Source organism: Medicago sativa, chromosome 1 (genome assembly GCF_051527215.1).
Source record: "Medicago sativa cultivar Bolivia chromosome 1, Bolivia_mono, whole genome shotgun sequence".
NCBI classification, from domain to species: domain Eukaryota; kingdom Viridiplantae; phylum Streptophyta; class Magnoliopsida; order Fabales; family Fabaceae; genus Medicago; species Medicago sativa.
The window spans coordinates 66,386,253-66,530,431 of NC_140749.1; the positions used below are offsets into that span (position 1 = coordinate 66,386,253).

At 33.5% G+C, this 144,179-nt stretch overlaps 9 protein-coding genes and 4 pseudogenes across 15 annotated transcripts in view; 4 read left to right on the plus strand and 9 right to left on the minus strand.

Moving 5' to 3' along the window:
* Positions 1-14,268: 14,268 nt before the first annotated feature.
* Positions 14,269-15,700, minus strand: LOC146956540 (uncharacterized; annotated as a pseudogene).
* A 13,057-nt stretch (positions 15,701-28,757) lies between these two features.
* Positions 28,758-34,528, plus strand: FZL (FZO-like protein). Its single transcript, XM_085729367.1, has 10 exons — positions 28,758-29,915; positions 30,037-30,105; positions 30,680-30,874; positions 30,984-31,115; positions 31,221-31,307; positions 31,540-31,980; positions 32,076-32,240; positions 32,481-32,711; positions 33,632-33,747; positions 33,938-34,528. The coding sequence occupies exons 1-10, from the start codon at positions 28,857-28,859 to the stop codon at positions 34,218-34,220; spliced, it is 2,778 nt and encodes a 925-aa protein (XP_085585493.1). The 5' UTR covers positions 28,758-28,856; the 3' UTR covers positions 34,221-34,528.
* Positions 34,529-35,696: 1,168 nt separating this feature from the next.
* Positions 35,697-43,169, minus strand: LOC146956542 (mitochondrial Rho GTPase 2-like; annotated as a pseudogene). Its single transcript, XR_015020236.1, has 14 exons — positions 42,801-43,169; positions 42,424-42,556; positions 41,992-42,141; positions 41,321-41,497; positions 40,958-41,209; positions 40,149-40,217; positions 39,961-40,016; positions 38,713-38,794; positions 37,732-37,943; positions 37,515-37,584; positions 37,231-37,343; positions 36,612-36,762; positions 36,302-36,484; positions 35,697-35,920 (listed from the first exon to the last, which is right to left on the minus strand). The product of XR_015020236.1 is annotated as a mitochondrial Rho GTPase 2-like (transcript).
* A 4,204-nt stretch (positions 43,170-47,373) lies between these two features.
* LOC146956543 (Pentatricopeptide repeat (PPR) superfamily protein) lies at positions 47,374-52,843 on the plus strand. Of its 3 annotated transcripts, none has more exons than XR_015020240.1 (3): positions 47,374-47,690; positions 49,106-51,561; positions 52,602-52,843. XR_015020240.1 is itself a non-coding variant. In XM_085729376.1 (2 exons), exons 1-2 carry the CDS (start codon positions 47,421-47,423, stop codon positions 50,375-50,377), a joined length of 1,542 nt encoding a protein of 513 aa, XP_085585502.1. In that variant the 5' UTR covers positions 47,374-47,420; the 3' UTR covers positions 50,378-51,762. The 3 variants fall into 3 exon arrangements, 1 of the variants encoding a protein (XP_085585502.1); XR_015020241.1 differs by having other exon boundaries at positions 52,650-52,843; XM_085729376.1 differs by lacking the exon at positions 52,602-52,843 and having other exon boundaries at positions 49,106-51,762.
* Positions 52,844-53,444: 601 nt separating this feature from the next.
* LOC146956544 (uncharacterized) lies at positions 53,445-56,052 on the plus strand. Its single transcript, XM_085729380.1, has 5 exons — positions 53,445-54,419; positions 54,490-54,585; positions 54,688-54,856; positions 55,361-55,450; positions 55,615-56,052. The coding sequence occupies exons 1-5, from the start codon at positions 54,336-54,338 to the stop codon at positions 55,764-55,766; spliced, it is 591 nt and encodes a 196-aa protein (XP_085585506.1). The 5' UTR covers positions 53,445-54,335; the 3' UTR covers positions 55,767-56,052.
* Positions 56,053-56,188: 136 nt separating this feature from the next.
* Positions 56,189-65,465, minus strand: TT8 (basic helix-loop-helix (bHLH) DNA-binding superfamily protein). Its single transcript, XM_085729371.1, has 7 exons — positions 64,847-65,465; positions 63,696-63,950; positions 60,213-60,309; positions 60,024-60,038; positions 59,832-59,888; positions 58,941-59,460; positions 56,189-57,652 (listed from the first exon to the last, which is right to left on the minus strand). The coding sequence occupies exons 1-7, from the start codon at positions 64,960-64,962 to the stop codon at positions 56,727-56,729; spliced, it is 1,986 nt and encodes a 661-aa protein (XP_085585497.1). The 5' UTR covers positions 64,963-65,465; the 3' UTR covers positions 56,189-56,726.
* Positions 65,466-84,438: 18,973 nt separating this feature from the next.
* Positions 84,439-88,098, minus strand: LOC146956546 (F-box protein At2g27310-like). 3 transcript variants are annotated; one of them, XM_085729389.1, is made up of 3 exons: positions 87,986-88,098; positions 87,761-87,806; positions 84,439-85,646 (listed from the first exon to the last, which is right to left on the minus strand). In XM_085729389.1, the coding sequence occupies exon 3, from the start codon at positions 85,630-85,632 to the stop codon at positions 84,511-84,513; it is 1,122 nt and encodes a 373-aa protein (XP_085585515.1). In that variant the 5' UTR covers positions 85,633-85,646; positions 87,761-87,806; positions 87,986-88,098; the 3' UTR covers positions 84,439-84,510. The 3 variants fall into 3 exon arrangements, with proteins under 3 accessions (XP_085585515.1, XP_085585519.1, XP_085585512.1); XM_085729393.1 differs by having other exon boundaries at positions 84,439-85,642; positions 87,986-88,087; XM_085729386.1 differs by lacking the exon at positions 87,986-88,098 and having other exon boundaries at positions 87,761-87,926.
* A 2,463-nt stretch (positions 88,099-90,561) lies between these two features.
* LOC146956547 (uncharacterized) lies at positions 90,562-93,342 on the minus strand. Its single transcript, XM_085749458.1, has 2 exons — positions 93,022-93,342; positions 90,562-90,690 (listed from the first exon to the last, which is right to left on the minus strand). Exons 1-2 carry the CDS (start codon positions 93,340-93,342, stop codon positions 90,562-90,564), a joined length of 450 nt encoding a protein of 149 aa, XP_085605584.1.
* A 7,116-nt stretch (positions 93,343-100,458) lies between these two features.
* Positions 100,459-104,372, minus strand: LOC146956548 (small nuclear ribonucleoprotein SmD1b-like). The gene is made up of 4 exons (XM_085729399.1): positions 104,236-104,372; positions 104,060-104,136; positions 100,829-101,020; positions 100,459-100,739 (listed from the first exon to the last, which is right to left on the minus strand). Exons 1-4 carry the CDS (start codon positions 104,247-104,249, stop codon positions 100,678-100,680), a joined length of 345 nt encoding a protein of 114 aa, XP_085585525.1. The 5' UTR covers positions 104,250-104,372; the 3' UTR covers positions 100,459-100,677.
* A 2,261-nt stretch (positions 104,373-106,633) lies between these two features.
* On the minus strand, positions 106,634-111,475 carry LOC146956549 (putative aspartic proteinase GIP2; annotated as a pseudogene).
* A 4,935-nt stretch (positions 111,476-116,410) lies between these two features.
* Positions 116,411-118,146, minus strand: LOC146956550 (putative aspartic proteinase GIP2). The gene has a single exon (XM_085729409.1). The coding sequence runs from the start codon at positions 117,934-117,936 to the stop codon at positions 116,632-116,634; it is 1,305 nt and encodes a 434-aa protein (XP_085585535.1). The 5' UTR covers positions 117,937-118,146; the 3' UTR covers positions 116,411-116,631.
* Positions 118,147-134,760: 16,614 nt separating this feature from the next.
* LOC146956551 (putative aspartic proteinase GIP2 pseudogene) lies at positions 134,761-136,354 on the minus strand (annotated as a pseudogene). Its single transcript, XR_015020247.1, has one exon. The product of XR_015020247.1 is annotated as a putative aspartic proteinase GIP2 pseudogene (transcript).
* A 4,665-nt stretch (positions 136,355-141,019) lies between these two features.
* The window catches only part of LOC146956552 (uncharacterized), a 3,297-nt gene continuing 137 nt past the window's right edge, over positions 141,020-144,179 (plus strand). Inside the window, exons 1-3 of the mRNA XM_085749460.1 lie at positions 141,020-141,142; positions 142,952-143,746; positions 143,876-144,179. The exon at positions 143,876-144,179 is cut by the window's right edge and continues 137 nt beyond it. Coding sequence (XP_085605586.1) covers positions 141,020-141,142; positions 142,952-143,746; positions 143,876-144,179 — 1,222 coding nt within the window. The remainder of the gene's footprint in view (positions 141,143-142,951; positions 143,747-143,875) is intronic.

Consider the following 144,179-nt stretch of genomic DNA (forward strand, 5'->3'; position numbering starts at 1 on the left):
AAAGCTTGTAGAATGGATGCAGAAGGAAGATTTCAAGAAATAGTTAAAAAGGATGATGTCCTGCTGCAAAACTACTACAACACTCTTCTGGGTGGTAACAAAGATGCTAAGCCTTCTGAAATGGAGATTCACAACAGAATGTTGGTGAAATTCAGTAACGATTGCTTCTTTCAAAGAGCAGGTGGGTCTGATCAACCCAACAACCAACAGAAGCTAGCAATCTATTTCATGACCAATCTGGAAAAGATAAACTTCGCAAGATATGTATTGGATCATCTCTGCTGGGCTATTAATGAAGGCACAGTCAAAGGAAGGAAACAAGTGCCCTATGGAAGATTGCTCTCTGAGATCTTTTATCAAGGGAGAGTGCTGGATTTATTGAGAAGAACAAGGGATGCTTCTGATAAATGCTTCAAAGTTTCTACTGCAGAAAAGACTAGCAGTAGCAAGACTTTGCATTCAATGCACTTTTTCAAGACAGCTCCTAAAGATGAGAAGTGGTTGGAGATGACCACAGAAGAATCTGAGATTATCAGGGACTTTCCTTCCTTAGTTAAGGAAAGTAATCCTGAACACTTAGCTAGATTAGTAGCTGAGTACGTCTTGGAGGATGATGCAAGTTCTCAGGAGGAAGCTGCTCTTGCTAAAGGGAAAGGCAAGAAGGCCAAGGCAGTTGCTGTGTCAGAAGCTGCTGTTTCTGATGCACCTAAAGGGAAGAGGGCCAGAACTAGTTCAGAATCTGATGCTGCTCCTACTAAAGGAAAGAGGGCCAGAACTAGTACTGAGTCAGAAGCTGCTATTGCTAAATCTGAAAAGCAAAAAGTTGCTAAGTCTGAAGCTAAACCTGTTTCTATCAAGGATAAAGGAAAGATGCAGAAGGTTGGTGCTGCTTCTATTCCTCAGAAAAGAAGAAAAGGTAAGGCAGATTTAGTAATCACTGAAGAGCAGCTGCAGGAAGCTCTTGAAGAAATAGAGAAAGAAGAGGCTGATCCCAAGCTAAAGAAGAAGAAGGCTCCCCTTCAACTTGTGAGTCCTATGGTTGAGATGACTCCAATAAGGAAAAGGATGGCAGATGAACGTGCTTCTGATCTTATATCAGATAAAAAGGAACTAAAAGCACAATACATTCATCAAAGAGATGAAAAGCTCAAGGCTCTGGGTATGGAAGATTGTGATAGGTACTTCAAAGAGAAATTGGCTGAAGTAAGAGCCATTGCTGGTAAGTCTACTGAAGACAACGAGGAAGAAGAAATGATGATTATGATGGAGGATGCTCCAGAAGATGGAACTTCAGAATTAGTTCCTCAAGCTGCTGGTCCACAGAAGATCACTTCTGAAGCTGGCCCTGCAGTTGAGGTAATCCAGATTCCAGTCACCTCTACCCCCATTTCACCCCTTTCACCACAAGCAACTGAGCAAGAAGAAGACACTTCTGTCTTAGACAATCTTGCTCTCCACTACTCAGGTGAGTTACCTATAGACAAATCTACCTCAGAAAAAGCCTCTGAAACAACTCCAGAAGCAGCTACTTCTGAAAATGTTGTTTCAGAAAACCCCCATCAACACACACCTGAACCACATAAACCCACAACACCCCCACAATCACCAATAGCTACCATTGACCCCCAACTCAACACTCAAACATCAACTTCACCACAACAACCACCAACTGAAATTGAACACTCCCCAGAACCAACTCCTATGGATGTTGACATCTCTCAAGTCAATGTTCAAGCCTCAACCTCTACCACACACATTGCTTCTGACCAGCCTTCATCTTCAAACATACAAACACACTTTACCATTCCAGTTCCTAACCCTGTTCAAGATTTGGAAATCAGTGATTCTGATCTTGAAACCCTTGAACAACCACCCACAAACATCCTGGAATCTGGATATATTAATTCTGAGCTTCTGACAATCCTTAGTCAATTGCATAATCTGGTGGATCAAAGAAGGACAATTGATCTCACAAGTGCATATGAAGACTCCTGGGCATCTCTTCAGAACCGGGCAGCTGAGCTTATTGAAGATATCAAGGCTAAATGCATCAGAGTCAAGCAGGCTTCAGTCAGAAGGCTAATGGAGCATTTGAATCAGAGTCTCAGAGTAAGAAGTTCTACACTGCTCCTGGCAAACCAGCCTTTCTTCTTAGAAACGGATTACTTAACCAGAGAAGCAAGGTTGTGTAAGCTTCTGAAGAAACAGATGGCACAGCAGCAGCAAGAAGCTAGAGAAAGGGAACAAGCTCTTCTCCAGAGGCAACAACAGCTTGAAGAACTGTTGCAAAAGAAAATTAAAGAAATGGAGGAGATGAAGAAACAACAACAAACCAACCCTTAGTTGCACACCTTTGTGTTATTTTTGTTTGTTGTTTGTTTTCAAATTCTTAGTCCTTGCTTCTGAAACCATCTTGTTTTATTTTTATGCTTCTGAATGCTTACTGCTTCTGACTGCTTAGCTGCTTCTGATAATTGGATATTCATGTTCATATATTTTGGTCTGTTTTATTTAATTAATTTCTTGTATACTCTCCTTTGTTTGAGTTTTTCTCAAATCTTTTTGTCTTTTATGTTTTTTTTATCTTTTTTTGATAATGACAAAAGGGGGAGTATATGTGACAAGTATTTAAAGGCTCTGAGCCCCATTAATGGCATTTGAAATTTTTGAAAAACTTCTATCATTTTTTTTACCTTATTGGTATAAGCTATGAACGAACGAAGAAGTATCAAAATTCAAGTAAAATTAATTGAACCATTCTTCTTATCTATAAGTTAATTCTTTCAATGATTCATTTTTTTTTAAAAGCTCTGATAATTTTTTTTGTGTGCGAAAAATGAATTTAATTAACCTGGATAGAACTTAGGGGGAGCTTACAAACCTCACCTTAAAGACTATCAGACTCAGGGGGAGTTTGAGCTTACAAACCTCAGACTCTGAGCTTACAAACCTCAGAACCCCAAAGTCAACTTGTTAATTAGATTAACAACAATTGATCAATTTTAAATACTTTTGTTTGTCATCATCAAAAAGGGGGAGATTGTTGGAACAAAATGTGTTTAACAATAAACCTTAAAGAGTTTTGATGATAACAAGGTATTAAAAATTGTAAATTGGACTAGCTAATATTTGTTCAAGTGTACATGACCATAATTATAAAGTTACATCATCATTGGTTCTGAATGAGAAAATAAAGAGCAAAGGAAACAACAAAAATTTGAAGCTTGGACGCTCCTGAAGGCAACTTGTTACTGAAGAGAAAAAGCGCTCCTGAAGTTAAGTCGCTTCTGAAGTAAGGATAGTGCTCCTGAAGACAAGAAGTCCAGAAGTCATATCATCAGAAGCTGCATCATCAGAAGCTGCAGAAGTCATATCATCAGAAGCTGCCTCATCAGAAGCTATTTCACCAGAAGCTGAATCTCAACTGGATTTGCAAAAGATTCAAGAATTGAAGAATTATCAATGCAAAAGCTGTCTATTGGATTCGAAAACACAAACAAAGGATTAGTGGAATTTTGCAACGGTCATTTCAAAGGTGTTTGAAGGCTTGTGCTTGCAATTTGGACGAAAGCGTTGACATTGTACTTTGTATGAATTGTACAACCACGTTCTCCACTACTCTGTTTTGTGTCCACGCTACAAGACAAGAAAACAGCTCCAGAATACGGTTACGCCTGCATAGATGTTCCTTTGGATAAGGAATGGATTTCAAATTTGTTCTTCATAGGACAACAACCAAATCAGGCAAAAGATCATTGGTGAAAGATCTAGCTTCAACAACGACTCTTTGGTGTGCTGGCAATTTCACAACGTCTCTTTCACACCTCTATATAAAGGAGTGAAGACCTAGAGATTTGGTAATGCATGAACGCTGAACGAAAGACTCATAACATTTTTACAAGTACCAAACCTCTGCTGAAATTGTTCTGCATTCACTTAGAATTTCTTTGTCTTATAGTCATATCTTAGAAATTCTTAAGTCCATTGAGTCTGTATCTGATTTGTATTGTGAGCACCTCTGATTGTATATCAAGTGTTCAACCTTAAACAATTTTCTGTGTAATTTTGTTTAGTTAGGAAGTCTCTTGCTTGTGTGCTTGAGCAAAGGAAGTCTCTTGCTTGTGTGCTTGAGCAATTGTAATCAGATATTACTCTTAGTGAAATCTCCTTGGAAGTGCAAGGGGGACTGGACTACTTCCGGATTGTGGAAGGAACCAGTATAATTGCTTTGTGTCGTTCTTCTTCTCTCTCTCTGTTTTTTTTCCGCTGCATTTAGATTCTGATCATCACTTCAGAAGCTGTCTCACTTAGCTTCTGATCAGTGTATTCAGTTGTTTAGGAGAAACGAAGAATTTTTCAAAACACAATTCAACCCCCCCTTCTTGTGTTTTTCTCACCTTCACATTTCTCCACCTTGACTCTAAAATGATGATGATGCCACTTTAACCATCAACCACCATTATCCATTTCTTTTCCCTTTCATCCAACTACACCAAGTAGCTCCATAAGTCTACACTAAATCCTCTTGAACCACGGAACGTCTCCCGCTTCCTTGAAGATTACCTTGCATTCAATCACCCTTGGTATTTTAGGTAATCACATAAGCCACACCATACATTCTTCAATCTCCGGAATGCCTTCCGTCATCATGAAGAATTCCCATGCTCACCACTAGAGCATAACACTCAAGGTCTCCATAGTCATACCATTCTCGGTGTCACCAACTTCACCTCAAGTTGAGCTTTCTCTACCTCAACTTCCAAATGCGTACACACACTATGCCTTCACCTTGCAACTCCACCTCAAAGGTTGATCACGAGTACTCTTCACACTGCCTCTCCAGGCTGACCATGAGTATTCTTCCCACCGCCTCTCCAGGCTGATGTTGAGTTTTTAACGTCTCTCCAGACAACCACCGCTCTACAAGGCATCAATAACAAAGTGAGAAACCTGACCCTCTTCATCCTCCCAACAACTCACTACCAAAGCACCCGCATCCTCATACTCCTCGGACACAACTTGCGCGGAGTTCTCATTGTCCTCCGGACAACCCCTCTTGAAGTGACCAAACTTGTGACACTTAAAGCACTTATACTTTTCCTTGTTACCGCCCTTTGAGCTTCCTCGGTTACCTCTACCTCCACCATTTCCTCTTGAAACATTAAGGCCTTCACTATTTTCATCCGCTCTCAAGTCCTTGGACTTGGTCAACTCCTTGGTTCTCAAAGCCGCTTGAACTTCTTCCAAGGTGACAATGCCTTCTTTGCCATAGAGCACAGTATCCTTGAAGGATTCAAATGATCTCGGTAGAGCACACAACAAGAGTATAGCTTTGTCTTCGTCTTCAAGTTTCACCTCAATGTTCTCCAATTCATCAAGGATTTTGTTGAACTCTGTCAATTGCTCCGTCACAGTCTTTGACTCCACCATCTTGAATGAGTAGAGTTGTTGCTTAAGGAATTTCCTATGAGCCAAAGATTTGGTCATATACAATTACTCCAACTTTGACCACGTCGACGCCGCAGTAGGTTCCTTCGCGACATCCCTCAAAACCTTATCTCTGAGGCACAAGACAATGGCACTCCTAGCCTTATCCACCATCTCGGTCTTCTCTGCTTGTGTCATGGTGACCGGCAACGCACTTTCACCCTTCAAAGCTTTCTCACACTTTTGTTGTATCAACATCGCTTGCATCTTCACCTTCCATAACCCAAAATCATTACTTCCGGTGAACTTCTCAATATCTCACTTTGAACCCATGGTACTCACTAAACCAATTCACTCATATGCCCCACGGTGGGCGCCAATTGTTGTGAATTCGGACTCAAAATCACACCAATACAAACTATGATGTGTGGAGCAAAGGAAAGTAGTAATCAATTTCAAAGTAAACACAAGCAATAACAACAATAACAGCACCTAGATCTAATCTAGGAATCAATGTGAAAAGCACAAAACCACAAGCAAAAGATAAAGAGAGAAGAGAAACAAACACACCAAAGATTGTTGACCCAGTCCGGTCCAACTTGACCTACCCTGGGGGAGATATTGATCTCTCCAATCCACTATCAATGAGTTCTTACAAAGAGATACAAATGAGTTACAAGAAATTAGCTTCAACAAGCTCACAAAGAACAACCCTAATTTCTATCTATTATCCCAATCTCACAAATGAACAAGACACTTGATAGGGCCAAACCGCAAGTGCACGGCCTATCGAAGTAATAGTAGTAAGAAGAGTATCGTTCCGCTAGGGAGTTGTGAATTCAATTAACTTTTAGAGAATGATTAGAAGAGAGAAAAGTTTATAAAAAGGGGGTTTAATTGCTGAAGGTAAATAACAATAATATAAAAGAGCCTTGGGATTATTGGTTCGTCATAATAACAAACCCTTCACTAGACAAGACTTAAACATCTAATTTCATGGTTTACACCTTAATTTCTAAAGACCGGTTTCCCTTAGCCCCTCACCTTTCCGATGAAAGTCCGGTGAGAGTTTACTTCTAGTAACCAAGCCTATTTCGCTGACTTGATTACTAGAAGATGCATATAAGGATTGAAACTACTTGTGTCTCAATAATTGCAAAGATTATTTTGCTGCCTTTGCAATTATTGTCTAGATTCACTTGTTCCAACATCAAAGTTCCGCTCTCGCTTTATGAATTGATGTTTGGGATGATGGATTAACCATTATCAAACCCTCCGCGTTCGCTTCCACAATTTGATAATAATTAATTCATGTTAAAACGGTGAATTTAGATTAGAAATTAGGGTTACATAAAATTACGGTTTAAGCTTGGTTTGTTTAGGATTATGTCATTAGACTTTCCCAACAATCCCAAGACAAAGAAGAGTCTACTCACTAACGTTCATTGTAGACATGGGGGAAGAAGAGAGAAAGCAAAGTAAAAGAACAATAATATAAAAGTGAACTTTTATTCCAAGAACAAAAGATGAATTGTTGTGATAGCTAGCTAGTCTATTTATAGTTTACATTCGACTTAAAATCTAAGCAACTACAAGGGCTTTTTGGTAAAACTAAAATAGAGTAGCTTAAGTCCTAAGCAAAAGCAGCAAAAGGGGAAAAGGGGCGTGTGCCAAGCTTCTATTGGTTGGCTTCATATTCTTGATCAAATCTTCATATTTTGGTGAAGGATCTTCAAATTCTTTGCACAAGATATTTTTGTATGAGATCTTCATATTTTTGGCATGAATTCTTGCATAATATATTTTTATATGAGATCTTCATATTTTCAGCTCCAATTCTCCTTTCTTTTGCTCCAAGACTCCATCTTTCAAATATTTGTTCCTAAAATAAAATAACTTGCAATCGAAGTAAAATAGTTCTAGAAAGAAATAAAAACATATTAAATCTAAATAAAATAAACTTTAAATATTAATTAAAAGACACTAATTAATGACTAATTATTGACTCATCAACACTCAATGATTTTCACTCACCCAAGGTGTTTACAATGTTTCCCAACCCAAGAGAACTCTAATCAAAGACCCTCAACCCTAAATTTACCTCCTTTGATTTCCCAAGTTCTCCTCTCTTGAAGCTCTCTCTCATTTCCTCTCAAAAAAGAGTTGAAACACTTAAATAGTCCTTTGCAACTGTCAAAATCGTGTCACATTTCCCAAAATCGTGTCACATTTCCCAAAATCGTGACACGGTTGATGTGTACGATCTAAGGTACGACCAACCTTATCCTGAAAACGTGTCAACTAAGCCAAAAATCGTGTAACGGTTTCCCAAAATCGTGTCACGATTGGACACCCTGGAAAACATGTTCACGGCATTGCGAAATCGTGACACGTTTCACAAATCATGTCACATTTCCCAAAATCGTGACACGTTGAAGCGTACGACCCTAGATACGACCAACCTTATCCTGAAAACGTGTCAACTAAGCCAAAAATCGTGTCACGGTTTCCCAAAATCGTGTCACAATTAGACACCCTGCAAAACATGCTCTCGGCATTACGAAATCGTGACACGTTTCACAAATCATGTCACGATTGTGAACTTTCATTTTTGAGTCAAAATACAACATATTTAGTAACATAACTTCAAGATGCAATGTCCAACCCATTCCCTGGTTGTGCATCGAGTTTCAAATAGCATAATGCAATGAAAATACTTGAAAATTAGGATTAGGCTTTTTCATTTTAGTTGAAAATTATATTTTTGCAAAAGTGGTGTTTGATGAGAAATTTACTTAGAGAAATGCTAGGGTCACACCCACTAACACTCTCTTTTAACACACCCAATCATAACTAGCCATGTCATCCACTTTTTTAGTTGATTTTACCTGGTGGTAACCAGATGTACAAGTTGCAAAACATTTTTTTGACATTTTTTTAATAACCTGACTGCAAACTCTGCCTTGTCAAACGCTGGCTTCTCTATTATATATATTTGCCTTAATTTTTTTGAAAAGTACACTTGGCACTCTTCTATGTTAAACTTCATTTAATGTATTACACACCTAAGCATCACTAATACACATGTGCACCTCATCATCTAATTGTAGCTTGATTATTGGCTATTGATAAATCATTGTTACATATTAACACATGTTTGACCTTGCCATTTATTACAATTGATACCGATATGAATGCCAATGCAAAAGTGGCATCCTATAAGAATATGCTCTCTATTGAACATACAACCATTTCATTTTGTATGTGTATTTCCACTAATCAAACAATCACCCTTTAATGTCCATACATGTCTTATAATTACGTGTGAAAAAAGTTCTAATTTACGATCTGCATCACATTGTATTGCTCAATTTTTCTCTATAAATATTGATTCAACTTTCACCATTTCATATTCATTCAAAGAATTCAGAATTCTTTCCAAATATCGTAACGAAAGTTGTATATGATGGTGGTTCGGGTAAAAAGGTGTTTTCATTTATAGTATTTTCTGTTAGTTTTCTCTCATTGTATTGTTTTTATTTGATAGTATTATCTATCATTTTTTTTAACTCACTTATAAATTCTAGACTTCTTTATCAAAGTCCATGGATTATGGATCTAATATGTAACGTGGAGGCTAGACCTAGCAATTAGACATCTAAATTTTGAACTCACACCTTTCAAGCGATCATTTGATATCAGGATCAACACGTAGTAGCAGTACAATTTCGTCCAAGAATTTTTGAAGAATATTAAGATTGAGAAGGATTGATAAGGATCTATGAAACATGGAGTTTTTTTTTCTTTCTATGAAACATGGATATAAACACGTAATAATGTTCTTTTTAGTGTTTACTGGCATTATCATCAAATTGTTTGTTGATAATTTATTTTTTTTGGCTGAAATATATAATTTAGTTTTTTTTTTTAAGGAATAATTTAGTTGTTTCTCCTTAGAAAAATAATTTGGTCGTTTCAAATTATAATTTTGCTACGTTAATGTTGTTGTTTTTTTTTTGAAGGAATATTGTTGGTTGGTTTTTATTGTCTTTGTTTATTTTTTTCATATTTTTTAATTATATTTTAAAACAAAGCAATTTGATTAGATGCACCAATAAAACAAAGTGATTTGATATATCAATAAAAAAATTGTTGGTATATACAAGTTAACTCATTCACTATATACGAAATTACGAATCTATATTAATATAAAGATAAAAAAAAATAGTTCACGTGACATTTTAATTTGCTTACGAGACTTAATTGCTCTTAATTCTTCATTTGTAAATTTCCTACAATAAACACGTTACTTCTTTTTTGTTATTATTACTTACTCATATTAATTTAGTAATTTTTATGAACATTCAAAGTTATTATTACTTACTCATATTAATTTACTAATTTTTATGAACATTCATAATCAAATCAAGAAAGAGAAGATTTTCACATGCCAAAACAATTGTCCTTTTTTATGGTGAAAAATTTTATAATTTTTTGTCAATCATTTCTATACATGCTAACAATTCAATTAATAATCTTAAACAAAATAAAAAAAATATCTACTTCGAATCTCTATAATAAACTAAAGGCATGCACAACAAAAATAAATCAAAATAGGCGAATAATTATTGATTTAAATTGTACTAAAAAAAAACTGATTATGATTTTATTATACAGTTTCAACTCTATTTTATTACTCAATCATAATTTAATAGTTGTATTTTCTTCATGATTTTTTTTAATCTATGAAAATAATATCCTAAGTAAATAGAAAATCATTTTTAGGTATTAATTTTCCTACGAAAAATTTAATAAAATAATTTTCCAAATATTTGTTTTAATTGTTGGAAAAATAAATCAAAGTAGGCAAATTTTCCAATCAAACTTATTAGGCCATATTTTGTTAAAAAATTGAACAAGCAAGAATTTCGGTTAAGAAGTGTCCATTTAATCATACATTATCACTGCAAGAATTTTGTTTTGAATGAAAATTATATGCATTGATTTTAGTTGATTACATAATATGCATGGTCAAAGATAATTAATAACATTTACCTTCAATTCCTTAATGGTGATCATCATTTACCTTCAATTCCTTTTTCCTCTAAAAAATAATTTGTTCAATTCCTTCAACATGATAAATGGATGATTTGCGTTTTTAATCATATGTTTAATGTTCAATAATCTGCTAGCCTTTTCTCTATATATAGTCGATCCATCTTACATCATTTTCACTTGCTTATTCATTTCATACGATCTTATTACCTTTAAAAAATGTTTCTAAATATGAATCAACTATTAACGTTAGAAAAAAAATTAATCAAACAACGTGTTTTACTTCTCTTGCTTGAAACAGAAATTTTATAACATCAAATAAATTGTATAATTAAATTAAATGAAGGATTAAATGACAATGAAAATTCATGAATGAGTTTGAATGAAAAATAACCGTTAAAATAAAGCTTAATTCTCTCGAAAAAAAATAAAGCTTAATGAATTTTTTTATTTAAACTTCGTAATATTTGTTTTTTGGTACATTTTACTTAGTATTTTAATCTCAACAAGAGTGCACTAAAGATCCTATGTAAATCTACTTTCATTTTTAATTTCACTAAGATAATAAATAAAACGATGTTAACCCTTTACCGCTGATTAAGGATCCATTTCCTAAAAATAAATACCCATTCATTACCAAAAAAAATTTGTTAATAAAAAAATATTTATGAGTTGATTATTGTTTGTATAATATTACGAAGTTTACTCCGCTAATTTTTTTTTTACCAAAAATGGTAACAATCACATTTGGATTGAATCCGTGTGAGACGCAAGAAAATATAAAGTTTTTTTTAATTGTTTTTCCTAAAAAAAAAAATTGGTATACGCAAATTTCACTATTGTAAACAAATAAAAAATAGCTTCATTTTTTTTTCAATGAAAAACTAATTGAATTTTTTATCACTTATTAATCATGTTTCAAAGGCAACCATCAAATTAACACCATTGTTTGATTTCTCAACCAATCAAATGGAGTCATGTACTCTTTGCCTTAACTTTCTACCTTTGAAGTCCGGATACTCCAAAATGGAGACGTACCCGTACCAGATACGTATCGGATATCGATACTTCATGGATATTCGCGGATACGTATCCACGAAGTATCGGAATTAATTATTTTATTTTTTAATAAATATTTTATCGGATACTTATGTGATACTTCACAGATACACAAGGATACTTCTAAGATACTTCACAGACACGTATCCTAGAAAAAGATGAAGAGTAAAAAAGTGAGACAATGTTGTAAAAATTCATTATAGATGTATATGACTCAATTTTATATATGCATCAATAGAATTGTTTCTCGATGAAACACTTAAAATTATACTTTTATGGATGAACGTAGCGAGAGATGTGATTCAGTTAATCAACATTAGATAAATTTTGTGTTGAGTTCTTTTAATGTTGTTTCTCTCAATATCCCAACATATGAAAATGTAATATGGTTTATAAGAAAGCTTTCAAAAAATATTATTTTGATCACATGTATTATTTTTAAAAAATTGTAACTTTTATAATAATACAATAATGAAGAGTAATCAATGTTAATTTTCTTCAAGTATTTTACATACATATAAGTTTTATTATAAATTTTTGTTAACGTATCCTAACCGCATCGTATCCTAAATTTAAAAAAAATTGCGTATTCACGTACCCGTATCGTATCGTACCGGCACCTATATCCGTATCAGGGCTTCATAGCTTTCTACCAATTAGAGTAACTAAATCATCATAGGTTTCAATCATACACGTAATTGTTAACAAGTAAATCAATATATATATATATATATATATATATATATATATATATATATATATATATAGGTACAACAAATATAACTTTCTAACATGCAAAATCTTAAATGTTTTTCTGCTCAACTTTCAACTAGCATGGTGACGTGACATTTTTTTTCTTAGGCTTTCATTTTCATTTTTTTTTTCGTTTCTCAAATATGAAACGTATCATTGATGTCATTACAAGAACCATTGAATTGCTTCTAAAATGCAAGGACCATTGAGTACGAGTATATGATATAACATAATGAGTATGTGTAACATTCCAATTTGAGTATTAAGAATTTAAAACTTTTACAACTCAAATGGAGTTTTACTTTAAGATTTCAACTTAAAACTTCATATAAATGACTTTGAATAACTTTATTTAGAAGAAAGATTTACAAAATATTTACTTTTACATAAAAGACACCTTTAAAAATACAACGAATAATGAGACCCTAAACTAGACTCTACTGTGATCCGGCCTCTGATGATACTTTGAAAATTACTTATACCTGAAAAATAGAAATAAACGTGGGGTGAGGGTATGAGTGTATGTAATTGCAAGGACCTTTGAATTGCTTCTAAAATTGAATTAATTCAAATTATTTCTGGTCAATTTGTTTTGATAAAAAAAAAGGATCCTAAAAATATGTCAGATTATATAGTTGATTTAATTATAATGCTATGAAGAGTATCATTTTATTTTTCTACGAAAAATGCAAAATCATCTTAGCATTTAATGAAATATCAATTGTCTAATTGAATGTATTTATTGGTTTTCTTTGATTGTGTTTTTCAGATGATGTTAGAGGTTCTTGGTACAAACTCAGATGAAGAAGAAAAAAAATTAATTTTGTTTTGAGAAAGAAAGAAAAATTAATCTAACAACTAATTATTAAAATTTGCCATTAAAAAGCCTTTGTTTAATAGGATATATTTTTTCTTAATTAAATACATTAAATATATATAACTTTTACCCTATGATGATCAATAAAATCTTATGTCTTTCATTTTAAATAGTATTCTAGACATTTTTTAAATTAAAAATAGAAAATAATTGATGTTTTAAGGATCTTTTCTAATAAATTTTCTTAAGAAAAAAATTTATGGAGAAAAAAAAAAGGAGACGTAAACCTAATCTGATAAAAATTTAGGGACATAAATCGAATCCAAGAAAAGAGCTAACATGAACTAAGTTGTATAATCACATTAGGTTAAGAACAACCACATTAATTAACAATGCATCTTCATCAAAATCCTTAAGACATTAGATATACTAGTATAGTGACCCGTGCCAAGCACGGGAAATAAAAAACTTTTTTGATCAAATGAATAGATTTTATATTATGTTATCTTAAAGTTATAAGTGTGGTTATAATTTAAATTTGATATGAAAAAAAATATCATCTTAATTTTTGTATATATGTTGAAATATCTAATCATTGCACATAACTATTAAAGTATTTGGATTTATATTTATACTAATTATTTGTAGTATAAGATGTACTCATTGTTAAACTTAGCATATGTAATATTTTTGCAAAAATACGCCGACGTATTGTATATTATTATTTGCTGACATAATATATTTTATTAATCACAAAAACTAAAAAATTTGTATTTTTTTATATAATAGTCAGTGTCGGATGTATACATCTAGTCTGTGAATGCAAACGTTAAATTTTTTACGGGTGTGTATAAATATAGTTTGGGCTACAAAAACGCCGATTGTTATTTGTTTTTATTTTTTACAAAACAAATGGTCTAATGTAAATATTGTATTTTAGGGTAACAACGATGTAAAAAAAAAGTTTCGCGTATTGTTATGACTGAAAAGTGCATCAATTAAAAGTCAATGGCAGGAGGATCTGCTTATATAGAAATTGCATGTCCTGTAATGACCAGTACGCCTTACAAAGAAGTTAAAAAAAAACGACTTCCAAACAATACGCATCTTTAGTTTTCTAAATTATAGCAACAACAATTCTAAAACATAACCAATGATCATACTTTATGAAAAATTTCACGATACACAACATTTGAGTCTCCTTACAAACATTATTATCTTCATCCAAGATGAGCAGCTTCAAACCTTTTTTAGAAGTAACTCGACAGACAGCGACATAAAGTTGTCCATGAGTGAACACAGGCTTAGGAAGATAAATTCCCACTCGAGCTAAAGATTGACCCTGACTTTTATTTATTGTCATTGCAAAACAAAGCGTCAATGGAAATTGTCTGCGCCGGAATTTGAAGGGTAGTCCTGGATCACTCAGAATAAGATTCATCCTGGGTATGAATACCTTGGTACCTGCCCCTTTTCCTGTAATTACGGTAGCAGGTATCGTGCTCTTCCCTAGATGTGTAACTGTTAGCCTCGTACCATTACACAGTCCATTGGCCTGATCGATGTTTCTCATCAGCATAACGGGACATCCCACCCCTAGTTTCAACCGGTGATTTGAAATTCCAGAGCTCTTAATACCATTAAGAAATTCTGTTGTGAACCACTCGCTCTGGACATTAGAATTTTTTTTCCGATCGAAAAACATAATCAGAGCTTAAATACTCTTTCTCTTCACCTGGAATAAGTGACACCATATATTCGTCAACATGCTCAACTGAATCAAGCGTTGGTGCGAGTATTCCCCATTCTTGGAAAAATAGCGGGTCACCAAGGTTATCATTCAAATTGGGATACACAAAGTCTATAAGTGACATCAACAGATTTGTTGTGTCTGATATGAGCAAATCTTTAAGAATTTCTACCTTCATTTCACCATTCTCATCCGAAGCGTTGTTGCCGTCTCCAATTGAGAGTATCCACTTGCCAAAATTAGCAATTTCTTCATGCTCTGCAGGTACCGAAGATGCACCCAATCTCATATTAACAGTAAGCCTCAACACATTACAATAAGCCCATATCTTTGATGAATTGACTGAGGCATCAACAATATCCTGCCTCGTTCCTTTTCGGACAACAGACAATATCTGCCTGAAATCACCACCTAAAACTACTGTCATTCCACAAAAAGGTCTAAAATCGTTTAGGGGATCAATCTTGGACATGATATCATGCAATAATCGGTCAACTACCTCAAAACACCATTGGTGCATCATTGGAGCCTCATCCCAAATTATCAACTTTGCAGCACGCACCAGGTCTGCCCTGCGACTATCCTTTTCCATCGCAAGCGATGTTGCCTCATTAATCTCAATAGGGATTGCCAGCATCGAGTGTGTGGTTCTTCCACCGGTAATAGAAGAGTCGCTATACCGCTGGATGCAGAATTCAATACAAATAACCCCTTCGATCTAACAGCAGCCGACAATGTTTTCCACATAAAGGTTTTTCCAGTACCACCGTAACCATATAAGAAAAAGAATCCACCGTCGTCAGAACCAATAGACTCCATGATCTTGTCATGCACACATCTTTGTTCATTAGTAACATATCCGTGTGTTTCTTTTCCAGTTCATCTTTGTCGTAATTTAGCTCATCAACGATAAGCTTGTTTGTGAAAGTTGGCATGTCTGCTGCGTTTGACTTGTGCATAGATTTGAAGTCAGTAAGCGACTGTCCGTTTTCCTGAAGCAGCATTTCAATTTCAATCAAATACAGGTTCTTCAAGTCATCGTCACCTATACGCAGATCTGCATATTAAATGTAAAGTCACAAAATTAATATTAACACCTAAAGAAAAATGATAGTAAGAGAATATATGCAATGCAACGGAAAAAATGACATTAAAGTTATGACTCAATTCTTAATCGAAAAAAGATTCTTTCAGCTTAACTCAAACTAAAAAAATAAGCTTATTAGTAAAGGATTTCCCAAGCCATTATTTATTTAACGCGAAAATGAATAGATATAGGAACTGCTACAAAATGATGTCATGAATGCTCACTAATCTAGATAACATGAAAAATTAATCAATTAAAGAACAGGAAATGTGAACAAATTAATCAAGATATACATAGTGGAAAACTATATATGACAGTTTTGTGGCATTGACAGTAGGTCCTGCATTAAACGTATGATGTTTGTATTATCAATGGGTGTGTCGGTGTCAGTTTTACGCTGCTATTACGTGATGTAGCCGCTGGCTGGGAGGCTTCTGTGTGTGCACTAAAGATCCTATGTAAATCTACTTTCATTTTTAATTTCACTAAGATAATAAATAAAACGTTGTTAACCCTTTACCGCTGATTAAGGATCCATTTCCTAAAAATAAATACCCATTCATTACCAAAAAAAATTTGTTAATAAAAAAATATTTATGAGTTGATTATTGTTTGTATAATATTACGAAGTTTACTCCGCTAATTTTTTTTTTACCAAAAATGGTAACAATCACATTTGGATTGAATCCGTGTGAGACGCAAGAAAATATAAAGTTTTTTTTAATTGTTTTTCCTAAAAAAAAAAATTGGTATACGCAAATTTCACTATTGTAAACAAATAAAAAATAGCTTCATTTTTTTTTCAATGAAAAACTAATTGAATTTTTTATCACTTATTAATCATGTTTCAAAGGCAACCATCAAATTAACACCATTGTTTGATTTCTCAACCAATCAAATGGAGTCATGTACTCTTTGCCTTAACTTTCTACCTTTGAAGTCCGGATACTCCAAAATGGAGACGTACCCGTACCAGATACGTATCGGATATCGATACTTCATGGATATTCGCGGATACGTATCCACGAAGTATCGGAATTAATTATTTTATTTTTTAATAAATATTTTATCGGATACTTATGTGATACTTCACAGATACACAAGGATACTTCTAAGATACTTCACAGACACGTATCCTAGAAAAAGATGAAGAGTAAAAAAGTGAGACAATGTTGTAAAAATTCATTATAGATGTATATGACTCAATTTTATATATGCATCAATAGAATTGTTTCTCGATGAAACACTTAAAATTATACTTTTATGGATGAACGTAGCGAGAGATGTGATTCAGTTAATCAACATTAGATAAATTTTGTGTTGAGTTCTTTTAATGTTGTTTCTCTCAATATCCCAACATATGAAAATGTAATATGGTTTATAAGAAAGCTTTCAAAAAATATTATTTTGATCACATGTATTATTTTTAAAAAATTGTAACTTTTATAATAATACAATAATGAAGAGTAATCAATGTTAATTTTCTTCAAGTATTTTACATACATATAAGTTTTATTATAAATTTTTGTTAACGTATCCTAACCGTATCGTATCCTAAATTTAAAAAAAATTGCGTATTCACGTACCCGTATCGTATCGTACCGGCACCTATATCCGTATCGGGGCTTCATAGCTTTCTACCAATTAGAGTAACTAAATCATCATAGGTTTCAATCATACACGTAATTGTTAACAAGTAAATCAATATATATATATATATATATATATATATATATATATATATATATATATGTACAACAAATATAACTTTCTAACATGCAAAATCTTAAATGTTTTTCTGCTCAACTTTCAACTAGCATGGTGACGTGACATTTTTTTTCTTAGGCTTTCATTTTCATTTTTTTTTCGTTTCTCAAATATGAAACGTATCATTGATGTCATTACAAGAACCATTGAATTGCTTCTAAAATGCAAGGACCATTGAGTACGAGTATATGATATAACATAATGAGTATGTGTAACATTCCAATTTGAGTATTAAGAATTTAAAACTTTTACAACTCAAATGGAGTTTTACTTTAAGATTTCAACTTAAAACTTCATATAAATGACTTTGAATAACTTTATTTAGAAGAAAGATTTACAAAATATTTACTTTTACATAAAAGACACCTTTAAAAATACAACGAATAATGAGACCCTAAACTAGACTCTACTGTGATCCGGCCTCTGATGATACTTTGAAAATTACTTATACCTGAAAAATAGAAATAAACGTGGGGTGAGGGTATGAGTGTATGTAATTGCAAGGACCTTTGAATTGCTTCTAAAATTGAATTAATTCAAATTATTTCTGGTCAATTTGTTTTGATAAAAAAAAAGGATCCTAAAAATATGTCAGATTATATAGTTGATTTAATTATAATGCTATGAAGAGTATCATTTTATTTTTCTACGAAAAATGCAAAATCATCTTAGCATTTAATGAAATATCAATTGTCTAATTGAATGTATTTATTGGTTTTCTTTGATTGTGTTTTTCAGATGATGTTAGAGGTTCTTGGTACAAACTCAGATGAAGAAGAAAAAAAATTAATTTTGTTTTGAGAAAGAAAGAAAAATTAATCTAACAACTAATTATTAAAATTTGCCATTAAAAAGCCTTTGTTTAATAGGATATATTTTTTCTTAATTAAATACATTAAATATATATAACTTTTACCCTATGATGATCAATAAAATCTTATGTCTTTCATTTTAAATAGTATTCTAGACATTTTTTAAATTAAAAATAGAAAATAATTGATGTTTTAAGGATCTTTTCTAATAAATTTTCTTAAGAAAAAAATTTATGGAGAAAAAAAAAGGAGACGTAAACCTAATCTGATAAAAATTTAGGGACATAAATCGAATCCAAGAAAAGAGCTAACATGAACTAAGTTGTATAATCACATTAGGTTAAGAACAACCACATTAATTAACAATGCATCTTCATCAAAATCCTTAAGACATTAGATATATGGATCATCTCATTTATATGTTTATCCTCATCTACTGATGCATTCAATGTGAAACTTTAACTCACATATGACACATTAGCACCACTTAGTGTGATTTAATGGATGAAGGTTTATGCTCATTTCTTTCATGAGAAAAGAGAAAGTAAATTAGGAAATGAAAGATGATAAAAAAAAATTGAACATGAGAGAAATGATAATGAATATCTCCGCAATCAATACATCATAGAGTTCAGAGTTATGACGAAGCCTACAATGAGTTGGGTCATTACATTTGTCTAAGAGAAACCCCACAAATGAGATTGACACCACATCTTCATTCAAAACCTTTAGACATTAGGTATATTGGACATCTCATTTATATGTTTCTCAATATTTACTCTTGCATCAAATGTAAAAGGTTAACTCACACATGTCACATTAACTTATTCTCTCTAAGGGTGAGAATCTTGGTGTCTATGATTTGACGAAATATCCAACTAAGATTGGAGACACAACCTGTAAAAAAGATGGGTTGGTGGCATTTTAATAGAGGGGCGTTTTTACCCATTTCTTTCATGAGAAGAGCGTAAGTAAAATAGAAAAAGAAAAAAGATGAAAACAAAATTTAAACATGAGAGAAATGGTAAGGGAAAATAACGAGTTTTTGATAATTTATGAGTTTGTTGATGAAGTTATAAATTATTGGGTAATTTTTCTACCTAATATTAGAATCATTAAAAAAATGTCACATAAATTTAAAATCTAATAAATGTGTATTTTGTCAACTCATCATAACACATCTACATGTTTCCTTTTTCAGATCCTCCAAAGACCAAAAGTGAAGGAATTTTAGATATTGCTTTCACCAAAAAATAATTCCATCAAAGTGAATGACATCAAAAGTTTAAAATGTAAGATAATAACATTAACACAAATGACACCTAAAAATTAACAAAAACAAATCATTGTAATGCTGGGACTTCCTATGAAGCTTACATTGAATTATATTCAACATCAGACTAAAAGAAATCACACAAATGAGATTGACACCACATTTTTATCCAAAATCTTTAGATACATGTATATGAGTCATTTCACTTATAGGTTATTCATCATCTACTCTTCCATCTATTGTAAAATTTTAACTCATATCAAACACATTAACATCTCTCTGTCTCTGTCTCTGTCTCTGTCTCTCTCTCTCTCTCTCTCTCTCTCTCTCTCCCTCTCTGTCTCTCTCTCTCCCGCTCTCTCCCCCCAATGTGTGACTCTGTGTCCTTAATTATGTGACATACTACATAGTCAAATAAGGTCAAATTGAGGCACAACGTGGTCAAAAAGGTGGATTGATGTAATTTAATGGATTGGGGTTTATGTTTCTATCTTTCATGAGAATAGAGATAAAAAAATTAGAAAAAGAAAGAAGATCATGAAAAATAAATTTGAGATTAAGAGATGTGATAGTGGTAAAAAAAAAAAAAAGAATTGTGTGTTTTGTCCATGAGGTTATAACAAATAGAGTGATTTTATAGTAATTTTATCGGTCTATTGAAGGAGTTTGAGATATTTGGGTAATCAATTTACCAAAAAATTAAACTCAATTAAAAATACGCCACAACATTTAAAAATGTTCAATAAACATGTATTGTGTCAACTCAACATAACACATCAACGTTTTTCTATCGTGAAATCCCAACGAAGACCAAAACTGAAGGAAGTTAAATATTGCATGAAAGCGAACAACATCAAAAAAACTTCAATTTAATATAAAAATTACACAAACAACGTTGAAAAAACTAACAAAATAATTCATCAAAATGTTTAGAGTTTCATGGCCACCTACAATGAGGTAGATCATCACAAAGCACACAACTGAGATTGACACCACATCATCGCCCAAAACCTTAAAATATTATGTATATTGGTCATCTCACTTATATGTTTTTAAAGATCTACTTGCATATATTGTGGAATTTTAAGTCACAATTGACACTTTAACATATCTCCCATAAGCGTGAGACTCTTGCGCATGAGGTCTGGTGACATAGCCAAATAAAGTCAACAAGAGGCACAACATGGTAAAAAAAATGGGTTGATAGTGTTTTGATGGACGTAGGTTTATGATCATCTTTCATAAAAAAGAGAAAGGAAAAAAAAAATTGATAAGGCAAAAGAAAAATGACATAAGAAAGAATAGTGCCCAACTAAGTTGGAGCCCCACTCTAATCTTTTGCCAATTGCTCATATATATTATTAAAAAAAAAGGAAAAAATACATAAAAACTGGGGGACATAAAACCTGACCCAGTTAAACCATGTGAATCAGCCCTAACGGGTGGTAATACATCAATAAGAACAACACACAATATTCAACCCTAATCAATTCTAACAAACGAATCAATCAGGCCTATAATTTGGCGAATGAAACGATCGTCAACACGAATTTGGATCACGTACCATCAACTCCCTGCAAAGCAACAAGCAATAACGACTCTTTCGAGTCCACATAGTCCCATTTCAATCTACGAAACCACAGACATTTGATAGGGGAGTGGCTTCGACCGCCAACATGGAAATTAGCAAAACCACACACACCAACCATTACTGCGATCATCAGCATAATAACAACCATTTCTGGCTCAACAACGGTACCGCAATCACCTTCAAAGAAAGTGAACCAGAGACAAAATATCGTATGCGATATGGTTTATGAACCGACAGCCAACACATATCAGATTCACGTACCAACCACCCCTGCAACCAAACAGCAAGCATCACAACCCTCTCGAGCTTCCAAATCCACGCCTAACATTTACACAACGTTGAAGGTGAAAGACACAGAACAGAGACTCCCATAAAAGAAACTTGCTGAAACATGAACCAGTCTCACCGTAACATGGCTTCCGACAGCAACACACACGCAGCGGCCGCAAGAAGCAAAACGAAACAGATGCAAACCGAAACACCAAATCCAGCAAAGAATAGATCTACAGGAACCCAGTTACGGCGGCACGATTTGAACGAATCCAAACCGTCGGCGCTACCTCCGGACCAACACACGGTGCGCCTAGAGCCTGGACTCCCGACGAAGCCACCGAGAGAACAGAGAGGCGATGCGGATGGCTTACCCATCGTCGCACCACCAACCACCACCATCTACATCTTGACGGCGGAGATTTGGAAGGAGAGGAGGACGGCGCGTTTCAAACTGATCAGAGAGAGAAGGCTGCGATTTCAGAGAGAGAAGGCGCGAGGGGCTTTTTAGTTAACTATGATTTCCAAAATATATTTAAAGATAATAGAAATGATAAAGGAAAAAAGTAGTGTGTGTTTTATTCATTGAAGTGTTAGGAATATAGCGGGTTACTGTTAATTTTATGATATAGTTGAAGATTTATTAGTAATTATTTCACCCAAAAAGATAATCAATTAAAAAAATATTACATCATTTTTAAATGTCTGATAAGCATGTGATTTTTTTTTGAGGGAGATAAGTATGTGATTTGTTAACTGAACATAACACGTCTACATTTTTCTATTACTAGATCCCACCAAAGACCAAAAGTGAAGGTATTTAAAATAGTAGAGATTGGATATTTTTTTTTCTTTCATGAGAGTGAACATCTAAAAACTTATATTTAATATAATAAAATTAAACTAATGACATCCAAAAACTAAAAAAAAAATAGTTCATCATAGTGTTTGGAGTTTTGAGCGAGCTTGCAATGGATTGATCGTCACATTTGACTAAGAGAAACCCCAAAAATGAGATTGACACCACATCTTCACACAAAACCTGAAAGACATTATGTATATTGGTCATCTCACATTCATGTTTCTCAATATATACTTTTGCTTCCAAGGCAGAAGTTTAACTCACACATGACACATAAACATATCTCTATTATGTGTGAGACAGTCCGTATTTCTGATCTGGTGAGAGAGCCAAATATGATCAGAGACATAACATGCTAAAAAATATGGGTTGGTAGTGGTTTTATAGAGAAATGTTTTTGTTCCTTTCTTTCATGAGAAATGAGAAAGTATATTAGAAAAATAAAGAAGACGAAAAAGGAATTTTAACATGAGAGAAATGAAAAGAGAAACAAGTAAGGAGTGATTGTTTTTCTCTAAGATAATAAAGTATATAATGAGTTATTGGTAATATTATCCATTTATTGAAGGAGATAAGAATTAATCTGTAATTATCTTACCAAAATATTAGACTCATTAAAAAAATGGCACAACAATTTAAAATTTCTAATAAACATGTATGTATTTTTTATCTCAACAAAACACATCTACATTTTACTATTGTCAGATTTTACCAAAGATCAAAAGTGAATGAATCAGATATAACAGAGGTTGAATAATTTTTTGACATTTAAGATAAAAAATTAAACAAAACGACATTCAAAAACTAACAAATAAAAATATCACAACGTTGGAACTTCTGTGAGAGTCAAAATTGAGTTGTATGATCACATTAGGTTAACAGCAATCACACGAGTGAGCTTAACATCACACCTTCATCCAATGTCTCAAGGCATTACAACATGGATCATATTATTTATTTGTTGGTCACATCTACTCTTGCATACAATGTGAAATTTTAACTTACACTTAACACATTAACATCTCTCCATTAAGTGTCAGACTCTCCGCGTTCGTGATCCACCACCTAGAACACTCCCGCTCCCCTACAACGTTGAACCATGATATCATACCACAGTTGGACTTTCTGGAGAAGCCAACAATAATGTGGATCAACTCATCATAGAAAGGGCAACCACACGGTGAAAATGAGACTACATATTTTCATCCAAAAATTTAAGGCTTAAGTATGAGTTTTTCACTCTTTTGATGTTCAACCTGTACTCTTTCATCTAATGTTGAACTTTAACTGACTTTTGCTACATCGCAATATTGGGCCCGTTTGTTACGGATTAAAATAAAAGTGATTTTGATATAAAATAATTTAGAGATTATATTTTAGAGATTATATGAAAAATCAGAATCTATTTTGCGTTTGTTTACTGTAATAAAAATCACTTTTTTTAAACAAATAATCTAGTTTGTTTGGATACAACTATATAAAAGGGATTTTTTGTTACAAAATTAGTTCAATCTTTTAAATTATATTTTCTCTCTCCTCTAAAAAAAATCTATTTTATTTTAAGCTGCTCCTAACAGCTTCTCATTTGAAGCTGTTTTTAGATTATTTTTAGATTCTGATTTTTTTAAAAATCTGTAACAAACGGATGCAAAACTCTTAAAAGTGATTATTTGTTTAAAAAAAGTGATTTTTTTTCTTAAAAAAGCTATAACAAACGGGCTCATTATCTCTTAAGTTTGACGGAATTCTAGCCCGTGCTTGGCACGGGTTTCCATGCTAGTTGAGTAAATAACAGAGTCCATGGAAGAAAAATCTACATGGCTTCTTCTCTTTCCCTTTCCATCTAACCCATCTCCTTCTGTTTTCTTATGACCTCGTCTTTGTCTCCTTATGTTAACCATCCCACCTTTGTTTTATTCAAATCTAAAAGAAAATGTTTTCATTGGGTTTTGTTTTTGGAGTGTCGTAATTGAAAATCTATATAAACATTCAATATAGCAAACAAATTAAACAACATAAGAAGAACAAAATTGGGAGGAGGGTCGACAAGAAAATTGAAATTGGATCTTTTCTTAAGCTAATATATCATGTTTGTGTTATTGCTGCATAAGCATACCATCAGAGGTTGGGTTAAATTTGGGAGGATAATTGATAGACAATTTTCTGCTTTTCAATTGGTGAAAGCAACAAAACTGACGAGACTGGATTTGTGATAGGTTATGCAGAGAAGATGAACGATTAAAATCTGATTTAATTACAAAAATAAAATAAAATAAACGGTAAAGATGAATCCAGTTACCAGGTAAAATCAACTAAAAAAGTGGATGACATGGCTACTTATGATTGGGTGTGTTAAAAGAGAGTGTTAGTGGGTGTGACCCTAGCATTTCTCATTTACTAAGGGGCACCCAATGTTGACGGAGATGGATTTCTGAATTATGTTTTAATCATGATAATAGTTTAATTATATTTCATTGAAAAATAAGTTAAAATATATCATTGATTAAAAAGATAATTTTCTCATTTAATTATAAAGTGTTCACAATCTGCATCCCATTGGTATAAAAAAAAGGGAAATGTTAACGAGTACTTCCAGGGCACTCTTTAAGCATCTTTAATACTACCTCCGTTCCTTTTTAAGTGTCACTTTTTAATATTTTACACAAACCAAGACACTCAATAAATGTTACTTTTTCTTATACAATAATCTATACTTTTACTATAATAGCCTTAGTCATTTAATATCTTATTTCATATATTTCTCTCTCCACAATAAATAACTAAGGGTAATGTTGGTAAAACAACATTTATTGTTGCATTGAACTTTGAAAGTGACAGTTAAATAGGAACAAAAATTTTCTCCAAAAGTGACACTTAAAAAGGAACGGAGGGAGTAGTAAGTTTTTACAAAAATTTGTGTAATCAATGCATTGGAATTTGTAACATTTGACTTTTTTAAGGAATATTTTCTAAATGGGTCATGTTAACTTGTGCCCTTAGGGCACAAGTTAAGAAGCTTAAAAGGGAAATTAAAAATAAATTTTATATTGAAAATATAACTTTTGCAACTTTTAAGACATTGAATGCACAAGTTTCAAGAAAAACTTTCTACATTTGCCTTTTTAACTTATGCCCTAAGGGCACTACTTAACATTTCCTTTTCTAAATTTAGGATCTTTAAAGAATGCTCCGGTGACACTCTTTAACAAAAAAAAAAAAATACATAAGAATCATTATATGAAGAGCTATAAAAAATAACCTCAAAATCCTCCAAAATCAAGATGATTCCATTCATGGACAATGAGGGAACACAACAGGCGAAAAAGAAACTTGAGAAAAAAATATGAGTCAACATTATTAATTATTTTCTTAATAACCATTTAAAACATAATATGACATCTATTGTATGATCGATGGAGGAGGTATTTTTCCATGGTCACAAAACCAAATCAATAATATTTGGACACACACATAAAAAGATTCTCTTCAAAATATTCAATCATTTTTTTTTTTATCAATTTCCTCTTTATTATTAAAAAAATACTTTTTTATGTGTGCGTGACCAAACACTTTTTCTTTGGTCCTGTGACCATATTAGAATTTCTCCCGATGGAGTATTATTTATTTATTTTTTTTGACAAACCCGATGGAGTATTATTAACCGGTGGGAATAAGAAAAGAAAAAAAAAGGCTAAATTAATCCAATGGTCCCTCAACTAATTACCAGTTTTCATTTTGGTCCCATAAGTCTTAAAATCATCATTTTGGTCCTTCAACTTATGGGACCAAAATGAAAACTGAGAATTAGTTAAGGGACCATTGGATTAATTTAGCCAAAAAAAAAATACTAATGGTCAACTTTTTTTAGGAGACGCACTAATTGTGATTTTTTGTTTTGAAATAAAATTGCTTATAGCATTTCATTAATAATAATATTCTCGATACAACTTGGGATAACATAATAAGTAGAGGGACTAGCTAAGGAAGTGGCTTCTCTAGCCAAAGCATGAGCCGCCGCATTCGCTTGTCGCCTAATAAACTCGACCCTGGAGTTTGCAAAAGAAGATGAAAACAGCTCTCTACAAAGCCTTGATAATGCTTCCGAAATCGGTAATATCCGTATTGCGGGAATGGAACGCATCTCGTGTAACTTTTGAATCTAGTTCGAAATCAATGTTATCGAACTGCATATCTTGCATCCATTGGAGAGCATGAAGAAGACCCAAAGCTTCACCAATTGCTACTGGTAGAACATGATCATAATGTAGCTGTCTGGCTAGCACGAAAGTACCAGTATCATCTCGCAGATACACGCCAATACCAGTTCGCTTAAACCTTTCCGAGAAAGCCGCGTCTATGTTGCACTTAAATCTCCCAATACTAGGCGGCATCCACTGCTGGTTGACAGCATCAGTAGCAGCCAATTGCTGATGCAAGGCTTGCTGTGCTTGCGTGACAGAAGGTGCTTGCTGTCCAGCTCTTTGCAGCCGCGCGCAAGGCAGATTTCTGTTAGCTTCCTGCCAATCTTCCATTACGGTACAAGCTCTATCAACAACAGTAGAACTTAGCTCATTAACGTCCTCCCAAATCTTCAAATTTCGGTGTTTTCAGAGGCTCCAACAAAGTGCAGCAAAGCATTGTTGAAGATGTGTAGGCAGATTTTGAAACAGATGGAAAATAGCATTTACGGCTGAGTTATTATTCAGAACTGCGTCGTGGACAGCTTGCCATATCTCCGCTGTATTCCACACCTGAATAGCAAAAGGACACTCAAAGAAGATGTGATTCAGGTCTTCATGTTCATAACTACAGCTAGCACACCGCGTCGGGCACGAAACCCCTTTGTCTTGCAACCGAACTCTGGTGGGGAGACAACCCCGACACATGCGCCAAATTAAATTCTTAATTTTTGGCGGAACCTTCAGGCGCCAAATATCCTTCCAATTAACTGGATGTCGGAGATGAGAAACGTCGACAAGCTCCTCCACACACAATCTATACGCGCTTCGGACTGAATAACAACCATTCCTCTCCACTTTCCAAACCAACTGATCATGTTGAACTTGATCAAACAAAGGTGTCTGCAGAATAGCATCAGCCACATCATTGCTGAAAACCTGCTGAATTAAAGGCACATTCCACTCCTTACTGTGATCAGAAATCAAACTACTAACTTTAAAGTCACGAACATAGTGGCCTCCATTAATATTCCCATCGATATGCTTACCATTAGAGAGCCAAGGAGCATCAAGAATAGGAATGTTATCACCAGAACCTATACACCATCTTGCCCCACCGCGCACAATAAAACGGGCGCGAAGTATACTACGCCACACATAACTCGGGTTGTGACCTATGGTAGCATTCAAAAAAGATTTAGACGAAAAGTACCTAGCCTTAAAGATACGAGAGACAAGCGAGTGAGGCTCCGTAAGAAATTTCCAGCCTTGCTTACCCAACATCGCAAGATTGAAAGCTGAGAGATCTTTGAAACCCATACCACCATGTGTTTTATGCATCGATAGCTTTTCCCAACTCAACCAATTAATGCCCCGATGAGAAGTTCTGCCATGGCCCCACCAAAACGTGTTCATCATCCGTTCAATAGCGGTAACCAACGTAGTTGGTAATTGAAATAAACTCATAACATAAGACGGAATAGCTTGGAGCACAGACTTGATCATAACCTCACGTCCTGCCTTAGAAAGACACTTGCTACTCCACGAATTAATACGTTGCCACACCCGGTCTTTTATATAAGCAAATGTGGCTGTTCTATCTCTGCCAATCATAGACGGCATGCCTAAATACTTGCCAGTACCCAAAACAGCTCGGACCGCCAAAATGTTTGTAATATTGTTCTTTAAAGTATCTGCCACATTCCTACTATAGAATATTTCAGACTTCGGTAAGCTGATTGCTTGTCCGGAAGCTGCCTCATACTCCATCTGATCACTATTATAAACAAATTTTGACTTTTTAGATACATTGAATAATTAATGTATCTAGTCTTTATTATAGACTTGATACATTAATTATTCAATGTTTCTAAAAAGTAAAATTTTGCTTATAATAGAGACCGGAGGGAGTAGGTGTTCTTCATGACCTGAGCCTGACTTTCCTCTGCCTTAAATTGTGATTATGACATAAATTAGTAATATTTGAAGTTGATCGTCATTTTAATTGGGTCGCACATGCGGTCCTTGATGTTCGAGCCAAAAGATTAGTTTAGATAACAACTCAGATTCCACTGATGGAGAGTCATCCATCCATCCATATCTCCCTCCCTCCTCTCCCTTCTTTCTATCTTCATTCCCCCTTCAAATCAAATCCATGGTACCCTGTTCCATAACAACCCCTTCTTATTCCTCCCTCCTACTCCCTTCTTCACCCCTCCCGACCATCCCTTACACCCCCTTCTCTCGCTATCCACACCTCCCTTTTCGCCGCACTCTCCATTCCTCTCCCATCACTTCCAATAATGTTTCTCGCCATTTCTTCCCTAAGGCCCAAGCCCAACCCCAACCTAGAACACTCTTCCCCGGCGGTTACAAACGCCCTGAACTCAAAGTCCCTACTCTCATTCTCCAACTCAACTCCGACCAGATTCTTACACGTGGCGAATCCGCACTAGACTTGATTGATAAAGCAGTTTCCAAATCGGTTGGAATTGTGATTCTAACCAGTAATGAACAAAGTGGTGGTAAACTCTATGAAGCTGCTTGTTTATTGAAATCGCTTATTCGTGATCGCGCTTATTTGTTAGTTGCTGAGCGTGTTGATATTGCTGCCGCTGCTGTTACCAGTGGCGTTTTACTCTCCGATCAAGGTCTTCCTACTGTTGTTGCTAGGAATACAATGTTAGGTTCCAATAGCGAATTGGTGGTTCTTCCATTGGTCGCTAGATTTGTACAAACTGTAGATGCTGCTGTAAATGCATCCAAATCTGAAGGTGCTGATTTTCTTATTTATGGTGGTGGTGGCGGCGATTTGAAACTTTTAAATCAAGAAATTGGTAATGTAGTTGACAATGTGAAGATACCGATTTTTGCCTCTTTTGTGGGGAAAAACTTGTCATACGATGAGGCTTCGAGTTTACTTGCTTCTGGTGCTAGTGGTTTTGTTACTAGTTTGGAAAGTTTTGGGATGTTTGACGATGATTTCCTTCGTAAATTATTTGATGGTGGGTTTGCAAATGATGAGAGAACACTGGATGATCGTGGTGATAAAATTGATGATGATAAATTAGTCAATGAGAGTAATGGTTTGCAGAGTATAACAGAGGTTGTGGGTGGATTTGTTAAACTGGAAGATAGGGAGAAACAGTTAATAGAAATGGAGAGGTCGGTGTTGAATGAAGCTATTGAAGTTATAAAGAAAGCTGCACCTCTGGTGATCTTTTAACTAAAACAGTTGGTATTTGAAATGATATTTTTTGTTTTTTTTATCATTATGTATTTTGACCAGTATATTGTTTACTTTGTGTTGAATTGGAATTGGTTTCAAATGACAGATGGAGGAAGTTTCGCTTCTTGATGATGCAGTTTCTCAGATTGACGAGCCGTTCTTATTGGTCATAGTGGTAATTGTGTGCTGAATCTCAACAAATTCTGGTTCCTGGGATATACATTGGTATTAGCTCTAATTTCAAAAAAAAAATATTATGTTACTTCGTTTAGTTAAAACTAGTTAACAAATAGGTGCTCTTTATTGTGGACTTTTCTCGTTGTTGTTGTTCACTGTTCTTACGCTATTAATTGATTACTTTCATGCATAAGCATTTACTAGAGTGTTGATTCATGGTATACTTACAGTGAGTAGTTGGCTTTCTGTCTGTACAAAATTCAGAAGCTATTTTTTTTTATTTTAACTACTCTGAAGAATGCAATATGTTGGGTTAGTTGGGTCGCATGTTATTCCTATATCGTTATACTTATGGAAGAATTTGATTGCCGCAATAGCTGACAATACTCATCATAGGAACTTTCCAACTTTCACCTTAGGTTGAGTAGTTATCTGATTCACTTGCTCCACATCACTATTTATTATCTTTTCTGTCTCACAAAGCAATTGGGTGAGATGCAAATACAACTGGTTTTTATATAGATTTCATAAAAATGCTATAAAGAGCTGAATTTATTTGACTCTATTGCCAGGGGGAATTCAACTCTGGCAAATCTACTGTGATTAATGCGCTTCTTGGAGAAAGATATCTCAAAGACGGGGTTGTTCCAACAACGAATGAGATCACATTTTTACGATATAATGACCTAGATATTGAAAAACAACGCTGTGAAAGGTATCCAGATGGTCAATATATTTGCTACCTTCCCGCTCCAATTCTTAGAGAAGTAAGTCAATTAACTTTTAGTTTTCTCCTTATGTTTTGGTTCTCCCTTGATTACAATTTCTGTTTGCAATTAGTGGCCTCAGCATTTTTCTTCGTCCTTCTGAAAACAGATGACAATTGTTGATACACCTGGAACTAATGTAATTCTTCAGAGACAACAGCGTCTTACAGAGGAATTTGTGCCTCGTGCAGACTTACTTCTTTTTGTTATTTCAGCTGATCGCCCTTTAACTGGAAGTGAGGTATGGTTAGTCCTTTTTTTTTAGTATGGGGCATACTCTCATGTTTACATTTGTACAGTGTACTTACCCACCCAGGGGTATGACATGTTTTATTTTCTTTTTCAGGTTGCTTTTCTTCGTTATTCACAGCAATGGAAGAAGAAAGTGGTCTTTGTTTTGAACAAAGCTGACATTTATCAGAATAATCATGAGGTAATTTATGTTTCATGATTCATATTGGGTATTACCGAAGCTTCTAGGATTGATCTAGTGGTGAGGGATTTGGGTAGTATGCATGAGGTCTTAGGTTCAAACCTCATTGCCTCCATTGTACACTAAACAAATATTGGGTATTACCCTAATGTTGTTGTCTTTACTTGTTCTTTTGTACTGATATAGGCATTCGCCAAGTAGTTTTACGTTATACATTCACAATTCAATGCAGCTTGAGGAAGCAATGTCCTTCATTAAGGACAACATAAAGAGATTGTTGAAAACGGAAGATGTGATATTATATCCTGTGTCTGCTCGATCTGCTCTTGAAGCAAAACTTATGGCTACCTCTAGTTTTGGGAAACTCAACGAAGAATTGTCAGTCTCTGGTTCTCAATATGGTCCCAATAGCTTTTACGAGCTTGAGAAATTTTTATATAGCTTTCTAGATGGGTCGACGATCGCAGGGATGGATAGAATGAGGCTTAAACTTGAAACACCTGTTGGAATTGCAGACAGACTGATTTCTGCATGTGAAACTCTTGTGACACAAGACTATCGATATGCCAAGCAGGATTTGGCTGCAATAAACGATGTTGTCAACAGTGTAAATGATTTTGCATTGAATATGGAAAATGAGAGCCTTTCTTGGAGGAAACAAACTCTATCCATGGTATGTTACAAGAAGTTCATAATTTTTGAATGTCAGGACAATTTGTTTTCCTCTTAATTAGCATGTTCTTAAATTGCAATGGTATGCATTATCAGATTGAATCCACTAAATCACGTGTTGTGGAGCTTGTAGAAGCTACAATGCAATTGTCAAATCTTGATATTGTTGTATCATATGTTTTCAAAGGAGAGAAACATGCGACACCTGCCACCTCAAGAATTCAGAATGACATAATTGATCCTTCTGTGTCATCTGTTCAGGTTAGTTTTTGGCTGTTAACTATTGAGTCCAGATTGTACTGCACATTTAGTCATGTTTACTATTTTTATCAGAAAGAATAATGATTTATTTGACCATAAACTGGACTCCGCTTTTTCTTTGGATGTCCCCAACATGGCTAGTACATCCAAATACTAATGCGAGATTAAATTGAAATAATGTAATAGTGTGATGTTAGCCATTTATGTTTTGCTTAAATGTTTTTGGTTGATTGGATACAGAAAATACTTGGAGATTACGAAAATTGGTTAAGCGCCAAAAATACCCAACAAGGGAGAATATACAAGGAATCTTTTGAGAAGCGATGGTCCTCATTGATTCATGAAAATAGTCAGAAGAATATTGAGACATATGAGTTGCTAAAGAAAGGGGATCAAGCTGGCTATCAGGTGATTGAAAATTTCAGCAGCAGTGCAGTTTCAAAGTCATTTGAGCAAGAAGTTCGTGAGATGGTAAGTTTAGAATTCCTTGTAAAATAATGTAAAAACTCTTCTCTTCTAGTCCTCAAGTTCTCTTTTAGTTCGTTAGAGAAGTTAATTTTTTTCATCTCTTTAGTTCAATTGCAGTGTTTTTTCTCATGATTTGAAATCAAAGGCAACTTTGCTGATGTGGATCTGTGCCATTGATATCAATAAGGCCAAGTCACTTCAGTTGAACAACTAACTAATGGAATGGTATTATTGCATCAAATTGAAAACTAGTGTACATGAGAAATAATGCTATCGTGATTTGTGACCGAAACCAAACTTGTATAAAACCAGGGTCTATATGTGTAACAAACTTTCCGGACATTTTAAATGGAAGTTTTTGCAATTCTCGAAATATCCCGTAAGTAAAATAGCATAAAAACTGACTAAGCTGTGAACAATGAGTTTGAAAGATGTCTAAGATATTGCCTTAAGGTTAGCATTTAGAATGATTTCTGGTGATCTATGATGCTAGAGAGGTGCTGTTAAAGCCTCAAAATGATGAATGATCAATCAATAGGTTTGTTTAAAAGTTGAGGAATAATTATAACCAGTGTGATTTATTCAGGTTGCTGCTTTCTTTTACAGTTTTATTGTAATTTGTATTGCCACTTATCGTTGGCTTCATGTGTTCCCTATATTAACGTTTTCTGGCACCCCTGGAAGCTACTATATAACAAGTAAATGATGTCCTTGTCTGATCAACAATTAAGTTTTGATATCTGCAAAATTTCCCTGTTCAGTCTTTGTTGGACTTGATTACCCATATATGAATGAATATTGTCTGAGTCTTCCTCAGCGGTAAATATAATATTTTTGATTTGTTTTCTGTAATTAAGTTTTAGCATACCACCACCACTATGTCACTAAACAATTCTGATATAAAATGTCTTCCTTCTGTGTAGATTTTAGGGACTCTTGGTCAACTAGGAGTGGCTGGTTTTTCTGCTTCACTATTGACATCTGTACTGCAAACCACATTGGAAGATCTTCTTGCTCTTGGAATTTGTTCTGTTGGCGGGTAATGTATTATATTCATTAGAGCGCTTTATGATTCCCCAGGTTGTATTTGAAAATGCATGCATACTAGTAGAATATATTTCAGCTGCACTATCCATTAAGAGATAGTAATGAAATAATATCTAGGCAATGTTGTTTGAAATGGTTGTTCACTTCTTGCTAATATCTGGGTCGATATTTGTTTTACTCAGGTATATAGCTATTTCGAATTTCCCATCTCGGAGGCGGCGTGTGATAGATAAGGTGAAAAGGAAAGCAGATACCTTGGCGAATGAACTTGAAGAAGCCATGAAGAGGGATTTGACTGAAGCAGTAGAAAATTTGGATACCTTTGTGAGAGTCATTGGCAAACCTTACCAAGATCAAGCGCAGAATAGGCTAAACAAGCTAGTTGAGATTCAAGAAGAAATATCAAATATTGAAAAGAAACTTAGAACACTACAAATTGATATCCAAAATCTTCATGTGTCCTGAGTTCTTTGGGATATTTCATTCTGTTATTGATGCAATGGAGTCCATCCACTTTTAATTTGCCATGGCCTCTCTTTAAGCAAGAAGGCGCTATTTTTGAATCAATGGATAAGATAATGTCCTTGAACCCTATTCCAGGAAATCATTAATCATATAACAAATGAGAATAGATGTGTAACTTGATATATGCAATGGTATCAATAAGAAAAAAGTCACATCATTAGAAAAATCTAAGTATTTTGTTTGTAATAAATATAGTAAACATTATTTCAAAAGGTTAATTAAGTTTTTGGTCATATAAATATTTCAAATTTTGTTTATGGTTCATCTAAATTTTGTTGGTTTCCCTAACGCTATACGTCGCAACTTTTGATTTCATTTTTAAGTCAATTAAATTTAATAATTTTTTTACAGGTTATAATATTGTAACAATTTCTCCCATAAATATTTAATTTTTATGAACAAAATATATGAATTAGATATGAATTTTAGGTTCTAAATACTTAGAAGGATTTCCATAATGTACTAAACAGCAAAAAAAAATTCTAAATTTTAAGGGATATATATGAGTTTACTTAAAATCCATAACCAAAAATTGTGAAGCAAAATAATTGAGGGGCCAAAACTTTATAAAACAAGTTTAGAGGGACTAAAAATGAATTTGAGATTTTATAGGGACAAAAGCTTATGGGTTAAATATGTTTTTGGTCCCTATAAAATTGAAAACTTCTAAGTTTAGTCCTTACTTAATTTTAATAGTCTCTTTAGTCCTTACAAAAAAAAAAATACTTATAATTTTAGTACCTGCTAAAGCAAAGTTTGTTTAATTATCCTTAAACTCTTAAATTTTTTAACGATATTTTTGAGACAAGTTTAGAACACTATGAAAGGTTCATTTACTAAAATTTAGAATTTTTTAACGTGAAATGAATTAAATATTAATTTTTTAAAACGTCGAAGTTAGATAAAAGTAACAAAATCTGGAAGTAGAAATCAAATTTTGCGATAATTTTTTGCAGATGAACTTTTAGTAATGTTCTTAACACGTATGTAAAAAATTGTTCAAAAACTTAAGAGTTTAAACATAAATTAAAAAAATTTGCTCAAATTTCACTGTTTATACTAGCTGCTGTTAGAGCATAAATATCGGTGCAAAAGCACCGTGGTTTCACACTAGCCAATGCCACCTTTTTTTTTTTTTATTGGGTGAAACCTATGTGAGTTTCACCACTTTATGTAAAAATCTACGTGAGTCTCACCACTTTATTGAATTATACATTTCCCTATTTTTAAATATCTTTTTGAGTAGGAATCAAACTTGGTACCAACGCACTGATCACTTGCACAAAACCTAGACGATAATCGTTTTAAAAATGTCTTGTTTATCAAATGTTTCGTAAATAAATAAAACTGATCCAACTCAAACACTTCTGATTAAATTGAATCAAATCAAACTTGTTTTTATGGGAAAGAATCAAATCAAACTTAAATTTAAAATTATTATAATTGGATAAGAAAACAATAAAACCAATAGGATTGGGATTAAATTATTTAATTTCAAAACCGATCCTACTCTATCAACAAATTTCCAATGGAAAATATTGGACATCAAGTCCACAAGTGTTGCTTAATGTCCTAAGAAGAATTCCTATTCGCACGTGCACGACGAGCTGTAAAACCCGCAAGCGCCATAGCAGCCCCAGCTGTAAATTCAGGAAAGAAAGATATTTAAAAGTCTAACATAGAAAAATGGTACTCCCTCCGTCCCATAATACTTGACACAGTTGACCTTATTACGCATGTCAATGCATAACTTTGAGCTTAAATATCTTGAATAATATATTAGAAAAAAATTATGAAAATTTGATATTTTGAAAATACTCATCGAGACGAATCTAACGACATCTTATATGATATTATTTATCTTTGTATATTAGTAGAAAAATGCAGTCAAAGTAAGTTAGGTCAAAATTGCACATTTTCAAATGGGTCATCTATTGCGGGACGGAGGGAGTATTATGCATATTTGTTTCGTAAGTTCCAAGCTATCGAATTCTGGTGAGAGGTAGAAAAAGTAAACTCACCTAAGGCAAAGATAAAAGTGTGAAGAAGCTGCTGGTGTTGCTTTCTTTTCCTCACAAACTCAGTTTCTGGAATACTCAAATGAGGGTGTTCTGCAGCATTTATAATCTTACTATACACGTTATTTGAATCATCTGATTTTATACTCAAGCGAATAGGAGCGTCTTTTTCAATTCTTGAGCAACCTACATTATAACGAAAAATAGGAAATAAAATGCTGAACTCGGAGGTATAACTATGAGCTGATGACATTTTAGATTATTATATGAAACGATATGGTAATCAAATTATCATGAGCTGAAAATGCATTACCTTAACTGAATCTAATACTGCCCTTGGGAATGGAGTTAAATCATCCTTAGCAGCAATGAGGAGGCAAGGAAATCTGTGACCAGTCAGCTCTCCTTGGTTAACAACCTTCTCAAGCAAATCTATGGATCTTTTCCATGAATATCCATCTGAGCTGGAAAATAAGAAACAAAGATCTTAGGTGTAAATCCTGCACTCTTCTCCATTTTCAGTATATAGTATTGTATGGGATGAAATTCATTGCATCATACTCTTCCAGAAAGGTACCATAAGGATACAAGCCAAATTAAAACGATTCATAGGTCAGATTAACTAATTTAAGGGTTTAAGTATTTGATAATAACTCAGTAAATTTTAGCCAAAATAAATAATTAACAAGCTCATAGGGAAACTCGACATGTAAGGTAGGCATGTTAAAAGATCATTAATGGTTTTAGAAGATCTGTCATTTATGTTTCCACCCAACCAATAAAAATATAAGCAGATACAGAAAATGTTATTCGATGTGTTTCCAAACTATATAATTAATACCGGTGGTTAAAGGGACACAAAAATGCTATACCACTTTCCTATAGCTAAACTTTAGCAAAGAATTACTTCATAAAATAATTTTGCACCACACCTGTCATGTACAAAAGCAGCTACATCACATGCAGCCAAACAATCCTTATTTGACAAAAAATTTGATACTTCATCCTCCGGAATTTCGAGCAGTATGAGAGTTTTCTTAGTTCCCTATGTGGTAAACATCAGGATTGTTAGTATATAAATGCATCTTGTACAAATTTAATTATTAGCTATCAGCAATAAGGTATATTAGATCGGGGGAAACAGGAGAGGACAGTATTATTTTTCAGAATAATTTAAATGGTAATAATAGTTTCTCATTATAAAACTCATCCTTACCGCTATTAATTCAATGATGTTTGCTGCATACCTCTCAACAGTTGTCGGGGTATAGTCATTTGAGAAAGGCCTGTGAAATTGATAGAGTAAATTAACTATTGCTTTGAAGGAAACAAAAATAAACAGTATGAGCGTGTTCATTTTACATGCTGATAAATTAAAAGATAATGAAACAAGCTCGGGCACATTGATTATGAGGATTGGTTTAGGAGCACACCTTCCCAATAATGAACACAACAAAGCAGATTTCCCGGCAGTTTTAGAACCAAAAACATAGCATTGGAACACATTTCTTTCTGTTTTTTGGTTCTTGCGATCTTCTGATCTTCTACTGGTGAGGCGGAGTGCTGCAGAAGGATTATCTCTATATCCGATGCAAATCAAATTGGCCAAGCTATACCTTGGATCCAGTAATGTCATAAGGGCCCACTACACCAATAAAAACATATCGATAATAAACTCAATTGCCAACTGAATGTGAAGGGAGATGAATGGTAATAAAAACAAAATCAATTTCAATCTATCTACAATACAAGAACAAATGAAGCAGAGTTATGCTACTAGAGTAAATACTAATCCATCCCATTCAAAACATGCAGCAAAAAGATAAAATGATGATTGAATGAAAGGGAGGGAGGTACTCCCACGAGAAAATCACAAAGTAATCATTTCTTCATGGGAAAAGATGCCATGGCACAACACTTGTAAAGTTCTGGATAGTTATCCAGATTACCAGAAAACTGGAATTCTATAAATTAAATGAAAGTAACACCAATGAGTAAATTCCTTTGATATTTCTTCCAAGAAATTAGATGCAGAAACTACCTCGAAATAGCTAAATTTGAGGGATTGTGTTAATAAGAACCAGAGAAGACACAACACTCCTTTGTCTCATTGGTGTTCCTTCCATAATCCCTGAGATATAGCTAAATTCATAATCCCTGAGAAATTTAGCTATAAACTTGTGTCTTCCCTGGTTCTTATTATCATAATCCCTGAGAAACTTTCTCCCCGAACTGGATAAATTATGACATCGAACCTACTTCAACCTCACTCTCTAGTCTACTATTGTAGTATGAGATAACCATTGTAGACAATATAAACAATAATAATACATAGAATCAGGAAATTTAAAATATATTCAAAAAATTATCCAATGTCAGGTTTAAGAATAAAACAAAAAGTAATAGATAATCACCTGAGAAAGAAATCCCTTCAGAGATATATAACCCATGTCAGTTGTCTCAGCTGCGTCCATATATGGTGCATCCTTCCACGGACTAAAATGAAAAACAAGTAGAAAATCTGAGATGTACAACTTCAGGTGGAGAAACAAAGGCTGCTATAGGATTAGTTCAACATGTGTTAGTAAGCATCCAATTAATAGAGGAACTTGATTGGCTCCAAAATAAACTTGAGGAATATAATACTAATATTTCAAGCTGTACTAAGTGTTAACCGTCGTCTAGGATGTAGAAGGAAAGTAGTAAAAGTGGATTATAGTTAGGTTATATATCAATTAGAAAAGTTATGGTGCCACATCTTTTCTGTGACATCAGTAATTATCAAGGGAAATGGTACATGCCAAGAAACAAAAATACACATAAACACTTGCACATAGTCACAAACTCACATATTGGTTACAAGGAGTCGCAACCAAAACGAGTAAGCAGCACATCACATTTTTGGAGGTTCAGATTTCTCAAGTAACTGAAATGATTCATTCCCCCAAAATAAAAGAGATGTCAGGCAGTTATAATAACATTGCTACGAACTGCTACAACATACCCACAATCAATAAAAAAAGACACCTACATTTTAGAAGCCCACGGGACAGGATTAAATGACAAAATAAACCCTTCATAAATTAAGTTGATGGACTAAATACCAAACCTAATACGCTCCCATCATAATTATATAAGCATTATCAAGATGTCATGAACATAAACAATCCAACAATTATTTAAGAACTCAATTGTATCACTAGACATAACATGAATTGTCTCTACCCTATCAAACCACTTCTAGAGATTAAGGTAAGATATTTGCCCCTTTCCATTTCCTCTGCTGTAGTTAAGCAAATTCCTAACATATTTGATAACTATTGTTAGTCACCTACTTTTATTCTCCTTCCTCACTAAAAGGGCAACTTGGTACCGTTAAGGTATTGGAGACTCCAGGGAAGGGTCAGACTCTTTCTCCTGCCTTACTAAGTCTGTAAATTCTTTTGTCACCTTGGATCCTCTCAATATGTATTGGGTTTTAAACCTGGAAATTTTCTAAAAGCTCTCCTCTTGCTACTGAAGCAATATATCAAGCTGTTGGAGGCAATCCACAAGTTCTAGACTACACCATCAATGGTAAGAACGGATAAGCTAATGACATGGATTAGATATGAGATTCGGGGAAAACTTTTTTTTAAGTGTCCATTGAAGATAAGGTTCACCTTTCTGGAGCAGCATCAAATAGCTTATCAACTTCTGCAGGTTGTAGTAATTGATCCTAGAAAAGCATCATTTTTCCAGAGAGAAAGTCAGCAAGTATATCAATATTATACATAGAAAGCCACCTAAGGTGGGATGTTCAAAGAGCATAGCAGTGTTCAAGATAATAAAAAAAAAAATTATTACATACCTTATCCGTATCTACCAATCTAAAGACACCCTTCAGAAACTCTATGGCTGCACCACTCAGCTCCACACTCTGCAAAATGATTTTAAACAATGTAAAGTTTTACATATTATTTGCTAGTTAAATAGGAATGGTAAAACACCTTTGGAACTTGTCAAGGCTTTATGGCCAAAAGCAATCCTATGTCTCATGATTCTATGAAGTTTATCATTTGATTGAACAACATGCATCATAAAACAGTACCGTCATATGCTTAGATCCTCTCTTCAAGTAAACAAATAAACAATGACAACAAGGCATAATATGTCAAGTACTGGCGGTAAACTAATTCTACTGTCATATTTGTAAACAAATAAACAATGACAACAAGGCATAATATGTCAAGTACTGGCGGTAAACTAATTCTACTGTCATATTTGTAAACTAATGAATGCTAAAGTAGAAGAAAATATCTAGAATTTGGACAATGAGTAATCATGCAACACATAAAACAAAAGTTACTTTTTCTGGAACAACTATAATATCTAGATTTCTCATAATCTTTAATCATTTTTGAACAAGAATAATCTTTAATCATTAATACTGAGAAAACATAGGATTAGTAGTTAATTACCAACATTACTAGTACATCCCATATTTAACATTTAAGTTTTCCTAGTTCAGCTGGAAGAAATTTTTTTTTCCTATGGTTCGTAAGTACTGAAACTTACAACAATTAAATGACTAAGCCAGTACTCTAATCTTCCAACTAAACCAAACAGGAAGACGAAAATGGACCTTCATAATAGCCAAAACCAAAAGGTAAGTATGACCTGATCAGAAGCCTTCTTTGATGGAACTGGAAGAAAATCATCCCGCAGTTTTAAATCGTTACCATATCCAAACTTTCTTAGAACTGCCCAGAATGTCTCTGTTCGCCCTTTCTTTAGAAACATATTATGGATTTCAATGAAGCCAGGAAAAGTAAGACCAAGAGAATTGACTCCTTCAGGAACATTCCGCAGTACCATTGTTTTTAATTGAGTTATGTCAGGCTGCTGCAATGATGCACCGAAGCTTCTAATCTGTTAAATACGCAAATTTTCATAAACAAAGGGGCTAAAACAAACTAAATAAACATTCAAAGCATGTGAAATTCAAAAGGTGGGGGGGAGGTAACCAAGTCGATCAAAAACCTGAAACTCGTTTACTTCATGATCAGTGAGGGTGCCATCCATGTTGTAATCAAAAAGATTAAATATTCTTCTCAGTGCCCTTACACACCGATCTGTTAAAGCATTTGTATCATAATCGAACAAAGGATCCACCGGATGAAGTGCCGCTTTTTGTGCAAAATAAAAAACTTCAGGAACCTATAAATAACCAAAATTAATGATACATATACTGCACATGAGATTTACAAACTAAAGAAACAAGTATTAACTCTAACATCATCAAGAAGATATCCTTATCAAGGTTTTAAAAGACGGTCCAAAGGTTTTAATGTCTCTGCGGCCGCATTGTGATTACAATTGCAGCCTATTTGATCATAATTTTCCACAACATCAAAGATCTCAACGGAACCGCAACCACAATTTAAAACCTCCTCACATACCTTAAAGGCTAAAACAAATAAACTATACCACTGCAAACATGCACAAATTTCTTAGGACTATTGCAACAAAGGGCGCGGCAAGCAACCCACAAGATTGATTTGAGTGACCTTAAAGAAAACAAACTACTCTTAAATTTTGACGTTGTTTACTAATTCAACACTTAACTAACAATAACAATTTAAACTTAATTTGAAGGGTAGGTAAATGATCGATTAGAATGAACAAGTAACAAAAATGAGACAACAGTATACCTGATAAAGTGTAGCTGCAGAGCATTCAATACAGGTAACAACTTCTCTGAACTGGTTCATGATACCCGTGGTAAGACTCTCTAAGCTAACTTGCCTACTTTCATCGCGAAGATCAAGCTTACAACCAACCACAAGCACAGGTGCCTTCACCTATATATATCATGGAAAAAACAAAAATATTATTACGATACCACCTCTCATTTTTCTCGCCCATGAGTGATCAGCTCAGTGGTCAAAGTTTGACCTTATAACCTCAAAACACAGAATTCAAATCCACTCAGAACGGTTGTAAAATGGTAATCAATGCCACTTTAACTAACAATGATTTCCCTCAACCCCAATTTTTTTTTTAAAAAAAGGAAACTTCATTTTCTACATAATCTCCTGCCCGTATTGAAAATGACAGCAAAAGAAGCAAAACCAATCACCAACCTCAAGCTTCTGCAGTTGAGGCAGCCAGTGAGTACTCACACGCTCAAAACTGATTGTATCATCACAAGCATAAGTTACAATCACCGAATCAGCACGCTTCAATTCTTCAACAACCTTGCCTTGTTCTCCCACACTACAAACAAAAACAAACCACATTTTTTTCCTTCATATTTTGCTATCAGTACAGTACCAACACATACTTCAATAAACACAGAAAGCGTCGTCACATTCAAACCACAATTCACATACACATTTTAAATTAAGAAAAAAAACTAGGGTTTGTATTTGATTAACAAATTAAGTATTAACAAATAGTAAAATAAAACAGTTTTTAATTTGAATTTAATTATCTTTTTAATGTGGTAATGATGATGGACCTTGAAGGAGTGTCAATGAGGATGAGAGGAACAGAATCAGTGAAGGAATTGGAAGGCAAGCGAGTGGGACGAAGCAATGGAGGAACGGTGGCTGGGAAAGAATCAGAAGCCATGGCGGAAATGAGGGTTGTTTTGCCGGCGGATTTGTCACCAACAATGACGTTTCTAACTTCCTTGAGAATTGTGGTGTTGCGATTATTCGCCATTGGAATTGGAATTGAGAAAACGAGAGAAGAAGGGTTTTGTGTGATTTTGATTTTATGATGATGATGATGATGGTGATGTTGTTTTATATGCGTATATAGAAATTGGACATGAGTGCGAGGGACATGGATTTTGTATGAAGAATGTATCGTTAGATTTTATGTTAAAGAATTTAATTCATAGAAGTCCAACATCATTATTTATTAGTCGCTCCGTCCCGCAATAGATGACTCATTTGAAAATTTGCAATTTTGTCGGTGGATTTGTCATATAAGATGTCGTTAGATTCGTCTCGATGAGTATTTTCAAAATATCCAATTTTCATAATTTTTTTCTAACATATTATTCAAGATAATTACGCTCAAAATTATGCATTGAATTGCGTAATAGAGTCAACTATGTCATGTATTACGGGACGGAGGGAGTAATTTTATTAGGTCTGCAGCAACTTAACCTAATAATTTCCCTCTAAAATGCTGCATTAGGTTAGCAGCAATTTAAACTAACAAATTTCATCTAAAAGAATGCAGCACACCAATTTAACCTAACAAATTCCCTCTAAAATGTAGCAATCCCTAATATTTCTCCTCACTGATGAGCTTTTCATTACTATCCTATTGTGTCATCATTTGTATATATCTATTGTTTCTATAGACTTTTTTTTGACAAGTTGTTGTACACTTATTTAATACGTTTACAAACAGAATACTCTAATTTCCATGCAAACTCGCCTACCCTAACTTCATCTCTTCTATTATTAAATTCTAGGACATATGCAGATATGATATGTATTTGGTTGGAAAAATATATTATTATTTTTAGTAAATATCAAAATGTAATTATTATTTTTAGAGTTGCATGTGTAATTTAGAAATTCTATTAATTGAAGAGACTTTGTTTTTTATGTTAAGTAAAAATTTAAAACAATTATTACAAGTTAATTTTTGATGTTTAACTATAAAAGTAATAAATAAAATTAACCCGTGCAACAATATAATAGTATTGTATTCTTTTTATCTTTTTTCTTTATAATTTTTTTTACAAAAAATGAGAAGATAATGCCCCAATAATATATTGTGATAAAATAAAATAACAGTCTTTAAATGATTAGTTTTCAAAACTAAAATGTAAATTTTGATAAGATTCAAGTGTCATTGAAGGACATAATAAGACAAATTTGATTGTAATATTGTATCTCTAATAATATAATTTGCGTTTATTGATGACCCATGATCTTACGGATTAAAGATTATATTTGCATTTATTGATTGACCCATGATCTTACGGGTTAAAAATTATTCATTAGTCTCTATTATAGTCGACAAGACCCGTGCGTCGCACGGGTCAAAAGTCTAGTAAAACTAGAAAAACATTAGCCAACAAGAAATAATTGTTTGTATTAAAATAATAATAATAATAATTGTGTTATGAATTTATCTATTAGTGGATGTCCATCCATTACCCTTCCACATGCATGTAACTCCCACTATCCATTACCCTTCCACATGCATGTAGCTCCCACTATCCATTACCCTTCCATATGCTTGTAACTCCCACTAGTAAGTGGGTTGTAATGTGATCATTCATGTACCTATATGTGTCTTATAAATAGAGCTCATATTGTATTGTAGAGACACACTTGTGAAGAGAATAATACAAAGTGCTTTCATCTTCTTCTTCCTCTACTTCTTTGATCTTATGTTTTAGTTTATTTCTTAACAAATTGTTTGTATTCATCCAATGAATCGATTTTTAAAAGGAAAAAATAACTGGAGTTTGTTCAAAGCAAAAAATTAGAAAGAGTTTAATCACTAATACATTTTCTTTTCTTTTTTATTTCTCATAGTTTCCACAACTTCAATTCGATACACTATTGAATATTGAGTGAACAGGTTAATTCATCCATGAATTTGCATAAATCCGTTCATTTTATCCTTGAATTTATTGAAATAGTTAGGTCCTTGAATTTTACAAATGTCGATCAAATTGATCCCTCCGTCAAATCTGGTCGTTAGGGAGAATGACATGTGATGCTGACTGATGAATTGTATTGTCCACGTGTACAAGGACCGAATTGAAAGAAAACGTTTCACTTTTTATTTCTCATAGTTTCCACAACTTCAATTTGATACACTATTGAATATTGAGTGAAATGGTTAATTCATCCATGAATTTGCATAAGTCCGTCCATTTTATCCTTGAATTTATTGAAATAGTTCATAGGTCCTTGAATTTTACAAATGTCGATCAAATTGATCCCTCCGTCAAATCTGGTCGTTAGGGAGAATGACATGTGATGCTGACTGATGAGTTGTATTGTCCACGTGTACAAGGACCGAATTGAAAGAAAACGTTTCACTTTTTATTTTTCCCTTTTACCATTCTCGTCATTTTCTCATTTCATTCAACCTCTATAAACATTTCATTCTCGTCATTTTACCATTCTCGTCATTTTCTCATTTCATTCAACCTCTAAATTGGCAGCAACGTCAGAAAGATGGTGTTAAGTGGTACTGTTGTTGTTGTCGTTGAGAAACTACCTTCCTGTACAACATCAAGTACCTTCCTATACAACAGCAAGTATAGTGGACAACAACTTTTCTTTGTAACATTCATAAATAATCTTATCACTCTTTACTTTAATTGAACAATAGGGTCACTTTCAAAGATAAAGTGTGATGATAAATGTCATTTAAAAAATCAACTAAAGATTGCAATAATATACGTAGTTATATACATGGAGATAACAAATCATGAAGTTAGTGAACTTTTAGCAACTTATTTTATGATTCTGGACCTATATGCACAAAGGATAAAATTGATAATTAAATATATAATTTAAGGGATTTCTTCGATAGTTTTGCATATAATACATGAATCGATTTGATGTTTTTCACAATAATTCTGGGATAGATTTGATATTTTAATAATATCACAATCAGAACACATTCATCTTCACCCTCTACACACGCCTAATACAATATGTTAAAAAAATTCAAATACTTAATCAATCTAAGCTCACTTACTAAACAATCAACTTTGTCCATCAACCTTGCCTTCCAAAACTCTTCATTGCCACTTTCCTTAACCTTCTCCATCAATCTTGCATTTCTTCTCCATTAATTTTGCCCATACGACTACCGCCCAACATTTCATATTCAATTTTAACAAGTTTGATGGAAGAAATTTTGGGGAATTCAGATTGTAAATGGGAGATTGGAAAATTAGGGTTTGAAGTTTATAGAATTGGGGAAGATAGAACCGTTATACAATGGTCTTGAAGAAGACAATGTTTATTTCAATTTCAATCAAAATCGTCCTTGGTGAAAGAAAAAAAATGTTCAAAAGTTGTCACGTGTACAAATATCATTTCTCCGTATAATAGTTCTTCAATAGAAATTCACTTTTTTCAATGTGAATAGGTGAAGTGTTCTTACCAACTGCATGAGTGATACGTTGTCCTTACCAACTGAACTAAGTTGACGAAGACAAATATCAATTATATTTATAATCAAATAGATGTTACTAGATTTTGCAAGAGTATTAATATTTGTACAACTTTTGAGACAACTTTATTATCTTTTCTTCTTATTAATAAAAAATAATAGAGAGAGAGAAAGGAAGAGAGAGTAATTTAGTAAGAACCCAATGAAATATGAGAAAAAATTGTTCAAACGTGTATAAATATCATTTCTCTATAATAGTTATTTTGATATCTGAATGTGTTACCAGTTCTCAAAATTGTTTTTCAATGTATAAAAATTCTAAAATAGTCATTAGTTATGCACTTCATTAATCAAAATTCTAAAGAAAATCACACTTATTAAGAAAACTAAAACTTAAGAATTTGAAGTATAGTTTTTTGTGTTTTCGTTGGAAAAAAGTTTTATAGAAAGATGTAAAAACAATTTTCATTGGCTATTGGTTATGGAAAAAATGAAAGAGAGAGAAAATTGAATGTAATTTGCAGTTAATTTTATGAGAATAAACAAAAGTTTTTCTTGGAAAAGAGATTTTTTAAAAAAACAAGATTAAATAGGATAAAAATTTGTATTTTTTGCTTATATTTTAGGACAAAGAAAATGAGTTTTTTTTGCTTATATTATGGGACGGAGGAATAATCTTTACGTTAAAATAGTAATTTAATGCTCACATTAACTCTTTTACTAATAGGATGATAATTATTTATAACAACTGTTATAATAATAAGCGAGTATATTAAAGATTATTGCGACAATATTAACGAAATAATGTACGTAAAAGAATATTTTATTTTTTATTTTATTGACACAGTGCAATAGTGCATTTGGATAGAACTATCAACTATCTCAAAACGACTACAAGACATTTCTCATTTTTTAACTGTACAAAACGCTTGTTTCGCAGTTCACTTGACCCTTCTTCACTAAAACCGAAATGTCGATTCGTTCCGTCGGAAGCTATCTCGCCACCACCGCTCGCCACCTCTCAACAGAGCCAGCACGAAGAGGCGTCACCGCCGCTAGCTCCGGCAGCGGTGGCGACACACTGGGACGTAGGCTTCTGAGCCTAGTCTATCCAAAACGCAGCGCAGTCATCGCTATCAATAAATGGAAGGAAGAAGGTCACACTCTCCCCCGTAAGTACCAGCTCAATCGCATGATTCGCGAGCTTCGCAAGAATAAGCGCTATAAACACGCGCTCGAGGTTCGTTCTCTACACGCTCGTTTTCGCATTTTCATCTATGCATTGCATACAACTAATATTTTCTTCATTTACCGAGGTCTTGATTATTAATTCGAATTTAATTCGTTATGCTGTGAAAATAGTTTATTAGAATGAAATTGATTCTGTATAATTAATTTTACTTAAAGATGAATCGTACTATATTGGTAATAAGTAGAAGTGAGTTGAATAATAAATTTCAGTGTAAAAATCACTTTTACTCAAAAGCTCGAAATCTCAGCTTCAAGTTAGAATCAATTTTGTAGAAAAATCAATTCTACTTGAGAGCAACCAAACATGTCAAAATCAATTTTACACATCCAGAATTAATTTTGACTGCTCCAGAATCAGTGGCGGAGCCAGGATTATTGTAAAGCCCGGGCAAAAAAAAATTTGCAACATATTTATAGGGCTTTACATAAGAAATTGCAAGCAAATAATCAAAAAATCTAAAAAAATTGCCCAATTTATAGGGGTTTATATAAGAAATTCATAGAGATTTACATAAGAAATTGAAAAAAATTTGGGCCGGAGCCCGGGCGAGTGCCCGGGGTCGCCGGGCCATAGAACCGCCCCTGCGTGGAATCAAACCATAGTAATCAATAGCGGCCAATAGCGCCGCTATAGCGGCCGCGCGGTGCAGTGCGGTGCGGGAGCGCTACGCAACAAGCCATAGCGTTGTGGTGTGAGATAGCGGTGCAACGCTTCGTAGCGGTTTTGCAGTTTAGAACCGCTATTTCATTTTAAGAGAAAATACAAAATTGTCCTTGGTTTAAAAAAAAAAACAAGGGTATTTCTGTAAATCTTCCTCTGCTTTTCTTTTCTGCTGTTCTGTAAAACTTCTTCACCTCTGCTGTAAATCTTCCTCTACTTTGTCGTGTTTGCTCTATTATCCTGTTATTTTTTTGTTTAACAATCTCAAAACTCTGTTGTCCTGATACTTTTTTGTTCTAGTTTTCTTTGTTATTATTGATTCCATACTCCATTCTGCTTTCTCTGTTTCTGTTTGTAGTTTGTACAAACAATCCTCTGTTTTGTTCTTATAAAACTCTATTCTGCTCTCTCTATTTCCTTATTTTTATTGTTTTTGTTTTTATGAAATAGCGGTCATAGCGCTATGCGCTATCCCGCTATAGCATTTTTGGGGTCGGCCGCTACGCGCCGCTATCCGCTATTAACTACTATGAATCAAACATAGCCTAAGTGCATGTTTTGATTCACTTTTGGAAGAGTCGAGTCAAAAGCGATTCTAAAGACTTAAAATTGATTATGGGAAAATTAGAGCCAAATACACACTAAGAATTGGATCTAATTTGTAAAAACAATGCTTATGGGAAAATTAGAAATTGTCGTGTGTGATTTGATTGGAGTTTTTAATGTTGTTATTGCAAATGCAGGTGTGTGAATGGATGAAATTACAAAATGATATCAAGCTAGTGGAAGGAGATTATGCTGTTCAATTGGACTTGATAACGAAAGTCCGTGGTTTAAACAGTGCAGAAAAATTCTTTGAGGATCTTCCTGATAAGATGAGAGGCCAACCAACTTGCACCGCCCTTCTCCATGCCTACGTCCAAAATAATTTGACCGATAAAGCCGAGGCCCTTATGTCGAAAATGTCAGAATGTGGTTTCTTGCGAAGTCCTGTACCTTATAATCGCATGATGTCTCTCTACATCTCGAATGGGAAGCTAGAAAAGGTTCCTAAACTTTTTGAGGAACTAAAGGTAAACACTTCTCCGGATGTTGTTACCTTCAATTTATTGTTAACTGCTTGTGCCTCGGAAAATGACGTTGAAACTGCAGAAAGAGTATTGCTTCAGTTAAAGAAGGCAAAAGTGGACCCGGACTGGGTAACGTATAGTACACTTACCAATTTGTACATAAGGAATGCTAGTGTAAAGGATGATTGTCTTGAAAAGGCAACATCTACTTTGAAAGAGATGGAGAAGAGAACCTCACGGGAAACTCGAGTTGCTTATTCCTCTCTCCTGAGTTTGCATGCAAACATGGGAAATGTGGATGAAGTTAATCGGATATGGGGGAAAATGAAGGCTTGCTTTCGCAAATTGAGTGATGATGAGTATGTTTGCATGATATCATCACTTGTGAAGCTTGGCGACTTTGCCGGAGTTGAGAATCTTTATAAAGAGTGGGAATCTGTTTCCGGTACCAATGATGTTAGAGTTTCAAATTTACTTCTTACTTCATATGTTGACCAAGGACAGATGGAAATGGCTGAAGTTTTTTGTAATCAGTTAGTGGAAAAGGGTGTCTGTCTTACTTACTCTTCATGGGAGCTACTTACTCGGGGGTATTTGAAAAAGAAGAATGTAAAAAAATTTCTGTACTATTTTGGAAAAGCTATTTCTAGTGTGAAAAAATGGATTCCTGATCCTAAGTTAGTGCAAGAAGCATTCACAGTCATCCAGGAGCAAGCTCATATTGAAGGAGCAGAACAATTGTTGGTTATTCTTCGGAATGCTGGACACGTGAATACAAATATATATAACCTATTTCTGAAAACTTATGCAGCAGCTGGTAAAATGCCTCTCGTTGTTGCTGAGAGGATGAAAAAGGACAACGTTCAGTTGGATAAAGAGACACACCGGCTTTTGAATCTTACAAGTAAAATGTGTGTGAGCGATGTTTCAGGGATTCTCTCCTAAGCGCACACATCAAAGCAGTCTTAAGATAAAATGGGAGGTTCAAGTGTTTTTTGGCTGCAATCTTTTGTAGTATCCATCCCATTTATGAATATCGTAATTGGATTGATAGTGTTTGTGAGTGTAATGCAAACATGCAATGATGCCAATTTTGAAATAAAGTACCGAACCTTGATATTAGAGGCAGAATCAGTTCAACTCCCAGGTTCTATCATTCAATCTATTCATGATGACATGCTGCTGGCTTGTTATGATTTTTTTTCCTTCCAGAATTGGTACGTTTAGGAGCTATAGTCCAACTTGTCACAAATACACACTTTCATTGCTCAGGTTTGATCTACTTATAGACAAGCCACTGCTGACCTTGGTGCTTATCAAGAAGCTTAAAAAAATTATGTGAACTGCTTCAGTTTCTAGTTTATGTTGATTCTCAAACGCCCAGAAGAGGAAATGCATTTCCCAAGCAATTTTAACATATGATTTTCCACCATCCAGTTCATTTTCTTTTGTAACTACATGTTTTGTTAAGGGAACCAGTATTGCTGTAATTACTTGCATGACCACCCAACCCGTTTATGGTAGGGTGTTGTTGACTTAAATCTCAAGCTTAGATGTCCGGTGCTACGAAGGGCTAGGGAAGATAAAAGTCTCACATCTTTGAGACTTTCAAGTCTTTTACAGCCATTTGATAATGATAATAAATGAGACATTTCAAGTCTTTTACCTAATACTTATGATGAGAGATTTGCAAAGTTCATTTGACTCAGACGTCAAAGTCACAGTGTGAATTGTATTCACTCAGAAAGAAGAACCTATCCATCACGAGATACATGGAACAATGATAGATCCGATGCACATTGGTTTGCCTAGCTGTGTGGTAAGCCTTTCGACCAAAACCATACAATTCATCAGTTAATGTTGAAGAATCATTATAGTTATTTCAGCAGTTAGGCTCGAGTCAATTGTTGAGGAACCATTGCCAAGAATAATCGACAAATTCAAATTTGCAGTGCTGTTTACTTTAATCACAATAATTCCCTCATCTGTTTTGGTAGTCATGATGGCGACTCTAGTAAGATTTGGGATAGGATTGTTGGTACTCTTTTGAAGACCCTTACATTGTCCTCCTTCGCCAAGTTCTCCCCCAACATACAACAAGTTCATAGTCGTTGCCACCGTTAACCCTTGTGAGTTTCTTTTTATTTATTTTCTTTTTGTTCTTGACATTGTATTTTTGTGTCAAGGAGTTAACTGTAAGTCAATTCTGCTCAACATGACAAGACGGCCTATCTAAGTTTTAGTGTTTTACCTTCAATTAATCATTTTAAAACACTGTGTGACCCACTTGTTGTTACTGTGAATGAATAGACAAATTTCCATTGGTAAAATTGATAAAGCCCACCTTTTCTAAGTCTTATTTGATAGCCCGAGATCTGAAGCCTGAAAGGTACTTGGTTGTTTGTTTGGTGGTGTTATCATGTTTGTTTTTTCTCATTAGTCAAATATTCGACACTAATTTTTGATGTTCGTAGTTTGTGAGGCCTTTCAAGTTTATTAACTTTTGATGGATTGTAATGTGAAAAGTGAAGTGTTGTCGAACAAAGGTTATTTACTTACTTGATACATGTCTCCGTCTGTTTCCATTTAGATTTCTTACATTTACTCAACAAATAAAATGCATGAAATGGAGCATAATGGGTACTCCAGATGAAGTATTCCAAGGTTTGCAAGATTGACGCAGGCAATAGACTAGACAAAGAAAGAAATAATATCCACTAAAGCCAATTACATTTAGAGAATTGACCTTTGTAAAAGAGATCGAAGTAAACGAAGTTTGGCCTTCCTCATTGAAAATATAGGTTCAAATGACTTATTGAATCACCTATATCTTATCCATGTGATGGTTGAGGTTTACTTTGTTGGCCATGATTTTAATTCGGTGTCAACATGAAAATTATGCAGCCTAAGATTTCTGTTCCTCCTGTGAATTATATTGATTATAATTTACTTTACTTATTTGTTTGGATGTTTTTGGAATTTAATCTCATCATAGGGTTTTTATTTTATGTCATATTAATATCAGACAACCGTTATAAACATAATATGTCTGGAACCAGGTGACACCCTCATGATAGGATCCTTGTGCCATCTAGTTGATCACTAGATAGTAGATAGAAGTATGTCTAATTGATCAACTTCTTTTGCAAAATTTTAAAATTCATTGCAGTGGCAGAGGGTGGTTTGATCCATAATGTTAGTTTTTTATGACAAGCAGCTTGGCAAAATGAGAACTCGAGCACTTCCAGAAAAGGATTAGTGAAATTGTAGCTCTCCCAAACACTAATTTCCAGCTCTTAACATAACGCTTTATTAATCTTGTCACTGTTGTCGGTGCAAAAACAAGACATGCATGTAAATTATACATTGTATTTCGATTTCTGATGTTAATATTATACATTTGTATTTCAATTTGTGATGTTAAATATCTAATGGAAATTGAATATACTATAATACATTTCAAGGATTACGTCTTACATGATTCTTTACAATTCTCGTGAATAATTTGTGTCTGAAGGATTTCGTACCCCTTTCCCTTGGTGACCACGATTAGCGGTATTTTCCTACTTATTTTATTTGATCCATCTAATCAAAATATTATACACTAATATATTCCTTGACATGTAGATAACCAGTGATTTGATGAGAATGAATATTGATTGAAGAAATCAAGAAAAGAAATATTTTCTATGTTTGAATAAATAATTAAGAATAAATTAATATTTATTTGATTTGATTTGATATGAAACTCTAAATATGTGTAACTAGTAATGTGTTTTTTTTGACGGCTAATATAATATAACGATGACAACATGACAAGTGATTTCTTGAGAATAAGAATATGACGTTTCACAGAATTTAAGAATGAGAACTTGTGTTTGATATATAATGGTAGATTTATATTTCTACCAAATGAGACGTGGGTATGAAGCATAAAAAAATGTTATTAAAAAGAATTTATTATTATTTTTTTATGAAAGGAAATTTAATCTTTTTTTATAATAAAATTTAGGTGAGTTGGGCTGACTAAGGTCATGACAGATTTCAAGGTTCAAAGAGTTTAGAGATATATTTACAAATCATCTACTGAACAAGTTCTCACATCGATAACGGAAATTGAATCCACAATCTTACGAATGAATAAACTCTTTTACCAACTCAACCAACTTTCATTCGCAAAATTTAATCCTTAAACAAAAGGAAAGAAGGCAACATAAATATATAAAATTAAAAAGAAAGCAAAGGAAGAAGCTCAGCTATGTTAGTTATTATCAATGAAGTTTAGACAACAATTGTTTGATGCAATTATTTCAAAGATGATGAGAGGATTTGGTGTGGTGGGTTAGAAAATGTTACTTGTTTCGAGCTTCCACTTATTGGTACACAATATAAGACCTAGATAACAATAACACACATCTTTTATATTTTACCCCTTAGATTATTGCATCCTTTTCAGCACTTTTCTCCTTTTGACAAGTTGGGATGATAAGCTACATATTTTAAAACCGATCACCTAAATAACAAGCTTTTGACTTTCCAAAAATATATATTAAACAAAGTCAGAGGAAATAGTGTGACCAAAAGACACATAACAAGGTTAGGAACAAATTAATAATACAAACATTTTCTCAATAATAAATAATTGCAAGACAATCCAAGAAGTAGAGAAATAGGGGTTTACCCAACCCACATACTCCTTCATATCCTTCAACCATACCCACCAAAGTTAATTTCTTCTATTTTATTTTATATTGTATACAACTACAACACTAGTAGAGTACCAAATATTACACTTTATCGGAGCTTTAAAAGCTTGTCTCTACCGTTACATAATAAGATACCAACTGTTTTCAACACTTGAAAGAACAACAAAGTACAAAACAACAATCAACAACAATCAACCATGGCCACTACTATTGCTCATGATGATTGTGAAGTTGGTTTTGAAGAAGGAATGCTTTGTTTACCCTCTTATGTTCTGGACGAGGTAAACATTTCTAGCTTTAATTGATCAAATGTATTAGGCTTTTATTTTACCTTATACTTTCTATCTTTAGGTATGTATGAAAAACCAACACCAAAAGGTTCTAAACCAACAAATATTGCATCATCACCAGCAGCATCACAAATCATTTGGAGAATCACAATCACAGGTACTGTTTTATCGGATGAATGTATTTTAATACCTCCTATTTACAATTTTATTTTCATACACCTTTTTCTTAATATTAATTTTATCAAAATGTCTTGTGCAGTACTCAAAATCCATGTCAGGATCTTTGTACCAAAAACCAAAACTAGCGAACCGTGGCATTGGAAATGGAATGCGAGCGATATTTTTAGAATCAAATCATGGATCGTGCGGTACTGGTGTTTTTTTACCTCAAAGAGCAGACACGAAGTTCCAACCAAGAAAAAAGCCAGGTTGATATATGTTGCTTGATCACTTTTGAAAAATATGGAAGTTAATTCTTACATGGAAAAAAAATGAATAATCGTGTTTTTTTTCTTCTTCTAAAACATGTTAAATCAAGCAAGAATTACATCACATAGTTACCATGTCTATGTGATGTAGTTACTAACCTTACCAGTCCAGTTTAAATCAACGATTGAGATCGTTTAAAATTGATTTAGTAAAATTGTAATTTGTATCATCTTATCTCAAATCAGTAACCGAGATTAACTACGACAGAAAACTGTGTTCTTTCAAATTTGACGTAGTTACTAATGCATAGTATTTCAAATTTCTCACTATTTGCACAAATATCTTTCACGAATAATTGTGCGTATGTTTGGTTACGTGTTGATTCCAATTTTTTCACGTCCCAATGCAATTTTTTCGCGATTTTAAGAAGCTATATAATGAAGTCTTTGTTAAAAGTTGCTTTTCTCAAACAAACCTTAATAACAGTTATACTTGTTTTGCAGCTTGTGCACCTGTCCTCCTTCCCGCCCGAGTTGTTCAAGCTCTAAATATTAATGTGCATGCATTGGGTGTGCAGATATCACCCCAGCAAGGTCTCAATCATGTTTTAATTCTTATTTAATTTACATTGATTTCACATATTCATTTAAATTTTTATTTATTTAGTTAGAATTTCAAAAATTGGATTATTGTGTGTGTGTAGAAAATGCCCTTAAGTCTATAAAGGTAATTGACATGTCCTTTCATTTGGTTGCAGTTCAAAAATACAAACCTAGACGTGGTGAATGGCACACTAATAATTCAATAGAAAAGAAAAAAGATCAGAAAGATGGTTCTAAGCAATGTAGTTTTATATCTCAGAATCAATGTTCTCAAGGGATATTTCTTCCAAAGGAATGGACTTACTAGCTACTAGCTAGCTCTTCATTTGGGAATAAGAGAACAATTATATTTGAGAGGGACACAAATTGAAGGATAAAGCAACTATATGTAAATAAATAAAACAACTATTTCTAATGCCTATGTAGTATGCATAAAAGCTAGGATAGTTTGATTTGTTGTGCTATAATAGTCTTTGATCATGTAAAGGTGTTAATTAATTTTATAATAATAGCTGTTCATTTCCCATAAAGGGTTCTGTTTGTAATTTTATGCTTTTTGAAATAATAAAAAGGATCAAATTATATTGGATGACATACTTATTTAATGAAAACATCATCAACCTTTGTTTAAAACTACTTCTAAGATCTCTGGTTCTTGAAAGAACATAGACCAAGCAGTGTTATGCCTGTTCTCTTAAATCAAATCACATCTCTTAATGTGGCAATCGCTTAATATTAAATAATTGCACAACTAAATTTCATATATGCTACACAGAAAGTAGCTATGGATACATGTTCTAAATCAATTTTAGTTTATTCTTCTACATCATAAACTATATGTAGTAAGAACTAAATAAAATTTCTCCTAGATTTATCCACCAAGATTCTAAAGACAATACATATTCCTAGTTTCTTTTAATCATCATCAATTATAATCAGTGCAGCAACCTAGATGATCCAGAATCCATTATTACTAGACTTCACTTCATAGGTGGCTTGAGTTGATATATATATGTACATATTAAGCCAATGTATACGAGATGCCAAAATCATAATCATTACCTGTTTAGATTCACAGTGAGATTGACATAATCACTGTGATTTTGGCAAACTCAACGCTCATCCAAACATACATTTGGATTAACAATAAGTTTGACAGAATCACATTATACCGCTATTGTTTTGCCAAAAATTTCTCTTTAAAACTTTAACAAAACCACGATATCACTGTGATTTTATCAAACTCATTGTCAATTTCAAAAATGCACTAAATGTTGTGAGGTATAATTTGGTTAAGTGCTCTCTTAACTTCCACAATACTAACTTTCTTCCCATTTCCACCATTTTCCTTCACCTTAGCCCTCAACTCCGCAACAAAAACACCATTATTGAGCGAAGACTGAACTCCAATAACCTCAATCCTCAACTTCCTCAACATTACCATAACATCAAGCAACAATCCTTCTCTATGCAAACACTCAATCTCCAACAAAGCATCACTCTCAATAATCGAAACCTGAACCGAAGCAGCAACCTCCGTCTCAACTGCTTTCGCTCTCGTGGCTCCACATTCTTCAACAATCCTCACCTTTTTCTTCTCTGTTGGACCCACCAAAACCGTTACACCACTTCTACTTTGTTGTTCAGTCTCTATCTGACGGTTACGTGTTTCAAGATCTTGTATCTTTCTTCTTAGCTGTTTCAAGTACTCAATAGTGTCACCTAATATAGAAGCTTTGTCCATTTTCGTCACGAATGGAACCAATGATCTTAAAATAATGAACCTCTCGTTGAGTTTCTCTCTTCTTCGTCGCTCCGCGAGGACATGGTTGGCGCTCAGCTCGTCTTGCGGTGTTCCCTTGCCGCGTAACTTGGCGGAAGGGTCACCTCCTGCATCATGGGTTTGAGGGGAGGTTTCGTCATGGTTTTTGGTGTGGAGGTATGGGACTGTGAAGAGGATGTATTTGAGGAGGCATTGGGAGGTGGTGGAGGTTGTTTCCGGTGGTGGCAGCGCGTGGAAGTAGTGGTGGTTGGTCCAGTTGGTGAAAGAGGATTGGGAGGAGTAAGTTATGTAGTTGATGGAAGGTGAAAAATCAATGTTCCATTGTGTTGATTGGTTTTGAATGATGGTTGATACTGTTTGAGAGTAATGTGTGTCTTCTTGTGTTAAGTCTTCTAGTTGATGATGAAGTACTGCAAAAAAATGCACAAGCACATGTTAATGTTTTTGTCACTAAAATTATTTTAAAACATTTTTATGTCTATTTCTCTTTAAATTAAATTGAATTATATAGTATATCTTTTGAAAAATTAAGATAATCACAGTCCAATGAATTGATGTCAACATAATTTTGTGAAACTAAAGAGTGTAGTTTTTTGCTAAAATTACAATATCTCACTAAGTTCTAATAGTTTTGTCGCCAATGCAAACATGCATGCCACTTTTTTGGGAATTCGGTTTCCCTAGATCTCACTCATTCAAAATTTATGTGTTGGTTTTCTACCAAGAAATAAAAAGACACCCTCCAAATTGTTGTTTGTTAGAAGTGAAGTTGGATGGAATTAACATAAATATACTAGTATGTCTAAGATTTGTTTTAACATTAGCAAATGGTTTGAGTTTTTTTTTTTTTTTTGGAAGGTTTAGTGCAGATAAATTCCGCATGCAATTAATGTGTTTCTTGTTTTCCTCTTTATATAAATGTTTTACTAAATTTTAAAGCATTTTTCTTTAATTTACAATCAACATATAGAGTTGGCTTTTTTATTTAGTCGACCCCGATCATTTAACTTTAACTTCTTCTGTAACCATTAACTCAAACAAAGTTGAGTTTTATTACATGTTTTCCAACGAAATGATTTTACACTTTTTCTTTATTAAATGAATAGAAACCTGTTTACTCATAATAAATTAGTAGAAACTATTTTTGAAGGAAAATGAGCTAGAAACTTAAATGTCAATATATTAATTTGTTATATATATAATATAATATATTGATAATATATTTTGTCAAAAAATATCTTGATAATATATTGCATGGGGGAGCATGGTCACGTCTATAATTTACCGTGTGGGGTGTGATTATTTTTGGACTTTGGTGGCTGAGCATTAAATTGAGTCCCATTTTGCATAGAAGTGGAGCCCGCAAAAATGGGGTAGACAATGGAATTAATTAGGATGGACCACACATATATATATAGATCTCTGGAGAAAACAGGATACTGTTTGAATCTAATGACCAGCCACCCCCCCCCCCCCCAAACCGTGCCTAATCTTATTATATGTGGTCCAATCCTCCTCCATCAATATGTGCTTAATTAATTTCTAGATTTTGGGTTCGAAATTTCAACAAGTCATTTCGCTATCAATTATTTTAAAGATTAACGTTGTATGCTTGGTGAGTAGATTCAAGTGCAAGTTGTTATATAATGCATTGTCATGTGTGTTTGTTCTAACAATTACTAATAACTATTAATTTACCTGAAGATGGTAGTTGAACTTGTAGCGAATTACCCACGGGTTCTTCAATTGGAACCCATCTTTGTGTTGAATCGGTTTTGTACGAGTCCACGTGTCCTGACGGGTTTCCTTGATTACTCACAACTAGTAAATGAAAATCCGAGTCTAAATTATTTGACCCGTCGTTTGGCGACCCAACCCGAATATCATCGGGCATTTCAATCTGCATCAACTCACTTGGCTCTACAATAGCTGTCATTGAGGTTGCACGTCGGTAACGACCTCTTGTTTCGTCTTCAGATTCTGATTCGACTTCATCGTCTTCTTCGTCTTCTTCGTCTTCCTCGTCTTCATCCATGTCGTCTTGATTGAGATTTGTAGAGGGTGGGTCTGCCATGGTGTACATGATGGTAGGAATGTGATCGGTTGAGGAAGTTGGATTAGAGGTTGAGTGTTCTGAGAGTGCTGGCTTTGGCGGTAAAGAGTGTTGGTCGAGAAAGAAGCTCTTCACGTGTTTGATGAAATTAAGGTCTTCTTGAATCTAAGAAATTAACAAACATAAGCATAATTTATTCAAAAAATAAAAAAAAACATAAGTATAAGGTAAATGAGATGCTACATGTATATTCAAGTTCAACTCTCTATTCATATTAAGTGTCATGTTCATGATATTTATTTGTCTCATATTATTTATTATTTTTAGAATATAGTAAAACATTAATTGTATTTTTTAAACTAATATAGTCTTATTTATTATATCCCAACCCACCAAATTACTACACAAACATTATTTTCATCACGGTATAATGCATATCATTTTACATAAGAAATAGTATGATGCTCAATAAATTTCTTGAATATCCATACCATTAGACAATCTAAACCTAATATGAGATAGATGAAATATGCTACCTTATCTGTTGTGCCAAACTCAACGACGCCATCCAATACAGGAATGCATACCACAGTCTGTAAATTGTACATGACACAAATTAACCATTAGATAAAAAGTACTATTTTGGGGTTTTTTTTTTTTTTACTTCCTATTAGAATTAAATGGAGAACAAATTAAAATTAGATAAAACGGGTTGGAGGAGTTGTTACCTGTATATTAGCACTCTAGCCGGTGGAAATTTTGCCAATGATTGAGAAACAAGAGGAAAGAAAAGCTAGTTAGTAAATTAAGCTCTATATTGTTCAATAAATTTATAATATGAAAGCAACTTTTAAAATATTTCTTTGTAAATGAAAAATTGTCAAAATAAATAATCTTATGTACTAATCCGTGACCACCTTAGCTAGAATAGCTCTTGAAAATGTTTTGCTATCCACCTCATTTGCACCCGTGAGCCATACATGCTGTCTCTTTGTGTATGCCCTTCCTGGCAACCTTATATATAGTGCAATATAATGTGTCAAAACTCAAAACACACAAAATCACAGGTTTTTTCTTCTTCTTTCAATCTTATTATTATGATCATTGTACTAACATGATTGATGTTATGATCGGTTTAAATTTGAATTGAAGAGTAAGAAGATTGTACAAAAACAATAAAAGAACCATAATCCACACACTTATTAATAATATCGTCATAGTATTTAATTCATAAAAACAAAATAGTAGTATGTCTTAAATATTGTATCACCTATCACACAATTATTAATGACACAACAGTTTGAAAAAGGACTCATCAAAAGATGAAAGTGTACTTGAATCTATGGATGTTAGTATTTTGCCGGTGGTACATCAATAATAATAGTATACTAGTACCTAAATTTGTTTAGGTTGTCATATAGTATAAGGCCCTGTATTTAATACTACCAACTTATTTTATCCTACTTGAGAGAATAATGAATCCTATTAGAGTAGAATATTAAAAAATACCCACTCCGTACCATATATAACTAAATACTATGTAGTAGTATTATTTTAATCTTATGTAGGTATAATTAATTATTCTATTATTCTACCTTATTATTAAAGACTACTCTTAAATAAAAAAATTTAAAGCAATAAATTAGAATACAATAACATTTAAAATGATTCATTAAGAGTGGATTAAACTTTAAAAATCACAAATCATATAAACAAATTTTTCTACAAAAATGAAAGTTAAAAAGCAACGAATTCGAATGGAATGACACTTGAAATGACCTAAAGTAGTAATAATTTCATAGACCCTAAAAAGAACCAACAATTAATTTGGCTGCTTCCTATAGATTACAATGACATCAAATTATTAGTGCATTATTGTTGTTAGTCCATTCTAATCGAATCCTACTTCTCTCAACTCTATTATGCTTTTTCTTTGTCATCAAATCTAACGTAGTATATATAAGTACCTATATTACATAACAAATAGAAGGATTCTTATATACTTATAGCTTTGTGTATGTATATATGTTATTATAGATATATAGACTAATCTACATTATTTATGGCCTATCTAAAGCTACATCTTATTCCATAATCAAGAACTAATCAGACTCATTGCAATATTTGGTAAGAATATACACCCATCTTCATAAACCGTGACCAATTGATGTTATGTTCCTATGTGAAGCTATAAAAAAAAAAAAAAAAACACGTACTGTCATCAAAATGCAAATGATATGTGAAAAGTTTGAAATTGGAAAGAGACAGAGAGAGTGAAGTGTGATAGTGAAAACTTCCAAAAATAGAATGGTAGTAATTAAGTAGGGTTGAGATTTTTTGCAGCTAAGTTAATTTGAATTCTGAAAAGGCATTCAAATTTGTCTGATTTCTTGAAATAAGCAACTCCCTCTATAGCTGCCGTCCTCTTCAAGCATATAATGCTCAACTAAATACTTGACCAGCTATGCAAACTCTTATTCGATAGAATCCTCTGAATACATTCTAATACACAAACTCTCAATATCAATCTTGTCACATTCACATATTGCATCCACAAACTTGTAATGACATGTCAAATTAGTTTTTAACTTTTAAAGAATTGAAATTTCGATAATGAAATTATAACATGTCAATCAAAAAGATCGTTTGTTAACGTTAGGTTTAAGAGCAATTCTTGCATGGTCACAAACCTAAATCAAATTTATTTGGTCACACACACACAAATGTAATAAATTTAAAGAAAAATTATTTAGTCACATCATTCAAATTCATTCTCTTTTATTAGCACATGATCAAACACATAAAATAAAGATATAATATTTGACGGATTCTATATCATTGCTATCTTTTAAGGGCTAAAAATGTCATGTCTCTCACATACATGATTTTCTATTAGATTAATTTGGCAAATTTGGCAAACAAACTCCCAATTTTTTCCAAAAATAAAATCAAAAGATGCCATTTGTTTCTTGGAGATGCGGCAATGATGTGGGCCGGGTTTACGTGAAGTGTCATCTATCACATCTTCAATTAACATGTCATGCCATAATCTCTACAACGGCTAAACTTAATATAGTGGCGGTAACTTTTTTTTATCGATGTGTTACAATTTTACGGACATAATTGCTAGCTTGTAAAAATTAAGGACTAATTTGATCGATAATTTCATGCATAAATTTGACTAATCATAGAAAATTGTTAATTTTTTATATTACTGTCTCCTCTATTTTTCAACATAAAAACAATATGCACATTGTAGCCTATTTTGTCTATGTAAAAATATATATGATATAATAGATGTCCATATTTGTGGATATATATTCCTAAAATGTTGCTGACGGTTCATAAATTCGTAGGTGATGATATAGCATTTAAGCAACACTCGCGGGGGCCTCTGCAACAGTCTGCATGCCTCACCAAAATGCATATCTAACCGGGGGAAAAACTGCATTGATAGTATGTATACTGCTACTTCATATGATAACTTTTAGCAATAGCTCTTTTATGACAAAATTTATTTTTTGTGTTAAAGGAAAGATATTTCAAAACCTAACTTAGCATAATTGGTATGTTTATTAAATTTTTGCAGCTTTGCATGAATTTTTTTGCATTTAAACTCACATGTATTTAACAACAGGCTTTCCTCTCTCATGGAGAGAAACCATAATTTCTCTATTCTCCTAACTAGAGTACTTATAAATATTTAGTGTCTATAAGTATAATAATAGTATAACTAATTAAATGACCAAGATATGCATTAAAGAAAAACTTGATCCTACGAAAGTTATTTCAATATTATTATGCTTCATGGAGGTTATATAGAATTATAAAGATAGAAGAATCATGTGGCAAACAAGCTATATATCACTCTATACTTCACTAAAAAGAACTTTACTTATCTTCAAAAGGACATTTGAATTTGTTATTTAAATTATATCTAGTTAAAACTCATATATATTATATGACTTTTTGATTGGTCTGTGCAAATATTTTTTCCAAGTCAAAATGTAACAAAATTAAACTCATAATATGAGGTTGAATATGAAATTAGAGAGAACTAGTATTAACAAGATTCAATATGGTTCAACATATTTAAAAGAAAATCAATTTGTATATATCATTAGTATAAATAGTTTTTACACATTCAATCACTTATAACGTTAGATCATTAAAAACGTTTGACTTCAGTTATAAATAATTTTAAAATCACACATATGATTGGTTGCGATCTGTTGACAGTATATCATAATTAAACTCTAAAAAAATGTGGAAGTACTGATTATTAATTAATGTAAAGAGAAAGCTAGCATAGGTTAGTTTTCTAAATGAAATTCATAGTATATCATAAAAGAGAGCTAGCTAGCTAGATAAGAAATAATGGAAGAAGGTGAGTTACTTACCCTACACCAGGAGGAAAAGAGAAAGAGACACACATCAAATAGAACCATTCAGATTCTGTTAGGTCCTCAGGTGACAAGGAAGCACATGGACGACGAGTTGGTGGATTTGTCTCTCCGGCAGACAATGATTCATAGAGTTCTCTTAGTTGCTGGCTTCTTTGTAGAGATGCTTCCTCTGCACTAACCTCCATTGGTTGCACTGTCTTTCGAGTCTTAATTGATCCATTGTAATATCCATCACCCCATACCAGAATCCTGTATATCAAATCATTGTGTTAGAAAAGATTATAAACTTCCATATCACATAAGCTAATATACTAGTCAAAATGAATATGTTTGTGAAGTGTGAGTTCGGTAAGAGTTTGACTCTGTAACTTAAACAGAAGAAGGTCAAATGTCTACAAAAAGGGCTGTAAAATGACTATTAATTTTACTTGATTAATAAAAATTTCTTACTTTTTTTCGATTAACGAAATATATGTAAACCCAAATAAGTTGACTCGAACGATTTTTTAGAGAATACAACTAATATAGTAGAAACATATCCAACGTTTATACATGATGGTTTTAAATTACAGCTACGGTGTAAAGGATTCTCAAGTCAAATCAACGGCATCAAAGTCGCAATTTTATCCGCATCAGTTGCATTTTTATGTGTTTTTTGAAATATAAAAGCTTCAGCGTAACTACAATTTAAATGTTGTATTTTTAAGTGTTTTTTGAAATAAAAAGGTTTGCAGCGTATCTACAATTTAAATTAAAACAATGCTATATACACTCTTAATTATTTGGTTTGTGCCAAAAATTCAAACATCAATGATACTCATAGACTCATAGTTCAAAATTGCAAAATATAAAGGCTTAACATGTCTATGCAACATCACAAACAACCGCAATTGTGGCCATATTTACCTCAATTTTGAAACAATATCATTGTTCTTGGTATTAGAAGAAAACAAAGTATGTGTGTGTTTTTATAAGACAAAGTAAAAAATAAGAAGTATTAGAAGAAGTAGAATAAATTGTTAATAAATATATATATATATATATATATATATATATAAAGAGATAGAGAGAGAGAGAGAGAGAGAGAGAGAGAGAGAGAGAGAGAGAGAGAGAGTGAGGAAGAGGAAAAGAAAATGATGACGTACAGTTGTTGTGGGCAAAGTTGCCAGAAGAGGCTATAAGTCCACTGAACAGATTGCACCGCAGCCTGCAACATGTTTTGAAGCTTACTGCCTAGTGGAGATGGAGCAGGAGCAGCCATTCTTTATTCATTCACTTCTCTGTAATTAATCATATCTAAAACACCTTTCCAAAAATAGGAAAAAAGTCTGAAACAGGTAAAATTAGTTTCTGTTGTTTCATGACAAGTAAATAGACAATGAAAAATCAAGAGAGAAAAGATGGTAAGCTGAACTTTCAAGGAAGGGAGTATATAGAAGACTTGCAGGTATGTGTGTGTGGCTTGTAGGTGAGACTAAGAAAGAGGTTTAACTTAAAAAGGATTATGACTTTGAGGTGGATACGGAAAAGATTCAATAAATACTACTATATGTGTTTGTAAGATCATATATAGAAGAAGGTTTGTTGGTTAAGAAAAGAGAAAAGTGAGAGAAATGGTTTAATTTAAAGGATGAAGTGAAGAGTGTAGTAGCAAAGGAGGGAGTGTTTTTTGACTGGTTGGTCTACCAGCCAGTTTTTGGGTGCTACATATACTATGATATTGTATATCATCATAGCTGTGGTTTGTTAGTTAGTTGTGTTAGTCATTTTGAGAGCGCCAGCTTGTACGAGATAATATATAAAAAAAAGTGTAGCACAAACAGTAATAAAACACAATGATAGATTATTATGAGTACAACAATGATAAATGAAGACCTTTGAAATTCATACGTCTGTTAAACATATTACATCTATCACATCTCTCTCTTTTTCTCTTTCTTCCAAGTGTATACATTCATACGAGATGTACACCAAACATTTTTCTTAGGAGTAATCGATACTTCATGTCTCTCATATCTCATTTGATCATTTTTTTCTCTCACTAAATTATTTTTTATTAATAAAAAGTTAATGGAATAAACATGAGGATTGAAATATAATAAATAAAGATAAGGATAATGGATTCCCTATGGACTGGTATGGAGGACCATACCACGTGGTATCTTATATACATTGACTGTTCAACATGTACAACTCAGCTTGATCGTTCAGGTAACATCCACCTGCTTAGCTTAGCTTGATCGTTTAGGTCATGCGAGCTCCACTGCTTAGCTCAGTTTGATTGTCTAAGTCATGTGATCACCACCATCAACATCACCAGCTCTCTCTCACGTCGTTGTCCAAGCAACATTGTGGTCCTCCTCTTGAGAGCATCTCATAACGTGCCATGCGTCCTGCATGGACAAATGACGTGAGCTGTGTACCCTTGACTCCACGCGCTTTGTAAGAACGAGCACTGCGAGGAATCTTGATCAGCTCCACGCGCCTAGTACAGATGAGCCATATGAACCTCAAGATTAATGGGCCTGGACATCCAAAAAAAGGCCCATTAGGTCAAGAAAGCGAGGCCTATAAAAGGAGACAACTAGAGAGCAGTAGAAGGATCGAATCCATTATCTCAAACAGTGTATTTTACATCTAAGACTTATTCAGAGTGCTCTTGGAATTCCACCTAGGACATTTCGCTGAGCAGCTCACCTGTTGTAATTTAACTTGTGTTTACATACGTGAACACCCTACTATCAAATTTTCACATGTTAAGATCCACAATACTCTTAAGTGATCTTTTTTTTTTAAATCACCCTTAAATGATTTATCTCTCATGTTTTTGATATTAAACATTTATTTTAAACGGTTAAGATTTGACTGACCTCTCCTTTAACCGATAAAAGTCCTAGGGTATATTAATGATAAAAAGTAATTAATAATCTCTTGAAGTCATTAATTTGGAAAACATCTCAATCCCCTTAGATTTTTTTTTTTTGATGTTCCATTGGAGACTCGAAAATGAGTCTATAACTTAAATTGTGGGTATGTGTCTAAGAATCAAACCAATAACTTATCAATATAACACCCAAGCTCTTACTATTTCCCTTTGAATATTTTTAAGTCAATTGTGTTAATCATTAGATGTTTGTGGTGAGGTCTAAATTACCCCTTGATGAATCAATTGTGTTAATCATTAGACTTTTTATAAACAAAAGTCTAGTTAGGTGGATTAATCGATGTTCTTGTTTACAAAAATCAATTTTATCAGGTTGTGCCCAACAATGCCATTTTTACTTGAAGAAATCGATTTTCTCTATTACAAAAAAACGATTTTTGTCAGTCTATTCCGAAAAACGGAGTTTGTTACACTTTTTGTGAAATTTGAATCCAAAATCAAATTTGAAACCCTATCTTTTAAAACATAAATAAAGCCTATAAAATAGACTTGAAGCAAAATTGTTCACTTGAATCTGACCAAAAAATCAAATAACCATAAAAGTGTGAATACTGGATCGATTTAAATTTGTTTGTTGTTGTGGATCACCCAACTCGAGGAGCATAACCCCAATGTTATTTCTCATCGATTAGAATAAACCTTTGATCGATAAAATCAATAGCCCACTTTCTCTTATTCTTGCTCTTGCTCTTGCCCTTGCCCAATGTTATCAAGAACCAAAGTGTTGGGGTCATCTTTTTGTCAACCGAATTTGTTAGCAAAGTAAATCATCAATTAAGATACAAAGAGTTTTAATCAGGAATGTAAGGGCGAGGGTATGCATGTTTAACAGGGATGTCCCATGATCCCTAGGTTGCACAATCGCTAATATAAGTTGTGCTTTCATTGTTGTTGGAACATCAAATTAGGCTACTTGTTATACAATTAGACCATCTTTGATGTTGTGTCGTTAAATCGAATATTATGTTTGTTTGTGTTTATTGATGTATGTAAAGTTTGACGGTTAATTATTTAATTTAATGTTAATGCGTTATTTAATACTTCTTCCGTTTCAAAATACATGTCCAAGTCAACCACTGCACACATGCCAATGCACAATTTTGACCGTTAATATCTTTAATTATCTAAAGTAAAAAATTATAAAAATTTAATATTTTGAAAATATTTGTCGAGACAAATCAAACAACATCTTACATGCTAATATTTGTATTTATACATTAGTTAAAAAATATGGTCAAAGTAAGTCAAGTGAATAGTGCACATTGCAAAAATTGGACATATATTTTAAAACGGAGGGAGTATGTTTTATGGGTTGAAGATTAGAAAATTTGGAAAACGAGCTTAGGGGAATCGATTTTACATTATAGAAATCAATTTCAGAATGAATTTAAAAAATTCTAAAAAATTGATTAGAGAAATCGATTTCGCTTAGCGAAATTCAATTTATGATGTGAAAAACTTAGAAAGAAGTTTAAGGGATGATCTAAAGTTAGATTATAGGTTAAAATATTAATCATGTATCAATTAAGTCATACAACTTTATTTAATGGAGGTTTAGATTTAATTTTTTTTGAGTAATGATATTTTGACATCTATTTGATGACAACTTTGTTGACAACCTTGTTTTTCTCACTTCTTATTGGTCAAAAACAATGGAGAGAGAAAAAGGAAGAGAGAGGATAACAATATCATGTGAGTATGAGAGAGAAAGTTGTCCAAAAGTTGTCAAAAAGTGGTTGTCAAAATATCATTTCTCATTTTTTTTTTTTTGAGAAAGAGTGGTTTAATTAATTTGTTGGATTTTAGAAAATTGATTTTTGTGTTAGTAAAAACCGGTTTTTAGAGTGAAAAATTAGCAAATACCGTAATATAGAAATTGATTTTGCGGTATCATGAATCAATTTTAGTATGACCAGAACTTTAGTATGACCAGAACTTAAAAACCTTAGTAAGTTCCCCTCAAAAACAAAAACAAAAAATACCTTAGTAGTCTATAGATAATGGTTGGTTAAGTCTAATTAGCTTTAAATAATGAACTTAAGTGAAACTTAAGTAGATTATTAGAATAATGCGGGGTTTTTTTTGTGGTGTGATTATGCTTATAACGTTGTTGATATTTGTACATGATGCGTCTATGTACGTATCGTTGCTGTTCTAACATAATATTATGTTGGACGTAGTATGGGTTAGGTACGTCTATATTTCTTCATAATTAATTTAATTCTAAATGAATGTAAGTAGTTGTATCGTGGTATGAGTGACGTTTGATGAAGATGTTGTCGATAAATATATATGTTCATATAAAGGGCATGTCGAGATAGAATTTGTGTTGACAACCAAATGAGATCTTGAGGAGGATACTAGTATGAAGGTCTTACTAGAAAGACGAGATACCTCTAGGGTATTCCGTCTATTTTATTAGTAAATGTGCATGCCAGACTTTCTTATTTGATAGACGAGAGGTGACTTCTCTACTCCTTAAAAAAAAAAAAAAAGGTGACTTCTCTACTTGCACTAACTTGGAGTAGAATGGATCCACATGTTAGAGTAGATGTCGTTAGGTTGCATAAGTCACTTGCATATCGTGTCTATTGTCGGCATGTGTAATTCTTGTGTGATTGTTTTTGTTTTATTATTGTTATTTTAGTTTGATAAGTTCCATCGAATTAGATTATATTCTTAGATTATTGTTACTTTTGTTTTATTATATTCTTAGCACTTCTGTTATAATTAATGTCATCTTTATTATTAATTTTTTTATTTCTAAATATCAACATTAATTACTTAAAATAACTTTATATTGTTGAAATTAATAATAATTGATCGAATTATTATATGAAATTAGAACACACTTACTTGGAAACCATGGTGACCGGATTCGACGAGATTGAAGACAAAGTCTTCCTTTGCCTTTCACATGCTCCAAACTTAGGGTTTTCGATGGGACAAACCACTAATGAGCAGAATAGTCAGAGTGATGGCAAAGGGGACCTAGCCTCTTTATTTATAACCGTGCAACCCTAGGCACCACCCATCATGGGCCTAGTGTTTGGGCCTACACTATGTTTCTACACAAATCAGATTAAGTGCCCAAAAGCCCATTATCTATTGATCACTTTTATTAGGGCCTAAGCATCATCAAATGGATCACAACATCAGTCCGTTTTTATTAAAACCAAAACTAACAATTGATTGTAGCCCACAAAATATTAGAAGAAATTCTAACATTCTCCCACTTGGGCAAATAACAAAACTTCCTAACGTGGCCACTACATGATCCCATGATGCAACACTTAATAAAGACTCCGTCCAACTAAGAACTGAATGATATCGAATCATGGCGGTAGTTATATCCTTAATTGATACAACACCTTCCATGGTTACAAATATCATCAATTCCGTCGACTAGTCATCTGTGTAGAGTGTAGCAAGAAATGATATGTCAACGTGATCATCGACCATACTATCATTTTCATTGTCGGTCCTTAATTTCTATCAATGCCTCAAAGCCAAAGAAATTATGTGATTTCTCTCAAATGCTTAAAGCCAAAGAAATTATGTGATTTCTCTCAAATGCTTTAAAGCCAAAGAAATTATGTGATTTCTCTCAAATGCTTTAAAGCCAGAGAAATTATGTGGTCCACGGAAAACCACATTGCCTCAGCTCCAAAATAGTGTTAATCACCGGCATAGTGATCCGAACGACACTGAGCTCTAATTTTCACACATAATACATCAGCTCCAAAATAATGTTAACAGCCGGCATAAAGATCCTGTCAACATTGAGCTCAAATTTTTCACATGTAATGCCTCAGCTCCAAAATAGTGTCGATCACCGGCATAGTGATCCCTTCAACACTGAGCTATAATTTTTCACAGTTGATATTTGATATATACAAGAATTCATCTCATCAATTAAATTGAATGGAAATTCACATCAATATATCAAAGAAAATAAGTGAAAGAAAAAATTCATCATCACAAAATTGATAAGATAAAATTCAAACTCCCACTAACCAATGACATCCAAAGAATTCACAGTATTCGCGCTATTCAAAGTGACTCTTGAAAACAATGAATCTAAGTCATTTGGTTAGAAGAACAGTTAACATCAAAGTTCGGGAGCCAATGAATGTAATAAATAATTTATTACCATAAATTATAGGAGTTGAGAGCCACTAATTTCAATTTCGACAATTTCTAAGTGTTCAAAAATGCTAGTTGTGACCATTGGTTTTAGTAAACTTGCTTCTAATGCAATCCACACAAGTACCTGGATCATCAAACTTTAAGAAAGGTAGAATATTTACTTTGATTAATTTCTCAGCCCTTTCCCCCAATAAATATGATCCAAGTGCTTATGCCATAAAGGAAAGGATGTATTCCTCAACATTAGGCCTTATACCAATAAAATTGACAATGAAAGACGAAGAAAGGTTATGTGAAGTCAAAGACAACTTAAATAAACTATCAACAAAAGATCCAGGGAGTCATGAACCATCTACTAGAGACAATTTATATAGATGAACAAAGGATGAAGCAGGGTTATGTGAGTTTAATCTCAAACTTAGTTTTCTACCTCCAAGAGTAAAACTAAAACAAAGTCCATCCAACAAAGAAACACAAACAAGATTCATCCTAAAGGAAAGTATGTGAAAGATATTTTCCAAAACAAGTTCAAAACTAGAATCTTAAATTATATTGACATCTCCCACTGACTTCACAGTTTATCTTAAATCATATTAATCTGAAATTAAGTTGACATCTCCCACTGACTTCACAATTACTCATAAATTACAACATTGGCATATTTTCACGTCCAATAACTTTTCATTAGACACATGGAGACCAATATGATAAGGTATAAGGTACTTTAACTTGTGAGTCAACTCCCACTTACCAAAATGTTATTTCAGTTCATGCATGTTCTCCTAGAGGCAACTCCAAATCTTACTTCCATTTGTTAAAATTTGACTTGTTTAACATCTCGATGGAAGTAGAACAATTATTTACAGAGAAACGCATTGTTTATACAAAACATGAATTCATTAAAATATGTCATAAGACAAGATTCAGCTCAAAATAAATAAGCTATCATAATGAGGCCAATATAATTGTACAATCACCTTTGGGCAGAATGCACAAACTAAGGTCGAAACCCAAGCCAAAACCTCAAATGAGTTAATCAATGAGGATACATTGAACTTGGGGAATTGTCACCTTTGGGTAGACAAATTCTTTGGTTCAACATATACTCCAATAACTCCATCTTATATAAGTTAATCAATGAGCATGCATAATAAAGGCATAACAATTATCCTTTGAGGAAATATATGAGACAAAACATGAATGCATCAAAATATATCATTTGACAAGATATAGCTCAAAATAAACAAGCTATCACAATGAGGCCAATATAATTGTACAATCACCTTTGGGCAGAATGTACAAACTAAGGTTATAACCCCAGTCAAAACCTAGGTAAGTTAATCAATGAGCATGTATTGAATTCAGAAATTTGTCACCTTTGGGTAGGCAAATTCCTTAGTTCAAAACATTCTCCAATAACTTATCCCAAATAAATTTTTAATTGTAAAATGCAATAACCACCTTTGGGCAGGAAACTACATGTTACAATTAAAAACATTCCTCAAACTACAAAATGAAATTTCATCAATCAATCAATAGAGGCGATCCCACTTTGGTGGTAACGACCTATATCAACGTAAGAAATTCTTTTTGCATAGGAATCAATTAATCTTGTCAAAATACGACACAGAAAAAATATGCATCATTTAAATGCATTTAAACTGGTCAATATCATTTCAATTTGCATTCATCATAATTTTGTTTGATACAATGCGGTAAAATAGTACGTTAGAAGCATATAATAGAAAATCAATATATAATTATGTGCTATCTTTTGGAAGAGTACTATTGCCGCTAAACTCATAATCTCATACAAACAATGATTTAAATCAATTAACTACGCAGCGGAAACATATGAGACTTGAATTTCACCACAATCGAGGATAAAAGACAAAATAGTCACAAAAAATATTTAATAAAAGACTATAATATCCTCAATGATGATATCCTCAATGTAAGTCTCCATAATAAACAAAAGAGTATTCATCAACAAAGGATATTTGTTTCTCATTTATAGATAATTGACATGTAAGATTCTCCCACTTGATAGAGAATGATAGTTGGATTATCAATCCAAGATTTTTAAAATATTTAAACAAATATTCAACTATATTATCTATCACACAATGGTCATGTCAATTAATATTACACCAATAGGTGCCCATCCCTTGTATAATAAGGGAATAAGTGTAATCAAATTCAATAAAAATTAAAAAAAAATTAAATTAATTAAATCATGGCTAACCTCAAAAAGTGTAATCAATTCTCCTTGTATGTAGAGTCATTAAGCTTCGATGACTCAAAGAAAGTTCCGCACAATTTGACATATTGTCATCTCAATTGGTTCATAATTCAACAACAACCAATGAAGCAAAAGATAGTTTATAATAATAAATCAATACAATACAAGGATAATGGTTTTCAATTGCCTTCAGTATTGCTCAAGAATTATCTTTTATGATATCCCACAAGAGCATACAAATAAGAACAAGGCAATATAGAATTTATACAATAACTATAAATTTATATACAAAAATATTTGGTGTTATTTGAGTCTAAAATAATCTCACAATTACAACACTTTGATAGAATAATTCACATATAATATTTTAGACTCACATCCTTGAAAATATATGAGTTCAACTTCTATAAGATTCTCATATTTAATTAACACCAAATATTTACACATTTCACAAAACAAAATTTATTCCCATAAATAAGAAATTTGAAATCAATATTTAAAATTATTCCCAATCAAATTACTTAATTTTCAAAACAAATCAATCCACCAAAATCAAATCAAATCCTTTATGAAAAATTTGATCCATAAAATATTAATCATGGTGTTTCCTTCCGGATTTGAGGTAAAATAAAATGAAGCTTGATGGAATATTCATATGGTAATCATGCCAATGTTTATACACATTAGATGCACATACACAGTGAATCACAACATGTAAAATTTGTTTCAAAAAACTGCAAACCTTTTGGCAACAGAAACAAATGTAAAATCAATATGCAGTGACAAACACAACATCAAAAGCAGTAGCACAAAAATTACATGATATAAATTTGAACATGGCTACTCAAAATTGTCTTTGGATCCACATAAGCAATTACAATTGCACCATGATAAACATATTGTTAAAGCAAATTCAATATATGAATAAACCATATCTCAAAATCACTCAATAATAGAGTAGAAACAATGGCCATATATAAAGAAAGCATCCATAAACATAAATGAAGGAGACACACAAAAATTGGATCAATGTACCATTTTCACACGTATTAATTCATCTACGGCACATATAAAATTAATAATAATTGAGCAAACAATTATTAAACTCAAACCATCTTTCATATAGATTAAGAAAATTTACCAAAATGAAGAAAACAATCAAAACTCTTGTTCAAGTAACTTCATTTTGATTGAAAATTGTTTGCCAGATAAGCAAAACCAAACACATAAGAATAAGAATAGGAAATATTTAATTTTCCTATCAACCATATGATTTTGAAAATTGAAACAATTTCAATAATTCAAATCGAATATTAAAAGAAAAAAAAATCTTTTAATTCAAAACTTCAAAATGTATGCTTAAAATAAGAACAAATCTTGGAAACAAAATTGAACATTTTAAATAATATGCAAATTCACCATGAAGTACAGACCATATATATAAATATACCAGTCCAAAAAATACCAAGGTGAAAAGAATATCAAATTCCAAGATATGACAAAGATATTAAAAAAAATTGAGCAAAGTGAAAAGATTTAATTCTAAATTTTTAAAAATACATCACTCAAAATTAATCGATATCCATATCCACTTTAGAAACTTGAATTCAATTGCATGATGAGAAGAATCCTTTTTCGATCCATATTAATATCCAAAAAATGTCACTTTAGTAGTACATGGATTCAATCAATTCATGCCAAAATATGAATATAAATTATGTCCAAATTGAACCAGAAAATAAAATAAAATAATAATAATAATCAAGGCATGAAAGATGTATCAAAGTTGCCCAAAATTTAAAGAAAATAATAAACCCTCTAATGGGTTTGATTCTGCAAAACCTGAATTTTTGATGACGGCAGCGCAACACATATATATAATTATTTATACTTAATCACACCGTCAGAAAAAATCAATTGGATTTAGTTTGCAAACTTATATTAAAACATGATTCTCACCTTTAAGCGTCAAATCATTGGTCTACAGCTGCTTCTCAATTTGACAAAGGTTCTTACGATACACAAAACCATTAAAAGAACAATTCATACCGAATTGAGTGCATATAATATGTGGTGCAACAAATCACATCATAAAATATTTAAACCCAGAAAAAAAAAAATACAGCTTAAATTAAAACTCAACACAATGAATTAGTACCGCTGTAAAGGAGCATACACAAATAATACGAACAATCAAATTTAACACAGGTTAAATTAAATCTCAAACCAGCGGTGTAAACTATTGTATAGATCGATTGTAAATACATATGAATCGAGAACAGAGAATACAATAGAATATTTATTCTCTTGACCGGCTTCGATTGAATATGAAAATAGGGTTCTAAATCATATAATATAAGCTCTGATACCACATGTTGAAATTAATAATAATTGATCGAATTATTATATGAAATTAGAACACACTTACTTGGAAACCATGGTGACCGGATTCGACGAGATTGAAGACAAAGTCTTCCTTTGCCTTTCACATGCTCCAAACTTAGGGTTTTCGATGGGGCAAACCACTAATGAGCAGAATAGTCAGAGTGATGGCAAAGGGGACCTAGCCTCTTTATTTATAACCGTGCAACCCTAGGCACCACCCATCATGGGCCTAGTGTTTGGGCCTACACTATGTTTCTACACAAATCAGATTAAGTGCCCAAAAGCCCATTATCTATTGATCACTTTTATTAGGGCCTAAGCATCATCAAATGGATCACAACATCAGTCCGTTTTTATTAAAACCAAAACTAACAATTGATTGTAGCCCACAAAATATTAGAAGAAATTCTAACATATATGTGTCAACTGACCACGTCTAAGCTAACCTAAATAAAATCGCGCATCGCGTGACCCGTTCAGAGGCACATGTATTAGGCTAGTTGGGTCAAAATTGGGTTAGAAGTAAAAAAGAGGTAAGATTTATTTTTAGGCCTCCTCCATATCTCTTAAGCCCTCCCTAAAATTACAAAATTAACTTTAATAACACATCATGTAGATAACTACTCGATGTTCATTTTAAAAATTTCAATTTTGTACGTCCGGTAGATAACTACCGGATGTTCATTTTAAAATTTTACATTTTGTACTTCCGGTAGATAACTAGCGGAAGTTTATTTTAAAAATTTTCATTTTATACCACCAGTAGATAACTACTGGATGTTCATTCTAAACATCTTGATTTTGTACATGCGGTAGATAACTCCCGGAATACTCATTATATAACTAGATTGCAGTTTTTAAGCAATTATTTCCTATTTTGCACTCAATTTGAATATGATTCTAAATCTTGCGATTTTTGAGCGATTTTTTTGCGTTTTCATCACAATCAATAGAACAAATAGAGTCAATCTTCACTCAATTGGATGATGTCTATTTGTTATGTAAAAAAAAAAAAAGTTAAATGAGCAATAATCCTGTAGTTATATACCGGAGGTACAAAATGAAATTTTTAAAACCAACGGTAGATGATTTTTAGTGTTTTCATCACAATCAATAGAACAAATATAGTCAATCTTCACTCAATTGGATGATGTCTATTTGTTAGGTAAAAAAAAAAGATAAAAAAAGTTAAATGAGCAATAATCTTGTAGTTATATACCGGAGGTACAAAATGAAATTTTTAAAACCATCTACGGTAGATCTTAGATAGGCTCTGATTCCATAGATAGGCTCTGATTCCATGTTGAAAATGAGCAATAATCCTGTAGTTATATACCGGAGGTACAAAATGAAATTTTTAAAACCATCTACGGTAGATCTTAGATAGGCTCTGATTCCATAGATAGGCTCTGATTCCATGTTGAACTCTGATTCCATGTTGAAATTTGGGGTTTAACTCATCGTTACAAAACCAGCTTGTAAACTCATCGTTACAAAACCAGCTTGTAAAGTGAGGAGTGCCTCCTTTTTATAAACTCTGATAAAGCTTCCTATCTAACCGATGTGGGACTAAATCCTCCTCCTTCAAAGACAAGCCAACATCATGCAACTAGGGGCATATCGCAATTAAGGTGATAGTTATATACCGGAGGTACAAAATGAAATTTTTAAAACCAACGGTAGATCTTAGATAGGCTCTGATTCCATAGATATGCTCTGATTCCATGTTGAAATTTGGGGTTTAACTCATCGTTACAAAACCAGCTTGTAAAGTGAGGAGTGCCTCCTTTTTATAAACTCTGATAAAGCTTCCTATCTAACCGATGTGGGACTAAATCCTCCTCCTTCAAAGACAAGCCAACAACATGCAACTAGGGGCATATCGCAATTAAGGTGAGATTACCAACATAACTTCTCACAATCGGGGTGGGATTTCCAACGGGTTTAACTAATCATTACAAAACCGGCTTGTAAAGTGAGGAGTGCCTCCTTTTTATAAACTCTGATAAAGCTTCCTATCTAACCGATGTGGGACTAAATCCACCCCCTTCAAAGACAAGCCAACATCATGCAACTAGGGGCATATCACAATTAAGGTAAAAAAAATTAAATGAGCAATAATCCTATAGTTATCTACCGGAGGTACAAAATGAAATTTTTAAAATCAACGGTAGATGGCATATCGCAATTAAGGTGAGATTACCAACATACCTTCTCACAATCGTGTTATGTAAAAAAAAAAAAAAAAATTAAATGAGCAATAATCCTATAGTTATCTACCGGAGGTACAAAATGAAATTTTTAAAATCAACGGTACCTTCTCACAATCGTGTTATGTAAAAAAAAAAATTAAATGAGCAATAATCCTATAGTTATCTACCGGAGATACAAAAAAAAAAATTAAATGAGCAATAATCCTATAGTTATCTGCCGGAGATACAGATACAAAATGAATGAAATTTTTAAAATCAACGGTAGATCTTAGATAGGCTCTGATTCCATGTTGAAATTTGGGGTTTAACTCATCATTACAAAATCGGCTTGTAAAGTGAGGAGTGCTTCCTTTTTATAAACTCTGATAAAGCTTCCTATCTAACCGATGTGGGACTAAATCCACCCCCTTCAAAGACAAGCCAACATCATGCAACTAAGGACATATCGCAATTAAAGTGAGATTACCAACATACCTTCTCACAATCGGGGCGGGATTTCCAACATGAGGCCTAAAAAGAAATCTTCAAAAAGAGGATATATTAAAGATAAGTCTTGCTAACAAGTGCCGCCCTGAGGGCACTTAAGGAAACTAAAATAATAGTTTTGGATTAGAAATTACAACTTTTTGACTTCTAGAAAGTTGAATTCAACACTTTTTACCACGTTCCAACAAATTATTTCTATTTACGTTCTCTTACCTAATATCCCAAAGACACTCTTTAATATTTGAGATATTCTTGCATGAATTCTTACCTAAGATTATTCTTACACCCAACTAATAAAAATATGACACATGTTATTAACTTTAAAAAAAATGTGATTTTAATTAAGGAAATGGAAACATAAATGGTGGTGTGTGGTTTTTGTTAGTTAAAGAAAGTGGAAAAAAAGAGAGAGAAATATTAAAAATAATGAGAAAAAATTATGAAATTAATTATTTTTATTATTTTAATGTGATGTTTGATTTTAATTAGTTGAATGTAAGAATGATCTCTTAGATAAGAGTTTATGTAACAATTTGTCTTAATATTTTCCATTAAAGATTTGTGGACCTTTCATAGCCTCCCGCGATGCCTCCAATTTCTCTCATGCACCCACTGTTACGACTTACGACGCCTATATATTTCTTTTCTTCGCAGCTACTGTAGCTGTCACGCTACTATTTTCCTACTTGTGCAATTACGAGGGAATCTACTTGTGCAATTACGAGGGAATTCACCCTTTTTATATATCACACACTGACGTGTCTATCTTTATTTTATTTGTTTTGTCTTTTTTTCAACACCACACGCCTCCCTTTTTATTTATTTCTTTTGCTTTTCTTCCTTTTCTCCTCTATGGTGGCAAGTGTGATCTATGTTTGAAGTCCCACATTGTTTAAAAAATTTGAGGTTGAGGTTAATCAATATATAAATAAGAGGATCTATAAACTCAATAGCCTAAAGTTTTAGATTAAGACATGGTGTCCAACTAACTTATTTTGTTGATCTAAGCCTAATGCATATGATCTTCTGGACTCTATTCGTGACCCAATAGTAGTGTCAGTGGTATCAGAGTTTAGGTTCGACAAAGAATTTAATTGATTCCTTGTATCGTTGACGCGACATGTCTCGTTGAATTGATCAATTGAATATTGAACAGCTCTTCCTAATCAAGGATGTTCAAGCGGCGTGTCTCGTTGACGTAGAAGCAACGGTGGTGCAAGTACAAATGTATGTTGATGAAAAGACTTACACTTGAGGGGGAGCATAATGAATGAAATGTCTTATGCATGAGAGTGGGATCGTTGCGGCAAGTATGAGGTGAGTTAGAAGTCTCAAGTTACTTAGAAAAGTGAAGGTTGAATAATATATAACTGAAAATATTTATAAACCTAAAGCCTTAATATTTTAAGTTAAAATATTATATCCAACTCATTTGTGTTGTTGTTCTAAACCTAATGTGGGTCAGCCCCAATCTTCCTTCGTGACCCAGAAAATAATGTTATACTTTAAACTTAAATTGGATCCTCTCATTCTCTTTTCCCCTTAAAACCCCTATCTCTCTTAATCTTACTCTCTTTTTTTAGTTAAGAAATAAAAAATAATAAAAAGGGGGAACACGATTTAGAGAGATCAAGCTAGGAGAGGGAAGAAGAGAGAAAAGAAGGAGAGGATACATATCCCTTTTAAACCCCATCATAATTATATACATTGTTTTTTGAAAGGACCTCCATAATTATATTATATACATAACACTCAAACAAATCATAGAACCAACATCGTACATTCACTGTATTATGGCTGTTTTAACGGTATTTTTTTTTTTTTTGAAATAAATCATAACAGTGTTTTCATTCGCATAGTATAGTTACAAAATGGTTGATTGGTGCTATATGGCACGACACTCTATCACATGAATTACGCACGAGTGTGTTTTTGCTTCTTACTTGTGTAAAAACAAAATAATACTGTATGTTATGAAACAAATTAATAATATTTGTTCATTGGTATGCACGATAGACAAATATGATCAGGTGGTAATTGTATATTTTTTATTGATTTCATAGCACAACTCTATTTTTTTATGTTACCATATTATTGATACAAACTCGTTTAGCCGTGGCTAATTTTTGTTGAAAAACTAGTGAGGCATATAAGTAAGTTATCTCCACCCAGTTGAATTTTTTTTTAAAGAGGATTAAATTTTTTTTTTTGAGGGAAAAGAGGATTAAATTTTTTTTTTTGAAGATTAAATTATTGATCATTTGCTTGAGGTGCTCAACTCAATTATTTCTTTATATTGGTTTATTTATAAGTGTCTAATTAAGACCCTCTTTCTTTGTTCTTTTTCACCAACTCAACTTAATAAATTGTTTGAAATGAATGAATATTATGGTGACTTTTGAGGTGGTAGGTTGGAGCAACCAAGTGCTTAGTTAGTATTAACGTTAAAAAAAATAAATAAGAGATGCATTGTGAGTATAAACTAATTTTATTTATATTGACAATCACAGATTTAACACTTATTTTCTATAACATCCTCTAGAAAAACACTTATTTTGAAAACATAATTTTAAAATGGACTTGCATGACAAAATGGTGAATTGTAATTAGATGTCAATATAAAATAGTTTTACACCAATAGTTTCTACACAAAAAGAATAAATAAATAACAACAACCAAACATTATCCTACTAAGTGGAGTTGTCTACATATGTCAAATTACGCTATAATATTCTATCATTAACCATATTTGAGTCCTACTTATTACTCTAAGAGTGTGTTTGGATGAGGTAATTTGGAAATTTTAAAGAATTTAAAATTCTAGGCAATTTACCTCAAAGTATTTGAATTCCCTCATAACATTACATTTCTTCAACATTATATTACATTCCCCCATCCAAACAATGGAATTCACCTCAAAGTATTTGAATTTCCTCATAACATTACATTCCCTCAAAACATTCCTCCATCCAAACACACTCTAAATCTTTTCTAATAGTTTCTAGGGTCTGGTTAACGAGTACCCCCTGGACACTCTTTAAACATTCCAAAATAAACAATTGTTTTTTTAAAAAGTTAAATGTTTCGATTTCCAATGCATTGATTACACATTTTTTTTCATAAAGAGTGTCCCGAGGACACTCGATAACATTTCCCTAGTCTCTATTATAGTTTTTCTAAGTCTTTCTCTACATATTTTGATTTGACTCTCCTCCATCTAATCTACGCCAATAACACACCTCAAATAAACTCTTAAAAATATGAATGATTTATGTATATTTGTAGAACCATTTAGGCATATAGATTAGATAGAAGAAGCTCCATCATGATGTATGTATGTTGTTAGAGTGTGTCTATATATATATGATGCATGAGTTGTAGGGTGGAAGCTCACATATTCTATTTCTCCCTCATTTTAAAACTCAGGTTAATTAATGAACTGGTCCATACTTCATTCTATAGCTCCTTAACTACTAGGTCTGTTAGCCCACTAAATTTGCCTTTTGCAGCGAATTTCAAACTTGCCAATTATTTCTTCATGACAGCATGAGAAATGGCTCAATCAAGGGCAGTGTAATAGGACCCTGCTATCAACACCATTCGATATTAATCTGACTTGCCGGATTGCTTGACTGCTGACCACAGGCAAGGAATCCAAATCTTACCCCCACTTCCATTTCTTCTGCATTTGATTACATAGCATGTTCTCTGTTGGTCCATTCAACATATTCTTTGAGAGCCTTGGTAAGTAGATAGTACGAGAAAGTAAACAAAAGATGACAACATCATACAATTAATTGCGTGAATTGATGCTTTCCATTGTGAATCTCTCATATCTCCATTGAACCAACCTCCACCATTCAAACAGGAACATATCCAGAAAAGCGGGGCGTAATTTATTTGTGATTAGACCAAAAAAAAAAAAAAATTGTGACGTCTAATTTAGTCATTGAAAAAATAAAAACAATTTTAATCCTTAAAAAAAAAAAAAAACTATCCTAGATGTAATTTTTTTAGTTGACTTTCGGACATAAGCCTAGCCTTGTATAACGAAACATATGTATTTCTAAATTTATTCTCAAAGCGGAAAGCAGAGGGAGGATATGTGATGGTGATGATATCTCGGTTTGGTATAACAAGTAGATTGCAAATGATGTTACATATGTTCCACAGGTTGATGGATATTTTCCGCTAACTGATCTAAGAGTATCGGATTGCATGCTACATGATCGCAAGAAATAGAATCTACCTTTCATGCAGTCAATTTTTTATCAGCAGGTAGTTAAACATATAGTGAACACACCACTCTATCCATCAGTGATGGCAAATCGACTCATCTGGAGAGAGAGAGAGAGAGAGAGAGAGAGAGAGAGAGAATTATGGCGAATACTCTGTTCGTAGTGCATACCGTTTCCGTGTGCAATAATTAATTGATATATCACACTTTAAGGTACAAGGCTCTTGGAATCTAATTTGGAAGATCAAGATTCCCCCAAACGTAAAAGCACTTTATGTGGCGAATCTGTAAGAATTGTTTACCAACTCATGTACGTCTAAAAGATAAAGAAGTCAAATGTGTCCTATGAATCGTATATTGTGCATGGTGGACAGTGAGGATACACTTCATTTATTTTTTCAATGTCCAAGTAGCTTAAATGTTTGAAGTATGTTGCCTTTCTTTTCTTCTATTTTTATTTTGATACAACTAGATATGGGTAGCAAGAATATTATCTTCAAAGCATTACAAGATTTATCTAAGGAAGATGAGGCTTTATTTTGTTGTGTGTTGTGGAGTATCTGGAAACAAAGAAACAACAAGTGTGGAGATAAAATATATTTTACTACAATGTAAATTACAAAATATAAAAATAAAATATATTTTATAATATATAGAGAAATGTTTTCAATGTACGTGAATTTCAAACCATTGAATTCACCTAAGCCAACGAAGGAAAAAAATTGTAATATGAAGGTAAAAGGTGACTAAGTTGGGCGCGTTTGATCTACTAAATTGATCTTCAAAATATTTTCCAATTTCACATCATGATTCAATTTTACGTTCCATGTTCTTGGTAATTATGACGGTGACACCAATAACAACTATGGTGAATACCATTGTCATCACAATTACACAGTTACCTAATAGTCTAACAGATCCACATTCCTCACTATCTGATGCATATATTAACATTGAAATATAAAACACTAAAAACTTAGGAGAAAACTTGAACACAAAAAATGAGCATGACAATATGGGTTCGAAAAGAAGATGAATGTGAGGAAGAAATATGAGAGGGTAAGGTTGAAAATTTAAAAAGAGTTGAAAGACATTTTCATCAAATTGGGCTGTAACTTTATGTTCAAGGGGTGTAACTAGAATGAATGTTTTGTTTATACTTTGTTATGGATGGAATATATGGGATACAATTAGTAGATTTTTATATTTTTGATTTAGTTTATCTTTACAAAATTGGTTTATAATGTGAGAGTGTCACTTTTAATAAACTCATTTTCAATTCTATTTTTGTTATGTGGAACTTAAATATTTCTCAATACACTCTCTCACGTCTAGGATTATTGAGCTTGGTGCATGAAAATAAATGATATGTGTCCCAAATCGATATGCGTTGATACAATAATAAGTGTCTATATTAGGTGATTGTTCATCTCCCCTCCTTATATGCTCATATCTGTCAAAATGCACTGCCGAAAGCTAGCTTCTGATAGTATATTTTATCTAAGAGCATTGCTATATTTCGCAAGAGGAATCCTCCCGAATGCAGTGCCTAGCAGAAAACACGGTGGGATGGCGGAAAACAAGGAAGCCAAAGCCACTAAAATTTGCCAACCGTCTCGTGAACTCATTCGCTATCCATTCCTTCGTTACACATAGCATTATTGTTTATCTAAACATACATTGCCGAAAGCTAGCTTCGGATAAGAGCCCGCAGTTTTGGGGGTTGGATGAGCAATCACTTTTATATTGTATTTGACTTATCTTAACAAAATCGGATTGTAAGGTGAAGAGTATCACTTTTTATAAACTTATTCAGGCATGTGGGACTTGAGTTTTTTTCAATTTATTCCCTCACACCCAACATGATTGGCTTTGATAACTATATTACATCTCTATTCATGTTTTACATTTATTCTCGGTGGAACTTGAGCTTTTTCCAATCACATTAGTCCCTGCATGATCTTTGTAATTCTTTAACTGATGGAGAAAACAGTCAAACATATTTGTAATACTGGCTGCTGATAAAGTCAATTTGCAAAAGTTTCATACCAAGAGAATTTCAAATCTCAAACCAGTGAAACTTTCATCAACTACTTACTTTTTATTAGGAATTTTATCTTACAAAAAGGAGTCCTCAAAATCCTACAATTATTTCACAAAACATAGTACCAGAATGTCATAAAAGCAGCAATGCCACTTAAAATACAAATTGTATCCAACCTACTTTCACTTCTCATCTTCTCCTCTTTTAACTCATTTTGCACTTTTGAGTACATATGACAAGATTCAATAACTTCACTATAATTCTTGCTCCTTCTGCAGCTAAGTGCTTCTTTAAGAATATGCAAACTGTTTTTTCCATTAACATGAGCACCTTCCATGTCTTCCAACTGCATGCTAAGTTCTGTTAATTTTAGTGTAGTTTCAAACCCCTCTTCTTCGATGTGAACCACTCTAAACTTCATAGCAAGGATACATTGAACTACTTGAGAAGGAAGAATGTCTTTAGCCGGTAGAACCGATCCGAATCGGATGACAAAGTCTTTATCCGTTGGCCAATGTCTTTGACCGTCAAGAGGACTCCAGCTAGCAAGATTAGCCGCTTGCTTTATTTTCTTGTTTACTAATATCCAACTAAGAAGGAGACCGTCACGAAGCTCGTGCCATAGTTTCCCGTCTTTCCTTTCCCTTTCCATTGATGTAATCGGTGGAAGACCGTCGGAGACAGAAAGGGTCACCTCCCCGTCATTGTTATCATCTCTATCAGCGTAAGTGAGAAGATCGATACGAAAAGGACAGTTGTAGAACCAACCACCGTTGTCGTTTGCATTTGGAATTCCAGATAGAACTTTGGAGCAGATTGGTTTCTCCTTAAACCTAATGTCTACGATGGATACAAAATCTGATGGGGTGATGCTTTCAAATTCATTTGTATCTCCGTAATATTCGGCTTCAGTCCAATCATCAGGGTACTCAAGATGGTTGTTCCACTGATACTCTCCGACCTCCTTGTTTACAATAAGAGGAAAACAATCAGCGTAGAATTTTCTGAAACCGCCAATGGATGCTATTAAACTTTTGACATCCTCCCTATTGGTTGAAGGCCACATGGATGCACATACATTTTCCCATAAACACTCTTCTTTTGAGATGGAACAAAATGCTGCACATGTACAAGCTAAACTAGCCAATGCAGGGCCATCAAGTCGTCGTAATATGTCGTAGAAGAGATCACTACTTAATGAGTTCATGCTATCAATCGGTGCGATTGACATAGTAACAATCCTGGCTGTCAAAAAATAACAGATTAAAAAAAAAATTAGAACATGCATTCTTTAGAATACAAGATAACAAATTAAAATAGAGATTTTCACACATTAAACGATAATGGGGCATAAAATGTTTTGCTATCATGGAATGCACAATTATGTTAAGACTAGTGCGCCAGAACAGAGCCCTCAAGGACTCACACGAGCAAGTTAGTTTATCAGAACCACCAAAACTTTGCATAGTTTCAATAAAAATTCATGAAATTTCGGTAATCCAAACAAATGAGTTGCAGACTTAAAGGTTGAATTCAAAATAAATGCGAGCATTCTAAAAACCAAAAATATTGTTATTGCCAATGACAAATAATATATCATGTAGACGCTCCAATACCACAGATCAGTCAAGATAAATGAACAGTGATAGATACTGCAATTACAAATACACCAGAAATGTGCTATGCATGTGTCTAAATTGACTAGTAAAGTCGTGAGTTTATTTTGAACCTGTTCTTGTGCATCTAAGATGTAGTCTAAGTAATACAGTGAAGACAAATGACAGTGTTGAATTACTCTCTCCGTTCATTTTTAGGTGTCGTTTTTACAAAAATCAATGAACCTATTAAAGTTTGCTATTTTTCCATAAAAAATTTCATATCTTTCATATATTACTCTTCACTGTATATAACTCAATTCATATCTTAACAACAAGTTCAGCAAGCTCCCCTAAAAAAAAGTTCAGTAAGCAGTTGCATCAGTTTCATGTTCATGACTATACATTTACAACAACATTTAATTGATGGCAGGTCCTACTAAAGGCATCAGATAATAAGATTTCAAAGGAGAACCAAAACATTTTACTCAACTTCATACATCATGGGCACATTCAATCAATAACTCTAAGGAGTGGCCTAGGGCCTGCCTGAGTTGAAAGGTCAATACCATTGAAATTGATTTATTGATTTTGTGTTTGAAAACAAGTCAAAAATGAAATTAGGTGTAAAACTATCGAATACATCCAAAAAAAAATTATGAGCGAATACTAATACATCCAACTTATTACATTAAATACTAATAGTTTCCTACAAACTCACCACTTAGAATTAGACATTGACGGACGGGGGCAAGATTTTATATGATAAATATTTATAGAAATTTTTTAGCAATGCAAAAATTATATAGTAATAACATCATTATAATTGAGCAAAATACTCGAGATTATAATCACTATCCTATTATATATTAGAAAAATTAAAGACTCGTCAACATCTACAAGTTAAAATTGTTCTTTACGTGTCTTTATATTTAAAAAGTTGGTGGAAATTATTCAAAATTTCATATCAAATGCATTTACACATATGATTTTATAAAATTCATGAGCGAAACTCTTTTTTATGGTATAAATTTCTATTTAATGGTGGAAATCTATTATTTTAAGAGGTGGCAAACATTAAAATATCAAACGCTTAACAAATATAACCAGACGAGTACTAGGGGCAGTTGCCCCCAATCCACTATGCCTAGATCCGTGGCTGGAATTAAAGAAAATTCACCACTGACTTTCAGTTTCCCAGAAATTTTGAATTTCATCAAGTTGTACTTTTAAAAAAAGTTATCAACTTATGTGTAAGTTACAATTTAATCATAGCTCAACATACATTATGACCATGTTTGGATAAGCAGCTTAATTAAACAAGTATAGCATATGCAATTTTCATATCAACGTTTAAGTATAAGTTATATTTATAACAAAACATAAAGTAAGTCAAATTAGATGTAAACTCGGTGGTAAGGGTTTGACTTTCTTTGTAAAAATGTCAAATTGTTTTCCTGTAAGCTAAGTTATCTTGGAGATTTTATGAAAATAAGCTGAATACAGCTTACATATATGCCATAACATCTACCAAACAATTTCATAAGTACTAGTGTCGGTTGATAAATTCAAATAACTCTAAACCCTTTATACATGCTAGTAGCATAATACCCTATTACAACAACATCACAAATTGACCAATAAACCTAAACAAGATTGAGAAAAACCAAACATATATGGAACATGAACACTATATTGTCAAATTTAGCAAGTCAAAATTGTAACAAAAGACAGAGAAAAAAATTGTGAGTTGTAGTTACTTACCTTAAATATAACACCCGCTTAATGATCAACAACACAAGAAAACTGTCTGAAACAGAATAAGCCAAAACAGGAACATAAGAAGCAGAGGAAGTGAAAGAAGAGAAAATAAAATGATTTTGAAGACAACCCAGAAGAGTGAATATAAAGAAAAAAACAATAATCTAAAAAGATTGGGTTAAGGGTCACAATCTATATAGTTAAGTTTAGGAAGAAAGGTGTTGGTACTTTGTTCTACTTTGTTTGTCTGATTGTGGTTCTCAATCTTAGAAAGACACGAATCATGAACACGAGGCAGTTTGTTTCTGAAGTGAACTCAACCCTTTTTATGGTCTCCACCTATCATATTTTGACACGACCAAGCCCCTCTTTATCACAAGATTTTTTGAGAAAATATCTACAGTATTGTCAGAAAGAGACAAATAATCTGATACTATACTATCATTTTATTTTAGGATTTAAAGGATATGCTCAAGCTCAACTAATCATAAAATAATTGTACTTTGATATGTAACGAAAATTCACTATTTTGAACCAAGTGATTCTGCTCAATGAAATGATTAATGAACTTGAGGAAAAGATAAATTGTTCTGCTTATTCCTAAATGAAACAACTATTTATTAGATTTTATTAATTTTCTAACTAAATTCTAAATTATTAGAGCTCTTTTTTCCTTAAAATCAGAGGATTAATACAACAAAATAAAAAAAATAAAAAATACTGTTTTGTCACATAACTCCACAATATTTGAATGTTAGTTTAAAGTTGTTTTATATTTTAACAAAAAAAAAAAGTTGTTTTATATTTTCATGGTTCAACTCTTCATTTTATTTAAATTTGAGCAAAATAATAAGTGTTAAGTTATCTTTAAATTATTCCCTAAAAAAAAGTTATCTTTAAATTATAAAAAAAATATTGTAAAACAAAAATTAATCTTCAAATTATTATGTCCAAAAAAAGTATATGAGAATTCAAGTTAGTTTTTAAAGTATATAAAAATATGTCTTTGATAAAATTAACCTTCCCGTCACACTTTTGGGAGATTAGTCACTTTAGTCCCTGAATAGGAAAAGAATCGTCACTTTAGTCCCTGAATGCAGATAAATTGCAAAATAGTCCCTAAATGTAGACTCTGTTGGTCAATTTAGTCCCTGAATGCAGACTCCGTTAGTCAATTTAGTCCCTGAATATATTCTCTGTTCGTCACTTTAGTCTCTGAAATTGCCAACTGAGTCTACATTCAGGGACTATTTTGCAATTTATCTGTATTCAGGGACTAAAGTGACTACTCATTTCCCATTCTGGGACTAAAGTAACTAACTCCCCATGCTTTTTTACTTGTCTTTGATCAAACTTAAACCAAAGATTTTTACCTCTTAATTTATTTCGAGCCCTAATTTTAGAGTTAATTTCCACTCCGTAGACTTGCAAATTGTCGGTTTCTTTAAACCCACCGGGCTTTGATGTGGACCCATCACCCCATCACAATTTTTTATGCAACACATGAACCACCACTCCTATAATATTTAGAGTATTACTTTTTCCACCCTATGCATTTCCTCGTGCGCCCTATTTTTTTTCAATTTTGCCCCTGTTCCGGATTACATTGTTAGAATTTTGCAGATGTTTCCGGATTTTAAATTCCGGAATAATGTTTTACCAGAAGTAAAAATAAAATAACAAGCGAATAAAAATAATAAACAGAAATAAAAAGACATAAGCATAAAAAGAAATCATTTTATTAATATATGAACAATACATTACAATAATTTTCAAGCTTTCAAGCTTTTTAAGCTTATTACATCCTAAAACTATTTCTAATCCTACCCTATTACATAAGCTATACTAGTGGCTCCAGCTCTAACTCCAGCCACTGATAGAGAGGAAAGAGGGTGGGAGGAAAGAAGATGGTGGGGAAGAAGAAATGATGTTGGTGGGGAGACAGAGGGGGCACAAGTGTCTCTAGGGAAAAAGAGACCATGATGGTCAACATGACACCCAGGAAAACCAACCTCAGATTCAGACTGACCCCTACCCTATTGGCCGATCATATGACCCCTGATGGATTTCCAAAGAGGCCTCTTTCTATGAAAGGCCAACGATGGAAACACATCGTTGTAGAAGAGGAGAAGAGAAGAAAGTGTGAAATTTTTTGAGAAAATGAACCATATTTATAGGGGAGGGGGATAAAAAACGTGTGGGAGGCCATAATTACAGTCAAAAAACGTGTAAAAACACGTTTTTACACGTTGGCCACCGCCCAAAACGTTTGAAAAACGTTTTCTTTGTGGTGCAGACCACCGGCCAAAAGCTTCTAGTGCAATCCAGAATATATAATCCGGAATGCACATACATTCCAGATTATATATTCCGGAAAGATACGATCATGGGGTGAACCAAAGGAGAACTTGGGACTGTGTATGGTGATGGTTGGTTTGGATTTTAAAATCCAGATTGCTTCAGCATTGGATTCTTTTGTGTGTCCCACATTGCACCGACAATTTTCGTGGTCCACAACGCCCATATACCTCTATAAATAGGGGTCCCTGTTTTCATTACAAGTAAACTACAACGCCAAGATACCTCGGCAACATGGAATTCCCTAGCTTTGATCCGAACACCAAGCTACAGCAGTCTACTACAACGGTGGAACACCACCCCATATGTTTAGGATTTGCGACGATGTCACCCTCTCTGGGCTGAAGGATGAGCTGGATCAAATCAACCGTCAACTCAACCACAGAGACACGAGGAGGGTGGTCGGTGTTGAATATCGATGTCCATTGTCCGACTCAGCCGGATCTCTACGCTTCAGCCGGATGAAACTCACAAACGACGGCGACGTGAGAACCATGTTCTCTGTCTTTGGTCAGCACAGCGCTAGAGGACCGATCGAGTTGGACGCTTCGTTGGTTAGATCTACTGAACAAATTCTGAAAAGTTTGCACCGGCCCAGGAATTACGAAGAGATCAGGGCTCTGCTTGAGGGACCAGAGGAGGAAGAAGTTAGTTTAGATGATCCGTGATAATGTGTTATGTTTTAATTAATCGCGTGTTGCATGTTGTTTTAATTGCGTGTTAGTTATGTGTTGTTGAATTAAGTTGTTGCATTATGTTTTAATTGCGTGTTAGTTATCTGTTGTTGAATTTAATTGCGTGTTTTATTATGTTTTAATTTACGACAAAGATGTTTATTTAATCGATAAATTAACCAAATATATGCTTTTCGGATGACTATATCCAAAAAAACATAGGGCGTAAGTGTATTCCGAAAAACGAAATCCGGAATGGCTCAGCATAGGATTCTTTTGTATGGACCACATTGCACTAAGAGTTTATGTGGTCCACAACATCCAAGGACCTCTATAAATACACCCTCTCCGGTTTTGATCTTCAATACCAGCAAAACACATAAACACACCAAAGCAAACCATGCAAATTTTTGTCATCAAGTTGAGGATCTTTCTCATGCTGTTTTAAATATATAGATCTCTATATAACGGCATGATGAAGATCCTCAGCATGCTGTCAAAAATATATAGATAGTCCTTGATGCATCCTTGATAGATAGATAACTCAAAAATATCAAGAGGTTTCTATGAGTTAGATCTTGCTGCCTGCTAGATGAATATGTCATTTGGCAAGGCAGCAGGATCTAACTCAAAGAAATCCTCTTGAAAACACCTTGCCTTTCTTCATTGTGTTGCAGATCTAACTCCAAAGAAGAGGTTCTTATGAACTCGATCATGTCGGCCTGCAGATCGTAACATGTCAGTTGGCAGGCTGGCAGGATCGAGTTCAAAAGCTCCTCTTCGAACCACCTTCCCAAAAGATTCATCATTTATGTTATTCTGGTGCAGTTCGGACTATATAATCCGGAAATACTTCATGCATTCCGGATTATAAAATCCAGAACCACTCAGTAACAATTTGGCCGGTGACGTTTCACCAAAGCTTTGGCCGGTTAGTGGAGTTTTAAAGCGTTTTTTGGACGGTTTTGAATGAAAAACACGTTTTCTTTGACTTCTAAATGACCTAGGACTTGTTTTAGGCTATAAAAAGGCTTGGATAACATTTTCCTTCATTCTTCTTCACCTCCTTTCATACATTTTCTTCAAAAAAATTTAGTTTTTTAGGTAGGTTTTAGGAGTGTTTGTGGTGTCATGGTCACTGTTGACCGCTCATACGACCCCTGCAATTGCATTTCAGCTTATGCGGGGGTCGTATAACAGTCAACAGAGACCCTTGACATCAAAGAAAGACACAAATTATTCATATTGTATTTGTCCAGATTTTATAATCCGGAAACACTAACAATCTGGTTCGGAATATGTAATCCAGACCAGGAGTATTTTTGGAATTTTTGCTGGGCGCGCGAGAAGACAGTAGGGTGGGAAAAGTAAAACTCTAATATTTATCTAGGATGACCTTATCATTATTAATAAATATACTTGCATTTACCTCATGCTTTTTTCTTTCGTATCTTCAAGATTTTTTTTTCTCCTGATTCGGTTGAGATGCACTGGTCAAGTGCTTATGCCTATTATGTCTTTTTTTGACCGACATCTAGTGACCAAAATCTTACGAAACATCTTCCTGGTTCATTTGCCAAATGTTCTCATGATCTAAATGTATATTCACCATAGAAATCAGGTTTGTTGATTATTGCACTTCTGAAACCTGTCCTGAACCGTAGACAAACTTGCTTTTCGTATGGCAGATTCCGTCTCCTTAGAAGAAGAAACTCTCACAAGATAAAAAAAAAAATAAAATGAGAACTCTATCTGTCGCTTTATTCTCATAAAAAAGCACAATGTCAAGAAAAATATCAAGGTCATAGCATATATTCAAATTAGAGCATCAAATCAATTAATCATGATTTCAAGATATACATAGTTTTATTACCCCTTCTTATTATTAATATTTGATTTCCTAAATGAACATGATATGTAAGAGTAGTGCTATTCATCTAGAAGGATTATATTGCGAATCATTCCCGAAAAGTAATTGGCCAATAAAATATGAGAAAACATGCGAGGTCAATGGGTGTAATTTATGAAATATAAAGGCTTAATAGCAGTTTTGGCCTCCTATGTTTCAAGAAGTTGCGATTTTGGTCTCCTAACTAAAATAATTTGATTTTGGTCCCCTATGTTTTGCCTCCTTTGCACTTTTGGCCCCCTAGGCCAATTTTGACCAAGTCAATGCTGACGTGGCGCCACATGTGTAATTTTTTTATTCAGAATTTGTTCAGTAGATCTAACCAACGAAGCGTCCAACTCGATCGGTCCTCTAGCGCTGTGCTGACCAAAGACAGAGAACATGGTTCTCACGTCGCCGTCGTTTGTGAGTTTCATCCGGCTGAAGCGTAGAGATCCGGTTGAGTCGGACAATGGACATCGATATTCAACACCGACCACCCTCCTCGTGTCTCTGTGGTTGAGTTGACGGTTGATTTGATCCAGCTCATCCTTCAGCCCGGAGAGGGTGACATCGTCGCGAATCCTAAACAGATTGGGTGGTGTTCCACCGTTGTAGTAGACTGCCGCTAGCTTGGTGTTCAGATCAAAGCTAGGGAATTCCATGTTGCCGAGGTATCTGAGCGTTGTAGTTTACTTGTAATGAAAACAGTGACCCCTATTCATAGAGGTATATGGGCGTTGTGGACCACGAAAATTGTCGGTGCAATGTGGGACACACAAAAGAATCCAATGTTGAAGCAATCCGGATTTTAAAATCCGAACCAACCATCACCATACACAGTCCCAAGTTCTCCTTTGGTTCACCCCATGATCGTATCTTTCCGGAATATATAATCTGAAATGTATGTGCATTCCGGATTATATATTCTGGATTGCACCAGAAGCTTTTGGCCGGTGGTCTGCACCACAAAGAAAACGTTTTTCAAACGTTTTGGGCGGTGGACAACGTGTAAAAATGTGTTTTTACACGTTTTTTGACTGTAATTATGGCCTCCCACACGTTTTTTATCCCCCCTCCCCTATAAATATGGTTCATTTTCTCAAAAAATTTCACACTTTCTTCTCTTCTCCTCTTCTACAACGATGTGTTTCCATCGTTGGCCTTTCATAGAAATAGGCCTCTTTGGAAATCCATCAGGGGTCATATGATCGGCCAATAGGGTAGGGGTCAGTCTGAATCTGAGGTTGGTTTTCCTAGGTGTCATGTTGACCATCATGGTCTCTTGTTCCCTAGAGGCACCTGTGCCCCCTCTGTCTCCCCACCAACATCATTTCTTCTTCCCCGCCATCTTCTTTCCTCCCAACCTCTTTCCTCTCCATCAGTGGCTGGAGTTAGAGCTGGAGCCACTAGTATAGCTTATGTAATCGGATAGGATTAGAAATAGTTTTAGGATGTAATAAGCTTAAAAAGCTTGAAAGCTTGAAAATTACACACGTGGCGCCGCGTCAGCATTGACTTGGTCAAAATTGGCCTAGGGGGCCAAAAGTGCAAAGGGGGCAAAACATAGGGGTCCAAAATCGAATTATTTTAGTTAGAGGGCCAAAATCGCAACTTCTGTAAACATAGGGGGCCAAAACTGCTATTAAGTCAAATATAAATTATATAATATGTGATTAGGCACTCGTGATTTTGTCGTGAGATATTCTCTCGCGACAAACATCAATTTCCGATATGTAATTATAGTTTATAGGGTCTTGCCACTCTTTAAGGATGTTAAATTTTAAAAAATATTCATTTTTTTGAGGAAAAAAAATATTCATTTAAAAAGTTAACTATTACAATTTCTAATGCATTAAATACGAATTTCCTTAAAATGGAAACACAAAAGCACGTGACATATACCACCTCACTCCAGAGTCCGCCCGTTAGCATTTCCCTAGTTCGTTACAATGCGTAACATAATTTTATTTTTACATCTCATTTTTTTTGTCAAGTTTTTTTTTTTGACAAATCTCATTTTTTATTTGTCAAGTTTTACATCTCATATTAGAGTGTGTTTTATTTATTTCTTGCTACTAGTTAAGCTAGTTTTAATTTTGTTGAGACATGGGGTGGTATATGTCACGTGCTTTTGTGTTTCCATTATGATGGTTGGAAAATTTTGGCCTCATTTAAAGAAAGAACAAGTCAACTAAAATACCTAAATAAATGTGTTGAAATTAAAATACTCCCGTCTTATTCAACCTAACAAATTTGGGCAACGCGTATTCAATATTTTCTCGCATGTAGGGACGGGAATAGGTTAGGTCGAGCTAGGCTTTGCAAGGTCTAAGTCTGGCCTGCCATATTTTTTTAAAGCTTGAGTCTGGTCTGCGGCCTGTCATAGGTCTACCTTTTAGGCATGAGTCTGGCCTTCTGAAAGCTTGATATTATCTGTTAGCCTGTTTGAAAGCCTATATTTTATGAACATCTATAAGTAAGCAATGTAATCTAAGTTTAAATGGACTAGCGAACTAATAGTTCAATTAGATTAATATCTCTTTTGATAATCAACAGGAGGTATTAGGGAAATCCACTATATATTGTATCATATTTCTATTCAAGTTTATAATAATACATTTATATATTCAAAAAATTAATGTATACTAATAAAGCTTAAATTATTGAAAAAATCTACAAATTTATATTTTAATTCAAAGTACAAAATATAATATAATAATAAATAATATTATTCATATTACTTAAATAGGCCGGCCTAATAGGCTTAAGAGGCCTTTTGAGAGGCATGTGACCTGACCTTTTAAGCTAAATAGGCTTAAAAAAAAGTCTAGGCCTTCTCTATTTAAGAAAAAAGTCTGATCTGATCTGGCCTGTCGTAGGCTAGGCTAGACCTGTAGGCCGGCCTAGCCTATTCCCATCCCTACTCGCATGCATACATCTGAATTAATCATTAATTTTAGATGAGAAAAATCACCCAGCTAATGAATGCACAAGGTTAGGGTTTTTTTTATAGGAAAATGTTAACCAGTGCCCCGGGGCACTGGTTAAGGAAGCCAAATGTAGTAATATTACATTGAAACTTGTGCATTCAAGGTTATAAAAGTATAAAAAGTGACATTTTTAATTTAAAACTTTTCCTTTTAACTTTCTTAACCAGTGCACCGGGGCACTGGTACAAGCTTGGATTGATTGCAAAAATACTAGTTGTTTGCTAACGAGGGCTTCTAGTGCATTCTTTAAGGATTTTAAAATTAGAAATTATTGTATACAAAAAATTAAATATTTTAATTTATAACACGATTATACAAATTTTCATAAAAAAATATTATTTAAAAGTCTTAAAGAATACTCAGAAAACTCGTTAGCATTTCTCATTTCTCATATCTTTAATGCTGCTACACAGCCTTTTTTCATACTTGTACACCTAACCCTCCCACTCTAACAAAAACTAAAATAGACAAAAATCTCATATTCACCTTTTTCTTTGAAATACCCCAATGATTGCCTCCTCTTATTTTACAATATGTTTTTATATACACCGCCAAACGAAAAATTGAATTTTAATACATTTCGTAAAACTCAAGTTTTAGATTATATAATACATCAATCATTTTTTTTAATTAATATTATGTAATTTCTAAACTTGGTTTTGCAGTAAGTTATTTCTCAAAAAAAAAATATATATAGGGAGTCTCATAAAACTCGATAAACTATTTCATAAAACTCGTCATAGTTTACTATCAATTCCATAAAACTATAGAAATATGAGATGAAGAAGTTGTGGTAATTCCATAAAAATGAGTGAGAATAAAATTTTAAGATGTGATGATTCCATAAAAATTAGTGAGAATAAAATTTAGAGTTAATACGTTTTTACCCCCCTGTAATATAGGCGAGTTCCGGTTTTCCCCCCTGTAAAAAAGATTCTTTCGATTCCAACCTTGTAATATAAAGATTCCGTCGAAAACCCCCTGGTCGAATATTGGACCCCCCCAGCTGATGACGTGGCGCATTGAGTCACCCTTTTCTGCTGACGTGGCGTGCTGACTGTATAATTATTTTTATTTTTTATTTTTTTTTATAGGGTATACGTGGCATTTGTCATTTGTTTATGACTTTACCCCCTGTAATTTAGGCGAGTTCCAGTTTTCCCCCTGTAAAAATTTTAAAAATAAAAAATAAAATCTGGAAAATTTTAAAAAAATAATTATTTTTAAAAAAAAATGCTGGAAAATTAATAAAAATTGAAAATAATGAAAAAAATACTGAAAAAATTTTAAAAAATTAAAAATCTGGAAAAAAAAAAAAATCGCATGACATGTGTGTATATACATACCACATCATTAAATCATTTTAATAATAAAAATTAAAAACTGAAAATCTTTTAAAAACAACAAAAAATCAGATTATTTTTTTAAAAAAATAAAAGATTGATTTTTTTTAAATTTTAAAAATAACAAAAAATCAGACTATTTTTTTCGAAAAATAAAATAAAAAAGCAGAAAAGACATTTAGATTTTTTTTCGAAATTAAAAAAATTGGAAAAAAGTTCGGATTTTTTTTGAAATTTAGAAGATATTTAAAAATACTGGAATTTAATTTTCAAAATAAAAAATGTTTAGATTTTTTTGCGAAATAAAAAAACTGGAAAATATTTAAAATTTTAAAAATCTGGATCAATAACTGGAATCTATTTGATAAAACATAAACCGTTGCATTTTAGACGTCTATTGTAAGTAATAGTGCACTATAACTACCCGATATTTTTTCCTTTCTTCATCTTATTCTCTTATCACCTTCATCATCTTCATCAATATTAATAAAAAAATACCCAGAAAAAAGCATACCCTGAAAAATTTCGTCAATATTCAGGATGTATGTTAATGGGGGGTTGCCTTAGGAAAACATGTTTTTTTGCAATAATAAATAAATTACTGAAGAATAAAATTGGTTTTGAAATATGATTAGAGAAATGATTAGGTCTTTCGTATCATCTATTCATCACTTATTAGTAATCTGCACCTAAATCATATGATTGTTAATCGGTTTACGACAATTAAAAAAACAGCTCAGATCAATCCCATAACTCAAAGCCCTTTTCTCTAATTATAATTCCCTAAAATCAATTATATTGGGTAAGAATCAAAAAAGCATTACGTACAATTTATACTGAATAAACTATAATAACTTTCATGGTCATGAGTTAGAACAAAATCATTTATGACCTAATCATAAAGGAATTAGTTAGACATCATCAAAGGAATAAACAACATAAAAGAGAAAATAAACCTGAAGACTGAACAATTTTTTTATTTTCAATTTTTATTAATTTTCCAGAATTTTTTTTAAAAAATAATTATTTTTTAAAATTTTCCATATTTTATTTTTTATTTTTAAAATTTTTACAGGGGGAAAAACTGGAACTCGCCTAAATTACAGGGGGTAAAGACTTAAAAAAATGACAAATGCCACGTGTACCCTATAAAAAAAATAAAAAATAAAATTAATTATACAGTCAGCACGCCACGTCAGCAGAAAAGGGTGACTCAGCGCGCCACGTCACGCCACGTCATCAGCTGGGGGGTCCAATATTCGACCGGGGGGGTTTTCGACGGAATCTTTATATTACAAGGTTGGAATCGAAAGAATCTTTTTTACAGGGGGAAAACCGGAACTCGCCTATATTACAGGGGGGTAAAAACGTATTAACCCTAAAATTTAAGATGATTAAAAGTGAATTGTGGAAATGAGAGGATTATGCATATGGTTATTTCAACAAAACAAGGACTAAAGTGTACGGTAAAAAATAGATGTGTCTGCGATTCTTATCCATTAAATTGTTGCACATTATTTTTTAACAAGGGAAATGCTTCTGGCCATGCCAACCAGCGTGCTCATTATGCATTTGTAGTTGCCTTTCATTTTTCTAGCTTCTTGCTAATTACTTTTGCCTTTGTTTTCATAAGCTACCAAAGCACTAATTATCTGTGCTGTCTTCATTCAAAGGAGTAAAACCAGCAAGTCAAAAAAAGATCTAGCTTAACTCATTTAATTATAAAAAAAATAAAGTCTTCAAAGGAGTAAACAATAAGTAACAAAGGAGTATAACCTGCAAAACGAACATGATCCAGCTTTGCTCATTTATTTAATTATAAAAAGATTTGACACCAACCAGTCTAAATTTAACTTTCTTTAATACAATTATCTTTTGATGCAGACTACCCAACAATATAAATTTCAATGAAACTAGCGCCGTTTGTAGCTCAATTATCAGTCTAATCCAACTGGCTTAAACAATGAGTGATTATAGTCTTATAGTAACACATAACCATCACCTACCATTGTCATGAGACTATAAGGGTGACAAATGACACTCTTTCAATCATCCTGTAATAAGCTAGCACTCTTTAAAATTGAACAGATTATGAGACAACTATGACTTTTACAATAATGAACTAAACAAACAGGGACAACCAGGGGCCAACTACTAATAGCTAGACTTTTGCTAATACACAGTACCTAGGTTATTTTTGGAGATGGATTATGTCATTCACATTTTACAAATGAATATAAACTTGAAAATTTATGCCGTTCGGATATAAACTTCCAAAAGATCTAGATTTCATAGCAAAACATGGGTGCAATAGTTTCAGAGGAGTACAATCTCTTTCAACACTCTGTATAACACTCACTCTTTCATTGATATAATCAATGAGTCCTACACTTTGAAAATGAGTCTCACATAAAGTGTTAGGACCTACAATTATTTTAACAATAAATTTTTTAACAACGGTGTCAGATGTGTTGATGAATTGGTTGAGGAGATTAAAGTGTTATCCTGGCGTTGGTCAATGTACATGATCAATATGCCGCCGTGTTTGTTCTTTGAATGGTCGTGGAATCCTAAAGATTGCCTTTTGCGGTTATCGTAATTGTTGCTGTGGTTGCAGTTGAGTCTCGGTGTTGTGATCAGCGCGGTGTGGCTGCTGCTGTGTTTTTTTTTCTTCTTCTTTTCTTTTCAGATTTTTGGGACTGTTGTTTTCACAGCAGCTGTTTTTGTGGAGGCCGTTTTTTGTATCAGCCTGCTGTTGTGTTTTGGTGATGTGGTCGGCGCGGTTTGGCTGCTACTGCGGTTGTTCAGGTTTTTGGGTTTGCTGTTATCACAGCAGCTGTTCTTGTGGAGGGCGTTATTTGGTATCAGCCTGCTGGTGTGTTTCTCCCTTTTGGCTATTTCGGTGCTCTTTGTCCTCCCTGGTGATGTCTGTTTTTTGCTGCTGGCGGTGATGCAATTGTATGCGTGGGTAGTCCATGTTTTAGGTGTCTTTTTGGTCTGATACCTTGTTTTTGGTGGTTGTTCTCAGGGATACATTAGCATCATGTAATTTTAGCTTGGAATGGGCTATTGTTTGTGCTGGTTTTTTAGGCAGTGCCTATAGGGGCAGTTTTTTTGGGAGTTTTGGTGATTTTTATCGGCCGTTTTGTCTATATACAACACCTTAATGGTATGTTGCTCTTGCCTTTTCGGCTGTTCTCGCAAATGTTTTTGGTGCGCCTTGCACGCATTCGTAGTAATAATATTTGCTGTTTCAAAAAAAAAATATAGCCAATACAAGAGGGAGTGTAAGAAAGATGGTTAAAAACATAGTGTTGCTAGCATTTCTCTTGCCCTGCAATTTTTATCATGCAGTGTAACAAAACTCATCCTAATTGATTATAAGATCCATTTCCCTTAGTTAAGATGATAAAAACATATATGCAGACTTTAGTTGAGACTTGAGTGGTGTTAGGTATCCTTTATAAGTCAACAAAGTAGTACTCAGTTAAAGAACTCAGAAAGGAATTATACAAAAGAACTTGAAAGCACTTGTTCAAATATAATGGCAATGTAAGCAAAGCCAACATAACTATTCAGCAAGAACACTCTTTAGATGTCCACAAGACCACTCATAAATTCCTCCCAACACAACCATATGGCACAAAAATTCTGAATATGCAATTCAACGACCGCGGCCACGACCACGTCCACGCCCTCGACCGCGCCCACGCCCCAAAGGCTTCCCTGAAAATGAAATTAAAACGTTGAAAACCAAAAACCAGATGGCAGCCAACCAGAATAAAAATTGCAGCAAGTCAGATAATGTAAAGTACCAGCAGTTGGCTTCTTAGGCTTGACCCTAGGTGCCTCTTCAACCAGCAAAGTCTCAAGATTCAAGCTGTCAGGAAGGATATAATAACGAATGTTGTTACCCCTCACACTGAGATGATCCAGAGTCACTGGGTTTTTCCCCTTCAGTGTTAGTTTAACTGTTTTCAAATGTGTGTTCATGCTGATATCAACACCTGTAGCATAGCAACAAGTCAAGACTCAGGAACAACACAACTATAGCTTCAAAACACAGATGATCTCGTCCCAAAATTAAAAGACTTAGATATATTAAATGGAAAGCTATATATTTAGAAACTTTGCAACATCTGCCAGCCAGTATGGTTTTACTATTAACTGTCAAGGAAAATCCCTGGTGCTTGACTAGTATTATATTTGGATTATAAGCAAGCAGTATAAGACATGCAAAATTATAATGCATGATTCAATTCTTATAAGCCTCCATAAAAGAAAGTAATTGCGTTCAACTGTTGACTAACAATTCATGAAGCTGGTAACACCTGAGCCCAACACATCACAAACTTTAGCACGAACAAAGATAAGATAACAAACATAATATATAACTTATAAAATTCTATTTACCTAACAAAGTAAAACTAAATCCAGGTGTGTTGAATAGAAAATTCAAAAGCTTAAGCTGTGTGAGGTTTAATAAGAAGCTGGGGATGAGATTGGTGTGTTTCTAAAAAAATGGCTTAGATTAGGTAAAAGGACATTGCTGAATGTTACGAAAACTAAAATCACGAAAACGGGAAATGTATGAATGATTTGACTGGCTCGTTTTGATATTTTTTCAATGCATGATTTCCATCAAAGCATAACTACACGCTGCATCTTTAAAACAACACCTATCCTTTTCTTGCAATTCGTGAGATTGTTTCGGAATATATAATACTTCTCTTAGGTAAAATGCATAGGCTGATATGGGGATCAACAACTGGTAATTCTAAATTAAGATTATTAAGCATACTCCTTCAGTCCAATTGTCCAAAAACAACAAGGCTGGATTCTACTTACTTCTATATAACATATAAAAGAGATACATTTGCAACCCAAGAAACGCTTAAACTCCAGAGTTTAATATGTAGAGCGATGCTAATGTCAATCGCTCTGACACTCTCTCTTGAACACACTTGCAATCATAAAGCCACGCCAACCACTTTCTTAGACCATGTAATTGGCAACTGGTTCAACCTTTTCCCCTCATCCCATTATCTCTCTGAAACTGCAAACCACCGTCACCAGTCCACCACTATCCCTCAACCTCACCCACCACCCTTTCCCCTGCATAATGGATTGCTCTATGAAACATGGTATTTTCCATTCAAATTAATTTTTTTCATTAAATATCTGAATTGAATTTTTACAGTTTTAGAATATGTTTTAATGTGTTTTTACTTTCAGAATCTTAACAAGTCTTCCTTGAACTTTAAAATAAATAAAATTAGAGAAATCAAACAATAGTTTAAAAAAAAAAAAAAAACAATTAAAGAACCAACCAACAAATTAAGAAAACACATATCGTCATGGCAATCCAACTGTATCTCTTTTACATTGGTAAGTCACCATCTCACTACCATCCTCTTCTTTTCCCATTCAAGCTCTCTCTTGTTAACTCAACTATCAAAAATACTAAACCCATTTTCGTTCACTACCACAAATCGTGAGTCGCAGCCTCGAGCTTTGCTTCATAGAATGTTAGAAGAAGAAAGGGCAAACAACAAAAGGCTAGCGTGATACTGAAATCAAAATTTTAGACACCTGTGGAACCGATAAATGGTTTTAAAAAATAGGCGATGTGGCTTGATTGTTGAGTGAGTGTTTTACTAGGAGAGTGTGTGAGAGAGATTGAACATAGCACTTCTCTAATATGTATCTTGCCAAATTGTATGTAATAGGGAACAAACACCATTGGACTATTCCAAGCCTGAACTTAAGTGAGTGGCAACAATTAACTTCTATTTTACATTAAACATTATCATCATCATCATCATCATTGTGACAGAAAACAAAAGTTTATCAAAAAGAAAACAAAGCAAAAGACTTGAGCAGAAGAGTTGAAGAGAAAACATAAATGAATACAATCTTATTATATGGTAGCAAATTTACTTCTAACATCATGATATACATCCATTGAATTAGGAAGAGGGAAATATCATGATATCATAATTTCCATTTCTCTCTTGGACACTGTTTGTAAGGGGAGAGGAAAGCTTTGGATAAAAGGAAGGAGGAAAGGAAAATGGAAGAAAGGATAGCCCCCCCCCCCCCCAACCCCAACTTGAATAGAGGGTTTGTTTTTCTTCATAACATAAAATCCCCTCAAAAATTGTATTGAAAGAGGGTTTAGATAAATTCTTCAAACCTAATCTATGCTGTTATAATACTCTCTACATTAACAATATATTAATTATAAACATTCATTTATCATTCTCTACATAAACACGCACAAAAAACATGGAAGATTTCTCTATTTTTCCCCTAATCTTCTCTCCCCAAACTCTCCCTTCCCCTCCCCTCTGAACTCGCAAACAGAGCCTTAGAGTGTATTTGTGAGTTGGTTTTTGGAGGGGATGACTTTGGATGACCAAGTCTATTATGATATGATATTTCAAAAAAATTAACAGAACAACATCATATTATATGGTCATGTATCAAGTTGTTCTTTCAATTTTTTTAAAATATGAAATATAAATTAAAATATAGACTTGGCACTCCAAAATCCAACTCGCAAACACACCCTTAGAAAAATGACAGTGTAATCAGCTATTCGTTGTTGCACAACAGGAATGTGTACATACAAGAATCAACAGCAACAACGATATAATCAGATAGCTTGATTGTAGTACAAAATATAAGAAACTATAAATTACAAAGCATAAAATGGATCTTAACCCTCAGCACTTAAACTATCAGTTTGCAAATGATACTTAACCATATTCAAAGTAAGCACCTATTTAAATATATATATATATATATATATATATATATATATATATATATATATATATATATATATATATATATATATATTTAAAATTCAAGAAGGGTTTAACGGGTTTAGAAAATTCAATGCTGATTAAAGGTTATGATGATAAACGCAATTATTGATAAATGAGAAATCTTTGAGCGCAAAGGGGTTTTAGGGTTTAACGGCGTGAACAGTATATATGTATAATGACAGTAAAGAGGAAGAAGAAAGGGTTAGGACGAACCTGTAATGGTGCCATGAACAATTGTACCGTTCTTGAGCTCGATCGATACGGTTTCGTTGTTCAATTTCATCAGAAACCTGTTCCGATTATCAAAGAAACACTGTCAGCTTCAAAAAAAAATCAACAGAGAGAGTGAAAATAAGAAGTTGATAGAAATGGAGAGGGAAAAGATAGACCTGACGAGCTTCATGGCGGCGATGGGGCGGAAGATGAGCACCGGTTCTCGACTTCAACAACCACGAAGGGAGGGGGGGGGGGGGGGTCAGTAGTGACGCTAGTCGCTCTTGCACAAGTGTTTTGTTTTAGGCTCTCCGAGTACGACACCGTTTTGGTATTGCCCTTATGTATACCTCCTCCTATGTTACTTCTTTTTAGATTTATAAAAAAAAGATAAGATATTTTTACATGACATACAAAATACTATCTTATAAGTCTAATTAAATTTGATTTACTTAAGTAAATTTGATTTACTTAAGTAAATTTAGTATTTTTATAAAATATTAAACAAGTATTGGAAAAAACAAACTAAAACCAACAAAAGCCAAATTTGGAGTAGTACAACACTCATGACAAAAAGATTGGGGATAACTGAGCAACATTAGTAAATTTTCAAAACCTAGAATGGAATTCTTGTAATTACTTTCCAAAATACAATTTTTATAACAAATTTCCCGCGCAAAACAAACTCCACGGAGCGTGGCATCAAGATGGATGTGAGAGCTCTACATCGCAGTGATGATAACACGACCTTTTCAATCTTGAATAATGCAACTGAAACCCGATTTGTTGGTCAAATTAAAGGCAGCATCAATATAATTTTGAACATATTTTGAGGAAGACCATACCATCGAGTTGTTTTCGACCCAGAGAAACTTTACATTTTTTTTCTTTTGAAGAGATACCATCCAGAGGGTCAATATATAGTCTTTAAAATTTTGATTTGTAGTTTAAAAAAATTGCATCGGGGACAGAGAATAGGATAATTGATCACTTTACTGCTCATATTTGCACTGGTAAGGATGAAATTATTGAAATTACCCGGTCTTAAGTGAGATCCCGGGTCTTATAGGACCCCAAAAAAAAAATTCACTCCAATGGAGATACCTAATAGGTATCAAGTCTTAAATGTTTACGACCCTCTCATTGAAAACGGTCTTAGAAAAAAGAGGTACTTAAATTGATTCACATGAAAAAGTTGATGTTGGCTTTGGGTGAATATGACAATGGAAGATTATTAGGAGAATAGAATTTGGGAGAGAGATTTGACTCCTCTAGATGAAGCAATTCTTTTCAAATGTAAAATGAGTAATATCAATCATTAATGAATAAATTAATTATAATTAGTATAGGTGTATCATTACAAATCATGAATTTGTTAGTCATGGCATAAGTTTTACTATGGGAGGAGTGAATGATATGGAACCCCTTAAGACAATAAAAGAAAATATTGTGGGTGTTATTCTTTAATAAGAGAAGGTAGCACTAAATTTTTTTTTCATTTATATATTTGATTAAATTGCATGTTTGAAACTTTACGTTTATTTTAAGTTTTTCGTTGATCCTCTGCGTTTAAAAAGTTGTAAATTGGTCCTTTATATTACTGATGTCGGCATCAACATCAATTTGGAATTCCTATCAAATTTTAAGTTAGCGTTGTCTAAAACATATCATGTGGCACTCCTGAAAGTTATATATGTGTGTTCGTCTTTGTTAGTTACGTAGGTGTTTTAGACGGAAATTTGACTAAAAGGATTGTCTTATTGTAACATTAGTAACATGGGGATCAACTTAGAACTTTTAAAATGTAGCGTATCAACTTGAAACCTAAAAAGCACCTAATTAAGGAACCAACATGTATTTGTACCTACAAAAAAAAGAACCAAAATGTGGTTTAGCCAATATATTTGAACATGCATCCATACTATTTTTTATTGTAAAAGAAACAACAATGCTATGATTGCGACCTTTATTCTTCGGCACCAATTCAACGTTTCATTTTATCTCTTACTATCTTATCATTCATCCATCCATAGATCCATCACATTATTTTCTCTTATGTTTTCTCTCTCTCAAGGTGTATCCATCTAATGAGGTGTCCACCAAATTTTTTTCTAAAAGAAATGCCTTTACTTTACTTATGTCAAAAATATATGATGCAGACATCGAGAGATTATTAAAGGATTTAATATATATATATATATATATATATATATATATATATATATATATAGTAAACATATATTTGATTTATATAAAACAATCCATGTGTATAAAAAGTGGAAAGAGATACTTCAGGTTACATCAAACCATGCTGTCCTCGTGAGTTTAGCTCATCTGGTTGGAACAATGCATAAAATATGCAAGGTCCGAGATTCAAACCCCGGTCACTACCAAAAACAAACCATACTCCTTGTTCCTCGTGAGCTTAACTTATTTGGTAGAGATAATGCATAATATATATAAGGTCCGGGTTCAAACCCTGTCCACAAAAAAAAAAAACCATACTCCTTAAGTAACAATAAAAATAACAAAAAACCATACTCCTTGTAAAGCCAAACATAAACATCAAAGTAATTATAATGAAGGCAACATTAATTATTCAAAACTTCAAAGGCATTGAGTTGTCAAAAGGCATCTAGGCAGTGGAGGTGAAGTTGAATCTAAAACAATCAGTTTGACGTGCAAAGATCGTGTTGCTAAAGCCCAATCTAGACGCAGCCAAATCAAATTGCAAAAGATTATTCTCCAATTGATACCCTCCAATCACAATAGAAGTCCTTGCATTCTCACCACCGTTAACAAATCCAAGGCACAAAACCTCATCATTTATATTCACCATTGAATTTGCACCAAACATGCTCCAAATCACATTGTTTTGTAAAACAAGCTCAATTGTAGGCACAGCCGCACCCAATGGCGTCCCTGGCAAATTGTCAAAACTATAACAAAATTCAAAAGGCGGAGATGAATCCTCCGTAGTTATGTTTCTTGCAACAGACGCTTTCACAAAAGCGTCTGTAACTGCTTTGTTCCACCAACACCTTTGTTGTCTATAGACAACAAACTCGAGTTAAGTGAAACCAATTTTCCATCGATTTTGATTGTTTTCACTCCGATGAAATACTCAACTGAAGGCTCTCCCTGCAAGAAAGCAGAAGATGTGCTAACAGGATTGATTAAAAGCGGCGTGTATGTGAATGATTTTGAATCAAATACAACGTTAGGGAGAGAAGCGTTGTCAGCGAGAAAACTGTAAGGACCATCACCGAAGATGATGACACCATCTGAAGAAGAAAAACAAAAAGCAAATTTTCTTTCGAAGCTAAAAGTAGAAGCTAGTTGAGATGGAAGAGCGATTTTGGTTCTTCCAAGACCGGCCATACCAGAAACACCACCTGCAAGTTGTTGGTGATTTCAAAAATAATGGAATCACTTTAGAACCAAAAGTTGTAACTCTTCATGGGAATCATTCATATACATTGGAACATTATTATTTATTGATAGATAATGAACCATGACATTGATTCAAGTGTATATGGTTGTAACATTTGGCAAAAGGGTGTTTAATGAACCATAACATTGATTCAAGTGTATATGCTCATAACCTTTGGCAAAGTGGTGCCTAATGAATCATAACATTGATTCAAGTCAAAGGGGTGTTTTCTCTCATGTGAAGAGTCATATAATGCACTATAAATGCTTGGCATTTGGGCATTAGTTGGATACACAAGAACAAAAACACACAACTTTGGACAAAATTTTGTTGCATTAACAAATAATTCTCCCTAATTCTCTTACTCTAAATCATCCATCAATTCTCTAATGCATGAGTGAATTGCTGGAACCATAAATCTGTAAAATACTGTTAGGAGATACGCTTGGTGTGGTTGTGCAATACACGTCAAGGAACTCATAGTATCCTGAAGGGGATTCGCCGGTCATTCCTTATTGCATCCAATATACAGTTATTGGTGGGGGCGAATCGAACCTAAAGGTTAGTATGGCAACCCCATACGCTTTGAGTTTACATGCATAACTATTAAACTTTTCAGGTTTCAAGTGCAGCAGCCTCTTCCCAACAATCAAGATATACAACAATCTTTGGAATTTATGTGCACACTTCATCGTATTCATCTTCATCATCTTCTTGGTCAAGTTATTGCAGCAGACCCCCAACACAAGTTCCAACAATCTTTAGGTTCGATTTATGATTTACTTGTGATTAAAGGCTGCAATTTTTGGGAGAGATGAAAGCTTACATTTTCATCCATGACTACGGTGAACGGTAAACAAATTCCTTTTATGAATATACGTTATGGAAATTTATGGATAAATATTTCATATATGATGTGTTTGTGATAAATTTACAGGTGGTTGTAGATAATATATGCATGATAAATTTTGATATGTATAAAATTTATCGTTTGAAATCTGTTTAATGTTAATTTGAACATGAGATAATGTGCATATAACTGATTACATTACCTATTATGAAATATTTGGTGTTCTAAATGCATGTGTATAGTATCTAAGTAAATATAAATATGTTAGATTTAACATGTGGTGACATATATATACATGATTTAGAAATTGTTCAAGTATATGAATTTTGATGAGTATTGTAATATGTTAAGAATGTTTAAACACTATTTTATTTATGAAAGTAGTGTAGATAAATTGTCAAAATATCAAGTGGTTGATTTAATGATATTATTTACTTTGTGTAAGAAATTATTATCATTAATATTGTGTTGATAATATATGTACATGATAATATGAAAAGTAATGGTTAATTTCTTGTTATCATGATATTAAAATAATTTGGGTATGTTTTGAATTATTGTAAGTTGATATATGTTCATGGAAGAAAGTCATAGAAAATATTAATGATTTTGGTTCATTGTTTATTCTTCTATGTCATTGTTTATTGAAATTTAGTATTGAACATATTTAAACATAAACTTGAATTTAACACAATGAATTTATGATATATGTATTAGTTATATGATAACTAAAATCAAAATATTTGTGTTATATTTAATTTTATGTGGAATATATGACTTGCAAGTTTAATCTCATCTTATGAAGTTTGGTTATGACATTCTTTTATGATCAAGTTTTATTTTGCTATGTATGTTTAATGCATTCAATGTATGATATATCTTGGTTAGATATAAAAGAAAAGTTGAAGTTCAGATTGAAATGCATGTTAAATATTGTTATAGCAAAGGTGTAATGACATAAAAGTTTGTGTATTATTACAATATACTTAATTGACAAAAGTGTCATAGTTTGATGATAGTTGGTGAATACTATCAAGAGTATATAAGTTGATCCATAGACATAGCTATGAGAATTCAAAATCTATGTGAAGAATTGAATATTCAAAGTTTATAAAAGTTAAAAGAAAATCTTGCAATTATTTGACGAAATGATTGACAAGGAATGATGTCTTTGGAAATGATGTTGAATACATTGAAGACATTATTAGGGATGTGGTACAAACCCAAATCTAATTGATTACCAAAAGTGGAAACTCAACCCACACTTGAGTAGCATCAAGTCTTGGGTTCAATGGTGAAAGTACACTATTAGAGTAATTGAAGTACTTGACAATAGATACATCCCAAGGGGCAAAAGTACTTGGACCATAAGAAGAAAAAGGGTAGGATGAGGTTTTCCTCTTAATGGACATATAACATATATTTGCTGGAATGCATACTTATGGGGCATTTCCGATATAGTCTACCTATGTGAGAATGAAGTTTGGCCGCTTCTCAGAGTTCAAGGGTTTGACTCTTAAATTCTCATGAAAAGGGATATATGACACAAGGCCTTCTTAATGTGTCATCTTACAAGTCTCTTTATCAATGGTACCGAGATTCTATGTGTAAGTTATGCACACTTGTTCTAATGAATAGTTGGTTCAAAGCTTGCCTACCATACTATTTGGGAATGAGCGAAAACTTAACTTACTAAGTAATGGTTCAAATCGCGAGATACCATTATCTGAAGGCATGGAATTTCCGGATTTATGTGATTTAGTATTTTGAAAATGGTGGGGGATTGTTGGTGATTTCCAAAATAATGGAATCACTTTAGAACCAAAAGTTGTAACTCTTCATGGGAATCATTCATATACATTGGAACATTATTATTTATTGATAGATAATGAACCATGACATTGATTCAAGTGTATATGGTTGTAACATTTGGCAAAAGGGTGTTTAATGAACCATAGCATTGATTCAAGTGTATATGCTCATAACCTTTGGCAAAGGGGTGCCTAATGAATCATAACATTGATTCAAGTCAAAGGGGTGTTTTCTCTCATGTGAAGAGTCATATAATGCACTATAAATGCTTGGCATTTGGGCATTAGTTGGATACACAAGAACAAAAACACACAACTTTGGACAAAATTTTGTTGCATTAACAAAATAATTCTCCCTAATTCTCTTACTCTAAATCATCCATCAATTCTCTAATGCATGAGTGAATTGCTGGAACCATAAATCTGTAAAATACTGTTAGGAGATACGCTTGGTGTGGTTGTGCAATACACATCAAGGAACTCATAGTATCCTGAAGGGGATTCGCCGGTTATTCCTTATTGCATCCAATATACAGTTATTGGTGGGGGCGAATCGAACCTAAAGGTTAGTATGGCAACCCCATACGCTTTGAGTTTGCATGCATAACCATTAATCTTTTCAGGTTTCAAGTACAACAGCATCTTCCCAACAATCAAGATATACAACAAATCTTTGGAATTTATGTGCACACTTCATCGTATTCATCTTCATCATCTTCTTGGTCAAGTTATTGCAGCAGACCCCCAACACAAGATCCAACACAAGTCCTCGTAATAATGAAGTCGGTGCACATGAAAATAGAAAGCGTGAAACAACTACATTTTGTCCTGGGTTGAAACCGTTAGTTGATTGGATGGATAAAACGTCTTCAGCTAGTTCGCCACGAGTAGCGCTGTGTGTGATGGTGTTGTCCGAAATGAGGCCACAAGTGTTGTTGCAGCCGGGTTTTGGTGATGGAAACAATCACCACAACTATCAGATTTGGCGAGGGAGCATTGGGCGGAGGGGCACCGTGCAGGGCGGTATGTGGAGGAAGTGTAGTGGTTTTCACAGTCGACCCAGAGAAATTTGCCGCCAAGATCGACGACAAGGTTTAGTGGGACTAGTGGGGTTCTTTGGTTAATTTGAGCTATGTATTGTAGTGTTGTTGCGCTATCTTTTGTGACTGGGAGAACAAGTGCTTTGGGTCTGAATGATTGTTGAGAGAAAGTTGGTGCAGTGAAGAACAGTAGAAGGAGAAGGAAAATGAAGTGTTGGAAGTTGGTATTAGCCATGGCTAGAGACACTGTATATGGAAAATAGATAGATGTTGAGTTGGAGAGGATGATGCAGAGGCAGATCTATTTATACTTGGGATTGTTGGGATATTGGAATTGAGTGGGAAGAGTTGCCATTGTTGATTCATTAATGTGAGTGGCACTAAGGAATTGGTGCTTAAGTCAAAGACAAGTTGAGATGTTAACAAACGTCAAATATGATTGCTACATTATTTTTGTGGCCAATTCTATGGTGTACAACCCCTAAAAAAACTATTGTGTACAAATGAGAAAATATTGGACCATGTACAAATTAGTTTTCACCACTAAATCAGGAAAACTCATCATTAAATTAAATGAAAAATAATATGACTTTTTGATCAAATTGTAAAAACTGCATGGTACAAGACCATTTTACTTGTGTATGTTAGACAAAGATTATCTTTGTATCTAATAGGAGAAAAAGATATTGCCTACAATATCTCGACATGTTACTAGTTTTTTGGTCAAACTTAAAAGATTTTTAGTTTTTTATGAGATAAACGCAATGATACTCATCTAATTTGATTGAGTATGTTGCCCTCATCTAATAATTCAATGTAATATTTTTAATTTATTTTAAAATAAATTTGAATATTAAACAAGATTTTGCCTAGAGATACTGATATCCAACCAACAAACTCTAAGTTACATAAGAATTTACCTTTAATGATTCATTCATCTCATTATAGGCATTTCTTTTAAAATAAGTTTTTGTCTCGAATTGATTGTCAAAATATATAATATCCTTGAAACATTAATTCTTTTACCCATCAATATTCATTTATTTATTATATTTTACTCATTTACTTGCTCCACTAACTATAATTGGTTAATAAGATACTAATCATAAGCGTTAATTTATCATTCTTTACTATATCATTCTGTCAAAAAATACGGGTGAATCTTAACGTGATACACAAGTGGTGGTGAACAGTGAGCATCACCTTTGAACTTCAACCTTTCAACTTCAATTATGGAAGAGCTAAACGAATTTGGATTACTAGCAGACACCAATTACACACATTCATGTATAAGTGTATCAATGGTTGTTGGATTAAAATTGACCGATACATATTTCAAACTCAATATTTTTTTTATGAAAAAGTTTAAAATTGTGTTAAAATTTGAATCGTCTATCTCTATCCAACAATCATTGATTGTATAAACGTGCGGAATCGATGACAGTAAAAAAATCTGAATTCATAGCGAAACAGAGATGATACGCGCTTTATATGCGCATAGAATTTTCAGGCTCTCCTAATCTTAATATATAATACGAAGGTTCACAATGCATGCCTAATATGAAAACCCTAAACCTAATTCAAATATCACAATTACCTTCGTGTCCCCCACTTTAATTAACCCTAATCCTGCCTTTTTTGAGAGGTTTAAAAAATCTTTCTGAAAAATGTCTTTGCCGGGAGTTGAACTCGCAATCCATTGCCTCCATCCAAGCGCTTTGACCACTTGACCAGTAGCTGTTTTAGTGTTATAATATCGCTTCCACTAATGCATATCCTATACCAAACAGACATTTTAAAAGGCAATTAATCTCTTTTCCTCTCCTTCTCGACTTTAACGTTATACGGTTCTGAAGTCATGTTCTCCCCTTATTCATGCGATCTCAACCCAGAAATCGGCCATTTCCATCCCTTTCTTCCCCCTTTTCCTTCGATTTCTCCGCAAAAATATGATTCTGATGCATATTTCGTCCATGATAACTTATTAATGGTATGATCACTAAGCTAATTTTGATATCAATGCTATTTTATTATTTTATTCATTTTGATTTTCTGGATAGTGATTAGGGTTTCAAAATTTGGGGATTTTATGATTTTTCAATTCAATTAAGATTGTTTCTCAATCCTTGAATTTTCAAATATACAGTCTTCACGTTTTCTGATATAGGTTTGGATTGGCAATGGTTATAATTTCTAATAGTGATTTAGTCCTAAAAAATAGGGAAAATTGCCACCTCAACGTATTTTTGTTATTATATCCTTAAACACTGCTTAGGTAGTTTTTTTCAGCCTGAACACACGTGCAAATGTTGTTCCTAGAAAATAGTCACGCCAAGCATGACTGATGTGTCGTGGCCTTTCATAAATCCTTGAAAATATAGTCTTGACCCTGAACACGTACAATGTTGTTGCTTGAAAACCCTTGAAAATAGCCCCTCCAACCATGACTGATGTGTAGTGGGTTTAGATAAATCCTTGAAAATAGCCACGACTCCAAGCATCGTGGGTGGTTTTTTATGATAACTTTCAAATTCTCACTCTCTTCTTATAAATAGGTGTCTTTGTTGTTGCCCTTCATGTTCTGTTTTCCATAATCTCATAAATCATTGAAAACAGGTAACGCTCCAAGCATAACTAATGTGTAGTGGGTGGTTTTACATAACTCACTCCCCCTTTATAATTCACTCATCTGATGAATCCTTGAAAATTGTCACCACTCCAAGCATAATAACTGATATGTAGTGAATCACAATTTATTTATTTGTACTCACTAATATGAAAACCCTAAACCTAATTCAAATCTCACAATTACCTTTGTGTCCCCCACTTTAATTTCTTTTTCATTTTCCAAAAACGTTACTTTATCTATGTCATCTCTTTTTTTTCAACTTTAATACACCATTTTTTTTCATTGTTCCATCTCCCTCTCTCTCACTTCTCTGTTCACTATCACCATTCATTATCCACACCATCAGTGCAGTAACCAAACAATAAGTTATCACGCCGTATCCATCTGTCATCACTAACCAACCGACAATATATTTAATGTCAGTTTCAACAAAAGAAACACATGTATCTGTTAGTATATGGTGGAGATGGTTCTCATATTTTAGATTGCGGCGAATTTTTGAATCATTCAAATCATCCTAATACAATGTTGTTTACAAGGAAATTTTTCGTAATGTACCAGCATGATTTGTTACCTATTTTTAAGTTGTATTATTATTTTTAACATTGTATTTGCACAAATAGATTATGAATTAACAGTATAATTGAATATTTTGTTTGCCATCAATATGACCCGTGCGGCAGCACGGGTGCAAGGTCTAGTAATATGACACCTCTTAATGGTGATTGGCAACGTGGCAAAGTAAATACTCATACTAGGGTGCTCGCAGTGTAGTTTAGATTGATTCGAGACAAATCATTATCATATATGCAGGGCCGTCCCTGAGAATTCGGAGGCTCGACTCAGGGAATGAAAAGAGGTCAGTGATAAAATCAAAACGTATTTTTTTTAAAAGAGCAATGTTCTATTTATATTTTTTAAAAGATAAATACAAGGTGCCGTATATATGCGGTACACCCATAGGTGAAAAAGACTACTGTATACATGAGGAACCCCCACCTAACACCAAAAGCAAGAGGAACTAATTCTAATAGGCCTAAAAGGCTAAAACAAGAGGACAGAAAATGAAACCTGCACAAAACCACCAAAAGCCATGCGCGCACAAAGCTGACAGCACAACAACCAAGCAGTCACAACAACAACAAAAAACCCACAAAGCTGGCAGCACAGAAGTCAAGCAGTCACAGCAACAGCAACTATATTTGATGTATATATGTTGAAAGCAACTATATATTTCAATTAACGCACGACTTTATCAACACTGTTTCAAATTCAAAACTATTTCAAATTGAAGTATAATTATATTGAGGTTAATTTCATTCAGTAATAGCACTTATATTGGGATTGAAATTTGAAACAGTGTTGTTTTCAACATTCAACAAATCTCTATCAATCTCTATTTTAGCAATTTCAACATTCAAATTAATGAAAGAGAGTTTATTTACTTACCAAACAGTGCTATTTTGGAAAGGGGAAAACCGATTGAAATCTTGAGAGTTGAGAGTCTACAATTAGTGATGATTTGGTCAAGAAGGAAGAAGAAGAAGGAAAGCCTGATGAGTGATGATGTGAATCAGTTGATGATTTTGATTAGTGATGATGGTTGTTTGTGAATCGGTGATGAGCAACAAGAGCGTGAAACAGAGTTTGAGCGACAACGCGTTTCTGAAATAATTTTTTTTATTGGAGGATAATATAGTACTAGGTATAAAAATAAAAAAAATTTGAGGCCCATCCTTGGGGGAGGCCCAGCTCGTTTGAGCTGTTTGCACCCCCTCAGAGCCGGGCCTGCATATGTGGAAGATAGTCACACGTGACTCGGTTCGATTTGGATTACTCGGTTAAAAAAAGATTTCATTTGGTCATATTAAATTGTTTTTCTTAACTGTATAGAAAACAAACCTTGAGATCTTCGAACTTCAAATCTATTTATTATTATTTTTGGTTAAAATTTATTTGTTTGTGTGTGAATCGGTTATCCTCTGTGTGAAGCTGAAGAAACTAATCCCTTAAGCTGGATATGGCCATAACATTTCTTTTTATTTTGAATGAAATATTTTCTTCTTTTCAATACTCTTACCTAAATTGGTTTTACTCTATAACATCAAACAAAACTTAAACTCTTCATAAAAAATAAATAAAATGAATTAGGTTGTTTGTGTTTGTCACTCCAAATCCAATTTTGGCTTGATCACTATTGAAACTCTTTTCAAATCTCAAAAACCTAAAATTAATTGCTACACCAAATCATCTTTTTATTTGGTCATCGTACAAATCTCAAAATCGATGATTCTCAAATCCTTTTTGAGTTTGATCATAAAAAAAAAAAACAGAGATCAAAAGTGACTGAGATATAATTAACTATTGATGGAAGAGACTCATTTGAGTAACATTAAGCGACCAAGATAGAACACAAACTAATCAAAGGATATCATTTGAGTAACATTAATTATTATTTTTAGGTTAATCTATAAAATAAAATCCAACTTACTATTGTAAAAAATATATGATGCACCAAAGTAGTCAATATGAACATATTATTAAAAGATTAACGCATAATTATAATCAATGAAAAAACAAATACAGTATTTGCTTAGGTTTTAGTCTTGGACAAATTATTCAATAGTAGATACATATATCCAACCATTTGTATAAAAAGGGGAAAATACATTCTTTGGTTTACATCAAATAACTACACTCCTTGTCAAACCATACATGAATTTCAATGCAATTTATTATAAACAAAGGAAACACTAATTATTCAAACTTGATAGAGTATAAAAAAAATGCTGATTTGGGAAAAAGGCATCTAGGCAGTGGAGGTAAAGTTGAAGTTAGAACAAGTAGTTTGTCGTCCAAAGAGCAAGGAGCTAAATCCCAATTTAGAAGCAGCCAAATCAAATTGCACAAGATTATCCTCCAACTGATACCCTCCAATCACAATTGAAGTCCTTGTATTCTTACCACCATTCACAAATCCAAGACACAAAACCTCATCATTTATATTCACCATTGAATTTGCACCAAATATCCTCCAAACCACATTTTCATTTTGCAAAAAGAGCTCAATAGTAGGCACAGCTGCACCCAATCGTGTCCCAGTCACATTAGTGTAACAAAATTCAAAAGGCGCAACCGAATCCACCCTCTTTATGTTTCTTGCAGCAGACGCTTTCACGAAAGCGTATGTAACTGCTTTGTAAATAGAAGCTTCTAAAACGGTGTAAGGATCAACCGTACTAATCTTTGTTCCACCAACACCGTTGTTGTCTATAGACAACAAACTTGAGTTAAGTGAAACAACTTTTTCATCGATTTTTATTGTTTTCACGCCGATGAAATACTCGGCTGAAGGCTGACCTTGTGAGAAAGCAGAAGCTGTGCTAACAGGATTGATCAAAAGCGGTGTGTATGTGAGCGAGTCTGAATCAAGAACAATGTTGGGAAGAAAACCGTAAGGTCCATCCCCGAATAAAACAACTCCCTTTGAAGAGGAAAGACAAATAGCGAATTTTCTATCGAAGCTAAAAGCCGAAGCTAGTTGAGATGGAAGAGCAATTTTGGTTCTTCCAAGACCAGCCATGCCAGAAGCACCACTTGCAAGTCCTTTTAGTAAGAAAGTTGGTGCACATGAGAATAGGAAGCGTGAAACTGCGACATTTCGTCCTGGGTTGAAGCCATTAGAGGATTGGATTGATAAAACATCTTCAGCAAGTTCACCGCTGGTGGCGGTGTGGGTGATGGAATTGTCCGGGGTGACACCACAGGTGTTGTTGTTGCAGCCAGGCTTTGGTGATGAGAAACAATCACCACAGCCGTCGGAATTGGCGAGGGAGCATTGGGCTGAGCGACACCGTGCAGGGCGGTATGTGGAGGAAATGTACTTGTTTTCACAATCAACCCATAGAAATTGGCCACCGAGATCGACGATGACGTTCAGTGGGACTAGTGGGGTTCTTTGGTTGATTTGAGCTTTGTATTGGTTTGTTGTAGCGCCATCTTTTGTGACTGGGAGAACTAGGGCTTTTGGCCTGAAAGATTGTTGAGAGAAAGTGGGTGAAATGAAGAAAAATAGGAGTAGGGTTGTAATGAAGTGTTGAAAATTGGAAGCCATGGTTAGAGAGTAAAGATGTAAGTGTATAAGTGTATGGTATTGAGTTTGAGAAAATGGTGTTGAGGCATCTCTATTTATACATGGAATTGGATAGGATATTGATAGAGTTGCCACTTTTGATTTGGTTCATAGTATTAAAGAATTTGGCGTTTAAGTCAAAAACAACTTGAGATGTTAAGAAACGTCAAATATGATTGCCACATTTCTTTGTATCTAACACGACTACGTGATGTTGCCTTGATTATATTATCTGGACACGACATTAAATTCTTGGTCAAACTTGATGTACATTTTTTATATTCTTCTTTTTACGCGTTACTTTGCTTTCATCTTTTGTCTCTCTCAAAGGACTGAAGGGGTAATATTTGTTGCTATGCAGGCATGGGTTTGAAATTCTAGAACAGTAGTATGTAAATGTACTTAGGCAGATTATTAAAAAAATGTAATTGTACTTAGGTAGATTATTAAAAAAAGAAATCTCAGTTATGGCAAAATCTAACTAAAATAGAGTTTCAGATTTGTACACTAACAAGGATTTATCTAGACGTAGAAAGAGTGTACGCGTAATCTAAAAGCTGAAATTGATTTCTGATCTTTGACTTTGAGACATCTCTTTCTGGATCTTATCTGTTTGCTGATAAACGAATACATTCTTGTATTAATTAATTTTAGTGAGTCGCATTACTATGTGGATATAATCGTTTTCAGGAAATTACACGGCTACATAAAAGATTTGGTAGGTAAGTGTCAAGTCAATTTCTAATTCATTTGATCTTTTTTGTGGTGGCCGGGGTTCGAACCCTAGACCTTGCATATTTTATGCATCTTCTCTAACAACTGAGTTAAGCTCACGAGGACAATTCATTTGATCTTTAAACTAAAGAGCATGCTAACAAATGTCATAAGAACACACTTGTTAATAATTCAAAAATAAAAATAATTGATAAATTTAGTGTTAAAAACTGATTTTTTAATGTTCCAATACGGCGTTTACACAATTCCTAAGAGCATCTCCAATGGGAGGTCCTTACTTAACAAGGACCACTCCCTATTAAGGACCCCCTATTGGAGGTAGAAAAAATGAGTCCCCGTTAAGGAACGAGTAACTATATAAGGACCCTCTCTCTCCTAAGCAACTAACGGGTCCCACGTTTAAAAGAAGTAATAAAATATGTACTATGTGGTCCCGCTTACAAAAGAAGTAATATTTTAATAAGGCTAAAATATGGTATTGGTCCCTGCAAAATAGGTCATGTTTGGTTTTAGTCCCTGCAAATTTTTTTTATGGTTTTTGGTCCCTGCAAAAATAGGTCAGTTTTGGTTTTAGTCCCTGCAAATTTTTTTTATAGTTTTTGGTCCCTGCAAAAATAGGTCAGTTTTGGTTTTAGTCCCTGCAATTTTTTTTTATAGTTTTTGGTCCCTGCAAAAATTTTTGTTAGAGAAAATAGTCCCTGACCCCAATTATGTGATGATTTGTCACTTTTGTGCATATGTGGCATATGTGCTTACTTAATAAAAAGAATATTATTTTTTATAATTTATATAACAATAATTATTTTTTAATTAAAAAATAATAATAAAACAGATACAATAATTATTTTTTAATTTATAAAAGTGACAAATCATCACATAAATGGGGTCAGGGACTATTTCCAAAAATAAAATTTTTTGCAGGGACCAAAAACTATAAAAAAAATTTGCAGGGACTAAAACCAAAACTGGCCTATTTTGCCGGGACCAATACCATATTTAAGCCTTTTAATAATTAATAGTTGTTTTGATTTCAAAAAAATAATTAATAGTTGTTTTAAATATTATTTTATCTATTTGCCATCATTTTAAATAAAATGTAATTCATGCAAATTATTATTATTATTTTATAACGAAGGAATGTAAAATTTGTAATGTTAATTTTTTCCATTTTCAAATTATTAGCAGATGTGTCAGAAATTTAAGTTCATACGAATAAATAAATATTTTATAATTTAATTTTTTTTAAGGATTATAATTAAATATTATGAGGTAATTTATAATTTAATAAATAAATTATTTTTGTTTAATGATGTAAAGCTAGTGGGGCCTATTTAAGTACTTTTTATTGAAGTCCTTATTAGTGTACTTCCATTGGAGTCATTGAGTTCTTAATAGGTACTTTTATTAAAATATTATAAATAAGTGATGTGTAACGTGGGGTCCATTTAAGAAGTCTTTATTAAGGAACTACCATTGTGGATGCTCTAAGTTTCCATTTTAATTAACAAGTGTTAGCATTTCCTTTAAATTAATAGTTGAATGAGTTTTTTGAAAGAAAAAATATTCTATCATTTACAATTATAATATCTAAATCTTGTTCACCAAATGTGTTGGAGATATTTTTTTTTAACACCAATATTAGGAAATATTGATTATTTTTTCTATAAAATGTAAAAAAATAATAATAAATTGGGAAATGTTAACTTGTGCCCTCAAGGCACAAGTTAATGATTCAAATATAGAAAAAATTTATTGGAATGTGTGCATTGCATTTAATATTTAACTTTTTAATCATTTAAAAGCACAAAATTTTAGAGAAAGTTTCCTCTTTTAGGTTTCTTAACATATGCCCTAAGGGCACAAGTTAACACTACCCTAATAAATTAAGTATGATTTTTTTCTTACATAAGCAAACTTAACTCATTTTATTAATAATAACGGTCTCAATACAAGAAGGAATATGATCTTGAGCGTGTGAACTAGCATAATATAATTACGCCATTGCTAACAAATGGGCAGCATTATTTGTTTGTCTCCTAATGAAACTTATCTTAAAATTTTGGTAGGTTCTAAGTGAAATTTTGCAAATATCAATAATAACGCCAAACAAAGAACTGGTGTTGAGTCTTCTAGTAATGTCATCAACCACACTTGCTTGCAATCAAGTTTGATACACACCTTAGATAGACCCATACTGCCAAGTCATTTTATCGCTTCCTTTAAGCCCCCTGCCTCCGCTTCGTTAGGTTTTGGTAATCCGAAGAACCAAGTTGTTTTTGCCTTTATGAACTCTCTTAGGCTTCCTCTGATGCACATGCCTATTCCATCGATATTGCACTTGATCTCTCCCACCTTCGATTTTCTCCAATTGCCATGGTTATGACTTATTGTTCTTGTTATGGACCGGTCAAAGACCTAGGCCCAATTGCTTAGGCCCAATAACAAACCAAGCCCAAATGCTGCATTTGGCAATTTACTCGCAACACACCCCTTCTCCGCGAGGGGGGTGATTGGAGCAACTGAGACTTGTTCAAATGAACAGTAACGTCTCTTTCCCACGTTCCCGCAAATATCTCATTGGCGGTTACACTTCTCACGATTTCGTAACCGTCGGACACACGTGTGCCATTACAACGGCTCTACATTCACCCACCTCTATAAATAGGAGGCTCCTCACAACCTCCAAGGTAGAATCTCTTTCACTCTCAAACCCCCCATTCTGAACCTCTACTGACTTGAGTGTCGGAGTGTCTGCAGGTACACACCCCCCATTTAGTCCAACGCTACTAAAGTATTCTCACCACCGTGAACCACCGCATTAAAGAAAGCACCGACAACCACCTTCTGATCAGGTACGAACAATTTTGTTAAAGTTGCTTTCTCCTTCCCCCATGCGGTATGCACGCTCGTGGGCAGCGGGCTTGTTGCTATTCCAACAAAGATTCACATGCCATGTGCACCGACATTCACGGATTCGTATCTAAATCACTCCAAAGCTTCTTATTTCTTCTCTTTCATATGCACCACAAAGTCATTACAAAAGTAAAGAGTTGTTGATGAGGTAGTTGTTCGAGTAATTGAAAGAAGAGAGTTACAAATTCATCTGTTACTACTAGATTCTCTTTGATGATATGCCGCAACCTCGCTACTTTCCACCCTACTTCTAATTTCTCACAATCAAAGAAAACATGCCAGTTATTTTGATACAACTTATCACATATCACACAATGATCACTACACTAAAAACAACATGTTTGGAGGCATTATCTTGTAGGTAAGAGATTACGTGTCACCCTCCATAGAAAAACCTTCACTTTTGGGGTTCTTTGAGATGCCATAATTTCGTCCAGTTGCCCTCCACACATAAGTTTATGTTATCGACTATATTTTCCATGATGTGTCGATATGCGGAGCAAACACTGTATTCGCCATGGGGTGTAAAATTCCATGAACGTTTCTCCTCTTCCACCTAACCAATGATGGACATAGCTGCAATAGTTTGCACGTCTTTTTCATTAAATAGCATGTTTATGATGTCTGCCTGCCACACATGTGCATTTTGGTCAATTAAATAACTCACAACCAGATCTTCTGCTCCCATGCCTATCAAACTTCTTGCAAAACCCTATCCCCATCTCCTAGCCATGGATTAGACGACACCTTAACTTTTGAACCATTCCCCACTCGCCATTTGAGACCTCCTCTAACCACTACCTATGAAACATGAATATTTCGTCAAACAAAACTCAGGTTATGACCCAGCCTTGCATTAACAAAACTCCCCATCGGAAAGTATGATTTTTATAAATAATGAAATGATATTTTTTTTAGAAAATCATATTTCTTGAAATATAAAAGTCGACAAATAGTTATGATTTCATAAAAATGATCGTTAATTCTCAATTTAGAAAGCAAGTGTATGTTACACTTCGATTTACGAGTGTATCACATAAGCTTTCGAGTTTTAAATGGTATTTTATGTCAACAAAAGTAATTGGGAGATTAGACTTCTACAAAAACGACAACCAAAATTTGAATTTCAGTTAAGAGAAGTGTCAACATTTAGTGTCTGACATGTGTCAACTAGAATTACATCGACAAAATTACACAAGTCGTCTCTTAATTTAGTTTCAGATAGTGATTTGATCGTTTATCTTTTTCTTTTTTTGTCATTTTAGCCCTTTTGATCTGGTTGCATATGAACTTTCAAGCTTCATATGTAAATATGGGTTAAAGATCATAGATTTAAAGAATGAAAGCTCACAAGAAAATAAAAGATAAATGACAAAATCATTATATGAAATTAAGTTAATACCATATATGTAATTTCATCAATTACATCCATTAAAAGAAAGATGAGAGAAAAAAAAACATTTTGTGTCGGTTTTCAAAGCGACTTAGAATGTCAGGAGATTTAGTACATAAATGATATTTGTACAACTATTTTGTGACAACTTTTGAACAACTTTCTCTCATATTCTCATTGTATTCTAAATTTTTTTCTGTATTGTTTTTTACCAATAAAAAGAGAGAAAAAGAAAGTTACCCGAAAAATTGACACTAAACATGATTGTACAAATATCACTTCTCATTCAGTATGCGGGACATTGGTTAAGTCAATTTTATATTGTTATACCCTAATTTTGGACCTAAAAATGCTTGTTCAATTCTCCTTTTCTTGCATTTCAAGTCATTTGAACTGTCTCTGATCAATTACATTTTTCTCTGCATTTTATTTCAATATTACTTGCAAAATTCATGAAAAAGGGTATTTTAGTCATTTCCTATGTTAAAATTTCTTTCAGTCTTTGAAAAATGGTTTGAGTCCTTTCAAATAGTTTGAGTAAGTCTTTGTTCCCATTCTATGTCAAGATCCATTTCAAAAATTGCATTTGAAGTCATTTTGAGTCAGTTTAGCCCCTAGGGGCATTTTAGTCTTTTCATGTGTTAAAACCCTGTTTAAATTCTAAAAATTGTCTCTGAGTCTTTTAATTTTGCCTGTATAAGCTCTTGCTTCAATTCCCTGGTAAAAATCCATTTTAAAATTGCATCTGAGTCGTTTTAAGTCAGTTTAGTCCCTAGGGGCATTTTGGTCATTTCACACGAAATTTCGGCAGAGAGAGGTTACTTTAAAGTACCTCATTTAGGTAATTGGTTCGTTTTAGTCCGTTTTGTCATTTTTAATCGTTTCACTTTACGTTATTTTCCGGTTACCAATTTTAATTCATTTTATTTTAATTTTCATTTTAAGTCCTAAAATTCCTAAAAATTACATTTTTAGTCCTTTTTTTGTCATTTTTGCGTTTTAGTCCTTTATTTTTAGTCATTTGCAGATAGGTCCAAAAGGTTGTTACAAGTCCAGTGCCATGTGGCAGCCAGTCATTGGTCCAGCAGTCACTGCATCAGCTATATAAGCCCAGTCATCACAGTCAAAGGGTCAATCCCATTTATCACATTACACATCATCACAAACACCTTTTCTTTTTCTCTCTCCACTCAAAACAAATCAAAACCGTAATAAACTCTGAAAAATCTGAAGAACATTGAAGAATGAAGATGAATCTTCATCTTCAACCTCAACAGAATCATCATCATCCAAAACCCTAACCACCACAACAGTCATCGAAACCACCAACCTCAACAGAATCATCATCACCAAATCCACAAAAAACACCAGAAATCATATCAATTCCAAACCAATTCGCGAATTGTTCATCAACAATAACAATTCACGAATCTGAATCCAAATCCAGCACCAATCCGAGTTCGTTACAAACTCTAATCGGCTCCAGAAGAATACAAAAGCCAGAAGTGCGATAGGAAAAGAATACGAAAGCCAGAAGTATAAACAGATCAAGAACACGAAAGCCTCCAATTCTGGATTACACTTCACAAGATTTGAAGAATCTTTGAAGTTTTCCCTTCGTCTTGTCTCAAGAATCCGAATCCAGCTCAAGGTAAGCTCGTTCCCTCTCTTTCTTTGTTCAAGTGCAAGCTTTTGTTCGAATGGATTTTTGCAGATCTAGGGTTATTAAGCCTTGATATGCGAAAATCAAGGCCAGAAGTAGAATGAGGAAGACAAGGCGGTTGTTTTGGCATAAAGTTTTCAAAAAAAATATAAAGATTTGTTTTCCAGTGTGGCGGCGCCTCCGGCGGCCACCGCACCGGAAAACAATTCTGATCATCTTCTTCATTCGGTCTATTAGAGAGAGATGGAGAGGAAGCAACCTTAGAGAGAGAAAGGAGGGATAGAAATGAGGCTTGAAACCGGTTCAAGGCCTTATATAGGCCAATGAACCGGTTCAACCCATGGTTTAGCCCATGCCTGCTCCACTGACCCGGTCCAATTGCTTCCTGAGCCCAATTGCCACGCCTGTGACCCCTGTTACTATGCACGCCCCCTTTCTTGTGTATTCTTGATGTTTTGTGCTGTTTACACCCCCTGTTTGGTCAATTTTCATACAAAAATGCTCTAAAAAATTTGCAAGACTTTCCTTGTTAATTCTAATTGTTCTTTTTATATTAGTGCATGATTAATTTGGACCCTAAAGAATGTGAAAAAATATTCGTTTGTTGTTAATTCATTTCTTTCCAATTCTTGATAAAATCTTGTTAAAAACTTGTGAAAATTTTAGTAAGTCCTTATTGTGATTGTATTGATGATTTAGTTTTGCTTTATGTGAATTTTGTATGCTAAAAAATGGATAGAGAAATGCATGAATAATTGTTTGTGATTTGTGTTGTTTTGGTGCAATTTTAAAGAATTTTTGGTGCATGGTTTGTTTCCAATTCTTTTACTTATGATAGTAGTTAGTTGTTGAGTATTTTGGAGGCCTTGTTTAGTGTTTAAATTGAAGCATGTGGTGCTGTTTTGGATGTGTGATAATTGGTTGCTTAACTAGCAAGTTACTTGTTATGTTAATGTGTGACTTAGTGCAAAATTGGCTTAGTAGCATACTATGATTCCTTGACACCTAATTACCTTGTAACACTCACATTGGGGGCTGAACCTAAAAATCTTTGAAAATACCAAAATGTGAGGGTTTTGGATTTCTTGCTTGCTTAGGAATTTTGGTGTTTTATTAAGTGCATTTTTGCCACTTTTTGTTGTTTTTTACCATGTTGATATGCTTTATTTTCTTGCCACTTTTTTCTACTATTCAATGCCTATTATTACTAACCCTTTGTTCATTGTTTCATAAGCATCACACATCATATTTTCATCCCTTATTTCTTGCACTTCAATTCCTTGCATATTAATTTTTGCCAAGACTTAGAATGTAAAAAACTTAGGAATTTTGTACTATTTTTCTTATGCTTTTAATTTCTTGCAAAACCATAGAATGTATCTAGGCCAATGATGTAAAGGACAATGGACTCTAATGATGTACACCGACACAAGCACCGACACATGCACACACCTCACTTTAGAAGTATGGCTTGGATATGCATGTTTAGATGTATGTTTAGGATTGTATGTTTAGATGAATGCCTAGGATTTACACTTAGAAAAATCATTTTCCAAAAAATATGAACAACATCACTCAAATATTTTTCATAATAAACCTTGGGATTCAAAATCCCATTGATTTTCCTTTTATTTTCTTAATAAAATTCCAAATGAAAATTAATCATACTAGACTCCTTTTGCAAAATAATTAATCCCACCTCACATTTTCACAATCTTATGCCCTTGAGGCCTCTCTCTCTCATTCTTAAAAATTCCAATTTTCAAACTTAAAATCAACCAACAAAAACAGAAACATTTTTGGAAGAGAACTACGGTGGATTTGATCCCTTAAACGGGTACGTAGGCAAGGACAAAATCCCTTCAATTCAAATAAAATAAAAATTCAAATATCTTCTTCTCCCTCCAATTCTTGACTTAGTAAACTCTTAGGTGTAAATATCACTTTTCAAATAGCATTTAAAAATAAAGCGCGCGCGTAGAAAGTAAAGACGGTTCCTATAGGTTACTATAGTCGTTATGGGTGCCTAACACCTTCCCGTGGCGAAATCAACTCCCGGACCTCGATTCTCAAGGGTTTTGCTTATTTTTTCCCTTCCCAAGAAAAAATGAGATATCAAAGGTTAAAAAGGTTCGAACGTAATCAATGTTTGACACCCGAAAACCAAGATAAAACATATATCCGCAACTAGGTTGATGTTTATCGTGTTAAAACATATTTTGAGGCACCATTAAGGTCTTTTTGTTATAAAATAGGGGGTTTTTAAATAAGAGAAAATAACAATAATAAAATAAAGGAGCTTTGGGATCATTGGTTCGTCATAATAACAAACCCTTCACTAGACAAGGCTTTAACTTCTAATTTCATGGTTTACACCTTAATTTCTAAAGACCGATTTCCCTTTAGCCCCTCACCTTTCCGATGAAAGTCCGGTGAGAGTTTACCCATAGTAACCAAGCCTATTTCGCTGACTTGATTACTAGAAGATGCTTATAAGGATTGAAACTACTTGTGTCTCAATAATTGCAAAGACTATTTTGCTGCCTTTGCAATTATTGTCTAGTTTCACTTGTTCCAACATCAAAGCTCCGCTTTCGCATTATGAATTGATGTTTGGGATGATGGATTAACAATTATCAAACCCTTCACTTTCGCTTCTACAGTTTGATAATGGTTAATTCATGTTAAAGCGGTGAATCTAAATTACAAATTACGGTTACATGAAATTAGGGTTAAAACTTGGTTCGATTAGGATTATGTCATTAGACTTATCCAATAATCCCAAGACAAGAAGAGTCTACTCACTAACGTTCATTGTAGACATAGAGAAGAAGGAGAAGAAGAAGAATATAAAATAAAACAGTAAAGTAAAAGTGAACTTTTATTCCAAGAACAAAAGATGAATGTTTATGATGGAGAGCTACTCTATTTATTTTACAATTGACTTAAAATCTAAGCAACTATAAGGGCTAATCAGTAAAACTACAACAGAGTAACTTGGGCCTGAAGAAAAGCAGCAAAAGAGACTTCTGGAGGTGCCAAGCTTCTGACTTTGTGGAGACATATTTTTGTCTCCGTATCTTCGTATTTTTGCACTGTATTTTCTCCAGTCCTCTTTCTTTTACTCCAAGACACCTTCCACCATATATTCATTCCTAAAATAAAATAAAATGCAATTTAAAGTAAAAGATTCAAAAAGGAAATAAATTTGCAATAAAATCAAATCAAATCTTAATAAAACTAAACTAAATAATGCATTAAAATAGACTAAATTATGACTCATCAAACTCCCCCACACTTGAATCTTTGCTTGTCCTCAAGCAAAAGGCAATGGACATAGCAGCAACAAAAAGTTTAATTATGGCAATGCAATTGAAAACAACATGTCTCTTTGAAGGTTTTGTTTCAAGTACACTAATCACAATTTCAAACATTCCTCGGGAACCTATTCAACCCAACATCAAGTATTAAGTGAGTGTGTGTGTGCAGTCCAACCTTTTTCTTGCTCCTGTATAAGACAGATTTTATGAGGAACAGGTTCTATCCTTAATGCTAAAGTAATCGAGAAAAGTCTTTTCTTCATTTCATATAAGAGTGATGGGAATTTAGTTTAAATTAAATTAACAATTTAAGCACAAAGGGGCTGCAGGTGCTTAAGGGCTATCTATCATCATAGGAAGTCTTTTTGGATGTAATTGTCCTTTCCCCCTAGATTCAAAATCACCCTAAGCAGTGCTGCAAAATTTTTATTTCATCTCCGCGTAGGAAGTCTTTTTGGATGTAATTGTCCTTTCCCCCTAGCGTTGATGAATTTATTTTCCTCATTTGAGGGATTTGGAACTTAAGTTCAAATTAGGGAGTCACCACCACAATTAGGAAGTTAGGGATTGTCCTTTCCCCCACATGTTGGTGCCATTCTCCCGCCCCATTTAACTTTAACAATTAAGAGAATATAACAATAAAGCACAATTGATTATTTTCCCACACAAACTTATACTACTTTTACTCTAAAGACTTTTAAGGGTCTAAGTTAACACTAAAGATAGAACGTGCTCCTTAAAATACCTACTCATACACTTGCTCAAAGATTGCAACTGGGTGCTTTTCTCATTGGAGATTTTTCACAATAAAACAAGATGTGGGTATAGCAAGAACACAAAAAACACAAGGAACCACTTTCATGTACAAGAAACAACCTTTAAGGAAGAGACAAAACAAAAAAAATTTATGCCATATTTTACATTAAAAACAAGCTACTTAATCATGCCTTTCGCTATAAAAACGAAACAAAAGAATAAAGTTCAAGGGATTTTGGAAACACTACGACTCTATACACTTTATTAGCCCCCCCCCCCCCCCCCCCCCCCCCCCCCCCCCCCACACACACACACTTAGGGGAAGCATTGTCCTCAATGATTCAAAAGAAAAGTAAAATTAAAAGAGAAGAAGAAGAAGTAGAAGAAAGAGTAGGAGAGAGATGAAGAAGGAGAGAAGAGTTAAGGGAAGAGAGGAAGAGGAAAGCTCATAAATCATCTTAAATCATCTTGACTCGACTATGCAACTCCTTCGTCTTAAATCATCTTGACTCGACTATGCAACTCTTTCGTCTTAAGTCATCCTGACTATGCAAATGCACGTGGTACCATTCTAGGGCATAAGCCCTCGTCGGTTTTGAGCATAAATAGGCTCCCAGGGCTTGAGCCCTCGTCACTTTTGAGCACAAGGCTCCAGGGCTTGAGCCCTCGTCGCTGTTGAGCAAATGCTCCAGGGCTTGAGCCCTTGTCGCTTTAGATGAGTATGCATGGACTCAACATCATAACTTCACAACTTAGACCGACTCAACATCTTACGTCTTAGAAACTTCATGAACATCTTATAACTTCGTGACTTAGACCGACACTTATATCTTAATAGAGATCAACAGCAATATATGCAGCACTTATAAAGTCATATCATATCAGCATCATAACATAACAGTATCAAATGATAATAATAGCATCTTAAGCATCGCACAAACATAAGCATCATAAATAACACATGTGGTGCATAAATAACAATATCACATCATTAATAATCTTAGTCATCTTAACTTAGGTTTTCTGGACAGCTTCTAATAATCTAAGCATCCTTCATTTCCTACTCTTAAAACTTTCACTATTCCATTCCCCACATAATGGTTTTCATCTATGCGACTAACTTATTCAGTTTTCAAGATCTCATCGTCATATATTAGTTCATATTTATTGTCGTCTACTACCTTAGACTTCTGTCTTAGTATTCTTGGTTTGCTATAGTTCTTGTTTTTCTAATTATTCTTATCTTCACATTTATTCTCCTCTAATACTCTTGATACTCGTCTTATTTTAAATACATTATGGCTTATGAAACTACTCTCATGACCCTTAATTAAACCCCTCTCATCTAAGGATCACTTCTTTTATTTTAACTTATGTTTTGATATAACATTTTGACACTTGCTGCAAAAATCGCCTCATCATCTGTGAAATCGCTTCATGAATTTGACAGTAGCAGACATACTGAAATTAAAGATTTCTGTCAAAATCGCTTCATCATCTGTGAAATCGCTTCATGATTTCGACAGTAGCAGACATACTGAAATTAAAGATTTCTGTCAAAATCGCTTCATCATCTGTGAAATCGCTTCATGAATTCGACAGCATCAGACATGCTGTAATCACATATTTTTCTACGATTTCCTACCATGGGAGCCTCCTTGGCTCCGTTTTTCTACCCCAAAATCACCAAAATCATCCCTAATCACATGGTTCCTATGAAACCCCGATACGGATACGGGTACGATACGATACGGGTACGCGAATACGTCAAAAATTTGAAATTTAGGATACGATACGGCTTGGATACGTTTACAATTTATATATATATATATAGCAGGAAATCTTAAAACTAATTACACCAAGTCAAAATACAATGGACCATTCACTAACTAAGATAGCATCCTTTAAACCAAAACATACCATATAAACAACCTGCACTATGATGATACCAAGGTAGTATGGAGATAGTCACCCTTTTCAAGTAATGGCCAATATAATGATCCCAATTTACAAAAATTAATACTTGTGATCAAAATACAAATACAAATAAAAATTTTAAATAAAAATTAAATTAAATTAAATCATTCGGATACTTCTTGGATACTTATCCGGGAGTATCCTTAACGTATCCAATATAATTTTAAATAAAAATTAAATTAAATCATTCGGATACTTCTGGGATACGTATCCGGGAGTATCCGCGGAGTATCGGTATCCGATACGTATCCGACACGGGTACGGCACCATTTTGGAGTATCCGGGCTTCATAGCATGGTTCTAACCTCAAAACAGCTTCTAAACATCACCCTATGAATTATCTAAGGTCTGTACATCATTTTTACATCAATTCAACGGTTTTTCATCATCTAATCATCAAAATCACTCATAAAACCTAATTCTTTAATCCTCACAAACTCAACCTAAAATATGTTAGATGCAATCTAATGACTCACAGACTTAATATTAGTGAAAGATAATCCCACCTTACCTTAATATGCAGAAATCGCAGCTCTCCCTCTTGCTTCTCTTCTCTCTTCTTGTTTATCCTCTTTCCAAAAAACGGTTTAACGTAAAAACTCTTTCTAACCTAAGCTTCCTTATTTATAATACTAAATGCTCTTCCTAAATATGTTTAGGCCCAATAAATCTTTCTTCTTTCTATTATAACCCCCAAATCTACTTATTCTAATAATTCTCATATTCTAATAAATAATAGAATAAAGCCACTTAATAAAATACCAACACCTCACATATATAAAAATAAATCACATAAATAGACTCTAATTTAATAAAAAATAATTAAATATCAAAGTGGGCGTTACATCACTTCTCTACAATTAAATTGTGTGAGCTCCCACTAGACTACTTGACAAAAAAAAGGGCATTAATGAAATTTTGCTGAACATTAACTTATATATATATATATATATATATATATATATATATATATATATATATATATATATATATATTTTAACTTCTTTTTCTAAGGGAGGGTGAATGTAAGTCTTAAATTTGTTTTTGACATCTCAAATTCAAAAATAGCATGTGGGATAGTATACGGACCACGTGAGTAACAGAAATATAAATGAGTTTGTTTCAACACAAACAATTATGATATCTCTGGTTTCTCATTTGAAACCTGACCTCCTCCGACAACTTTCCTCTCTCGCCCTTTTCCAATACCTTTCTTTAATCCATCCCCTAATTCTCCACTTTCATATATCAATTCATTATCCTTTTTAAAACATTTTATTAATTAATGAAGAGTAGAAGGAGGAATGGATCCTATACAATGACTGCAGGGTCCAGTTAAATCTGAGCTTTTAAACACAATTAAATGCTTACAAAATGTAAATGTTAAAAACTTGAAATTAGGAGAAATAATGAATTTAATGGTTTATATTCTCACACTGCAGAAAACATGAGAAAAACACAACGGAGAAAATCCTCTCCCGCAGAGGGGAAGTTAAGGGGAAAGTGCCGTAGCATTGGAGAATGTGATTTTGTGAAGTATTCCCTTTGGTCACTATTATAAGCAAATTTCTACTTTTTAGATTCATTCAATAAATGATGTATGTGGTCTACAATATAGACCACATACATCATTTATTGAATGAACATAAAAAGTCAAAATTTGCTTATAATAGTGACATGAGGGAGTATATAGTAACCGGTTCGTAATGATATGGTGGTGGGGGTGGCAGGTATAGAAAATGATATCTTTTCAAATCTCAAAAAGCTAAAATCAATTACTACACCAAATCCTCTTTTTATTTGGTCATCGTAAAAATCTCAAAATCGATGATTCGTCAAATCTTTTTGGTTTGATCATAAAAAAAAAACTTAAGAGATCGAGAGTGACAAAGATATAATTAAATATTCATGGAAGAGACTCAATTGAGTAACATTAAGCAACCAAGATAGAACAAAAACTAATCAAGGGATATCAAAGTAAAATCAAATAAATAGTCAAAGGAGAATATAAATTTAATCTAAAATTTATATTCGACAAATTAATCAAATGAACAACCACCCATCACAAGTCATATCCATATAACACGATTCAAATCAATAATATTCGTCAGTTATGCCTTCAAAAAAATATTCGTTTGTTGTGCTCCTCTTTAAGATTTCAGGTTCGATTCTCTCCCATATCAATTTTAGTGGGCTAGTTCAACTTCTTAAAAAAAAATGTTTGTTTATAATTAAATGCATTATTAAAGAATATAATAGTTGATATAATACTTTATTATTTTAATTTTTGATTGAGGTTAATCTATAAAATAAAATCCAACTTACTATTGTAAAAAATATATGATGCACCAAAGTAGTCAATATGAACAGATTATTAAAAGATTAACGCATGATTATAATCAATGAAAAAGCAAATACAGTGTTTACTTAGGTTTTTGTCTTTGTGGACACTTCTATGGTGCAGTCAAAAAACTGATTTTTTTAGAAAAGTTATTTTATTTAGCCAATAAGATAACTGTTATTTTATGAAGCAATTGCAAAGGAAAAGTTGTCAAAGGTGATTTATGACTACTATGCATCCGGGGTAGAGGACCAGTGGTCTTTGAAAGAGAACCAACATGCATTCTCAAGGATTCTGTAATTTACAAACTACTTTTATTTTATATTCATCTTCCATTTAATTTAACCTTGTGTGTTCTATTGAATTCAAGCACTGGTTTCACTATCTATATTTATCTGAGAGATAGGTTCAAGCCGCAGATTCTTATGGATGTGAGCAAGATAGATTTGACCACAACTATATTAGGCTTAAATATATCAATGCCTATCATGAGTGCTCCTACAGCCTTGCGAAAGATGGCTCACCCTGAAGGTACTCACTGTTCTGCGTTACATTAAGATATTCCTCTTACATTATGGCTCTCTTTGGTAAAAATAGCGGATAGCTGATAAACTAGCTGATAGCTTATAGCTGATGACTGATAGCTGATAAGCTAACTAAAGTGTTTGGTAAAACTAGCGGTTCAACTAGCTGATAAATGTAAAATGACATGAAGGGCATTCTTAATTCATAATAAAATTTATATCAATTAATATTTAAGTATTTGTAATTTCGTCATCTAAATTTTCTTTAAAAAAGTACTTTAAATTTATTAATTTAATATATCTTTTATATTATATATTAAAATAAAATTTATTCACTAATATTTATATTTATATTTATTTTTATTTAAGTGTTTTTACTTTATAAACACAGCTGATAGTATATATTTTAAAGAACAATCAAGAAATAAAGAACAATACATTGAAAGTATATTGTTTCGTCACTTTTTTTTAAGGTATATTGTATAAAAAAATTACAACGAAAGGCTAGAGAATAAAAAAAATATAACACTAATAACATATATATTTTTCCGTCAGAGGATATATTGCATATATTTTTTTTTGAAGTAACACTTATATTATATTGTTCCGTAAAAAAAAAGGTATATTGTAGTATAAAGAAAATTAGAAACAAAGTATGTTGGTGTAATAAACGTGGTATTTTAAATTATGGATGTAATAAAATATAATGGGTAAACATGGATTTTACATAAAAAAAGTAAGGGTAAAAGTGGAAGAAAAAGTGAGAAGCTATAAGCTATAAGCTCAAACGCTACTTGAAATAGCTTCTGAAAAATAGCTTATAAGCTCCTGAAATAAGCTATAAGCTCGTTGTCAAAAAGCGTTACCAAACAGAGCTTTTTTTTGTCAGACGAGCTTATAAGCTATGAGCTAAAAGCTAAAAGCTCTTTTTTGGTGTTACCAAACAGAGTCATTATGTGTTTTTTTGTTATTGTTATTATGTACATTTTGTTAATACACATGCGTTGGATTCTTCATGTGTTTGACATTGAAGTTTATTTTTTACTACAATATAGAAAAGGTTGGTTTTTTGGAAAAGTTATTTTGTTTAGCTAAAAGTTATGTCTATATAATAATAATAATAATAATAATAATAATGGTAACTTTTGATTTAATCAGAGACTCAATTACAATAAGTTAATATATAAATGCTCAATGATTGGTCATAGAATTAATTTCACCAGAAAAGTCATTCTGCTGCACCATAAAAGGGGGAAAATACATTCTTTGGTTCACATCATATAACTACACTCCTTGTCAAACCATACATGAATTTCAATGCAATTTATTATGAACAAAGGAAACACTAATTATTAAAACTTGAAAGATGATTCAAACTTGATAGAGTATTAAAAAAAGGCTGATTTGGGAAAAAGGCATCTAGGCAGTGGAGGTAAAATTGAAGTTAGAACAAGTAGTTTGTCGTCCAAAGGGCAAGGAGCTAAATCCCAATTTAGAAGCAGCCAAATCAAATTGCAAAAGATTATTCTCCAACGGATACCCTCCAATCACAATTGAAGTCCATGTATTCTCACCACCATTCATAAATCCAAGACACAAAACCTCGTCATTTATATTCACCATTGAATTTGCACCAAATATCCTCCAAATCACATTGTTCTGCAAAATAAGCTCAATAGTAGGCACATCTGCACCCAATCGTGTCCCAGTCACATTAGTGTAACAAAACTCAAAAGGTGCAACCGAATCCACCCTTTTTATGTTTCTTGCAGTAGACGCTTTCACGAAAGCGTCTGTAACTGCTTTGTAAATAGAAGGTTCTAAAACTGTGTAAGGATCAACCGTACTTATCTTTGTTCCACCAGCACCGTTACTCCTGTCTATAGATAACAAACTAGTGTCAAGTGAAACAACTTTTCCATCTATTTTAATAGTTTTCACGCCGATGAAATACTCGGCTGAAGGCTGATCTCCCTTTGCGAAAGCAGCTGTGCTAAAGGGATTGATCAAAAGTGGTGTGTATGTGAGTGACTTTGAATCAAAAACAACGTTGGGGAGAAAACCGTAAGGTCCATCCCCGAATAAAACAACTCCATTTGAAGAGGAAAGACAAATAGCGAATTTTCTAGCGAAGCTAAAAGCCGAAGCTAATTGAGATGGAAGAGCGATTTTGGTTCTTCCAAGACCAGCCATACCAGAAGCACCACTTGCAAGTCCTTTTAGCAAGAAAGTTTTTGCACATGAGAATAGGAAGCGTGAAACTTCGACATTTCGTCCAGGGTTGAAGCCATTAGAGGATTGGATTGATAAAACATCTTCAGCTAGTTCACCGCTCATGGTGCTCTGGGTAACTCTATTCTCCGGGTAGACACCGCAGGTGTTGTTGTTGCAGCCAGGTTTTGGTGATGAGAAACAAACATTACATTCGTCGGATTTGGCGAGGATGCATTGGGCAGAGCGACACCGTGCAGGGCGGTATGTGGAGGAAATGTACTGGTTTTCGCATTCAACCCAGAGAAATTCACTACCGAGATCGACGATGACGTTCAATGGGACTAGTGGGGTTCTTTGGTTGATTTGAGCTTTATATTGGTTTGTGGCCCCATCTTTTGTGACTGGGAGAACTAGGGCTTTTGGCCTGAAAGATTGTTTAGAGAAAGTTGGTGAAATGAATAAAAATAGGAGGAGGGTTGTAATGAAGTGTTGGAAATTGTATTTAGCCATGGCTTGAGAGTAAAGATAGTGTATTAGTGTAATGGTATTGAGTTTGTGAAGATGGTGTTGAGGGAGATCTATTTATATATGGAATTTGGCGCTTAAGTCAAAAACAACTTGAGATGTTAAGAAATGTCAAATATGATTTGCCACGTTTCTTTGTATTTAACACAACGTGGCCATTATCGTTATTATTCTAAACACTTTTTTATGGGTAGCATTTGTGTGACATAGAGTTGGGTGACATTGGTGACATCGACCAATCACAATATCACAATGCTTGTGAAAAAGAGATAAACACAAGCATTGTAACATTATGATTGACTACTGTCACTCAACTCTATGTCACCCAAGTGTTATTCACCTTTTTATATAGGGAAATGTTAACCAGTGCCCCTGGGGCACTGGTTAAGGGATCAAATATAGTAACATTTGCATTGAGAGGTGTGTAATCAGTGCATTAAAAGCTGAAAAAGTATTTTTATTTTATTTAAAATTACCTCTTTTAACTTTCTTAACCAGTGCCCCGGAACACTCGTTAACCCTTTTATATATAAAGAGGGAGTATTATTATCTGAACACAACATTAAATTCTTGGTCAAACTTGATGTACTACATTTTTTTATACTAGTATAGTGACCCGTGCCAAGCACGGGGAAATAAAAAGCTTTTTTAATCAAATGTATAGATTTTATATTATGTTATCTTAAAGTTATAAGTGAGGTTATAATTTAAATTAGATATGGAAAAAATATATATCTTAATTTTGTTAATTTTGTATATATTTTGAAATATCTAAACATTGCACATAACGATTAAAGTATTTGGTTTTATACTTAAACTAATTATTTGTAGTATAAGATGTACTCATTGTTAAACTTAGCATATGTAATATTTTTGCAAAAATACGCCGACGTACTGTATATTATTATTTGTTGACATAATGTATTTTATTAATCATAAAAACTAAAAAAAAAAATTATATAATAGTCAGTGTCAGATGTATACACCTAGTCTGTGAATGCAAACGTTAATTTTTTTATGGGTGTGTATAAATATAGTTTGGGCTACAGAAACGCCGATTGTTATTTGTTTTTATTTTTTACAAAACCAATGGTCTAATGTAAATATTGTATTTTAGGGTAACAACGATGTAAAAAAAAAAAGTTCCGCGTATTGTTATACCTGAAAAATGCATCAATTAAAAGTCAATGGCAGGAGGATCTGCTTATATAGAAATTGCATGTCATGTAATGATCAGGACGCCTTATAAAGAAATTAAAACCAGTACGCCTTATAAAGAAATTAAAAATAAACGACTTCCGAACAATACACAACTTTAGTTTTCTAAATTATAGCAACAACAATTCTAAAACATAACCAATGATCATACTTTTTGAAAAACTTCACGATACACAACATTTGTGGTCTACTTGCAAACATTATTATCTTCATTCAAGATGAGCAGCTTCAAACCTTTTCTAGAAGTAACTCGAGAGACAGCGACATAGAGTTGTCCATGCGTGAACACGGGCTTAGGAAGATAAACTCCCACTCGAGATAAAGATTGACCCTGACTTTTATTTATTGTCATTGAAAAACAAAACGTCAATGGAAATTGCCTGCGCCTGAATTGGAAGGGTAGTCCTCAATCACTCGGAATAAGATCCATCCTGGGAATGAATACCCTGGTACCTACCCTTTTTCCTGTAATTACGGTAGCAGCTATCGTGCTCTTCCCTAGATGTGTAACTGTCAGCCTCGTACCATTACACAGTCCATTGGCCTGATCGATGTTTCTCATCAGCATAACAGGACATCCCACCCTTAGTTTCAACTGGTGATTTGGAATTTCAGAGCTCTTAATACCATTAATAAATTCCATTGTGAACCACTCACTCTGGAAATCAGAATTTTCACCCGATCGACAAACAGAATCAATGCTTAAATACTCTTTCTCTTCACCTGGAATCAGTGACATCATATATTCGTTAACATGATCAACTGAATCAAGCGTTGGTGCGAGTATTCCCCTTTATTGGAAAAATAGTGGGTCACTAAGGTTATCATTGAAATTGGGATACACAAAGTCTATAAGTTACATCAACGGCTTTGTTGTGTCTAAAATGAGTAAATCTTTAGGAATTTTTACCTTCATTTCACCATTCTTATCTGAAGTGTAGTTGCCGTCTCCAATTGAGAGTATCCATTTGCCAAAATTAGCAATTTCTTTCTGCTCTGCATGTACCGAAGATGCACCCAATCTCATATTAACAGTAAGTCTCAACACATTACAATAAGCCCATATCTTTGATTAATTGACTGAGGCATCAACAATATCCTGCCTCGTTCCTTTTCGGACAACATGCAATATCTTCCTGAAATCACCACCTAAAATTATTGTCATTCCACCGAAAGGTCTAAACTCGTTTAGGGGATCATTCTTGGACATGATATCACACATTGATCGGTCAACTGCCTCAAAACACCATCGGTGCATCATTGGAGCCTCATCCCAAATTATCAACTTTGCAGCACGCACCAGGTCTGCCCTAGGACTGTCCTTTTCCATCGTAAGCGATGATGCCTCATTAATCTCAATAGGGACTTTCAACGTCGAGTGCGCGGTTCTTCCACCTGGTAATAGAAGAGCCGTTATACCGCTGGATGCAGCATTCAATACAATTAACCCCTTCGATCTAACAACAGCCGAGAATGTTTTCCATATAAAGGTTTTCCAGTACCACAGTAACCATATAAGAAAAAGAAACCACCGTCGTCAGAACCAACGGGCTCCGTGATCTTGTCATGCACACATCTTTGTTCATCAGTCAGCATCAGTAACATATCTGCGTGTGTCTTTTCCAGTTCATCTTTGTTGTAATGTAGCTCATCAACGATAAGCTTGTTTGTGAAAGTTGGCATGTCTGCTGCGTTTGGCCTGGGCATAGATTTGAAATCAGTAAGCGACCGTCTGTTTTCCTGAAGCAACATTTCAATTTCAATCAAACACAGGTTCTTCAAGTCATCATCACCGATACGCATATCTGCATATTAAATGTAAAGTCACAAAATTAATATTAACATCTAAAGAAAAATGATAGTAAGAGAATATATGCAATGCAACGGAAAAAATGACATTAAAGTTATGACTCAATTCTTAATCGAAAATAGCTTCTTTTAGCTTAACTCAAACTAAAAAAATAAGCTTATTAGTAAAGGATTTCCCAAGCCATTATTTATTTAACGCGAAAATAAATAGATATAAGAACTGCTACAAAATGATGTCATGAATGCTCACTAATCTAGATAACGTGACTTAATCAATTAAAGAACAAAAAATGTGAACAAAATAATCAAGACATACATAGTTGAAAGCTGTATATGACAGTTTTGTGGCATTGACAGTAGGTCCTGCATTAAACGTATGATGTTTGTATTATCTGTGGGTGTGTTGGTGTCAGTTTTGCGCTGCTATTATGTGATGTAGCCACTGGCTGGGAGGCTTCTGTGTGTGCATAATTGTTGTTGCGTCCGATTGGCTTTTTTGTTTTGTAGTAGCAGGTATTTCGTCCTGTCGTAGTGCAGCTTTGCTGCTGTGCAGCTGCGACTTTTTAGAGGATCTTTATGGGCATTAGGTTGTGAGACAGGGGTACTCTCGTGTAGGCAGCACCACGGTTTGTCGTGGTACTTTGCTGGGTTTGGTCTTTGATTAAGGCAACCTAGTGTACACCTCGGCCTCATGATTTTTGGGTGCAGGCGTGTTGCCTTTGTTGGTTCTTGTATTCATCCACTGTTCATTTCCGCGAGTGCTTGGCGTTTCCTACGCCCTCTCGACAAAGAATAATATTGTCTGTCTAAAAAAAATAGTGAAAAGCTCTCTGGTGTGTCTACTTTGTTAGGTAGCCTTGAATTTATCTCTATTTTACTTAAGCTATTATTTTCTTACGTGCATACACTCGTATTCAGACATATGTGCCCTCTGTATAATTTTTATGGAAAATACTTATTGTCATTTAATGTTTAACTTTAATTTTTCACATATCAAGATAAAAATATAAAAGTGTAGTATTGGTAAGGAGTATACTTGATAAAATCATACACCTAGTAAATTGCAAATTTAGCTTATATTTTTGGACACACAAATCATTCAAATAGGACTTATAATTAAGGAGAGATAAATCGGCTAAACATTGAACCATATAATTCTCTTCAATAAAATCCGTCGAATATGTTATAAATTAAAATAAGTTGCTTAACATTTAAATCATATCGACATATGTTATACATGTCAATAAAATTATTAAAATGAGCAAACGACAAAGAGGAGATTGCAAAATACATAATTTGTAAATCACAATATAATTATAATTGATTCAGATTGAAATTAAAATGAAAATAAAAAAAGTATTGGAAAACTTATACAATTGAGTTTGTATCGTTATTTTTTGTTCGATAAAATCTAAGATTTACATCACCATCAAATTTACTCGTATAATACACCTTTCTCTTTTTTATTTATTGATCAAAAAAATTATATCAACTTATTCGTATAGTTGCATGAATTATATTACCTTGAAAATACAAACAAATAAAAATACAAAATTAGATTAATTTAAAATGTCGGGAAAAAAATTACATTCATTATATACAAATAGATGGATCCATGAGAAGCATATATAGATAGAGTGGGTGTGTGACACGGTTGACATTATAAACGAACCAAACATGAATAATTCGAACAACTCGCCCCATGATTCTTTGACCAAGTTGATCTCATCGATTTTATCAGATCTTGGTGTCATGACAATTTTTTGGAGTTTGACAATACTGTTTGGAAGAAATGTGCAGGTGAAAATGATGAAAGAAACATATACTATATATAGAAAAATAAATAAAAGCAAATTACATCATGAACAAATAAAAAATATGATGCAAAATTGGTTAATCCTTAAACGTTTGATTGACTTACAACCTAAACGGTGACACATGTTACACTCTAATTGATTTACATATTAAAATGTGACAATTATATTATAATTTGATTGGTTCACTTGTGTTATGTATAATTCTACCAATAAACAGGGTCGGTCGGTCCTAAGATTTTTATTGCCTTGGCGAATTAATAAAATTGTGCCTTTTTAATTATTTGAATGTCTTTCTTTTTGTATTTTTTATTGCAAAAGATTCATTAATAATCAAAGTTCTTTAAAAATATATTTTCAATCGAATCAATCAGCGATTTAAAAAGAAATATATTTATATAGTACTAACTACTACGTAAAATTAATAATTTTGATGCCCCCTAGAAAATTGTTGCCATGGACTTATGCCCCTTCCACCACCCTCAAGGCCACCCCTGCCAATAAAGACCTATGACGATTTGTTTAACTCTAATCAGTTAAAAATTAAAACAAAGGATCGATATACAATTTAATTTGATTGGTTGAGTAAATAATCAAGGATCAAGATATTTTGCTCCATCTACTTAATCAACAATACCGTAAAAAGAAACAACAATAATTGATTATAAATGTCATTTTTATTTTTAACAAAAGTTCCTTATATACATAATACATTTGCTAAAAAGAAAAGTTCCATATATATAACGTGAAACTAAAGTGAGATTCTAGGTATTATTTCAATTATTTGGTGCTTGATTTTGTCGAAATAAAATTATTTGGGCTTAATGTTATCAACTTTTCTATAAAAGATAATTAAAATTGTATACCATTTTGATTTTTTTGAATTGAGATTGAAATTTGAATATGTGTGTATTAAAAAATTAAGATGTATACCATTTCCATAATAAAAAAAAACCTCTAGTATAAAAGAGCATTAACAGAGACACTTATATACTTCCTCAATCCATTTTTATAAGCAACTCAATTTTTTGTTCACATATATAAAAAAGAATGGATTGTAAATTTATTGTGTCCTTTTTATATAAACTTTTCTAAAATAAAAAAAATGGGTTGTAAATTTATTGTGTCCTTTTTATATAAACTTTTCTAAAATACCCTTTATATTATTTTTCAGGAAAATAGCTATTGTATTTTAATGTTTAACTTTAATTTTCCACATTTCAAGATAAAAATATAGTTCTCTAAAAAAAGATAAAAGTAAATTTGATAAAAAAAAAATGCACCAAGTAAATTGCAAATGAGCTTATATTTAGGGACACACAAATTATTCAAATAGGACATATAATTAAGGAGAGATAAATTATCAGCCAAACATTGAACCGTATAGTTCTCTTAGTAAAATCCGTTCAATATGTTTAAATTCATATTAAGAATATAAATTACATTATAAATTAAAATAAGTTACTTTTCTTAAATAAAAAAATTGATACTTATCCTATAAATTTGTTCGACATACGTTATACATATCATTAATTAAAATTATTAAAATAAACAAACGCCAAAGAAAAGATTGCAAAATACAGAATTTGCCAATCACAATATAATTACAATTGATCCAGATTGAAATAGAAATGAAAATAAAAAAAGTCTTGGAAAACTTATACAATTGAGTTTGTATTCATTATTTTTTGTTCGATACAATCTAATTAAGATTTACATAACCACCAAAGTTACTCACAGAATACACCTTTCTCTTTTTTAATTGTTGCTCAAATTTGTATATCAATTGACACAGAAACAAACTCATGTTTCACTTTGGATTCGGTTAGTGGAGTTACCTCAGGAATATTGGAGGGAGAGAACTCTGAAGGAAATTGCTAGTGCAGTTGGGACACCAATTGACATAGATGGTCCCACTAGAAACCGTACTTTTGGCCACTATGCTCGTATTTTAGTCGACATTGATTTATCGAAGAAGGCATATGATGAGGTTCTCGTCGAACGAGAGGGCTATGCATTTAAGGTGGAGATTCAATACGAAAGGCGGCCTTTATTTTGTCACCATTGTTATTCGATTGGACATAACATCACTACCTGCCGTTGGGTACACCCTCAAGATGCCAAAGAGAAAGTCGACCGAGGGAAACAACCGGTCAAGGAAGTACCTACTACCAAGGCTGGAGGTGCTTCTACTTCGGCCGCTGGAGGGATTGGTACTTGGATTCCGACTACTGTCAATTCTACAGTTACCACTATTGCCAGGACTTCTGTCCCAGTGCCGCAGACAACACAGGCTATCCCGGCTACCAATCATACTCAATCAATTCCGGTTTCTTTACCTGCAGTGCCGATTTCAGATTTCATGTCAAACTCGTTCAGTATCCCGTTACATAATGTCTTTGATCGTATTGAGCGTACTGATGAGTTAACTTCAAATAGACCTGTGTTGGAGGTTGTTTCCACTGATGCGCATGCTGACGTGCAAAATGCAGAAGGGAGGAGGTCACCTCAGACATCACGGGAGGTGTTGGAGAACCCTGTGGTGACGGTTGTTTCCAAATCACTTCTGGATAGTGTGGGTAACACTCACGTGAGCCAAAGGGAGCTGGAGGAGAGTCCCATTGGCTTTCCTGGGCGTGATCCGCACTCAGCCCCACTTGGGCGTGAGGACATTCAGCCTAGGGGAGAGAGTCTGAGGATTCAGACATTGACGGAGTAGTTGGAGATTCCCGCGGTGGATGATGTCTCTGAGCCTCTACAGGATGGAGTGGACCATGATCATGTGAGCCCACGGGAGCTGGAGAAGAGTCCCAAGGGTGCTCGTGAGAGTTCGTCACGTCCATCCCCTGATGCACATGTTGATGTGATGGTTGGAACGCAATTGCTGACATCTCCTGCGGTTATTGAGTCACATGATGGGGGTGGATTGGCCCAACATGAGGAGGTGGTTTTACAACAACAGCATGTTCACCCTAGCAAGAATATTCAGCATGGTTTGGATTTGTGGGCAAGAGTACGTGAGT

Coding starts and splice junctions, on each gene's coding strand:
- FZL (XM_085729367.1), top strand. CDS start 28,857: ATGGTACCCTGTTCCATAACAACCCCTTCTTATTCCTCCCTCCTACTC. Junction 29,916..30,036: donor TAAAGAAAGCTGCACCTCTG/GTGATCTTTTAA, acceptor TTCAAATGACAG/ATGGAGGAAGTTTCGCTTCT. Junction 32,712..33,631: donor AGCAAGAAGTTCGTGAGATG/GTAAGTTTAGAA, acceptor CCTTCTGTGTAG/ATTTTAGGGACTCTTGGTCA.
- LOC146956543 (XM_085729376.1), top strand. CDS start 47,421: ATGTCGATTCGTTCCGTCGGAAGCTATCTCGCCACCACCGCTCGCCAC. Junction 47,691..49,105: donor GCTATAAACACGCGCTCGAG/GTTCGTTCTCTA, acceptor TTGCAAATGCAG/GTGTGTGAATGGATGAAATT.
- LOC146956544 (XM_085729380.1), top strand. CDS start 54,336: ATGGCCACTACTATTGCTCATGATGATTGTGAAGTTGGTTTTGAAGAA. Junction 54,420..54,489: donor CCTCTTATGTTCTGGACGAG/GTAAACATTTCT, acceptor TTCTATCTTTAG/GTATGTATGAAAAACCAACA. Junction 54,857..55,360: donor CCAACCAAGAAAAAAGCCAG/GTTGATATATGT, acceptor CTTGTTTTGCAG/CTTGTGCACCTGTCCTCCTT.
- TT8 (XM_085729371.1), bottom strand. CDS start 64,962: ATGGCTGCTCCTGCTCCATCTCCACTAGGCAGTAAGCTTCAAAACATG. Junction 60,310..63,695: donor TCTTTTCCTCCTGGTGTAGG/GTAAGTAACTCA, acceptor ACTATATATAAG/GTTGCCAGGAAGGGCATACA. Junction 57,653..58,940: donor AGTTCAACTACCATCTTCAG/GTAAATTAATAG, acceptor ATTTTTTTGCAG/TACTTCATCATCAACTAGAA.
- LOC146956546 (XM_085729389.1), bottom strand. CDS start 85,632: ATGTCAATCGCACCGATTGATAGCATGAACTCATTAAGTAGTGATCTC.
- LOC146956547 (XM_085749458.1), bottom strand. CDS start 93,342: ATGGAATTCCCTAGCTTTGATCTGAACACCAAGCTAGCGGCAGTCTAC. Junction 90,691..93,021: donor TCGAGTTGGACGCTTCGTTG/GTTAGATCTACT, acceptor CAAACTTTTCAG/AATTTGTTCAGTAGATCTAA.
- LOC146956548 (XM_085729399.1), bottom strand. Junction 101,021..104,059: donor TGTTCATGGCACCATTACAG/GTTCGTCCTAAC, acceptor GCTATGCTACAG/GTGTTGATATCAGCATGAAC. Junction 100,740..100,828: donor GCCTAAGAAGCCAACTGCTG/GTACTTTACATT, acceptor TTTCATTTTCAG/GGAAGCCTTTGGGGCGTGGG.
- LOC146956550 (XM_085729409.1), bottom strand. CDS start 117,936: ATGGCTTCCAATTTTCAACACTTCATTACAACCCTACTCCTATTTTTC.